The sequence below is a fragment of the Barbus barbus genome, assembly GCF_936440315.1.
Source record: "Barbus barbus genome assembly, chromosome: 23".
NCBI classification, from domain to species: domain Eukaryota; kingdom Metazoa; phylum Chordata; class Actinopteri; order Cypriniformes; family Cyprinidae; genus Barbus; species Barbus barbus.
Genome location: NC_136751.1, coordinates 10,779,089 through 10,923,267, shown reverse-complemented (window position 1 = coordinate 10,923,267; position 144,179 = coordinate 10,779,089). Strand labels below are relative to the sequence as shown.

At 39.1% G+C, this 144,179-nt stretch overlaps 2 protein-coding genes across 2 annotated transcripts; one reads left to right on the top strand and one right to left on the bottom strand.

Moving 5' to 3' along the window:
* Nucleotides 1-33,200: 33,200 nt before the first annotated feature.
* LOC306842679 (E3 SUMO-protein ligase ZBED1-like) lies at nucleotides 33,201-35,576 on the bottom strand. The gene is made up of 2 exons (XM_079373682.1): nucleotides 34,441-35,576; nucleotides 33,201-34,275 (listed from the first exon to the last, which is right to left on the bottom strand). The coding sequence occupies exons 1-2, from the start codon at nucleotides 35,529-35,531 to the stop codon at nucleotides 33,627-33,629; spliced, it is 1,740 nt and encodes a 579-aa protein (XP_079229808.1). The 5' UTR covers nucleotides 35,532-35,576; the 3' UTR covers nucleotides 33,201-33,626.
* A 10,936-nt stretch (nucleotides 35,577-46,512) lies between these two features.
* On the top strand, nucleotides 46,513-93,561 carry drc4 (dynein regulatory complex subunit 4). Its single transcript, XM_079373465.1, has 11 exons — nucleotides 46,513-46,655; nucleotides 72,240-72,332; nucleotides 72,463-72,660; nucleotides 74,277-74,483; nucleotides 76,293-76,347; nucleotides 87,142-87,347; nucleotides 89,450-89,617; nucleotides 89,738-89,824; nucleotides 90,097-90,306; nucleotides 90,451-90,516; nucleotides 91,872-93,561. The coding sequence occupies exons 1-11, from the start codon at nucleotides 46,653-46,655 to the stop codon at nucleotides 92,016-92,018; spliced, it is 1,440 nt and encodes a 479-aa protein (XP_079229591.1). The 5' UTR covers nucleotides 46,513-46,652; the 3' UTR covers nucleotides 92,019-93,561.
* Nucleotides 93,562-144,179: the final 50,618 nt, after the last annotated feature.

Genomic DNA, 144,179 nt, shown 5'->3' with positions numbered 1-144,179 from the left:
CGTTTGACTGGAAGAGGTGGAGGTACTGGTCTGCTCATCTCTAATAATTGGACATTTACTCCTTTACCATCTCTGAGTATCAACAACTCTTTTGAATCACATTCGGTTACTATTACCTACCCTCTAAAAATCCATTTTGTAGTTGTTTATCGTCCTCCAGGATCACTAGGTAATTTTGTGGAAGAATTAGATTTATTGCTCTCAACCTTTCCTCAGGATGGTACTCCCTTTGTCTTACTTGGAGACTTCAACATCCACCTAGATAAACCTCAGGCTGCAGACTTCCACACTCTGCTTGCGTCTTTTGATCTCAAGAGAGTGCTAACTACGGCTACTCACAAATCAGGGAACCAACTGGACCTTATTTACACACGGCACTGCTCCACTGATAATGTGCTGGTTACTCCACTGCACACCTCAGATCACTTCCTCCTTACTCTTAACCTCAACATGATTCCTGACACATCACATATCCCTCCACATGTCAATTTTCGACGTAACTTGCGTTCACTCTCACCCTCCCGGCTATCTGCTATGGTTTCATCTTCGCTTCCTCCCCATAAACAGTTATCCTCTCTTGATGCTAACAGTGCTACTGATACTTTCTGTTCCACTCTGACGTCTTGTTTAGATACTTTCTGCCCCTTTTCATCCAAGCCAGCCCGTAGTACCCCTTCTGCCCCTTGGCTATCTGATGTTCTCCAAAAACATCGTTCTAAACTCAGGGCTGCAGAAAGGGTATGGCGCAAATCACAAAATCCTACTGACCTTAATTTATATCGATCACTCCTCTCTGACTTCTCTGCTAATGTTTCCACTGCTAAAAGGACATACTATCATGACAAAATTAACAACTCACCTAACTCTCGCATGCTATTTAAAACATTTTCCTCCCTCCTTTGTCCTCCTCCTCCCCCTCCTTCATCATCTCTAACAGCTGATGACTTTGCCACATTCTTCATTAATAAAATTACAAACCTCACTGCACAATTTTCCACACCACAATCTATCAAACATATCTTACCAGCAAACATACACTCGTTCACATCCTTCTCTCCACTCTCTGAGGCAGAAGTCTCTAAACTCATCCTTTCCAGTCATCCTACTACCTGTCCGCTTGATCCTATTCCATCTCATCTCCTTCAAGCCATTTCACCTGCAGTCGTACCTGCACTCACTCACATCGTTAACACATCCCTTCACACTGGAATTTTTCCCTCTGCATTTAAACAGGCTCGTATAACTCCACTTCTTAAAAAACCTACTCTTAACCCAACTCTTTTTGGGAACTATAGACCGGTTTCCCTTCTTCCTTTCATTGCAAAAACACTTGAACGAGTTGTGTTCAACCAAGTCTCTGTCTTTCTCACACAGAACAACCTCCTGGACAGTAACCAATCTGGCTTCAGAAGTGGACATTCGACCGAAACTGCCTTGCTTTCTGTTGTTGAAGCCCTAAGACTTGCAAGAGCGGCTGACAAATCTTCATTACTCATCTTGCTAGATTTGTCTGCTGCTTTTGATACAGTCAACCATCAGATCCTCTTGTCAACCCTATTGAGAAAGGGCTTCTCAGGAACCGCACTCCAGTGGTTTGAGTCTTACCTCTCTGATAGGTCCTTCAAAGTATCTTGGAGAGGTGAGGTATCCAAGTTGCTACATCTAGCTACTGGGGTGCCTCAGGGCTCAGTTCTTGGACCACTTCTCTTTTCTGTCTACATGGCATCACTAGGTTCTGTCATTCAGAAACATGGCTTTTCATATCACTGCTATGCTGATGACACTCAACTCTACCTCTCATTCCATCCTGATGATCCGACGATAGCTGCTCGCATCTCAGCGTGTCTATCAGACATTTCTTGCTGGATGATGGACCATCACCTTCAACTCAACCTAGCTAAGACAGAACTGCTTGTAATTTCAGCTAACCCATCGCTTCATCACAATCTCAGCTTCCAGTTAGGCTCATCTACCATAACTCCTTCAAAAACAGCCAGAAACCTTGGAGTTGTGATTGATGATAAGCTGAATTTCTCAGACCACATTGTTAAAACTGCCCGGTCCTGCAGATTTGCATTATATAATATTAAGAAGATCAGGCCCTTTCTCTCGGAACATGCAACGCAACTCCTTGTTCAGGCTCTTGTTCTGTCCAGACTTGACTATTGCAATGCTCTCTTGGCAGGTCTTCCAGCCAATTCTATTAAACCTCTACAATTAATCCAAAATGCCGCTGCAAGATTAATCTTTAATGAGCCGAAAAGAACGCACGTCACGCCTCTGTTCATCAATTTGCACTGGCTACCAATAGCTGCTCGCATTAAATTCAAGGCATTAATGTTTGCCTACAGAACCACCACTGGCTCTGCACCCCTTTACCTAAATTCTTTACTTCAGACTTATGTGCCCTCTAGAAGCTTGCGTTCTTCAAGTGAACAACGAATTATTGTACCATCCCAAAAACACAGAAAAACACTTTCAAGGACTTTTTCATTAACTGTTCCCATCTGGTGGAATGACCTGCCCAACTCGATCCGAGCAGCCGAATCCTTACCCATCTTCAAGAAACGGCTAAAAACTCATCTGTTCCATCTTTACTTGACCCTCTAACTCTAGCACTATCTATTCTAATTGTATTTTATCTATGTCTTTTTATTAAAAAATAACAACAATAATAATAATTATCTGTACTGCGTTAGGCTAACCAAGACTTGTAATAGCACTTGCACGTTGTTGCTCTTTTGTTGGTTTTGATTGCTTCTTATGTCCTCATTTGTAAGTCGCTTTGGATAAAAGCGTCTGCTAAATGACTAAATAAATAAATAAATAAATAAATAAATAAATAAAACATGACTTGCTCTGCAAAAAAACTTTAACGCATGAAAATCTGTCTTCTGCATTGCAAATAACATTACATTTCATGAGAAAGACACAGCTTTCATGTACTTGAGCTTTACTCTTAAAATTGCATAAACCAAATTTCTCTCACTGAGAAAGAAGCTTTTCAGCAAATGTGGCCTTGCTTTCTCTTCATTTGCATAGTTGCCATAAACACAGCATTAGTGTTCTTAGAAGGTTTAAACTAGTGATAATGTGCATTGAAGCTCAAACATGACTTGCTCTGCAAAAAAACTTTAACGCATGAAAATCTGTCTTCTGCATTGCAAATAACATTACATTTCATGAGAAAGACACAGCTTTCATGTACTTGAGCTTTACTCTTAAAATTGCATAAACCAGCTTTCTCTCACTGCGAAAGAACCTTCGCAGCATCTGTGGCCTTGAATTCTCTTCATTTACTTACTTGCACTAAACACAGCATTAGTGTTCTTAGAAGGTTTAAACTAGTGATAATGTGCATTGAAGCTCAAACATGACTTGCTCTGCAAAAAAACTTTAACGCATGAAAATCTGTCTTCTGCATTGCAAATAACATTACATTTCATGAGAAAGAAACATCTTTATTGTACTTGAGCTTTACTCTTAAAATTGCATAAACCAGCTTTCTCTCACTGAGAAAGAAGCTTCGCAGCATCTGTGGCCTTGAATTCTCTTCATTTACTTACTTGCACTAAACACAGCATTAGTGTTCTTAGAAGGTTTAAACTAGTGATAATGTGCATTGAAGCTCAAACATGACTTGCTCTGCAAAACAACTTTAACACATGAAAATCTGTCTTCTGCATTGCAAATAACATTACATTTCATGAGAAAGAAACATCTTACATGTACTTGAGCTTTACTCTTAAAATTGCATAAACCAGCTTTCTCTCACTGAGAAAGAAGCTTCGCAGCATCTGTGGCCTTGAATTCTCTTCATTTACTTGCACTAAACACAGCATTAGTGTTCTTAGAAGGTTTAAACTAGTGATAATGTGCATTGAAGCTCAAACATGACTTGCTCTGCAAAAAAACTTTAACACATGAAAATCTGTCTTCTGCATTGCAAATAACATTACATTTCATGAGAAAGAAACATCTTTATTGTACTTGAGCTTTACTCTTAAAATTGCATAAACCAACTTTCTCTCACTGAGAAAGAAGCTTTTCAGCAAATGTGGCCTTGCTTTCTCTTCATTTGCATAGTTGCCATAAACACAGCATTAGTGTTCTTAGAAGGTTTAAACTAGTGATAATGTGCATTGAAGATCAAACATGACTTGCTCTGCAAAACAACTTTAACACATGAAAATCTGTCTTCTGCATTGCAAATAACATTACATTTCATGAGAAAGAAACATCTTTCATGTACTTGAGCTTTACTCTTAAAATTGCATAAACCAACTTTTTCTCACTGAGAAAGAAGCTTTTCAGCAAATGTGGCCTTGCTTTCTCTTCATTTGCATAGTTGCACTAAACACAGCATTAGTGTTCTTAGAAGGTTGAAACTAGTGATAATGTGCATTGAAGCTCAAACATGACTTGCTCTGCAAAACAACTTTAACACATGAAAATCTGTCTTCTGCATTGCAAATAACATTACATTTCATGAGAAAGAAACATCTTTCATGTACTTGAGCTTTACTCTTAAAATTGCATAAACCAACTTTCTCTCACTGCGACAGAAGCTTTTCAGCATCTGTGGCCTTGAATTCTCTTCATTTGCTTATTTACACTAAACAAAGCATTGGTGTTCTTAGAAGGTTTAAACTAGTGATAATGTGCATTGAAGCTTAAAGCTTTTTTGCAGAGCAAGTCATGTTTAACACATGAAAATCTGTCTTCTGCATTGCAAATAACATTACATTTCATGAGAAAGAAACATCTTTCATGTACTTGAGCTTTACTCTTACAATTGCATAAACCAACTTTCTCTCACTGCGACAGAAGCTTTTCAGCATCTGTGGCCTTGAATTCTCTTCATTTGCTTATTTACACTAAACAAAGCATTGGTGTTCTTAGAAGGTTTAAACTAGTGATAATGTGCATTGAAGCTTAAAGTTTTTTTGCAGAGCAAGTCATGTTTAACACATGAAAATCTGTCTTCTGCATTGCAAATAACATTACATTTCATGAGAAAGAAACATCTTTCATGTACTTGAGCTTTACTCTTAAAATTGCATAAACCAGCTTTCTCTCACTGAGAAAGAAGCTTCGCAGCATCTGTGGCCTTGAATTCTCTTCATTTACTTACTTGCACTAAACACAGCATTAGTGTTCTTAGAAGGTTTAAACTAGTGATAATGTGCATTGAAGCTCAAACATGACTTGCTCTGCAAAAAAACTTTAACGCATGAAAATCTGTCTTCTGCATTGCAAATAACATTACATTTCATGAGAAAGACACAGCTTTCATGTACTTGAGCTTTACTCTTAAAATTGCATAAACCAACTTTCTCTCACTGAGAAAGAAGCTTTTCAGCAAATGTGGCCTTGCTTTCTCTTCATTTGCATAGTTGCCATAAACACAGCATTAGTGTTCTTAGAAGGTTTAAACTAGTGATAATGTGCATAGAAGCTCAAACATGACTTGCTCTGCAAAACAACTTTAACACATGAAAATCTGTCTTCTGCATTGCAAATAACATTACATTTCATGAGAAAGAAACATCTTTCATGTACTTGAGCTTTACTCTTAAAATTGCATAAACCAACTTTCTCTCACTGCGACAGAAGCTTTACAGCATCTGTGGCCTTGAATTCTCTTCATTTGCTTAGTTGCACTAAACACAGCATTGGTGTTCTTAGAAGCTCTAAACTAGTGATTTGGTGCATTGAAGCTCTAAAATGACTTGATCTGAAAAAAAACTCTAAAACATGAAAATCTGTCTTCCGCATTGCAAATAACATTTAATTTCATGAGAAAGAAACATTTTTCACCTACTTCAGGTTTACTCTTAAAATTGCATAAAGAGGCAATTTCATGGAGGCAGCACTGTGTTCTCTGTAGGCCATATGGGCTGGGTTGCGCTGCGCGGATGTCAGGTGGTCACTGTGCAGGGGAAGGCCATGGCACTTGGGTGGTGACCCACAATGTGATGCAGATTTCGGGAGGAGGTAAGGTTCTGGAGTTGAAGTCTTCCGCCCCTTGTGGCCTGTTCTGTCGTCTGTTGTAGACTCAAAGCTGGCTGTAGCAGGCTTCTTGTAGTCTTTGTTATCCGCTTTGACAATTTCAGACTCTCTGAGAACCAAAATTAATAAAATGAATCAAAGTTCAAAGCTTGAAAGGGATAGTTGGAAATCAAGGGCTTTCTAGCACCTCTAAGGGCTGTGACAAGGATGGCAGAGCGTGGCTCTCTGGGGTTGTACTGCCTAGGGAGGTGATGAGAAAGATAGCTGGACAGACTGAGAACACTAAAGCAGAGAGGCTCTCTTGTCCTCTTCAATATTGAGTGAATGGCTATATCTTAGGTGTCGTTAGGCTTGGTGGTGAGCTGAGGTCACGCAACCGCTCCCAAGCACGCAACTGCAGGGGCTCCTGATCACTCGCACCCATGACACCTGGTAGCAACCACTCAAACAGCAAATGACTTGGCACAATGTTGCATCACTCAAGTGAGGGAGGGCCAACAACTAGCTGGCACGGCCAAAATTGGGTTTCGCCTGTGGGTCCCAAGTTACACGGAGCTCTGGATGAGTTCGCTCCTCTCAAAAGGGTGGACCACCGTGTAATTTCACAGGGTAATTAACCAAAATTGCCCCTGTCAGTCAGTATGGTCAATACAACACTTGAGGTACTCCATTGCTGATGTTGCACTCTGTGTGTTGCCTCCCAGAGTACAGGGTCAGAGGTATCCGAGGCGCCCTCCAGAGCATGTCGGGTAGGTCAGGCAGAGGAGTCCAGTCACTGAGAGCTCCCATGGATGATTCATCAGCTCACTGCCCAAGCCCCAGGGGGCATGCTACCTAACAGGGAACATTGAGAGGGGACACCAAAAAGATTAAGCGTCTAGGATACACGAAACAGCTTTATGCTGGTTTGCGGTGGGCCACTAATAGATTTGAGGGCTCATTGTGCACCGCTCGTTGCCTATGCTTATGCCTATGCCTATAGGGGAAGGAGAGGAAAAGGGTAACTAAGTAGAATTGAAAATTAGAAATGAAGTTAGAATGTCCTAATTGCTCAGGAAAGTAAATGAAAAATTGTTTTAAATAGATTTAAAATCTAAGTAAATTAAATTTTCCTCAATAGATGTAGCTAGACTTAACTACAGACTGGAGAAGTTTAAATAAAATAAGCCCAAATAAAATAAATAAATAATTACTGCAATTAACACAGTAAAAATAATCTACACAAATAAACAAAAGCATGTGGGGGAGACCAAAGACAGCCCAACAGAAGATGGAACAGAAAGAAAGTGCAGAGGGAGGAAGGGAACTGTTTACACACTTTACACACACTGTCTCTCTAAGTGTTAGTCAGATGCTAACAGCTAACAGCTGAGGTAAAGGCTTTAGCTTCTACCCATGTAGGGTCGTTAGCGCGGTAGCTTCGGCTGCCTTTAGTGGTCTGTTTACATTAGTCTGTGACGTGTGCGCCATCTTGAGTTTGAACCGGAAAGGCCTCGCTATCGCCTTCCGGGGTCAGATGTTGCTAAGAAACCAATGCATGCTTAACAGCCAGTGTGTGCGGAGCACGTGAGCTGGATGTAAACACGTATGGGAATCTCGCGCTCAGTCTGTCCTTCACACTTCATTCATAACTTACACAGCGCGTTCACTTCACAGACAATGGCAAAGCATTACACCATTAAATTGATCATCAATTGCATCACATCAAGGGATTAATATGAATGCAATTATACGCGACAATAAACAGACGACGTACCAAAACTTTAGTGAGACTTTTTTTCTCATCACACAGCTAAACTGAAGCCGCTATCCTGAAGAGATTTATCTGTTCAGGAGAGACTTACGCAGTTTAAAACAAAACCCCGAAAGTGGGGGTTTTCTTTGCCAAATATTAAATAAATTTAATCTAAAACTCTATGCGCTGCCGATCTGAGAGGTAGTCAGATATGGGGCTTATGCTGTTCAGAAATGAAAGTGGGGATTTCTTCGCCCGGGATCAGTTAAACTTAATATAAACCTATTTATATGCGCTGCCGATCTGGGGTTTCTTCGCCAGATATATGGGGCTTATGCGGTTGTTGCAACAATTACTTGATCAAGATTTTGACTCCCAGTTATCATTAAGCTGACACTGACCTGCAGTATTCTAAGATTAATTTTGTTCCGTGATCGGGGAGGGGGCATGCATTAGTTAGCTACGCTAATGATTAAACCCACGGCAGTAATAGTCTAGTTGTATGGCATTGGAACAATGGCATCCATCTAGCTTTTCATAATAAGGCCTCAATTATAGGATCGCAATAATAATGTAATTAATTACATCGCTCGCTATCTTCTTCGCACTAAAAGAGGTTTTCTTCGCTCACTTTAGGGTGGATAAAATAGCATTAAGACATGCTATAAAAGGTTTAGTCGTTTTATAGGGTCTAATTTATAAACAGCAGTTAACTTAAGTCATTAACAGTGGCTGGTTTTTCAGTGAGAAACTCGAGAACTGTTAAGGCATGGAGAGTGGGTGTGTATAACCTACACATTCATTCACAAAAAGACGCAGTTGGATAGTTTGAATAAACACACATAAGAAACACAATGTTACACAATGTCTGCTCACAGAACCAGGTTTAAAAGGTTGCCCGTGCGTCCTCCACCAAAACTGTAGCAAATTAGCTCAAAGTGAGAGGAACATAATTTATCATAACGGGTTGTGAGCCATTATATATTCATCTTCAGGAATTAACTGTAGCATTAATAGTACAATAAAATGATTTGTTTGTCCGCAGTACGGACAGTTTCAATCGTCTATTGACTCTAAGGAAAATTATTTCTCTGGTCACAAAAAATAATTCCCTTCTTAATACATCGCTCATTAGCATGTAACAACACCGGAACGTTAAAGTGACCTTGTTTCTGTGAGCTGCAGACACAGACAACCTGAATACATATGGATGTTTATTAAACTACACTACAGGGGAAGATGTAACATTGAACTAAACACAAACATTAAACATAAATGCCAACGGAAGGAAGGCATGGAGAGAGAGGGAGAGAGAGAGCGCTCGCGGGCGCAAGAGAGAGAGAACGCACGCTCGTGCGCAAGAGAGAGAGAGAGGATTTGCACATCAGCTAAACACAACCTGTTAGAACCATCAAAGAATTACATCACCTTAATCAAAAGGGGTCGAAGCCTAGAAGCGCGTCTAAACAGTTAACAAGCAGGGTTACTTGCACTGGTTTGTTGATGCTGAGTAAAGTGTCCTGCTGCATCTATTATGCGTTTCTTAATTCTTGATGAATTCCTTTGGGAGTGGAAGCTTCATTATTCCAGCCATGGGTTGATGGGTCCGAAGTTAAATTGCCAAAGTTACTGAACTCAAAACTGTCAGAAGCTCGGACTCCCCCCGAGTCGCGAGGTTTCCACGGTTATGTGCCTGTTCAGGGTGCCGAAGGTGAAGAGAAGAGAGCGTCCCTTTGGGTGTGGGAAAAGTTTTATCTGGATCCAGTAACCCCCACTTTTGGTCAGTTTGACCAATAGCAAGGCACATAGTTTCAGCGGGAAAGTGTTTCTTTGTCTCACTTACACCTCATTTGCATGTTTTATGACTGTTCTGCTCGATCGGTGTAATTCTTCCCACAGTACAGGAAAAATCTTATGATTTCACGATCACATAGTGTACATCATTGAGAAATAAAGAGCAGATAATTTTGATATCAAGAAAGAGACATCTAACATATATTAAACCAGAGATCCATTCATACACTTGGAAATTTGTGTTTACAGCTTACTAATACAAATAATGAGTGGTCACTAGGCTAATATAATAAGGAAACACACAAACAACCCATGCCTATACCAGATACCTTTGTAACTGAATAATTATGGTCTAAGTAAATGAAATATCTCTATGCGTGTGTGTTGTGTGTGTGTTGTACTTGTGGAGTTATTCCGCTGGTCAGCCAGGCCTGGTACCGAGGGTAATTTAGTTCTCTTGGAATGTGTTTGAAGTCCGATGGAGAGAACAGATAGTCAATTCTGCTTAGCTTCTGACAGTGGGGGGACAACCACTGGCAATTAAGCAATTATTTAGCCAATGTCCAAGGCTAAAAGGGGTCTCTTAAGACATAAAGTCACAATGACCATCAAGGATCATATGCTTACACCCGTGTTTGGTTTTCATAAAGGTACATGTAATTAAAACATTATGTAATTGAGTGCAGAAATCGATAAAGTCGATATCTTGAAGATGGGCCTGGATGGTGTGGCCCTCTGTGGAGTTCGGGTCGAACTTGCTGATGTTTTTAGACAGCTTGTCGAGGTCTTTGATGGTCATCCCATGTGCAGCTCCGAGGTCTGCTTGGATGGGAGGTTTTCTTTCGTTGACAGGAAAGAGTTCTGTGGCGAAGGCAGGTGAGGTTTTGGGTTGTGGCTCTTCGCTTCTTTCGCTGTATACCACTTCTTGGATGTGGGACTCTGCTCTGCTCAGCAGAGATGAGGCTGAGAGCTGTTTCTCTCGCCTTGGCTCTTGTTTCTGCTCATTAGCATGTTTAAGTTCTTTTCTGACCACGTAGAGCTGATCGTTGGTATCGTCTAGTTGTTGGGTCAGATTGTCTATTTCAGAACTGTACCTTTCAAGGTGGTCTTTCAAGGCACTGATTTCAGCATTCTTGTCGCTGATGTCGTGCTTGACTTTCTCTAGGAGCTGTTCAGCATACTGGAGTCTGTTTACCAGGTCTTTCTGGGCAGCCTTTGCATGTTGTTGGTCGAGCTGAGCTGCTGTCAGGGCTGCTTGGAGCTCCTTAACTTGTTCCGTTGTTTCCTGCTCCCTCTCGTTGGGTGCTTTGTGTTGATCTTGAACTTTCACTTCCAGCTTGTCTATGCGGCGTTGAACACATGTCAGCTCCTCTTGAAGGTGGGTGACGTGCTTGTCGCTCAGTTTCAGCTGGGTTGTGTAGGCACAACTTAGAGAGCTGGAGATTTTGACTAGCTCCTTATGGTTGTTGTTCTGGTTTAACCCTCTGAGCCCGACAAACGCGAATACGCGTTTTGGAGCAGATTTTCCTGATAAGGCAGAAAAGAGCTTGAATTACTCTGCCATGTTTGATCGTTCAGATAAGAGCAATACACCATTCGAATCTGTAAGGGGTCTTCTTTTATTTGTATTCACTCATAATAACAACTAAACTTTGTGCTTTTGAAGAATAAAGAAAACAAACAGCATGCGCTCTCGGTCTTCTCCGTCTCCGCGATCTGTTTTCAGAAATGCGTCACTAAAATGAAGTGTAATACTCAACACAGACACATGAGAGTTATCTCTATAGAAAGCTTGAAGTGTCTTCTTTGAAATGAAGTAAGTCATATCGAAAACAAATATTCTGTGATGAAGTAATCCATATGAAACCAACACGATGTCCAGTCTGTCCCGTCTAACTCATTATTTTTAATGAGATCCGCCCCCTCGCGTTCACATGCAAATAACCACGTGACCCGCGCGCGCGGAGCATAAACAAAGCATCAGTGTCAGTGAGGAGTTCATCGCTGCTATACTGTTACTTTCTGGAAGAAGACGCGCTGAGTAAAGGCTGGATTTCCCTCAAAATCGATCTGATGAGTAAGTAATGTTTATTTTATTTTCTGCATTAGTTAACGGGTTATTGTGACATAAACTTGAACACATTACTAGTTGGGTTCTTCCCAAACTACAACACGATGAATGCTACGCATCTAAGAATGTTTAGACCATGTTTATTATTAATAATCTGTTCACAAATATATTTTAATAACGTGCTAAACGATAACAATTAGTTCTCAGATATAAAATATATGTTTTATAGTACGAAGTATATCCTTTTATAGTACAGAGTCTATGACTGCAGAATCATATCTTTTATACTATAAAATCATACATGATGTTCAAGATGACTATAATTCCTGACTAAAATGTTTGAAATCCAGTAAAACATTGTGAATATGATGGGCAATTCATTGTATTTAAATTTCTTACTGCGCGAGTATAAAACAATAAAAGTAATATGAGAGTACATTGTAACATGATGAATGCTACGAGTCTAAGTATGTTTAGAACATGTTTATGATTAATAGCCTACTCTGTTCAAAAATAGATTTTAATAACGTGCTAAACAATAATAATTAGTTTCTCAGATATAAAATGTTTTTTTTTTACGATAATACAAAGCATGAATGAGTCTATGACTACAAAACCTATATATATATATATATATATATATATATATATAGATAGATAGATAGATAGATAGATAGATAAATGCTCCTGATATAAACATGCTCACAAATGTTTTTTCTCTTTTTTTGGTTGTTTGTATTTTATTGAATCAGACACCTGCACTACAGATGATGAATCCTGCTGACTTTCAGTCTCTTCCAACTGTTTTCCTCTGAGAGCGCTGCACTAACATCAGAAGAAATCCATTGAAAGTAGCAGAAACACTTAAATAACACGTGAATATCAGGTATGATTTATCTGTTCCACTTGTTGAACAGAATCTGTTGCAGGAACGAGTCAAAGTCTGTTCACATCTCTGTGGTTTGATCAGTGCACAATAATGTGTCTTTGACCTTCATTATGTATGTTTTGATTATACTGTGTTGTAAATAAAATACAAATCATTTAAAAACCCATTTTTTCAGTCTCCTCACACTCTCTGTCTCGCCTGCCTCAGTCACAGTCACACTGATGGGCCATTAGCAGCTTTAGGGGAGGGCCCTTTGTCTCTCAGGTGAGAATCACTTACTATTCAAGCCCATTACCACTCCCTCGCATATTGGATTTCGAACACAAAACATGTCTTTAAAAATTTAAATCAATGTATTGTTTTCTGTGAGCAAATAAACAAGATGATTTTCACATAATTGTGAAGTAAATATTCTAGCCTACAAGATCTGGTTCTCAAAAGTCTTGTAAACAATTGTTCTGTATGTGTTTTATGGTCTTATTTGAGTGACTTCAAAATGTTAGTTTTTCACTAACCACGCATAAACGTTTTCTCAAAAACATAATCATGTACATAAATGCTGCTAACATAACATTGTAGCCCAGTTTGTGCTGTTTACAGTGTTATTAGACTTTAGCCATTTATATTTTTATAAGCAACTGAAAAAAGCACAAATGTCAGGGCATGTCGAAAGTTCTCCAGGTCCCCAAAACACCCTCAGGGCCCAGAGGGTTAAATCTTGTGTCAGGAATCTTCTCAGGATTAGGATTATTATTAAAAATAATAACAGTTCAAGGGTCTTGGGGGTGAGGCTGTCTGTCGTGCCTCTCAGCCAAGTGTTCCCATCTTCCCCTTGTGCAAAGGGGTTTGCAGTCTGCGGCATGTTGGCACGCTAGGGAGAAGAGAGACTGACACAGATCTGTGTGGAGTAAAAGCCTATGTGTGGTGACAACTACGTGTTGTGTCAGTGATTTTGAACCACTAATGTAGTGTGGTGATGACTGTGTTGGTCGCAGGTGGTAGACTAAAGATGTGAAGACTTCATCACTCTAATGAGGAAGAGGGGAAAGAGAGAAACAGGTGAAAAACAAATTCAATTAAAATAATTCCTTTTTTTTTTTCAAATGAAGAAAATTATTTATAAAGTTTTTTTTTTTTCAATTAAATGTTATCAAGAAGGCAAACAATATTATTAAATCTCTGTTCTAGACAGATGAGTATAATAATAATTCTGATATCTCTTTTTTAGTCTGACAGGATTGAAAACGTACACCTTACAGTTGGACCGCTCACCAGGGAGGCTGCAAAGGCAACGGTTGCTCAAAACTTCTCTATTAAAATTGATCTCAGCGTTGCATGAGATGTTAAAATTTTGATTGCGTTTTAATGTAGGGAGGTTAGGAAGAACGATTACAATCAAATTCGTAAAGATGATTAGTCCCTTTTGACAAGATTGTGTATCTCATTCACTTAGAATTGATTGATGGTTCTTACAGGTCCCCACAAATGTGAAAAGTGAAGATGAAAGAAAGCAGGAGAGAACAGGAGAGAAGAGAAAGAGACAGTAAATTGAGTGGATCGGGTCCACTAGCAAGCAGTTATGCCGACTACGAGTTGTTGTCAGTTGCTCCACAACTAATCAACAAAAATAAAATTTTGGGTGCAAGAGATGTGTCTCTTTAATTTATTTGAACTCGTAGTGAGCGATAACAATGTCTCCTATTAAGGCTCAGGTGAGACAAAGTAAAATGAAAATTAATAAATGTCAAAAATAAACAAAAATTTAAATTAAATAAAAAGGAGGAAATCAGTAAATAAAAATAGTGGCTAAGTGTATAACCAAAACAGGAAGAATGAGGGAATAAAACGCAATAAAGTAATGAGTGAGTATAAGTCTGAATAGAATCTATGAATATGGGTAATAAATCAATTAGATAGAATAAGTTTGCTTAAACGTTCCAAGTTCAAGACTTATTTGTATCTAAAATGATTAGGCCCAGAAGAGAATACTAGAAGTATTGATCATATGAAATGATCTGAGGGAAATTTGAATGATTCCAAATAAATTTAATGTTTTAATAAAACTTTTGAATTTGGCACAATTAATAATTGTGAACTAGTATTTCCCTTTCTAGTAAAATGCAAATAAGTGGTAAGAAGTGAGAATTTAGAGAAATAAGAAAGAGAAAGACCAACAAGTCTATTAGTTGAGAGGTGTTTAAAGGGTTAAATCACTTTAGCTTTCCAAACACACACTGTATTAAACCACTGGATATTAATGCTAACTGCTAACCTTTGAGGCTAATGGTTTTAGCATAGACTTCAATGTAAACAACCGTTTCGTTAGCTTAGCAACAGCATGAGTTTGTTTACATCAGCATCGATGTGCTGCGCGTGCGCAGTACAAAGTTGCTCCGGAAGTAGGTTAAGCCTTCCATGTCACGATCGTAACTGTGGAAACCAAAACAAACGTTGCATTGCCAGTACAGTTAAGCATGTTACATGAAATGTCAGCGCATTTCAACACTGTACAAATAAACAACACCGCTTTTAGTTGTTCTGCGATGTGGCGCTTAAACTCTCAGTTCGTTCAGAGTTAAACTTTATTTAATATCAGCTTGGTGCTGCAGGGAAGCAGTGCTGTATCAGAAGCCGTGCCAGTTTCTCTGGACACATAAACACAACAGGTTTTCTTCGCTGTTGATTCAAAGTTAAACTTTACTTGATAAAGCTTTTAAAACTCCCATTAAAATCTCTCGGACACGCAGTGTTGAGCGAGATTAACTTCACTTAGTGAACAGTTACACAAACATACGAGCGTTATTCTCTAATGTTTAACTGAGGGAGTCATAGATGATTTAACAATGGAACACGCACTGCTAATCAAACTATGAATAATAATGACTCTGATAAATAGGATTGAGGAACACGCTCAAAACTATTCTTTATACACTGATTTATTTCCTGTTTAATCACTGCAGTTTAGCTTCGTTCTGCTAACAGTCTGAGATTCAGGAGAATAGCTACTGACTGACCTGGAACCCGCAGGACATCACTTCAACTATAAAACAAGGCATTACAGAAAGAGAGGAACACGCTCAATTTCGACCTTATTGTACGATCTCAGCTGTTAACTTTAAGTTCACTTACTGCAGTTTGAGAAGCTCTTTTGCTGTCTTCATTCATTCAAGCGGGGCGCGCGCAGCTGACGTCACTCACGCGCACGCGCACACACACACACAGTCTCGTCTCTCATCCGTGGCAATAGAAAAATATTAAATACTTGGTTTATGCTCACAATTTAGATTAATCTGCCCGCATTCTCCACCAATATTGTAAGGTTAATTACATATAATATTAATACGTAATTTAAAGAAATAGTTTAATTTAGCTCAAAGGGAATCATTTATGATTTTATAGGGATTTGAACAGAATCAGTGTTACGGCGATTCACTGAACGAGCCGTATGACAAACTCTGCACTGGATATTAAAATCCCAAATATAGTGAAAACACTATTAAATAGCACAGTAACGAAATCGACAGATTAAGGCATTAACTTGTGAGCAGAAAACACAAGATACTTCTCTTTTCAATTAAATTAGAATTTATTCATATAAACCTAAGACATAAACTAATCCAACACATGAACACAAGCATTCACACATTCACACGTTGCAGAAAGAGAGAAAGTGAGGAAAGGATGCGTTTAAGAGAATGGAAATGTGAAATCCCAAGTTCACAGCAATATGTTCAATTGCATAGACCTGAACAACCATCAATCACTTATTTAACCCTCGCTTTGAGTTTCTCAATGAGGCTAAAATTTATATTAACTGCACCTGATTCAGTTAGAATTTGGAGGTGTAGCTTGCGTGCTTTGCCTTGTAACGGGGTTGTGTCCTCGTTGCAGACAGGGGGTTCCCGAAGTGTCTGATTGGCTGGAAGTTCAGTAGTCTTTGAAGTGACGTCTTTGGGCGTTGGCTTGCTGGAAGTTGAAGCGAGTGCAGTCGAAGCTGGACTTTGTATCAAACTTACATTAACACACGAAACTCCACGGAAAGAAAATAAACTAAAGTAAAATAATAAAAATAAAATGATGTAACGAGACTAAGTTGTTTTCCTTCTCATTATGGCACATGAGGCCAGAGCATGCTCAAAGGGCAGCACGCGGTGAGAGGGACGAGAGATAGAGAGAACAAAAAAAGAAGAATACGAAGAGAAAGAAAGAAGGAGGGACAACAGTTTTAAACTCGCTTCTGGACACATCCCCTCTGGATGTCTTGACCAATTAGATGCTGTCCTTGCTTGGGGTGTTGGTCTGTTTCTCCACCAAATCATAAATCAACTTGTTATCCGTTCAGTCAGAGGTCCAAACTTTACAGGCTTTGGCAAAGTATACCTTTTTGAACATGATTTCATAATAAGACTATGATGCATTTGACAAAGAATTGATTGGAAGAAACATTCACAGCATGAATTTTCGAGCTCATACATACTAAATATGCAATATTTATCTTTAAGGCTCGAGCTATTCAATAATGATTAACCCTCTAAGCGCCAAAGTCGCAAAATTGCGACAAGACGTCATACTTCATGAAATGGGCTGTAGTTCCTAATCTGGTGTAATGGCTCATTTGTATTCCCTTCCACTAGATGGCAGACATGTAGTACTTCGATTCTAGACCAAAATTGTTCGAGGAAATAGCAGAGTAAGTGAGCTATCGTGTCATTGATGCGGAAGCAATTCAGTTCATAGCGTCTGAGTAAATTGTGAGATTTGTGAGAGAAAATCGCCAAACGGCTAATAAAAAGTTGTACTGTGAGGATGTGTTGCAAATGTCATTCGCCGATTCTGACTCTGAAGGGGAATATTTGCCTTTTGGAAATGACGATCGGCCGTCTAATGATCGCGCTTCTCCAATGGTGCCATGGTGCCGCGCGCAAGGCGCGATCGTTCACAAAGCACAAACAAGTGATCATTTCAACACTTTGCCCAACAGGGATGGGGGTGGCAGGGGTGGACATGGTCTTAGTGTCCGTAGGAGAGCTGTTGATCTCTGATGATCGGCCAGATTGCGCTGTTTGTTCTGATCGCGCGCGCTCTAAGGGCTGCCGGCAGACAGTACAGGTGCAGACAGTACAGGTGCAGTCAGTTTGGGGCAGGTCTGTGCGCTGTGCCATACAATGAGAGGTACCATACTCTCAAGAACTATAAACTGTCACATAGATACCTGATTGGACAGATAGCTGGTCAACTGATCAAAAAATAGGCACATGTATTTTACTATGGCACAGTAATATAGTAATAATTTACTACTTTCTCCTGTTTTACTGTTGATTTCCTCTTTTCCTGATCATTTGGAATGAGGATAAAAAAACAACAACAACATGCAAATAAGTTCAAACATCCATTCAATATCTATTATTTCCTGAATATTACTGATGAACTGATCAAAAAGTAGGCTACTGTTCACATGCGTTTTACTACTATATAGTATAGTAATATAGTAATAATTTAGTACTTTCTCCTGTTTTATTGTTGGTTTCCTCTTTTCTGATCATTTGGAATGAGGAGAAAAAGACAAAAAAACTAACAAAAAAAATCAAACATCAATTCAATATCTACTATTTCCTAAATATTATGAAATTCAAGAGGGCCGCCCCTGATGATGTCATAATATGCAAATTAGATGAGTATATTTACACCCCACATAAACTTACGGTCATGCCCAACATTTTTCTAATTTACAGTAGATCTCTATCTTTAAGCCATTTCAAGCCACAAGCTTTTGAAATCTTGATGTCAAAATCCAGCATTTTTTCCAAAAAACCCTGGCGCCTAAAGGGTTAAAAAGACATACATATTATTTGATTAAAACATGATATGTGGGTACAACATAAAAATGTCCTTTTAGGATGATTTTATGTGCATATGGAGAAGAAAGTCTTGTATAGTTCTAAGGAGAACGAAGGCATGTTCTTTAGACAAAGGAATGTTGGGTTGGACTGTCTTCTATGTGGGGGAGAAGTCAGTCTAAGGAAGCTTGTGAATTCAATCGTGGAACACGTGATGGCCATCTCTTTGACAATCAGTCTTGATTATTTGCAACAAATTTGACAGTCTCCTTCTTGAATTGGAATTATCAATAAGTGTTATTTGTCTCAGTGTTGCAAGCTGTTTGGTGAAAGAGGCTCGCTGGTTAGGAGGCAGGAATCCGATTTATGGCGTTGTCCTGTTACAGCTTTGAGGCCTCTCTGCATTCCAGCTCCTCAGGTTTCAGTGTTCTGATGCATCTTAAAATTGTCTGATTCAGTCTCTGATATCCTACACCCCTGTAAAACTAGTCCTGTCCGAATAGGGCTTTGGAGACAGGGTCTTCACTGGGGATCAGTCTCTGGGGCTCATCTAGGTGTCCTGGCTGTAGAGGTCATCTCTAAGTGCTGATCCACCATCTGATCTGGATACATTCTGGATCTGGGTGGCTACGGTGACCTCGGAATAAGAAAGAAACAGACTAATATTAGCATAGATGCCATTCTTCTAACGATGTAACAAGTTAGTAATCGGGTGTTTTGGGAAGTGTTCCTGGTTCCAGTTGACCTAATTAATGCAGCCTAACAATCCTTTAACATATTTGAATTATAGAAATGCGATAGTGTATTATGTGTATGCCAGGTTGAAGAGATGGATCTTTAATCTAGATTTAAACTGACAGAGTGTGTCTGCTTCCCGAACAGTGTTAGGTAGATTGTTCCAGAATTTAGGCGCTAAATAGGAAAATGATCTCCTGCCCGCAGTTGATTTTGATATTCTAGGTATTATCAAATGGCCAGAGTTTTGAGATCGCAGCAGACGTGAAGGACTATAATGCGATAAGGGCTCACTCAAATACTGAGGTGCCAAACCATTCAGGGCCTTATAGGTAATTAGCAAGATCTTAAAATGTATACAATGTTTAATAGGGAGCCAGTGCAGTGTTGACAGAACCGGGCTAATGTGGTCATACTTCCTGTTTCTATTAAGAACTCTAGCTGCTGCATTTTGAACCAGCTGGAGTTTGTTTATTAAACGTGCAGGGCAACCACCCAATAAAGCATTACAGTAATCTAGCCTCGAGCTCATGAATGCATGAATTAATGTTTCTGCATTTGACATTGAGAGCATAGGTCGTAATTTAGATATATTTTTAAGATGGAAAAATTATGATAAAAGCAGGTTGTTTTTAACTCTAATGAGAGCAGTCTCAGTACTATGATATGGTCTAATACCTGACTGGAAATCCTCCCATATATCATTTTTCCACTGAGAAGGAACATAGTTGTGATGATTCTACCTTTTCTAATATCTTTGACAGAAAAGGGAGAAAAGGGTCTGTAATGAATTCTTTGGGGTCAAGTTGTGATTTTTTAATGAAAGGCTTAATATCCTAATGGCAATGATGAGTTAATAAGTGTCAGCTGACACAAGAGAAGTAATTTGGACATCTAAAATCCCGTTTACATGACAAGAAACAGGAAAACGTACAGCCACTTTATATGACTGGCAGAACTCTGAGATGTTTACTGGTGACAATTGAGCAAAAGCGTTAGCCTCAGTGCACACAGCATGTGTGGGTGGAAATTCACAGGAAAGAGCAGAGTCATCGCAGTTTGAAATGTTAAGAACAATAGTCAATTAATTTAGAAAAAGATAAGAAAGAAATAGAATGACAGAGATAGAAGAAAAGAGGAAAAAAGAAGGGGAAAAGGGGTAGAAAACTTCTAATAATGTGGGAAAAAAGGTTATTGATTGATTATATGGAACCCATAAACCCAATGTGGTGTACAAGAGACGAATTGAACATTAGTATATTCAAGATAAGAGGGTTGTGCATAGAATTAATGCCATCTCTCACTTACATGTGAAGAGACTGTGGAGTTTTGAGGCTTTCAGCTTGGGAGAAAGCATCATTTGGACAAAAACAAAAACAAAAAAACAAAACAAAACAATCTTCAGATAAAAGAACCAAAAGGCCTTGGGTTACCCTTTTAAATTATTAACCAGAAAACACATTGTGATTATTTTAAAATATTTGAAACAAACCAACCAGATTCTATAAATAAGGTGATAAGTCCTCAGCCCAGTAAAAGTCCAGGTGTAATCAGGGGTCGGATACTTCTAGTGGTCCTCGTCTGATGAGCTTGGTGAAGATTAGATATTAAATTTAAATCACTGGGATTAGAGAGGCAGATCACCTGACAAAAAGAGAAATAAACAAATAAAAAACAATTTACCAAGCAAATAGATAATTGAAATTTCACAATGTCTACTCCAGTAGAAGCATTGGCCTCTGAGAATCCAGTATGTAAAGGAACAATAAGGGAACTCTCAAAGAGATGGGCAGAGAGAACAAAGAAATTGGCTACTAAGTGGCCGATGGAAGGAACATTTAATGTGGCTATGTGTAGAGAAATGGAGGTTTTGATAAAAAATCACAAGACCAATGATAAATCCAAAAAGCGAAATGACAAAAGGGAACGAGAATTAGGGGTGTTGACTTTATTTAAACAACATGGGATCAAATTAATCAAATTGGAGAGGGAAAGTAAAAAGAATGAATTAAAACAAGAAAGACCACCGCCGTATGCTCCTTGCTGTGACCAGGTTATTAACCAGATGCCTTTATTACAGGGAAAAATAGATATAAAGGGACCCATAGAATTTGAGGGGTATGTACATGACACGAATGCAGAAGAAGAAATAGATGAGCAGAGCTGCACAGAACCATTGCCATTAGACAATAGGGAGGAAAAACATGCTCACAGGGCCGTGGAGGAGGGGCTGAAGCCACAGGAGGAGGGGCGGTGGACATACACACCATTGCCACAATCCAGACGAGAGAAAGAGAAAACAACCTACAGAGAGGAGTCAAGGGTTGAAAGAAGGGGGACCAGGACAGGTGAGCCTCTCACACATCATTATCTTTCAGCTATGCTAGAAGAATTGGCAGAATGCCACAGGCAAGTGACATCAGCTGGTAGAGGCAGGGAGAGCTGTAAAGAAGAAGAGTCTGATGAATCATCTGAAGGAGGAGTGCCCTCTGCTGACTCAATCCAGGAAGAACTGGCACAGATGGAGGAAAGATGCAACAGGACAAGAGAAAAGATCAAGCAAGCTATCGAGCATGATCAAGTAGTGAGATCACTACGACAAGACCTGGATGAATTAATGCACCTTCAATCAATGCGACCTTACTCAAGTCTACATTACCCTGTCCAGCGGAAGCAGTACAAGCAAGTAGCTGGGACACTGATCATGCAAGATATAGAGCCTCCAGGTAACCAACTTCAAGAACAAAGACAGAGAGAAGAAGAATACAGATCAACAAGAACAGCAAGAGAAGCTGAGAATGCTGAAGCAAGGTATGAGTGTCCTATCCTCATCAAACAAGGGCATGCTCAATACATACCTTGGGCAGGACAAGACTTGGACTCTTTAGTCTCCCGCCTCCCCGATATCCATGAAGGAGCTGGAAAATGGATCAAAACAGTGGAAGAAGAAACAACAGGAAAGCTTTTGGCCCTAGGTGACATCAAAGCCTTTCTTGCAAAGTGCCTAGGAGCCTCCAAGATGAACGACATCCTCAAGCAGTCTGGCCTTCTTCATGCAGTGGACAGGCCTGGAGCAGATGGAATTTCTTTTGACAAACATCGACATGACATTTGGAAGGTACTGAGAGCTGAATACCCGATGCATACTGACCCAAGCTGCCTGAAGGGGGAGCCAATGGGGAAAGCTGAGAACCCTACCACTTACATCCAGAAACAACTGAGACGATGGAAAGAAGAATTGGAAAGAGATCCAGAGCAAGATAGAGTACTGACAGCACTCTTCAGAACTGCAATTGTGGAAGCCATGCCTGCATCAGTAAAGCTGAAACTGGAAGATGTGGTAGGTCTGAATTCAAAGTCACACAAAGAATTCAGAGACCATGTGGTTCATGCTGTGGAACAATACAGAAAGCAAGAACTAAAGATGAGAAACCAAGAAAAAGAGCTGCAAAGAAAATTGACTTGAAGAACTACTCAACAAGAAGAAAAAGATTCAAGCAGTACAAAAGGAAGACGCCTTAGCTGTTATGGAACCTGTCAATACTTCAGTGCCTGTCAATCCACCAACACCAATGAATGTGGCTGCACCAGCAAATCAGATTGTGACAGCACAGGCGCCGCCTGCTGGACCAAGCAATGTACCACAAGGACAACCACCATTGGTCATATATCTCAAGCCAGGGCAAGCAAACAACAGGAACTGGAGCAAACAACAACAAGGAGGACGTGGCAGAGGCAAGTTCAACAACAACCAACAGAAACCAGGAATATGTTGGGGGTGCAATCAGCCTGTGCACCTCAGAAGCGAGTGTCACATCAATCCTTGGCCACAGAACCTGCCAATGACACCAGGAGTCAATTATGGACAACCACCAGTGCAGACCCAAGCTCAGGAGGAGTTTGTGTAATGTTTGGTTTTGTCTGTTGTACCTATATCCCAAATAATACAGCACCGGATGGATCATTTACCCAAGCAATGGAGAAACTGAAAAATCTGAGAGAGGAAGTGACCAAGAATGCTGGAGCAGATTGGAGACTGGTTAAATTAAATTTTTGGGTCTTGGGGGGAGTGGTTGATTAGAGTGGGTATTATAATAGCCATTGCTATTGTTGTGTTTCTTGTACTGTTCTGTTGTGTTGTGCCTTTCATCAGATCCATGCTGGCCAGTGCTGCAGCCAAACAGATGCTTAACATATCGATAAAAACCAACTGGAATTGACATTGGGTATACCCACGAACACACTGTGGACCTGGACTGGACGAATTGGATGACTTTGAGTGGTAGGGAAGGGGTGCCTTTTAATTTTTTATAATTTTTTTTTATTTTAACCTTTCATAGAAATATTAGAGAATTTGGATAGTGTAGGTAGGAAGTTAGGGGTACTATGTATTTTCCTTTGGCATATGCCCCTTCCTGAAGTCATTCACTCCTTATATCATTTATTTTGAAATTATTAATTTACTAACTTTAAATGTATAATGTGATTAATGAAAGAAAAGGGGACGATAAGGGTCTTAAGCAGGTCATTGTCCATGTTATGAGACACTGCAACCAGAAAAAGGGCATGATAAAGAAAGAGTATGTATTTTTCTCTATTTAGTTTATTATATATGATTACGTTGATTAAAATTTATTTGATTACTATAACGATGATTGGTTTATACACTGGGAAATGTCATCAGAAAGAAAGAAGGAAAGAAAGGATCGACGAGCACCTCAGTGCTTAGCAGCATGAGTAGATTCAACTGGAGGTTTAAAAACCCATCATCTACTCCAACACCAGATAGGGCTGGAGAAAGCTCCTCTGGCAATGAGGGATAACATCACCAGATAGCGCTCTAGGCTACCGGATATGCCTAGAGTTCCTCTGGCTACGTGGGACAGACCAGTGTTTTATTTTTAATTAGATGTGTTAATTAATCATTCATATATTCTACATAACCATGATACCCATGGGCAAGGCTAGAACATTTTGTGCACACGCTTTCATACACAATGATGATTGAATTATTGACCCCCAAAGAGTGAATATACAGGGAGACAGATTCTTTTACTCTTCTCTAGTCAAGGGTGAGGAGAGATGTTTAGGTCTGGCTTCCTCGGGAGTGCAGTAACATGAAGAAACCAATTGTTAAGAGGTGATGAGCGACCATTATTGGTTCATAGAAAGAATAGAAGGATGGGTGGACTTATGTAATTGCACTCTGGGTGAAGGATTTGATGGTGAGACTTAGTAAAGTCTCAAAGAGGGGAATATATTGTGTAATTTAGTAATAAAATATATAAATTTTATTTTACTTAGTTTACTAGCATTACTAAGAGAATGTAAATCATGGAAGCAATCAATATATTGGATAATGTGTTAAATTAGTTTAAAACTGAATATCTGCATATAGACTGTGAGTTTACATGAGCAGAGGTTGAAAGTTCCAGAACAAAATGCCAGTTGGGGACATCAAGGACATTGAGAAGAATGAAATCATCGAGAAGAATGAAATCACCTCCAACCAATGGGAGGCCAGATATTTTAAAAAGGGCAGATTCAGCAATATTCCACCATTAGATAACAGACTGGGAGGGCTGAAAAATAATGGTGGCAGGCCAAAAAAGATATGGCCAATAAAAAAATAGAAAGCGCCAACCTTGAAACATTGTTGATAGTTAGAGGGTATAAAATGTGGCATCTGAACAAACAAAGACCAGTGAGACGGTGAATGTGGCGGCTGTCTTACTCGGCTTTGTTACTCTGTGTAATAAAGTCTTCCTTTGGCACCTGAAACTCTGCTGTTTTGAGCCTCTCTGACTGCACTGACTGCGACCCAGACGAACAACAACCTCTGCTGGGCCACCACATACGCAGCACCATAACTTCAAACGAGTTATACCTAAAGCCTGCCCTCCGAGAAATACTGAGAATATTGCTATAAATTGTAGCTACACCTCCCCCTTTACCTTTCGGACGTGGCTCATTTTTATAGCAGTAATCTTGGGGGGTGGACTCATTTAAAGTAATGTATTCATCTGGTTTTAGCCATGTTTCTGTCAAACAGAGCAAATCTAGATTATTATCATTGATCAAATCATTTACAAAAAGTGCTTTTGTAGAAAGGGACCAGATATTCAGTAAGCTTTGTTACTCTTAATTTGGTTTGGACGTTTTCTGTATTTTCTAGTTCGGGGAACAGACACAGTCTCTATAGTGTGATCTCTGGGTGAAGGATTCTCTATGTGCTGAGAATTAACTGACTTCTGTGACGTAAAGGGGCTAGCAGACGGTCGGTTTAGCCAGTCTGTCTGCTTCCTGACCTGGGCCCCAGTTAGTCAAGTACGAACTCTAAGACTATATGCCATTTTTCTAGAGAGAAGAGCGGCACCACCCAAGGAGGGACGAACACCATCTCTTTTCAACAGGTCAGGTCTGCCCCAAAAGCTCGTCCAATTGTCTATAAAGTCTATGCTATTCTACGGGCACCACTTAGACATCCAGCCATTGAGTGACGACAGTCTGCTATGAATCTCATCGCCACGCTAAGCAGGGAGGGGGCCAGAGCATATTACAGTGTCTGACATCGTACTTGCAAGTTCACACACCTCTTTAACATTATTTTTAGTGATCTCCGACTGGCGAAGTTGAACATCATTAGCGCCGATGTGGATAACAATCTTACTGAATTTATGTTTAGCATTAGCCAGCACTTTTAAATGTGCCAAGATGTCAGGCACTCTGGCTCCCGGTAAACAATGGACTATGGTGGCTGGTGTCTCTATCTTCACGTTCCGTACAATAGAATCGCCAATAACCAGAGCACTTTCATCAGGTTTCTCAGTGGGTGCGTCACTGAGTGGGGAGAATCTGTTTGATGTTCTGATCAGAATGGAAGAGCGGTGTTTTGACCCACGAACAGTCACCCAGCTGCCCTGCTGCACGGGTTCTACCAGAACCGAACAATGCATAGGACTCCCTGAGCTAGTCGCATCCAAAGCAGTATCTACAGCCCTCACATTCTTACTATCCTCAACAAAAATTTGGATGCGTGTCTCTAATTCTGAAACCTTCTCTGTCAGTCTAACTATTTCCCTGCATTTACCACATGTGAATCCCTCATCGCCGACAGAGAGAGATAAACTATACATGTGACATGAAGTGCAAATTGCAATAGCAGGAGAAGAAGCCATTACTCACCGTGACTGATGAATGATACCAACTTAACTTACCACTTACCACTGTTGTTTGATGAGCTTGTGAAAAACGGAGCGAGAGAGAATTGAAAATGGAGCGAGAAAAAAGAAAACAATAATAGGCGCGAATAGAAACGCAAATGGAACCGCAAGTAACAAGTTAACCAGCTGATGCTTTTAAACCAGCTGATGGTTTTAAAAAGCGAACGATCAAATTAGTTAGATTAGTTTGATAGATAATACCAGAAATATGGTGGGAATTAAGTTATATATTATCACTTTAAACAACAGAGAGTGACAGTAAGGTAAAGATTCAATAAAAAAGCGGATCTACAAACGCAGACCTCTCCACCCAGTTTACTACAAATAAATAACTAAAGTAAAATTAAAGTAACCACACATTAACATGGTTTTGCTATACTAGCTTCACCATGGTATTTGTGTGATAATGGTAATCAATCCGAATGACTATACGCAATACTCTGAAACGCCCAGATGTCCAAAACAGCCCCTCCCACCGCTGTAATAAACACGGAGATGTTATTCCCGTCCGAATTGGTACATGAAAATCGCAGACATCAGGTGATAAGAATCGAAACTCAAACGTAGTTTAGAAAACTAGTCCCGTCCGAATAGGGCTCAAGACCAGTGGCGGCTGCTGGTCTTTCAAAGAGGGAAAGCTCATTGTCGGCCTACATCATAAAAATTGTCCATTTATTTATGCGTAAATTATTTTCAAGAAAATGCTCTGTGACCCTGTCGTACCAACTAGGCGTCTTTTCCAGTGACTTGACCAGTGTCCTCTCAATGGCCAGCAGAGCTAGGCTGCTTAAACGACCTTGGCTTTAAACAGGAGAAGCTCCTTTCTACACCTGCAGATGTAGCTCCAATTGTTGCCACTAATGAGAACAGTTTGTAAAGCTGAGGCATTGCACTGTCCAACTCCATGTCTTTAACCCTCTGGGGTCTGAGGGTGTTTTGGGGGCCTGCAGAAGTTTTGACGCCCTGATATTTGTGCTTTTTTCAGTTGCTTATAAATATATAAATGGCTAAAGTCTAATAACACTGTAATCAGCACAAACTGGGCTACAATAATATGTTAGCAGCACTTATGTACTTGATTTTGTTTTTGAGAAAACAACGTTTATGCGTGGTTAGTGAAAAACTAACATTTTGAAGTCACTGAAATAAGGCCATAAAAAAACATACAGAACATTTGTTCACAAGACTTCTGAGAACTGGATCTTGTAGCCTAGAATTTTTGCTTCAAAATAATGTGAAAATCATCTTGTTTATTTGCTCACAAAAAAAAATATATTGATTTTTTGAGTAAAAAGGGTCTATGCGAGAAGGCGTCAACCTTCACATTCACACCTGAGAAGACAGGCCTGCATAATGAGCTTCATAATGAGCCATTTAGTCAAGTATGTGACTGAGAGGAAGAGTTACAAGAAAGAATATGAGGACAAAATAAATTTAAATATTGTTTTTGTTTGTAGTTTATTACATATATATTTAGCTATCACACAAAATAACTTGAGATTCACTTGTGAGTGCAGTTAAACATTTTATTAGGAACAATCAAAGCTGTATTTTTAGCATCATTACTCCAGTCACATGATCCTTCAGAAATCATTCTAATATTGTGATTTGCTGCTAAAAAAACATTTATTATTATGTTGAAAAGAGCTAAGAATTTTTTTTATTTTTTTGATGAATAGAAAGTTCAGAAGAACAGTATCGTTTGTAACATGATACATGTCTTTATCATCACTTGTGAGCTAAATAAAAGTTTTAATTTCTATATATGCTGTCTCCAAGCTTTTGCACCTGGCATTTTCATAGTGTATATTGTTTATGTGCAGTTTCAAATGATACCTTGCTCTTATCTATACGATCAAAACTCGTTTCATAGTGTATATTGTTTATGTGCAGTTTCAAATGATACCTTGCTCTTATCTATACGATCAAAACTCGTGGAGTATTTTTAGTTTGTTTCCCTTCATAAAGAAAAACGAGACAGCCCGCACCGGTGGGTTAAGGAACAACAAGTAATCACACAGCTTTCTCCTGTTATGATGAAAATTGGCCAGCAATTTCGCCAAGCAAATACCAAGAAATAGGTTGCAGCAGTTTGTCAACACGCTATGGGACTGAGCTCGAATAGCTTCAGCATCAGCGACTTCTTATAGTACACAATCGCTGTCAATCAAAAGGAGATGCAGTCTTTCGACAGACCCTCCAATCATCACGCAGAAGCCCGGAGTCCAGCCCCGCCCACTCCTCCATTCACCCCCAGAGACGCTGAGCGTCCGTGAGCGGGACATAATCGCAGCATTTATCCAATGACCGTCTAGTTTCGAAGCACTGAAAAAAACTGTTCAAAGCAGCCCCATAGAAGTCAATGGACGCTGGGCTTCAACAGGGAAATACACTGAGACGCTACGGGAATATATGAGAAGGAAATCGAGTCATCTGCTATATGTAGCTGATTCTGAACGAACTCGTCTTCGAGATGAACGTGTTCTAACGCATTTTTAATCAATAAAATGTTAACACAATAGTACATATTTGATCATTATTTTTTTGACATTATAGGGGAAGCCAAGTTTCCCTTGCAGTCTTAAAGAAATCCCCACTGCTCAAGACGGCCATCGGGACAAGACCACAGGAACCAGATGAGTCCTTTGGACAATCTGATTCTGCTTTAGCCTAGATATAGTGTACCTATTTTTAATTATAATCGCATGGAATTGATCTTACCGATATAGATACCTATATATATATATATATATATATATATATATATATATATATATATATATATATATATATAGTATATACACACATACACACACACACACACTCACTGGCCACTTTATTAGGTACACTTTGCTAGTACCGGGTTTGCTAGTACCCTTAATTCCAGAACAGCCTTAATTCTTCGTGGCATAGATTCAACAAGGTGTTGGAAACATTCCTTAATGTTTCATGTCCATAATGACATGATAGCATCACGCAGTTGCTGCAGATTTGTCGGCTGCACATCCGTGATGCGAATCTCCCATTCCACCACATCCCAAAGGTGCTCTATTGGAGATTCAAGATTCAAGATTCAAGAGTTTTATTTGTCACATACACAATTATACAGAGTATAACCAGCAGTGAAATGTAGGTCAGGTCCGCTCCAAGGACAATGCAATTATAAAGTATACAAATATTAAGAGAAGAAAAGTAGAAAAAAATAAAAAAAATAAAATAAAAGAATAAAATAAAAAGATAGATAAAAAATATAAATATAAATGTGCAGGTCAGTATGTTGTTGACTTAAATAGTACTAAGAGGAATGTGCAAAACAATGTGCAAAAAAGTTGTACAGGGTATATAATAGCAGCAATATGAGGTAGAGAAAAATTATGAATAGCTTATTGATATGGTGATATTTACATGGAGTCAAGTGATGTTATGACACAGAGTTAGAGTTTAGGAGCCTGATGGCCTGGAGGAAGAAGCTCCTCCTAAGTCTCTCAGTGTTTGCCATCAGGCTACGGAAGCGCTTACCAGATGGAAGCAAAGTGAATAGCTGGTTACCAGGGTGATTTGAGTCCTTGATTTTGACAGCTCTATTTTTGCAGCGTTTGAGGTAGATGTCCTGCAGAGAGGGGAGAGCAGACCCTGAGATGCGCTCAGCTAAGCGCACAACTCTCTGTAGTGCTTTGCAGTCCTGATTGGAGCTGTTTCCATACCACACTGAGATGCACTGAGTCAATACACTTTCTATGGTCCCTGAATAGAAAGTTTTCAGGATTGCTGGTGAGACCCTGAATTTCCTCAGCTGTCGCAGATGGTACAGTCTTTGCCTGGCTTTCTTTACCTGTGTTTGGATGTGTGTAGTCCAAGTCAGGTTCTCGGAGATGTTTACACCGAGGTACTTGAAGCTGCTCACCCTCTCCACAGGGGTCCCACTGATCATAAGAGGAGTGTAGGGCTGCTGCTGTCTCTTCCTGAAGTCCATGATCAGCTCTTTAGTTTTGCTCACATTCAGAGAGAGACAGTTGTCCTGGCACCATGATGTGAGTCTCTCTACCTCGTCCAAGTATGCGGTCTCATCGTTGTTGGAGATGAGGCCCAGAACCACAGTATCATCAGCGAATTTGACAATAGATGTGGAGCTGTGAGAGGACACGCAGTCATGCGTGTAGAGAGAGTAGAGCAGGGGACTCAGGACACAGCCCTGTGGGGCTCCTATGTTCAGAGTGATGGAGTTTGAGGTGAACTGGCCAACTTTCACCACTTGAGGTCTGCCGGTGAGGAAGTCTTGAATCCAGTCACAGAGTGAGGAGTTTAGGCCGAGGTCTGTGAGTTTAGATGCCAGCTTGATGGGGACTATAGTGTTGAAAGCTGAGCTATAGTCAATGAATAGCAGCCTTACATAATTTCCATTGTTGCTATCCAAGTGTGTGAGGGAAGAGTGGAGAACGTGAGAAATGGCATCGTCCGTGGATCTGTTTGGGCGATAGGCAAACTGAAGAGGGTCCAGAGTATCAGGGATGGAGGAGCAAATGTGGCTCTTTACAAGTCTCTCAAAAATCTTCATGACTATAGATGTGAGGGCAACTGGGCGATAGTCATTCAGGCAAGAGGGTTTATTGTTCTTTGGCACAGGGATAATGATGGATTTTTTGAATGAGGTGGGAACCACGGCGGTAGCAAGGGACTCATTAAAGATAGAAGTGAGCAAACCAGCGAGCTGATCGGCGCAGGACCTCAGAACACGGCCGGTTATCCCATCAGGTCCGGCTGCTTTCCTGACGCTCACTTTCTTTAGCGCCCTCCGAACCTCATCCTCCGACACGGTGATTACAGGATCATCGCTGCTCTGCCTGTTGCTTCCAGACGCGCTGGTCGGCAGAAACGCGCCGCCGCCGTTGCCATCGAAGCGGCCGTAGAAGATGTTTAACTCGTCGGCCAGCAACGGATCTGCTCTCACCTCCGCGGAGGATTTGTTTCCGAAGTCACAGATGGTCCTCAGTCCCTGCCACATCCGTCGAGAGTCGTTGAGCTGGAAATGAGACTCAATTCTCTCTCTGTATCTGTGTTTGGCGGCTCTTACTGCGCGTCGGAGAGCATAGCACGATGCTTTGTACTCGCTCGTATTCCCAGACAGAAGAGCCTCATTGTAAGCGGCGGTGCGTGTGTTAACCGCGGCACGGATTGTTCTGTCCACCCACGGTTTCTGATTGGAGAATGTCCTTATCGTTATTGTTTCTGTAGCTTGCTCGGTTAGCGTGTTTACGAAGCTTAATGCTACATCCGTGAACTCGCTGACGTCAGAAGAACTCGCCCGGAACATGTCCCAGTCGACGTCATCAAGCGCCGCCTGCAGCATAGTCTCTGAGTGGGAGACTATGCAGATTGAGATCTGGTGACTGTGGAGGCCATTTGAGTAAAGTGAACTCATTGTCATGATCAAGAAACCAGTCTGAGATGATTTGAGCTTTGTGACATGGTGCATTATCCTGCTGGAAGAAGCCATCAGAAGATGGGTACACTGTTGTCATAAAGGGATGGACATGGTCAGCAACAATACTCAGGTAGGCTGTGGTGTTTAAATGATCATCTCAATTATCACCAGTAAACCCAGCCTCCGTCAGAGAGCCAAGTCAAGCTCCAGCCAATGTTAAAGAGTCTGCTCACGTCATCGCTGTCAAGCCAGAGTCTGCTCACGTCATCGCTGTCAAGCCAGAGTCTGCTCACGTCTCAGTGCTCCAGCCAGAGTCACACCACGTCTCAGTGCTCCAGCCAGAGTCACACCACGTCTCAGTGCTCCAGCCAGAGTCACACCACGTCTCAGTGCTCCAGCCAGAGTCTCTTCACGCCTCCGCCGAACTGCCAGAGGCTGTTACCGAGACTGTTCCCCTGACCTCAGTGCTTCCTGTTATGGCGGTCGCCATTTTGAGTGTGTGGGCTGCACACTGTGTTCCTGAGGCCTCTCCCGTCCACAAATCTGTACCAATGCCACCAGAGTTGGCGGCTTCGGCTGCAGAACCTCTCGAAGTGGTGGCACCTACACCCGCATCCCGAGAATCCAGTCCTCAAGTCACGGCCAGGAGTGCCGATCCCGTATCCCGAGAATCCAGTTCTCATGTCACGGCCAGGAGTGGCGATCCCGAATCCCGAGAATCCAGTACTCATGTCACGGCCAGGAGTGCCGATCCCGAATCCCGAGAATCCAGTTCTCATACTACGGCCAGGAGTGCCGATCCCGAATCCCGAGAATCCAGTTCTCCAGTCACGGCCAGAAGTGCCGATCCAGATCCCCGAGAATCCTGTTCTCCAGTCACGGCCAGGAGTGCCGTTCCCGATCCCCAAGTGCCCACTCCTCCAGAGCGCCCTCAAGTGCCCGCTCCTCCAGAGCGCCCTCACTATATATATATACACACACTCACTGGCCACTTTACAACTTGTATAACTTATACTCCATTTTCTAATGTCACTGGCAAGAGCCAAATAACAGTTTTATGTAGCATTTTTCTCATATTTAAAGTTTTTCTTTAACGTGAATCACTATATTTTATCGACATGTTAGGCAAATAAGAAATACCCCACCCTCTCCCAAAAAAAAAGAAAACTAAGAATACATACATGATACAAATACATAACATGGCACCGTAAAAGATAAAACTAAAAAACTACATTTATAAAGGTAAATTTAGCAAGGCTGTTTAATTTTAGGCTATTATTAGAGCAGTTATGAAAAGGATACTTACAGGAAAGCTGGTCCATTACTACAATGGCGTTTTAGTTCCACGTAAAATATATATATATATATATATATATATATATATATATATATATATATATATATTAGTGCTGGGCAACGATTAAATATTTTAATCACGATTAATCGCAGCATGCGCCAAATTCAATAATGAAATCAAAAGTAGAGTATTGTGTAACTTTATTCTTTCAAAGTTCTGCTGTATGAACAAAAGTGCAATAACATTTGGTTTGTCAAAACTTTAAACAGATAAAGGGCTTTTTTACAGCAGTTAAAAGTTAACAGTTAACATTTCTTGTAAATCTTAACTTTAACATTAATGTAATCAAATTAAATATAACATTAACGTATAAATAAAACATTAAAACAAAGTTTTTAGTTTGTAAAAAAATAAAATAATAATTGTCCAGAACCTTGATCATAACATTATAACTGGCCCCTTCCGAGCAACAACATCAATCTCCTTTAAGAGACTGAGAATCTCAGTCCAAAAAAAAATAAAAATCTTTCAGTGCTGCAGGTTGAGTGGACAAAATTAACTGCATTTATCCATTCTTCCAACTTTACATTTACTTACTCATCTGCACCAAGTCAGTTGCTGAGACACACAAGGTCATTCACATTTTCAGATGATAAAGAAACTCTCTTCTTCTGTACAATATGACCAGCAAGAGAAAACAACCTTTCACAGGGTACAGATGTTGCAGGTGTGGCCAAGTACTTCTGTGCAATTGAGGCCAGCCTGCTGTGTGAGCCTGCATGTTTGGACCACCACTGTAATGGACAGGCCTCTGTACTGATGGTGGGCTCTGCTCTGTATCGACGCACACCGTTCTCAATTGAGTCTTCCTCGTGTTCAGAATCAGACTCTGATGAAGCAGCCAACAGGGCAAACTTTCTCTTTGATGGCTTTGATGTTGTTGCTTCCACAGGTTCCTCTGCAACAACCCTCTGTTCCTTGAGTAAGTTGGTGACTGAGGCCCACACCTCACCTCTCTCAGCTCTGGGTATACACTTGAGGTCCTTGAATCTCGGGTCCAATGCGGTTGCAATCTTCAGATATGCAATGTTGGCATTTTCCTTGCGTGTCTCCAGGTCTGCTCTGAATGTAGACTTGAATTTGACCACATAAGCAGGGTCATCATCTGAGCTCTCCATCACCCGAGAGAGATGGCAAAAAGCAGGCAGAACCACAGAGCATGAAACATATTTTTCTCCACCCAGAAGTTCAGTCACATACCTGCAAAAAAAAAAATCAAACCCATTTCACTGAAATGTTTTGCATTCACTTATACACACTAAAAATGTCCTCATATTCATGCTTACACACATATAGACACATTAATTCTCTCTCACATGCACTCACTCAGACAAGACAGTGAGAAATATATGACGTAAAATATACCTGCAGGGCTCCAGTAGCATTTCCAACCTCTGCAGTTTGTCCATTTCAGCTGTTGTTGGCATGGCAATCTTCGTATTGTGTGTGGTGAGGACATCCCTCAGTGGCTGTTCGTTTCTGCGGACACTTTTTATCATGTCCAGAGTCGAATTCCATCTGGTTGTAATGTCTTGTATAAGCGACTCCTTCTTTTGTCCAAGTTCAATTTGTTTTTGTTCTAATTCTGCAGCACTCGCTGGACTGTGCTTAAAATGGCCCACCACCTTTCTGCATTTGGCCAGGACGTTGTCAAACGCGCTGTTGTGCAGAGATACTGTGACAGAACGCTGGAGACTGTGTGCGACGCAGGGGACGTGTTCAAAAGGCAGATGTCTCGCAGCAGCGATCATATTTCTTGCACTATCTGTGCTAAGTGTGCTGACTTTATTTGAAATGTCCCACTGCTGTGCAACATGAATAAAATGTTCAGCGCACGTTTCAGCAAAATGTCTCTCTTGTGTCTTCATTACAGTCAGAGCATGTGAATGCAGTTCCCATTGTTCATCGATGTAATGCACTGTAACTCCGAGGTAATTATGGTTACCCAGCGATGTCCAGTAGTCTCCGGTGAGTGCAACAGTTGGTGCACGTTGTAACGCCGTCGCCTTTATAGTCCTCTCATTTTCATACAATTCATGTATTTTTCTTGCGATGGTGCGTCTTGGCGGAGGCTCATACGTGCAGTCATTCGTTGCGATCCTAATAACATTCTTCAGACCGACATCTTCCACAATACTAATCGGCCTGCAGTTTGTAGCTACCCACTTCGCAATGGCATTTGTTAGCTTGTCTTTCTTTTGTTTATCTATAGTTCTCCCACATGCTGCATCCAATGTAGTCTGCCGAAGCCTTCCTTCAGTGTTTGTTTGGGTGGGTGATTTGCTGGCATCAACGGTGTGCATTGCATTTAAGTGATACTTCAGACTCGAAGTACTCCGATGATAAGAAAATTCAGCTTTGCAGTGGTTACAAATAGCTTTAGTTCTATCAACTCCACCGTGTGTTAGAGGTTTAAAATAAAAATGTCCATTTAAGATTTCGGTACCTTTTTCCATTTTTCTGTCCGCACCTGATATTTTCTGTTTCGCGCTGTAGCTCTCTTAGGCACACAACAAATGATTTCATTGGTTGAGACGCGTGATGACGCTCATCCCAAGCAGCCAGTAGCATACTGATAAACATCCCACCCCAGCTGTGACCCAGTAAGTTAACGCGCGATAAACTAATTGTCGGCGTTAATTAATTAATGCGTTAACGCAATAAAAACGCGTTAACTTGCCCAGCACTAATATATATATATATATATAAGATTACGAAAGTAAAGTCGTAATATTTCGAGAATAAAATCGAAATTACGAGAATAAAGTCGAAATACTGTGAGAATAAAGTCGAAATACTACGAGAATAAAGTCGAAATGTTTCGAGAATTTAAATCATAGAAATTAAAGTTATAATATATTTTGAGAGTATAGCCTATATTGCGCATGCAAATAGCCTGGATTGAAAGCACAGTGAGAAGTTGCCAAGCCACCGGAATTTAGGCTTATTTAAATATTGTTGCGTCCGAGCGGCTGCATCATCTTACTGAGATGAGGAGTCAATTTTAAGGACTCGCGGAAACAGCTTAATATCAAGAATATGACATTTATTAACAGACTGAACGGGAACAACTGTTTATCTTAATATCAGCTCACACACTCAGTCGACATGCCTTTGGGGGGGGCGCTGTAGCGCGCGTATTTAAACTTTTTTTTAATACACTACAAATATATGTGGGATTATTAGCAGAAATCATGCCATGTGTCATACTCGCAGGGACAGTATGCTTGGAAATACTATTTCATGTCTTCCATTGCATTTGTTATTTGTAGCACGCCAGCCACCCAATAGCAATAGCTTATAAGCTTTGTGCTTTTAGTGCTTTTAATATAAAACAAAGTCTCAGTATTCAAAATCAGTTTTATAGCGAAACAAATTATGTGTCTTACAATAATGTGATTTTCAAGCTCTTTAATGTGGCGTGACAGATCGCTGTATAAATTCGACCACCTACTCCGCAAAAACGTCTGTGGGGTCCAAACTTACATTCCTCACATGTAGCCTGTTTAATTAAACAGCAATAAAATGTTCTAAAGGTTGAAGGGGACTCAAATTTGTTAACATAAGTTATATTGTTGTCTTTTCTGCTGTAAATGTTAAGTCAAGTCAAGTCACCTTTATTTATATAGTGCTTTTAACAATATAAATTGTGTCAAAGCAACTGCACAATATCAAAAAAGGAAAATAGTGTCAATAATGTAAAATTAAAAGATTTAAAAAAAGATTTTCAGTTAAAGGCATTTCATTATTGAATTCAGTGATGTCATCATCCAGCTCAGTTCAGTTTAAATAGTGTCTTTGCAATCAAGTCGACGATATCGCTGGAAATGAAGTGTCTAACTAAGCAAGCCAGAGGCGACAGCGGCAAGGAACCAAAACTCCATCGGTGACAGAATGGAGAAAATAACCTTGGGAGAAACCAGGCTCAGTCGGGGGGCCAGTCTGCCTCCCGAACAGTATTAGGTAGATTGTTCCAGAGTTTGGGTGCTAAATAGGAAAAGGATCTGCCGCCTGCAGTCGATTTTGATATTCTAGGTATTATCAAATGGCCAGAGTTTTGAGAACGCAGCAGACGTGGAGGACTATAATGTGATAAGAGCTCGCTCAAGTACTGAGGAGCTAAGCCATTCAGGGCTTTATAAATAATTAACAAGATTTTAAAATCTATACGATGTTTGATAGGGAGCCAATGCAGTGTTGACAGAACCGGGCTAATATGATCATGCTTCCTGGTTCAAGTAAGGACTCTAGCTGCTACATTTTGGACCAACTGTAATTTGTTGATCAAGCATGCAGAACAACCACCCAATAAAGCATTACAATAGTCTAACCTTCAGGTCATAAACGCATGAATTAATATTTCTACATTTGACGTTGAGAGCATAGGTCACAATTTAGATATGTTTTTGAGATGGAAAAACGCAGTTTTACAGATGCTAGAAACATGGCTTTCAAATGAAAGATTGCTATCAAACAGCACACCTAGGTTCCTAACTGATGAAGAAGAATTGACAGAGCAGCCGTCAAGTGTTAGATAGTTTTCTAGGTTATTACATGTGGGGTTTTTAGGTCTGATAATTAGGGCTGTAGTACTGTAGTACTGGTCTCGGACTCGAGTCTGGACTCGAGACGTTTTTCTGTCGTCTCGGACTTGTCTTGGACTCATTGGTATTTGGACTCGGACTTGGTCATTGGACTCGCCAAATGTTCAAGTTGGTCTCGACCGAGTCCAGCTATATATGCTCTTTTTTCTCTTTCAAAACAAAACCATTAATCTGGCTCGCTTGTTCGGAAAATGGGTAATGTAATGGTTTAATTTACAATCCATCCAGAATGGCCATTGCCATTGGTGGCCTGGTAAATGCACGGCTGCGTCATATGCCTGGCTCCAAGTGTGCGCGCTGCGCGGAGGCATAATTCATTTTTATTTTGGCCATTGTATTATTGTATTGTATTATAATATTGTGTCAATGTAGGCGAGTTGCATAATACAGTTTGGTTTTACAAAGTTCGTTGGAGTTTTCCCTCTCTTCCACCTCACTTTCCTTCGCTTTTAAATAGCTAATAAATACCCGTGCGCATTTTACTTTTACTTTCAATAGCGCAATTCCGGTCAATTACTTATCTATAACTTATAACAACAAATTTTCTGCAATAAACATGGGACTTTTATTAACAAGACGAATACACCATATGCTATAAGCCTAATATAAAATAACAAACTTACAAATGTTTAAAAGTAAAAAAAAAAAAAAAACGCTGTGGAACCAAATGAATAAGAAACAGAACGAATAAGAGCAAAATGAATAAAGCCTGGAGGATCAAACACCTTGATGTAAAATAAAATAAATAAATTACACAAAATTTAAATAAAGTAAAAATAAGCAAACACTGAGGTTATGGCTGATTTTATGGATTAATTTGATCGAATTTAATGTTTTGCCACATTTTTTTTCTTTTATAAATCAAGGAATCGCGATTTTGAATAGAAATATTACCAAACGCTAGAATTAGACACTTTGACAATAACAGTAAAGAGAGAAGAACGATCTAACCGCATGTCAGCGCACATGATTAACTCTTGTGATGCTCTCTATGCCATTCACACAGAATGTGCTTGTTTGTTGACAAAGATGCGACGCGGGCAGTGGAATAGGAAAAAATGCAAGAAGATTGGAGCTAAACATCTTTTAATAACTAGAGCGCCGCGTTTTTAGAAAGCCGTTTCATGCACGAGACACTGCAAGATACGCGAGCGCAACAGTCAAACACAGAAAAAACAACAGTCCATGTTTACACAGAAAAAAACAATGGAAAAGCAGCGTAATCAAATAAAAAACCTGTGAAGAACTACTACTGTATGGCTGATATTTCATGTTTGCATCAGGGTGACAGGCTGAAAACTATATTGTTTCTACAGAGCATTTATCATTAATAATAGCACTCTAGCTGTTATACCTTCAGTAATTTTGAATTTGAATTACTTGAGAATTTTTAAAGCATTTTTCTTGTATTATTTCTGAACATATAATATGCATAAGAAAAGTTTGTACAAGATGTAGTTGTAGTTCATTGCATCTTTTCTGCAAAGATATTTAGTGATTTGTTTAACATTTACATCATGATGACAACTTCATGTGTGTGGTGCACTTAGAATAGAATTTTCTTTAGCTAGAGTTTTAATAAAAAAAGTTACTTGAATCATGTAGTAGTTATATTTTCAATTATGATGAAAGCATGTTGTAGTTATATTGACTAGTTAAAATTGTACAAAATCGAGAATTGGTCAAATATTCTATGAAAATCAATATAATTCTATATTTTTTTTTGCCATATCGTCCAGCCTAGAAACAATTAAAAAAAACCTTTCAATTTTTAATTTCTTAATTTTTTCAATCTTTAATTGTCTGTTCTCTAACTGAACTAAATTATTTTTATTTCTACTATTAAAAATGGCCTCAGCTTAACACCTGTAATACTGTCTATATCCCCCTATCCCCGGGGGATATATATTGCACCTATATTATATGACCTAAGGTAAACAGCAAACAAATGCATATGCGGCCACACAAAGACACACAGAGCTGAAGGTGTTTATATGCTACACAGCCTTGCTTGGGAGGGTTACATTGTACTGTGGTTTCTTTAGGACAGGGGTCTCAAAACTTGTGAGCTGGTGTCCTGCAGAATTCAGCTCCAACCCTAATCTAACACACTTTAAACAGCTAATCTAAGCGTACTAGAAACTTTCAGGCAGGTGTGTTGAGGCAAGTTGGAGCTAAACTCTGCAGGACACCGGCCCTCCAGGACTGAGTTTGGACACCCTGCTTTAGAACAAGTAACAAGTTCAAGAATGGGAACATGTTGATTTATTTTTTAGACTTACGTATGTTGCTTGTTCTTTGTAATATTTTCCATTGGCAGCCCAGAATGTGATTGTTACACTATAATAAAAATGCTGAAAATGTGAAGTTGCACTTCAGCTTATGTGACTTTAGTGAAATTGCTAAACCTAAAGTAAATAAAATAGCCTAATTTGATCCTACAGTGTTGCTGCACATGCTTTTAGATCATTACAAATAATAATGCAAAATTATTATCTTAGAATAGAAGATATGCTGTCTCTCGTGTCACATAAATGATCAATAGTTAAGTATGTGGCTTTGAAGAAGATACTTTTATTTTCTTTCTCTGTTTTGACTGTCTCGTTTGGACTTGAACCTCTTGGACTTGGACTTGGACTTGACTTGGACTCGAACCTCTTTGGACTCGGCCTTGACTCAGACTCGATAGTCTTGGTCTTGGACTTGTCTTGGACTCGACAAAGGTGGACTTGACTACAGCCCTACTGATAATTAACACCTCTGTTTTTTCAGAATTTAGCAGTAAGAAGTTACTCGTCATCCAGTTTTTTTATATCGACTATGCATTCCGTTAGTTTCTCAATTTGGTGTGTTTCACTGGGCCGCGAAGAAATATAGAGCTGAGTATCATCAGCATAACAGTGAAAACTTACACCATGTCTCCTGATAATATCTCCCAAGGGTAACATGTAAAGCGTGAAAAGTAACGGCCCTAGTACTGAGCCTTGAGGTACTCCGTACTGCACTTGTGATCGATATGATACCGCTTCATTCACTGCTACGAACTGATGGCGTTCAGATAAGTACGATTTGAACCATGCTAATGCACTTCCACTAATGCCAACAAAGTGTTCTAGTCTATTTAAAAGAATGTTGTGGTCAATAGCGTCGAACGCATCGTAAAGATCCAGTAGAACTAATAAAGAGATACAACCACGATCAGATGATAGAAGCAGGTCATTTGTAACTCTAATGAGAGTAGTCTCAGTACTATGATACGGTCTAAATCCTGACTGGAATTCCTCACAAATACTATTTTTCTCTAAGAAGGAATATAATTGCGAGGATACTACCTTTTCTAGTATCTTTGACAAAAAAGCGAGATTTGAGATCGGTCTATAATTAACTAAATCTTTGGGTCAAGTTGTGGTTTTTTAATGATAGGCTTAATAACAGCCAATCTGAAGGTTTTGGGGACATATCCTAATGACAGTGATGAATTAATAATAGTCAAAAGAGGATCTATGACTTCTGGAAGCAGCTCTTTTAGTAGTTTAGATGGAATAGGGTCTAACATACATATTGTTGGTTTAGATGATTTAACAAATTTATACAATTCTTCCTCTCCTATAGTAGAGAATGAGTGAAATTGTTCCTCGGGGGATCTATAGTGCACTATCTGATGCGATATTGTAGCTGACGGCTGCATGGTTACAATTTTATCTCTGATAGAATCGATCTTGGAAGTAAAGTAGTTCATAAAGTCATTACTGCTGTGCTTTTGGGAAATGCCAACACTTGTTGATGCTTTATTTTTCGTTAATTTAGTGACTGTGTTGAATAAATACCGGGGGTTATGTTTGTTTTTTTCTACAAAAAGTAATCAGATCTAGCAGTTTTTAATGCTTTTCTGTAGGATAGGGTATTTTCCCGCCAGGCTATATGAAATAGCTCTAGTTTTGTTTTCCACCAGCTGCGCTCCATTTTCCGGGCTGCTCTCTTTAAGGTGCAAGTGTGCTCATTATACCACGGAGTCGGACTGTTTTCTTTGATCTTCCTTAAGCGTAAAGGAGCACCTGTATCTAAAGTGCTAGAAAAGAGAGAGTCCATAGTTTCTTTTACATCATCAAGTTTTTCTGCACTGTTGGATATGCTGAGGAATTGAGATAGATCAGGCAAGTTTACTTACAAAGCAGTCTTTTGTGATAGAGGTGATGGTTCTACCATACTTGTAACAAGGTGTAGAATTTACAGTTTTAGCTATGTGGAGTTTACACAAGACTAGATAATGATCTCAGATATCATCACTTTGCTGCAGAATTTCAACACCACTAACATCAATTCCATGTGACAGTATTAAATCTAGAGTATGATTTCGACAATGAGTAGGTCCGGAAACGTGTTGTCTAACCCCAATAGAGTTCAGAATGTCTATGAATGCTGATCCTAATGCATCTTTTTCATTATCGACATGGATATTAAAATTAAGCCAACGATTAAGACTTTATCTGCAGCCAGTACTAACTCAGATAGAAAATCAGCAAATTCTTTAATAAAGTCTGTGTGGTGCCCTGGTGGCCTGTATACAGTAGCCAGTACAAACATCACAGGGGATTTATCACTATCGGCTAGCAGACGGTCGGTTTAGCCAGTCTGTCTGCTTCCTGACCTGGGCACCAGTTAGTCAAGTACGAACTCCTGGTGCTCCCAATCTAGGCCATTTGCATGCGCAAAAGGCTAGTATATCCTATCTCAAAATATTATAACTATAATCTTTATTCTCTAAACATGTAGACTTTATTCTCGTAATATTTCGACTTTATTCTTGAAATCCTTCGACTTAATTCCTGTAATATTTCGACATTATTCTCGTAATTTCAACTTTAATCTCGTAATTTGAGATTGTTTTATTTTTTAATGAGGCACTAAAACGGTGTCGTACGTTACATTGTAGCAAGCACTGCATGTAAAGTAACCGTTATTTTGTGCACGGGCAGTAGAGTCACGCGAATGACGCAATTAAAAGACCGTTGACCGTGGACAGTCTCAATCATAGATATACTAGATGCCTCATTAGCGACTGATTCTATGGGCCGCTATACGTAAGCCGTCCGCCATATTGCAGCTTTGAACTTGGCATCATTCACCACAGTAATCACTGAATATTTGAAAGATGCCACAATCCTGCACAGAACAGCTCAATGGCTCTCTGCGAACCTACAGTATGGTGAATGACGTCAAAAATATCGTTCCAAGATGGCGGCCGCATCTACGTTCCTGGAGAGGTCGAATAGGGCGTCTATATATGTCTATGGTCTCAATTGCCGCTGAAGCAGGTGAGTGAATGTAATTTTTTTCCACATTTAAAATGGCTAAAAGTGTTAAAAATCAGTTGTATAATATTGTACTAGTGACACATACTAATGAAACGCTTAAGTAAATGACATGGCAGCACGCCGGAGGCGATCTCCGTTTATCTGTCTGTTTATCTATTTAGCATTGTCCAATCATAATTTGATGTTAGTCTGTTTGTTTCACTGATCTCTCTCTCTCTAGAAATGTCCTATCATAATGAGATGCTAATCTGTTTGTTTTCTTCGATCTATCTCTCTAACGTTGTCTAGAAATGTCCTATCATAATATGTGATTATCATAATATGAGACTAACGTCTGTTTGTCTCATCGATATCTATCTCTCTATCTATCTATCTATCTGTGAAGTTAGTCTGTCTCATCGATATCTATCTATCTATCTATCTATCTATCTATCTATCTATCTATCTATCTATCTATCTATCTATCTGATGTTAGTCTGTTTCTCTCATCGATATCTATCTATCTGTGATGTTAGTCTGTTTCTCTCATCGATATCTATCTATCTATCTATCTATCTATCTATCTATCTATCTATCTATCTATCTATCTATCTATCTATCTATCTATCTATCTATCTATCTATCTATCTATCTATCTATCTATCTATCTATCTATACTGCCTGTTTATCTGTCTAACAATTCTCTGTCCAGTTGTCCATCTTTAATATCTATCAAAACATTGCTTCTTTTCAGTTATACAAGATATGGGCTTTAATTTAATGGACTGAGAATGACGCTTTGCTAGACACTGTAAAGAAAAAGGACATACTTCAAAAAGTAATTAATGAGGGAGATGTCATTGATGTAAAATACGAAGCTGAGTGGTAAACAGATAATATTTCAGAACGTAATTACATTATATATCAATGAGTTCATTATGTTATTGTGGCAAAGGAAATTCTCTTTTTTGTTGTTTAGAAAATAAAGACAGGCTGCTGAAACGACTTCATCAGGTAGAGTCAGAGAGAAAGAAAAAAGATGAGGGCAAACTTCCTGACAAAAGACCAATAAAAAGGAAGGAAATATTTAGTCCAGAAAACAGTCCATCGAAAACAAGTCCAGAGAAGAGATGCAAAAGAATAAAATCTTTCTTCCTGGTAAATTATATATATAAAAAATATATATTTTGTTGCAGAAAATGTTATTTATTTATTTACTTTTTTAGGTTGATGAACCACAGAAGGACAAACTGTTGTTCAAAAAAATACAAGAGAAAACCAAAGAAAACAACAAATTGAATGAACTTAGAAGAGAAATCAAAGCCTTGAAAGCTGAAAATCAGGAACTAAAGACACTAAACTTTAAACTACAGAAAGGTAGTTGCATAAGTTTCCCTCATAAAAAATAAAAACTTTCTTTTTATGTTTTTACTGATGTGAACTTTTGTGCTGTTTTTTTTTTCCTATTTAGACATTATTAACAGATTTGAGGAGTTGTTGCATAGAAGCAGATCTGTTGCACAAACCTGTCCACCAACTGCATTTCCTAAAGCTGCACCTCATTCAGCTAATCAGTCACATCCTCATGTAATAACTCACTAACTTATTGTTATTGTTATTATTATTATTCTTAGATATCACAGGGACAGTTCACCCAACTAAAAGAGAGAGAAAAACTGATTGTCATTATTTACTCACTGTTTTCCAAAAATTTTAAGTTTGTTGCATGCTTTTTGGTAATTCTTGGCATTTATTTGATATATTGCACAGGTTGAAATCCACAGAAAACTAAACATCACCAAAGAGACATTCCAGGCATGTGGAAGAGGAGGTAGTTTGTGGTCAGCTATGATCAAAGATTTGGCAGTGGCTGTTTTCAGGAGGAATATGCTGGCTACACATGGCTTATCAGGAAAACCTGGTAATGCCAACAAAGGATCACAGCCCAAGCCACTCTTGAATCCAGTTAAAGTAGAAATTATTTTAGGTAGCCTAAATGGCTAACAAAGGATATATCTAAAAACTAATTTAGTAGTCCTGATTTCTTAGTACCTCTTAAATTCTCTCTCTCTCTGTTTATTTTTTATTTATTTATTTTTTAATTCAGTTATTCATCTCATTCATTCAATTTGTTGATAAATATTTGTAACAACTTAAATGATGTATATGTATGAATGCAGATTTTTTTCAGTGCAAAGATAAGCTTCTGATTTGACCCTTCTGATTTGAACAAAAAAAAAAATAATTATCAAGTGGTTACATTTTTTTCAGAAGCACACGTTTCATGTGTGTTTCACATGTGATTTTAACATGTTAAGCTTGTGTGATGCACATTTAACCTCATTCTGTAAGGGGATGATTATATTAAGTATGTTACATATTGTCATTTCCCATAACAGGCAACAGAAGAGGCACTCAACAGAAGGTACACACACTGCAACATGTGAATGAAAGTAAGTGCAGTCAAATTCACCAACACTCAAAAATCTATACAGTATAAGCTTTGTTAGTTCAGCTAGTTGGCTTATACATTTTTGTTACATTTTGTCTCTTTCTACAGAATACAAAGTGTGTGCAGTGTTCATGGACTACCATCATCTGTTTTTCTTGGTCCTTTGTCTCAGTTTCTCACAAAAAAAACCCTGCAGAAGTATTTGTGAAAATACCAAATGTCCAGAGTCTTTTCTTTATTGTGTATTCTTTATTATTTACACTTTTCTTTTTTTCTTTCTTATCTTACTCTTGCTGAGCCCTTTTGTGAAAATATCAAATAATTAAATATATAAACATTTTCAGATGTGGTTCTTTCTTATATTTCCTGTAGAAGCCCCTTGTGATTCCTGTAGGATTTTAGTAGGATTTCTGTGGGATTCCTGTAGAATTTCTGTAACTTATGTAGGATTCTTGCAGGATTTCAGTAATTTCCTGTGTGATTCCTGTAGGAGTCCCACACGAAAATGATCACGGAAATCTTGTGGGATCGGGCAGGAACTTGCCGCAATGCAGGTGTGCTGGTCCTGCAGGATTTTCACCTTCAGGAATTTCTGCAGGATTTTTTTTTGTAAGGGCATGACTAAACAACACTGTGTCTCCCCACTCCATCTTCCAAAAAGCTACATCTTCTTCAGTAGAGTGAGTCTCTTGTAGAAAAACGAAATGTGATTTCTGGCCTTTACAAAACAAAAATATGCCTGTGCATTTACTTTGTTTTTAGTCCCCTTGCATGTAATGAACAAAAAGATAAACAGGATTTTTGTGAAAACACTCAACTGGAACAGTGAGCAAACAGATAATGTCACTGAACAGTCAGTGATCTGAAGAATAAATGTATCACAAAAAGAGTTTCTCATAAATCAACATTTCCCTATTTCCGAATATTCATCATTCTGGAAAAAAATAGTTTTCCCTCAATGAAAGCAAAAGGACCCCGAAAGTATGCTACCTTCCCTTCTGCTCGAGCTTGTTTAATGCGTGGCCAAAGCACTTGCCTCGCCTCTCTGTCCTCGGTGATAGGTGGCGATGATGCGCTTTTTGTTTCTGAACCACCATAAAAGAAGAAGAAGCGGCAGCAGCGGAAGAAGAGATCTCATGTTGCTAGGAAACCGTTGTTTAGTGGTATCGGCGTGGGACGCGAGAAGCCACTTTATTTTCATTTGAGGTGACAACGCACTCACAAATAATGGTAAGTAAATACTTATAAAATCATTTATAATATTTATAAAATCATGTCGTCTGTGCAATATCAATATTGTCAAATGAACTATCAGCGGGGATAAATAAATGTGGCTCAGTATTGCTGATGTTGTTGGTCCAAGGGTGATACGCAAGCGTATCGATTAATAATATAGCCTACTAGAAGCTAAAGTCTGATGTTTAGTACAAACTGTATTTCCGCAAAACAGCGAATGCATCACCTACAGTATATTAATTTTGTTGTCTCCATCCATAATAGTATATAGTAATTTATATGAATATCTATTTCCCTTACGAAATTTAACCATGTCTTTATTACAAATAAGTAAATACAAACAAACCATGGTTATTGTAGTTAAACCACGGTAACCATAAATTATCCATGGTTTTGCTAAGGGACAAACATGTTGTAACCAGGGCTGGACTGGGGTTAAAATTCGGCCTTGGACAAATCCAGCCCACGAATTCCCCTGTAAAAGTTTTGCTGGGTTATAGGGCCTTCAGTTGGAGTGAATAAATAAAATAGGCCAATGATAGATATTACTGAATTGATGGCAAATGTAACAAACTTAATAATGCATTTTTGTCACATAGAAATGCACTTGACAGTAAAGCAATTTCCTAGAGACATCAGCAGCATTGATCAGTGATACTGGCCTTCAGTCATAAAAAAGATACCATTATACAAATATTAAAAATATACTGTATTTATGTTGTTTGTACATTAATTTAAGGATTGAATGTGAAATTATTGCAATGAAAAAAATATTTTACAATTTTTAATGTTAGGTGGAATTAAACTTTAAGAACTTTAATATTTGTAAATAGTAAACACCTAATTTATATAAGACTGATATTTATCTTTAATAAGGCTCTTACTGAATCAATTAAAATTGAACTAAACATCTAAAGAGAAAAAGGTTATTGCTTAGAATTAGTATTAGTAAGATGGTGGTCTCGAGAGAGAGAGGGTTTTTAAAATATGCAAAAAAGCAATAATAAACTATGACATTTGTAAAAATAAATAATAATAAAAAATAAATAAACGTAAAAACTACAAAAACATCTTACATAAAAGTAAAGTATTCCCCAATATTTCATATACACAATAGCAGTAAAATTGATAATAAATACATTTCTGCCAAAAAAAAAAAAAAAAAACCATAGGCTTTTTGTACAGTGTTAATAACTGCAAGTTAAAGTACTATGGTGCTGAATTGACCGTTCGCAAAGACCCACCCTCCTTACTTACTGTTGCTATCTCCCCGACAAACAATGCCACTCTTACACTACAAATCATGTTCTCATGCAGTGAAAAATACATTTCAGAGCAAAGAGGAAACTGACAACATGCAGACAAACAAAACAGAGCAGGTTACTTCTGATATGAAACAAGGTCTCAGGACGCTCAGCTTTCAAATTTGGTCATTTTTAAAGAAATTCAAACAATAAATACAATTTTGTGGCTCTTCAATTTGTCGTGACAGATCACTGTATTTCCTCAGTTCAAACACGTGAACCGATTGTCTTTAGGGATGCAACGATTATAGATTTTGCTGGTACGATTATTGTCTGATGAATAATCACGGTTTTTCGATTATGACGATTATTATGCATTTATTCATTTCCTAACATTTAATAATGTATAAAATCACATGAACACTCTTTAGATGTTAAAGTGTTATTTATTACTGGCTTTTGAAACAGAAATAACACAGTAACCAACAATACAGCACAAAATAATAATAATAAACAAACAACAAACAAAAGTCCTTCTCTCTCCTTCTCTCTCGAATAATTAATTTAAGTAGCTAAATATAATTAATTAATTCAAATAAATGTGATCTTACCGCACTATTTAATCTCTTTCTGATCTGAAGTGGGCAGAATGCTGAGCTAACGAGCCGTATCTTTGCGTCAGGTGGTTCTTGCCTTCATGTCGTGCATTAAAATCATTCAATGTACAGCTAGCCGTGCATTATCCCATATGTATTCGCTCTTTAGCATTAGTTTTTTTACAGCAATATTTAAATGACTTCTTGGTGTACCCAAAATGGTCCCACACTTTCGACAGGCATTTCTCTGGTGGAAATAAAGCTTCGCTGTTTAGTCCCTCTGTCACTAATCTAATGCGTGTAGTAGCCTTCGTGTCTCTGATAAGCACGTAATTTTAAGATGGTGCACCACTAGTGTGACTTTGTTTTCATTTTGCACAAGCTGCAACAGTTCAGCTCCGTGCAACAGAAACACTCGGTTTTGTGGAACCTTTACGATTAATTAACCGTGACGTTTTAAAGTGCGGTTAATCGCGGAACCGGTTAATCGCTGCATCCCTAATTGTCTTTTCATATTTACATAAGCACGAAATGAACATAAATAAACATCAGAAAGAATTTTATTTCAACCCCGGAACACCATTTTACAAGTTTAAAGGCCCGTTCACACCAAGCACGATAACGATAAAGATAACTATAAAGATAACGATATTAGCGTCCACACCAGCGAACGATATCGCCTGTTTATTCTAAGTGCACGTGCGTCGGCTGCTTTAAATTCTCGAACTCGTTATAGCAGGATGGATTCTGATTGGCTGTCAGTGTTTTTATCGTTCATCAGCTGGAAAAAATCGTTCTGGAAGTGATTCCAACAATATCGTTTGTCTGTGCCTTTATCGTTATAGTTGTGGTGTGGACGCTGCTATTCTTTAATACTGAGAACGATTTTTAGAACTATATCTTTATCGTTATTGTGCTTGGTGTGAACGGGGCTTAAGTCCACCAAAGTTAATCTACTCTCCTGTCTGATTTGTGGTTAAAGCCCAAAACACACTGAAGGATTTTAGCAATCCTATAAGATCACTGCATGTCACACTGTGCGACATGGATCTAATAAACTTGGCTACAACGTGTGTAGACTGTACGATGATGACACCTATTAACTTGTACGATACAACGCACTTTAATAAACGTCATCAGCATGTGCTAGTGGTAAACAAAAGAGCACGATAAATCACACTTTAGCAGTTGTATATTTTATGTGCGCTGAAAAAAAAGTGGAAGCAGCGGAAGAGGAAGGGATAAGATAAGGCAAGCAGTTTAATGTTTTAGTGCCATGACCCGTTGATTTCATGTCGCATTTTTATTGGCTGGTCAGTAAACGTGAATCGTACCAGCAAACACATTGTGCGATGGTCGAGCTGTATCATAGGCTATCTTTGGTTGCAAGACCGTGACAATGGCTGTCTTGGAACCTCTCTCACTGTACAACACAAGACCACCAATTAGGAGCCACGATCACAGAAATCACCATGATTGTTTCACAATGCCAATCTTTCGTCTGGGACAGCCGAAAATCGTGCAGTGTGTTTAGGACTTTAGACTGGAAGGGATACTGCTGTGGCTACTGGGCATGTGCATTTACATATTTTCCGAGCCAACAATATAACGTGGAAAAGGGTTTTAAAAAGCACGTGGCGCCATAGTTTCATGACTTTAGAGTGTCTTTTTGCAGTAAAGGACCTGTCATAGTTTGATGAGTGGAAAGATGACATGACGCGATGCGAGGTTAGCTGCATTGAAAACAGATTAACGCACGTGCATATACAGCTCCCATTCGGTGCGAATTTCACAGGATTTTGTCCACAGCATGATAATAGCACACGTTTTAACATATATTATTATTTCACACTCGGTATTTTAACTTGAGCACTGCAAGCCATGCATACAGCGCCGGACATGACAGGCTTTCTGGTATGCAAATAAGTACTTTAAAGTAGGGATGCACCGAAATGAATATTCTTGGCCATAGGGCTGGTCCGAATACCATTTTTTGAGCTTCGAGTATTCGGTAGTGATCAACATCGAATATTCGAAGCTTCGGTGGGAGGGGGCTGAATATATTCTTATCTCTAATAAAGGCAGGAATCTCTCTGTGTGTGTCTGTCTGTTGCATTTTTATGTCGAGAACCGTTCATCCAACTGCTGGGGACGCAAGGGAGTGCAAAGTCGCATTTTTGTGTAATATGGATACAGGCAAGTCGCTACACTTTCAGAATGAATAAAACTTTAATAAATGACAGAACAGCACAAGCCGAAAGCCGGGCGCTACATGCGGCCCGGGCAGGGTTTATATTATTTAAGAACGAACACTGCACTATAATACAAAACAATAACAGGTCTGTTAGAGCAATACTTTAAATAAGGTATAGCCCAACATTTATCAAACAAACAAATAACTCCCAAATTAGCAGCACAGTAAGGCGCCGTAAAGGGTAGGCTATTTAAATAAAAGAACGAAAAATTAATTAACGAAGTTCAACGAATTGTAATAAATAAAGAACACGGAAGCAGCATACTTTCAATAAAATCACACATTTTAATTAACGAACAGTTTAAATAAAATTAAATGAATTCCCTTCTAGAATAAAAACATTTTAATAGTCTAAATAAAATAAACAAAATATTCTTTACAAAGTAAAACTTTGAAATAAATCACTCCCAAATCGGATATTAGCAGCACATTTTTGAAAATAAGGTAGCCTAACATTTTTCCAACAAAATCACTCTTAAATCAGAAATTAGCAGCAGAGTAACACCGACACCATAAAAGGTATGCTAGTTAAATAAAAGAACAACAAATAAATTAACAAAGTTCAACAAACTGTAATAAATAAATGACAAGGTAGCATTATTTAGTGTTTAAATAAAAGAAAAAAAATCCCTTATACAATAAAACAAAATGTAATGGGCTAAATAAAATAAGCTAACGGTAGTTCACATTTCAATAAACGAACAATTTTACAAATCAAACTTTCAAATAAATAAAATCAGGTTGCAAGCTGAAGCTAGAAAAGCTACCTATTTAGCTACACTCTTTTCAAGTTGTGTGCAAGAAAGATGAGCTTGTCTACATTTTCGGGCAAAAGCGAACTTCGGGTCTTATTAACGATGTAGCCAGCTTTTGAAAAAATGCGCTCTGACGGAGTTGAAGTGGCCGGAACGCAAAGGAGGTGTTTGGCTGCAAATGCCAGTTTAGGGTAGCGGTCACTATTTTGCTTCCACCATGCAAGCGGGCCCGACTGTACTTTTGTAGCGTCTTTTAAATATTGCTCCATCTCTTTTTTTGCGCCGTCTCCATGTTCTTCTTCCTCTTCGTCATCGGACTCCATCAGCATTAAAATCTCCTGATGTTTTTTTGTTTTTTTTTGGTGGTGGCGCCGCAGTCTCCTCTTCTCTATGGCTTGCAGACAGCTCTTCCACATTCCGATCCGTCTGTTGCTGGTGCAGATGTTCAGCCAGGCGGACAACCTATTAATTAGCATTTTCTTAGTCAAATTATGCATTGTGCACGAGATGAAGTAGTGTAACAAAATCATCATATTAAATTACATTTAAATTATTTATATTCGAATATACTCCAAACGAATATTCGAATATTCTGGTCCAGCCCTACTTGGCCAAAAGCCGAACAAAATGAAACACTGGGCCTAAGGCTGAATACCGAACACGATTTTTCAAATTTTTTCCTCCATGTAGGCCTGATTTGCTATTTTGTTCACCATTGCATAAATTAAATAGCCAAAATATGCTTTTTTACTGTTTTGTCCTGCTTTTCAAATAAAAAAATAAATTACAAAACAACAATTTAAAAACATTTACTTAACACTGAACATTATACCAACAATCACAATTTAACTTAAAATTAATCCGTTCAGTTTTTTTCTGGCATAAAAATATTCTTTTAATTTCTTTGAATTAATGAAAATTAAACAAATCTTATTTTATTTTGGAAAATAATATATAAATGTATATTATATAATATATATAATATATAAATATTTAATAATATGACATATTTCTGCCGCAATGTCTACAATTGAAACCCGAACTTTTATTTTGACGGGTTGCCGTGAATATCTTTACATTTATGTGTGTATATTAGGGATGGGAAGATTAACCGATATGTATCGATACGCGGTCATGCGCGTGCACGATGCGAGTGCATCGGTAGAGCAGCAGAGGATGAATTAAATTTTGGAAACAAATCGAGATGCATCGGTTTTTCCAAGATACAGCTTATCTTTTTAATATAGAATGTATTTCTTTGTTTATTAACAAGTGTTGTCAACCTGTTTTTGGAGTATAATTTAATCGACCTACATAAAGTAGGCCTTAGCAACGGACTTGCGGATGTGTACACTACAATTCAATGTATCAGGTGCGCGGATGAAGCTAGTGGTGCGCCCTAATTGTCAGGTAGCGCGAGGAGCAAAGCAAACATGTCGGACGCCGAGACAATTTATTCCCCACCGAGTTTTAAATCTAAAGTGTGGCAACACTATGGATTTTACAAGAAAGATGGACGACTTGACAAGACAGATGCAATTTGTAAAATGTGCCGCGCATCTGTAAAATACACGGGCAGTACGACTAATCTGATATCTCACTTGAAGCGGCGCCACGGTGTTGTTGTGGAACCATCTTCCAGTGTCCCTGCATCCCCTGCCTCCTGCTCTGATTCACCTGTAGCTACCAGCTCCAAAAGTGGTGAGAAAAGCATTGAAAGTTTTTTCCACGCCCCGCTTGCTAACAGTTCTGCGCGCTCTACGGCAATAACGGATGCTATTGCATTGTTCATCTGCAAAGATATTCAGCCTTATAGTGTCACGGAGAACGAAGGTTTTAAACACCTCCTCCATGTCTTGGAGCCTCATTATAAGATACCAAACCGAAAGCTATTCTCCGATAAACAGATTCCTGCTCTGTACGACAAATGCAGAAGAGAGATAGAGGAGTCTCTGCACAAAGCCCAAAGAGTTGCTGTAACAGTGGACGGCTGGACATCGTGCGCTACAGCATCATATGTAACGGTCACAGCACACTACATAGATGACGGGTGGGTTCTCAAAAACCACGTTCTGCAGACCAGAGTGTTCAACGAGGCTCACACAGGGAATAATCTAGCCGTTTTACTTCAGGATGTGTGCCGCGAGTGGAAGATTGAAGAGAAGAGCCCCGCGTTAGTCACAGATAACGCCAGAAACATGATCCTGGATAAATAATCAAATAAATAATCAAACTCATTCAATGGCACCGCATCTTCTTTCACATCATCACATAAACTTGATCTAATTAGTTAGTGCTGAATTATCGCATCTATCGTGATATGGGTGTGAATCGTATCGTATTGCATCGCAATATGTCACAAATGTATCGTTAATATATCGGATCGGATATCGAGATGCGTATCGGATCGGCATTATACCTTAGATGCCCAACCCTAGTGTATATGGTATGAGGATAGTTTTACTCAAATGAAACGGTCAAACGTTCATGAAGTGACTCTCAGAGCAGTTCTGGAGATGTTGTTCATGTATTTATGTCCTGGTTTAGTGAGGCGGCAGACGTTAATATCACCGCAATCCTCGCGCGCTTCAGTATAAGTAACGTTAGTAAACATAACCGCGCGTCTGCGCCACTCATTAACACAGAGACACGCAGAATTCATATTTAAATAGTCTTTTTGCGGCTTAATATTTACAAATACTAGTGGGATTGGGCTCACTGTGTGTGTGTGTGATACAGAGAGCGCGAATTGTGTAGAGACAGAAATAACATGCCGTCGTGTAAATAAGACAAATAACGTAAGGCTATTTAGTTTAAAGAACAAGGTATTGACCTGTTTTTTCTTCATGTAGCGTATGTATCTCGTGTGGTTTACATCGTCAGCTGCTCTGCATTAAATTAAGATAAATAACTTGTTTCTTCATCAGAAACACAAAATATCCAGAATGCTTACAAGGATACATCTGAAATAATTAGAGGTACAATTAGCATCAAGCTACATTGAAAATGTAATTATTAACGTTTTTGCTCAAAATCTACTTTAAATCATCATCGAGTGCTTGTAATAACTTCCGATTGTGATCTAAAATGGATTTTGATTCTATAATAGGCAGACATGCACTCTTTGCATGTTTTATAATGGACTGATCGCTTGTCATGTCATAAACATCCTTTTTTGTTAAAATAAATACCACGAGCTGCATAAAAACATCTATAAAGAAAACCTTCATAATTATAGGTCTATTTGCTTTCATATTTCATGTGTAGAAAAATATTTCTCTGCTATGAAATATGTAATCATATCTCTTGCCCTTCTGTATGTTTATATATATATATATATATATATATATATATATATATATATATATATATATATATATATATATATTATATACAGAAGGGCAAGAGATATGATTACATAATTGACAGGTCTAGCTGAATGAGCTTTGACTCATAAACACTCGTGCTCGTGGAAGAAAATGGATGATGTTCTTCAGATCACATAATTCAGTGGAGAATTAATATGTTATTCTGTATAAAGAACATTTGAGAATAGTCTGTTCTTGAATACCTACGATAACAAGAACTCCTTAAGTCTGCAATACACTGTTCTCTACAGCCTTGTAATTCATTGTATTTTTCTAGAGCTTTTGTTTTGATGTAAAAATCTTAACTTCAGAAATGGAAAATAAGGGACAATTGTAATTTTGTTTAAATTAAAAATGTATAAGGGACACTCAAAATATTTGTACTGTACCATAATGTATGTCTACCTGCAGTTAAAAAGTTCCCAGAAAAAAAAAAAATCACATTTGTTTTGCTTAACCTATGTGTACAATTATTCTAAAAAGAATTTTAATGTCATATAAAAAATGTGCTGAAGAAGGATGGATACATGGAAGTACACATCTTTCAGATCTATCGTGATAAACCAGTGCTTGGACCTGATTTGAGGCATGACTTTTCTGAGCGTGGGCATCCTGAACTCGCATGACTGAGCGGTTCAGCTGATGCAGATCTAGAATAGGACGCAACCCCCCATCCTTTTTCAGAACGATGAAGTATCTGCTGTAGAACCCAGACTCTCTGTCAAGAGAAGGGACCACCGCAATGGCCTCCTTCCTCAAGAGAGTGTCTACTTCTTATTCCATGACCAGAGACTGCTAAGCTGCTCTGGAGACCTCCTTGGAAGTTGCGAGCCTTCCACAAGCGCTATGCTTCCGGGAGATGCGCTTGCTGCAGACCACTGTGCTCTTAAGCACCGGGGGTGGCTGGGTTGACAGACTGATCTCCTGAGGGCACTGAGGAGAGATGGGCACCATATAATGAGGTGTACACATTGCTCTTCCCCAGAGGGGCCTGCTCTCAGAAGTCCTGGGCCATAGGCATCAGGACCTTTTTGGCCAAAGACTTTCTATTGTGATGGTCCACAAATCCGCCTTCCGCTTAGAAGCCTTCGACCGGGTCCCCACTGCTCTGTTTTTCCCATATGAGCAGCTGGAAAACGGCTGGGGCTGCTCCCGCCCATTAGCCCCTGAGACCTGGCTTCCATTAAAAATTTTGGGGCCTTAAGGACAATGCTGCAGTGGGGACAGAAAGCTCGCAAGCGTCTGTGCCGCCTTAGGCATCGCCCTAAAGCCCTACTCATTCAGCCCCCCTTTTCTTTCTAAAGCCCGGCTCACACTGTGCGATTTTGGTCATGATTTGGTCGTCTGAGACAAATTTTGAAAATCCTAAAAGATTCCTATAATCCTAGGCTAAAATCGGTTGTCTAGATCGCTGGTTTGACATGTTAACCGACAGCCGATTAATGGCCGTTGCGATCAATTTTTTCCTCCCATTAAATTCTGGCAGTGTCAGAAGATTTCAGACACTTTTTTTTTTTTTTTTTTTTTTTTTCTTTATTGAGTACAAAATCGAAGTACAACAAAATGGCCTTAATAAGTATACAAAAAAGAATCTGGTATGGAAGGCTTAACACAATAATACCATATTAATTCCAGACAAAACATATTACAAAATATTCCAAAAAACATAAGATAAAAAGAAAAGAAACAGGAACCATAATAACAACAACAAAAATTCTAATAATAAAAAGAAAATATAATTACAACAAATTATATAATACAAACAAATTAAACAGTTTTACTGCCTTTGGATTTTTTATTTTACTAAGGGCATCTAAAAAGCATTTTAAATCATTTTTAAACACAATAAACAAGGGAGGAGATTTAAAATATCGACATTTATGTATAAAGAATTTTGCTAATAATATAATATTATTAATCAAGTCATGCAAAACAGAGCACTCTTTAGTTATTCCGTACATTACATCTTGTAAGGTTAGAGTGAAACTATCAGCAACCACACGCCTCTCTACCATCCAGTCCTGCAATGCTTTCCAAAAAGACTGAGACAAACTACATGTAAAAAATATATGTTCTGTATCTTCAAATACATTTTTGCATAGATAACAGGGCTCATTTTCAAAATTAAATTTTGAGTGCAGAAATTTATTGGAAGGATATATATCATTTAATATTTTAAACTGTATTTCTTTTACCTTGGGAAGAATAGGATATTTTAGATAGGATGTTCTGATATATTTAACAATGTTTTTGTCAAATGTGTGATCTAACTTATTTCTTAATATTTGATAAGGGTAGTGTGACTGGATGATACATTGTCTTATATATTTGTTAGTACAGAGTTTATTCTCTATTTCAATATCACCAATATATAATAAAGGAAGGACAGCAGTAATTTTGGAGTAGGAAAGGGAACATCTCATTAACATTTTTATACCCGAAGGTATTGCATTAATAACAGTGAAGAATTGCTTTGGATGACAGGCAAATCCGTGTTTTAAAGTGAATGAATTGTAGTCTAACATATTACCACTCTCATCCATTAGATCCAAAACTGACCAAATATTTTTATTTACCCAGTCCTCATAAAATAAAGATTTGTTTCTATGTAGAATATATTTGTTATTCCATATAGGAGTATTATGAGGTGTAAAATTGTGTGTATGCGCCAATTTCCAACATAGTAAGACTTGTTGGTGGAATGCTGATAGTTTCACTGGAAGTTTGGGTAAATCAAAGTCACATTTGAGAAGAAAGCGGATACCACCCAATTTACGAAACATAGCTGAAGGTACAGCATACCAGAAGCTCTCAGTATTACTTAAAAACATTTGAAGCCACTTAAGTTTTAACAAAATATTCATACTCTCAAATTCAATTACATTCAGACCACCTTCTTCATACATTTTAATAATATCAGATTTTCTAATATAATGAGTTTTGTGCCTCCAAATAAAGTCATACATTTTTTGATTGCTTCTTTTAATAATAACTGAAGAGGGAGCTAAAGCAAAAGCTGGATAAATCAGTCTGGATAAGTATTCAACTTTAGTTAGAAGAATCCTCCCAAAAATTGACACGTCTCTTTGCAACCAGCAATTCAAGATACCACCGGCTTTATGTATTTTATTCTCAAAATTCTCTTTCATACTAATCTTAAAATCTCTGGAAATAGAAATGCCTAGATATTTTACTGTCTCTTTAACTGGAATATTATATAAGGATAACTCTTGAATGGGGTGTAGGGCCAAAAGTTCACATTTGTTTACATTTAGTTGAAGGCCTGAAGCTTTGCAGAAGGACTGACTGATTGCTAAAGTTTTCCCAAATACATTTAATTTATTTACAGATAAGTCTTGACTAACCAGAGTGGACAACATATCTACAGCTAAAATAAATAAAAGAGGGGACAGCGGGCATCCTTGCCTTATTCCACGGCCAATCTTAAATCTATGTGTGGTACCAAAAGGGAGAGAAACTGAACTGTTCATGTCTCTGTAAATCATTTTTATAACACTGATAAATTGTTCACCAAAACCGAAAAGTTCTAAGGATTTAAGAAGAAAAGAATGCTCTATCATATCAAAGGCCTTTTTGAAATCCAAAAATAAAATGAATCCATCATCCTCTATCAAGTGACTGTACTCCACCAAATCCATCACCAACCTTATATTATTATGGATAGATCTTCCTTTAAGAAAGCCTGATTGTGATTCGTTAATTAAATTATTAATGCCCACTTTTAATCTATTAACATATATATGTGTGAAAATTTTATAATCATTATTGAGCAATGTGATCGGACGAAGATTATCCATATATCTCATATCTTTATCTGGTTTAGGGATTAATGTAATCAGACCCTGATTCATAGTGGGGCCTAAAGATCCATCTTCAATGGATTCAACAAAAGCATTAAATAATAATAATCTAATATCATTCCAAAATAATTTGTAAAAATTAGCTGTGAGGCCATCAGGGCCCGGAGATTTGTTTAACTTAAGGTTTTGAATCACTGAATCAAGTTCTTCAATATGCAAATCAGAATCACAGCAATCTCTCCAATCATTGTCAATGTGGGGAATAAAATCTATTATATTATCAAAGAAATTATTACACTCCAATGGGGAGAAGTTGGAAGAATACAGGTCACTGTAAAATTGATAGATATTCTTACTTATTAGAGTAGGATCTGTACATTCAGCATCATTTATCATTAGTGAAAGCACTGAGTTACTTAATTGTCGTCTTTTTTCTAATCTACAAAAGTAAGAAGTACTTTTTTCACCCTCTTCTATCCACTTAGCCCTAGAACGAATATATGCACCTTTGGCTTTCTTAATATAAAGATTGTCCAGTTCTAATTGCAGAGAGACAATTTTGTTTTTTTCAGTATCATTCAATTCATTTTCACTACAACATTTGTTAATTTCATAAATAATATTATGTTCCTGTTGTCTCCTTACTTTGGCAAGTATTTTACTGTAATTAATTGAAAATTGACGAATTTTAAATTTGAGGAACTCCCATCTGGCTTTGTTAGAATTAAAGTTTCTACTGTTCTTAATTTCCTGAATTAACTCTTTAACTTTATTACAGAATCTCTTATTATTAAGTAGATCAGAATTAAATTTCCAATAACCCTTAATCCTTGAAGTGTTTTGATTTGGTTTGAGAAATAATGAAATAGCACAGTGGTCTGTCAAGGGTGCTGCTGAAATAGCACAGTCCTTAACAAATAATATTAAGTTATCTGAAATAAGCCAGTAATCGATTCTTGATTTGCTGGTGGCATTAGGTCTTAACCAAGAGAACTGCCTGAGATTAGGATTGAGATATCTCCAGACATCTATCAATTTAAGACTAGTGCAAAAATGGGAGACCAAAGGATTCGGTTGAGAAGTAGTGCTTTTGGGAGGATATCTATCATATGTTTCATCCGGTGCAATATTAAAATCTCCACCTACAACAATATTATCTGTAGGGTATATCCTCTTTAAATCAGAGATTAGAGAAGAGACCTCTTTAAGTAAATTTTGATTCAGTTTAGAATTATTGTGGCCATATACATTAACCAAAATGAAAAAAATATGTTCAATATCTAAAACAACCGCTAACCAGTGTCCACTTAGATCAGATCTAGAAGTGATTACTTTCCCTGGACAGTTGTTAAATAAAATTGCAGTACCTGCTGAGTGAGAAGAACCATGGCTAAGTAACATCTTATCTCCCCATTGACTAGACCAAAAAGCAGTATCCGTTAAAACAGAGTGCGTTTCTTGTAGAAAAATGCAGCGAGAACCATTACTTTTGCAGAATAAGAACATTGCTTTTCTTTTAACCTTGTTTTGAATGCCCCTTACATTCAATGACATTAAAGAAAATGGCAATTTAACTGGGAACATAAAAAAAGAAAAGTGCAAAATGTAAGGAAAGATGCAAACACTTGTATGAGAAAAAAAAAAAAAAAAAAGAATTCACCAGGTTGTCTAACCACGAACCTAGAACATACCTTACAACCTAGTGCGTCTCCCAAACAGTCATTTCTCATACCATTCTACCCGTAATCAGTTCAAGTGAATAATCATGTTGAGTCAATGCGTTTCCCTTCAATGTAACCAAACGGTCCACGGTAGTACGCTTTCTTTCCTGCCTTGCGCGCTTGATCAATCAAAGGCCAGAGCTCAGCGCGGGCCAGCCGGTCCTCTCTCGTCAGATCCTCCGTGAATCGAACTCCTCGTTCCCGGCAGACTGATGAATTCTTTGTTGATTTCCAAAATTCATCCCTGTATTTCCGCATTGTAAACTGCACAATCATCTGCCTTGGTTTCCCTGGCTCCTTCTTGCCGATTCGGTGTACTGTGTCAACAATGTCATCTAATTTCTGAAACAGGTGCGGTGCGATTTCAGCAAATAGACCGATCACTTCACTGCGGGGATCCTCTTCAGGCTTCTCTTTCATACCATTGATCCGGAGATTCCATCTTCGTTTATACCGCTCGAGTTCAGATGTTCTACTCGCCAGCTCTTTGTGCGATGTAGTTAATCCCAAGAGCGATTTGCTCGTCTCTAGGCACTTTTCTTTGCATTCTTTAATTTCAGCGGCGTTGAACTCGACAGCCTTGGAAATCTCTGCGACCATGATACTGTTCCTTCTCATCTGATTAGCCATTTCTTCTAGTTTTTCATCTTGCGAGTCAAAACGAGCTGTAAGTGAAGTTATAGCTTGCAGAAGAGTTGCATTAGTAATCTCTTCGTCGTGAGGCCTTAATTTTTTCAAGGCGTTAGTTTTAGTAGGGGTGAAATGAGACGAATCACGGCGTTTATCTGTTTGAGCGGACTGTGCCTCCATTTCTGAATCATCTGAGACCCAAGCTGGAGTCGAGCCACGGGCCGGAGGAATGACAATCTTCGGAAAGCTAGTTTGCTGTGAAGATTTTCGCATTTTGAAGACATAAAAAACACCTACAGTGTTTAAAGGTTATTTTAGGTAGATGTAACTGAGACTTGTGTATGTTTCAAAACTAAATTGGGAGACTAGCTAGGCAGCTCGGTAAAGACACGTGTGTTCAGCCCGCCATCTTTTTTCCGTCCACAGATTTCAGACACTTTCCTGCAGTGTGACATCTCCTATGACGACCGTCAAACCAAGAACCAATAGGAGCACTGAACTTGATGACGCAATTAGCGCGACAACTTCAAACTTCAACTTCGTTATTTGTAAAAACAATATATGTACAAAGTAAAGTTTACTTAAAGTTTATTTATTAAGGGGCAGGATGTTTAAACTCGAATAACAAAATTACCTCAAGTTCGCTCTGTAGAACTGGAAGTCCATAAAGTCCTCTTTTGCCCAGCCATGACTTGGTCCACACACGTCGTCTTTTTATTATTTTTTTTTTTTTACATCAAGGCATGTAATTAATAAAACTAACACTACACGTTGCTGTTGTTTACTAGCTACCATTATAGCGAGAGAACGCGGGTCACGTATTGATGACGTAAAACTCCAGACAGGTCTTCTTGAGTACATCCGTTTTTGTCGCGTCTTAACTGTCGTACAGTCTGACATTAAGACAACTGAGATCCACAGTCTGACATGGGTAGGGCAGGGTATCGAGTTCGATACTTTTTAGGCACCGACCGAATTGCCTCGATACCACCGAGTATCGAAAAACGTCTTGTCGTTCGGTACCAAATTTCGATAAGGGGTTAATCTCATCACCGTCAGTGAGCCAATAATCCTGCAGCACCAGGTGTGTTTGACTAGAAGCGGCGCGGGGCTGATTGATCAGTGTTTGACAGACATACTATGGGATTAATATCCTGCCATGATTCAAAACTGAAAATAAAGTTCTGAAAGGTTGAAACTAAGTGTTCGAACACTCAAAATCTTACAAAAAAAAGTTTTGCAAGATCGAAAAATAAGTTTTGCAAGCTTGCAAAATGTAAAAAAAAAATAAAATATCTCTGCAAACATTATGTTGTTTTTGAGATTTCCTTCTTCAGAACTGCAAAAAAAATTTACGATGTTGCGCAAACAATTTTTCAGAGTTTCAAATTTGTCAGTGTTCTCCCACTGTATTAGTTTGTTTTCCAGGTTTGAAACCTTGTAAATGGTGATCTGAAAACTGGTGTGCGAATGTGTGAAAAAAAGTTGTGAAACTCTGAAAACAGAGGTTTGCAGGGTTGCAAAGAGATAAATAAAATAAAATCTCTGCAAACATAATTTTGTTTTTGAGTTTTCCTTCTTCAGAAGTACAACACTCTTTTTTACGGTGTTGTGCAATATTTTTTTCAGAGTTTCGAATTTGTCACTGTTCTCCCAGTGAATAGTTTGTTTTCCAGATTTGAAACCTTGTAAATGGTGAGCTGAAAACTGGTGTGTGAATAGGTGAAAAAAAGTTTTGAAACTCTGAAAACTGAGGTTCGAAAGGGCGAAACTTATTACATTACATTACATTTGCACTCCTATTGCAGACTATTTTTTCAGAGCGGAGTTTACAACACCCACTTTGCGGAGATACGCCCACACAGTTGCGAGCTTGCGACTCACGTGATTTGTGGCAGCGTTGTCACGCAGCTCTGCTCTGAAACTCTGAAACACAGACTGAGCGAAAATGAAGCTTCGCAACCTTGCAACTTAAACAAAAAAAGCCTGGAGGGAGGGCCTTCTGCTCTTGGCCAATGCTTTGCTGTCTGCTGACGTACAGTCCAATCACAAGTCATATTTACTGGAAAGGTGGGATTGACCGACTGCTCCGCCAATGACGAAAGCGCAGAGGATACGCAAACAGGATGCACGGCTGTCTGGCCACATGGCGGTCCCGTCTAGAGCTGCAAGAACCGCGTCCATGGCTGGGAGTGGGACTGGGAGAGAGGTGAAAAACTTTGTTAACGGTCCGTGTACGTTTTGATAGTTTGTTTTCCAATTTGAAACGAAATAAGCAGAAACGAGAAAACGGCACCTTTATTCGTTTTTTCGTTTTTTTTAAAAAAACGAAAAAAACGAGATTTCGGCTTGATTTTTCGTTTTTTAGTTCAGAGGCATAAAACGAATAAATGACTTCCAAATTCGTTTCCACATGTGGGCGGTCCTTAGACGCCCCCTTCCGCCGATTGGTCAAGCAAATCTAAGCATGTGACGTCATCAGTAGTCGCTCAGGTCTGTTCAACAAAATAATAGTCCTCTAACGTTACTATGGCTACCGATTCTTAAACTGTACAGGGCAGGTCCTGTTGGGCTTTCCTCTGTGCAACTTTACGCGTTTCACAGAAATCTTTACATCAGAAATATTAAATATTAGTCTGCCACCAGCCCGTTTTATTTAGCTGTGCAGAGTTAAATCTGTGTGGTGAAGCTGCGCTAGACAGCGCCGAGCGAGAGAGGATCACTGACCAGTGTTCAGTCAGCAGTCAGAACTTGGGTACCTATGATGGTGAAATACATTTTTACTGAAAATGACCCGCGAGTATGATTGACAGGACGATAGCGGAGGCAATTAAAAGCACAATATAACTTCTGTTAACAAAAACATAATTTTTTTTTTTAATATAAGTGGCTTTGTCTTTGTTTTAATCAAATAATTGTGAACCACAAACCGAGCCTTCGTTTTAAAGGGCGATTTCCAAATATATTTTATTTATTTGTTATAATATGGGTATTTTATGTCACCCGTCTTATTAGTTTGATTATAGTAGGCTATACGGGAGTTTTTTATTGTACTATTTTACTGTTGTTTTTTAATTAACAATATATCATAACAACTTATAAAGATCAAAATCTACAGAAGAGATTAACAAATAACATTGGTGTTGTCATAAGTTAACTAATCAATGGGAAAATTTCCTCACCGGCACAACCCTATTCTTAATGTTGGCTACATGTTACAGATTTAATGTTGAGCACATAATGTTAAAGGCTTCTTAAATACCATTACACTCGGTTGAAGAGTCAAGAAGGATGTGTTAATTTACTGTAGATTTCAATCTGTCATTAGTTGGTGACCCGGTGTAATTGTAATAGCATAAATAAAAACAAATACACGTAATAGGCTTTGTATGCCAATAGGCAAAACACATCTGCTTTTCCTCTAGATCACTTTACTATGGAAGCCCGTTTCCGCCAATGAATAAAAAATAAAACAAGGTAATTGCGACTTTTTATCTCACAATTCGGACTTTTTTTCTCGCAATTCTGACTTTATAACTCGCAATTCTGAGATATAAACTCGCAATTCTGACTTTATAACTCGCAATTCTGAGATATAAACTCGCAATTCTGACTTTATAACTCGCAATTCTGAGATATAAACTCGCAATTCTGACTTTATAACTCGCAATTCTGAGATATAAACTCGCAATTCTGACTTTATAACTCGCAATTCTGACTTTATAACTCGCAATTCTGAGATATAAACTCGCAATTCTGACTTTATAACTCGCAATTCTGACTTTATAACTCGCAATTCTGAGATATAAACTCGCAATTCTGACTTTATAACTCGCAATTCTGAGATATAAACTCGCAATTCTGAGATATAAACTCGCAATTCTGACTTTATAACTCGCAATTCTGACTTTATAACTCGCAATTCTGACTTTATAACTCGCAATTCTGAGATATAAACTCGCAATTCTGAGATATAAACTCGCAATTCTGACTTTATAACTCGCAATTCTGACTTTATAACTCGCAATTCTGAGATATAAACTCGCAATTCTGACTTTTTTTCTCAGAATTCTGACTTTTTTTCTCACAATTGCGAGTTTATATCTCACAACTCTGACTTTCTCGCACCATAGCAAACCACTCTCCGTGTAAGGCTTTGCAGTACTTTGTTCAATTTGCTATATTTGAACTATATATTGAACTAGATGAATGTTGCGTCCGAATATGATTTTTGAACAAACATAAAAATGACTCATTATTCTTTATTTCTGTGTTTTGCGCTCGCGGTTGGACACTACCGCCGGGCTTTCAGACACAACATTCTTCATTTATTTATAGTTCTGAGTTTGAGGCAGCTTCTATCACGTTATTTTAATAACAGCTGTCAAGTAAAGCGCGTATTATTGTAACACGAGAGTGGATATTATATGAATGCACGCAGGTGGATTTCCTTCACTCTCGCATAAAGCGCGCTTTCATCTCTATGTTCTTGCTATAGAATTATCTTATCTCCTGTATTTAATGTTGTAAGATATCGACCAAGCAAGACATCCCCAATGAAAATTATAAATAAATGATAAATAAATGAAAATTATTTAGTCAATTATATATGAAGAATTCAGATGCAAAAGCGTAAATGCCATCTGCAATTTTCTTCTAAAATTAGTATTTTTCGTTTATATTCAGTTATTTTACTTTAATGACAATGAAAAGAACCTGTACCTGAGAAAAATGCTCATTTTAGAAGAACATTTCAGATGGCACTTAGAGGCTTTTGCATCTGAACTCTTCAGACTACAGGCCTATAATATTATCGTTGCTATAGACAATAATAATATAAGTTGGTCTCGTTCTGGTTGCAGTTCTGGCTGTAAACTAGTGTAAAATCTTAGAAGCATATTCAGGAAAATGTCCAAACACAGGAAGCCTATATTCCAGATAAATGCAATCTAATTCAGGGGTGCAAAATTCAGTTGCTTGAGGACCACAGCCCTGCAGAATTTAGTTCCAACCCTGCTCAAAAACACTGTTTTTTATTTTTTTATTTTTTTTATTCAGATTTATAGCTGAACCGTGTGTATTTGGGTTGATGCTAAACTTTGCAGTAGCTATAAATGAAGTATGAATGAAGTATTATGCTCTCGAAGGACAGTCGGATTCTGCTGTACCAGCACATAAAGGGATTTCTGGAAATAAAGCTGCCGATGAGCTATGAATAATAGTGTTACAATAATACGTTTTTGACTTGACAGCTGTTATTAAAATAACGCGATAGAAGCTGCCTCAAACTCAGAACTATAAAGAAATGAAGAATGTTTTGTCTGAAAGCCCGGCGGTAATAGGCTACTGTCCAACCGCGTCCAAAAGCCTTACACGGAGAGTGGTTTGCTATGGTGCGAGAAAGTCAGAGTTGTGAGATATAAACTCGCAATTGTGAGAAAAAAAGTCAGAATTGCGAGTTTATATCTCAGAATTGCGAGTTATAAAGTCAGAATTGCGAGTTATAAAGTCAGAATTGCGAGTTTATATCTCAGAATTGCGAGTTATAAAGTCAGAATTGCGAGTTTATATCTCAGAATTGCGAGTTATAAAGTCAGAATTGCGAGAAAAAAAGTCCGAATTGTGAGATAAAAAGTCGCAATTACCTTGTTTTATTTTTTATTCATTGGCGGAAACGGGCTTCCATAGTAAAGTGATCTAGAGGAAAAGCAGATGTGTTTTGCCTATTGGCATACAAAGCCTATTACGTGTATTTGTTTTTATTTATGCTATTACAATTACACCGGGTCACCAACTAATGACAGATTGAAATCTACAGTAAATTAACACATCCTTCTTGACTCTTCAACCGAGTGTAATGGTATTTAAGAAGCCTTTAACATTATGTGCTCAACATTAAATCTGTAACATGTAGCCAACATTAAGAATAGGGTTGTGCCGGTGAGGAAATTTTCCCATTGATTAGTTAACTTATGACAACACCAATGTTATTTGTTAATCTCTTCTGTAGATTTTGATCTTTATAAGTTGTTATGATATATTGTTAATTAAAAAACAACAGTAAAATAGTACAATAAAAAACTCCCGTATAGCCTACTATAATCAAACTAATAAGACGGGTGACATAAAATACCCATATTATAACAAATAAATAAAATATATTTGGAAATCGCCCTTTAAAACGAAGGCTCGGTTTGTGGTTCACAATTATTTGATTAAAACAAAGACAAAGCCACTTATATTAAAAAAAAAAATTATGTTTTTGTTAACAGAAGTTATATTGTGCTTTTAATTGCCTCCGCTATCGTCCTGTCAATCATACTCGCGGGTCATTTTCAGTAAAAATGTATTTCACCATCATAGGTACCCAAGTTCTGACTGCTGACTGAACACTGGTCAGTGATCCTCTCTCGCTCGGCGCTGTCTAGCGCAGCTTCACCACACAGATTTAACTCTGCACAGCTAAATAAAACGGGCTGGTGGCAGACTAATATTTAATATTTCTGATGTAAAGATTTCTGTGAAACGCGTAAAGTTGCACAGAGGAAAGCCCAACAGGACCTGCCCTGTACAGTTTAAGAATCGGTAGCCATAGTAACGTTAGAGGACTATTATTTTGTTGAACAGACCTGAGCGACTACTGATGACGTCACATGCTTAGATTTGCTTGACCAATCGGCGGAAGGGGGCGTCTAAGGACCGCCCACATGTGGAAACGAATTTGGAAGTCATTTATTCGTTTTATGCCTCTGAACTAAAAAACGAAAAATCAAGCCGAAATCTCGTTTTTTCGTTTTTTTTAAAAAAACGAAAAAACGAATAAAGGTGCCGTTTTCTCGTTTCTGCTTATTTCGTTTCAAATTGGAAAACAAACTATCAAAACGTACACGGACCGTTAACAAAGTTTTTCACCTCTCTCCCAGTCCCACTCCCAGCCATGGACGCGGTTCTTGCAGCTCTAGACGGGACCGCCATGTGGCCAGACAGCCGTGCATCCTGTTTGCGTATCCTCTGCGCTTTCGTCATTGGCGGAGCAGTCGGTCAATCCCACCTTTCCAGTAAATATGACTTGTGATTGGACTGTACGTCAGCAGACAGCAAAGCATTGGCCAAGAGCAGAAGGCCCTCCCTCCAGGCTTTTTTTGTTTAAGTTGCAAGGTTGCGAAGCTTCATTTTCGCTCAGTCTGTGTTTCAGAGTTTCAGAGCAGAGCTGCGTGACAACGCTGCCACAAATCACGTGAGTCGCAAGCTCGCAACTGTGTGGGCGTATCTCCGCAAAGTGGGTGTTGTAAACTCAGCTCTGAAAAAATAGTCTGCAATAGGAGTGCAAATGTAATGTAATGTAATAAGTTTCGCCCTTTCGAACCTCAGTTTTCAGAGTTTCAAAACTTTTTTTCACCTATTCACACACCAGTTTTCAGCTCACCATTTACAAGGTTTCAAATCTGGAAAACAAACTATTCACTGGGAGAACAGTGACAAATTCGAAACTCTGAAAAAAATATTGCACAACACCGTAAAAAAGAGTGTTGTACTTCTGAAGAAGGAAAACTCAAAAACAAAATTATGTTTGCAGAGATTTTATTTTATTTATCTCTTTGCAACCCTGCAAACCTCTGTTTTCAGAGTTTCACAACTTTTTTTCACACATTCGCACACCAGTTTTCAGATCACCATTTACAAGGTTTCAAACCTGGAAAACAAACTAATACAGTGGGAGAACACTGACAAATTTGAAACTCTGAAAAATTGTTTGCGCAACATCGTAATTTTTTTTTGCAGTTCTGAAGAAGGAAATCTCAAAAACAACATAATGTTTGCAGAGATATTTTTTTTTTTTTTTACATTTTGCAAGCTTGCAAAACTTTTTTCGATCTTGCAAAACTTTTTTTTGTAAGATTTTGAGTGTTCGAACACTTAGTTTCAACCTTTCAGAACTTTATTTTCAGTTTTGAATCATGGCAGGATATTAATCCCATAACATACGGGAGAGCGTTTCGAAAGCGCACGGAGCAGTCCGTTCTCTATATAGCGCGGTGTGTTTATACACAGACTGAAGCGCGCGTGACGCTCGCGGTCATTTCAGCGTCTGCCGCCTCTCTAAATGAGGACATAAACACATGAACAATATCTCCAGACCTGCTCTGAGAGTCACTTCATGAGCATTTTACCGTTTGATTCGAGTAAAACTAACGTCATATCATATACACACAGAACTGTAAAGGTATTACAGACAACCCGTCAAAATAAAAGTTCGGTTTAACTTGGAAGACACTGCGGCAGAAATAAATTAATATTGTTCAGCAGACAGCACTACTATACTATTAAAATTATTAAAACTTTTTTTTTTTTTTTTAGTAATGATCACACAACAGTTATTCCATGTTTTAATTTTAATAGTAACCCCCCCCCTTTGTTTGCCAAAATAAATAAACTTTGATTTTCAATAATTTAAAGAGAAATTAAATTAATGTTTTATGTCTTCATTTGAAAACCAGATACAGAACACAGAATTTCTGAGGAAAAATAAAACATTTCATAAGGCTATTTTAAGAATAAATTTAAATAAACTAAGTTGTTTTTATGCATTCAAATAATTAGACATACTACACCAGAATTTAATAACAATAAAACATATGGTGAAAGAAAATAAAACACCCACTTATGAAAGTGGATGAAGATTTAAAATTTCTTGAAGTCTTTAACAACCTAGAAATGATGATTCTGTCTGAGCTTTGTGTTTTAAAATGAACACACACTAATGTAAACGTAGCCTAACAGATGTGTAAACTGAAAACTATTTGAACTTTATTAAAATTATTTATTTATTTATTGTGTTGGATATATTTTGTTCCTTTGTGCAGTGGCTCAGGAGATGAGGCTTTGAGTCTGTATAAATATCAACAAGCTAAATAAAATAGTTTTTTGAGATAATGTAATCTTATTAAAACTGATTTCATAAAACTGGTATCGAAAAAAGTATCGATCAGGAACCGGTATCGAACTCAAGGTATCGGTATCGATATCGAAAATTTTTGAACGATACCCAGCCCTAGACATGGGGATCATGTTCGTACAGTGTGACAAGCAACAATCGCAAAAGACTATTAAAAATCGCACAGTGTGAGCCCGGCTTAACATAAGGGCTGAAGAGCTGGACTTAAAATGGTTTAACCCATGATCTCAACACCTCAGTGTGGAGACCAGGGAAAACCAGTAGCTCCCAACATGGGTGCCGATCTCCGATTCCTTCTGCTAAACAATATAGATATCTAATTTCTCAAAGCCAGAAGATTATTCTTAATTTAATTCCTCAGAATTAAATGCAGCCCAACAGCCAGACAAGTGACACGGTCTGATTATAATATAAGATGCAATATAAAAGAATCAAGAATAACATTTATACGTTTGCACGCGTATGGGGGAAAGAGAAAAAAGGAACCTCCTGTCTGCTCACAGTTCCCCCTGGCATTATTTTGCTGCAGACCCGAGCCACTCGATTCTACATTGCATAAGACTTTCTTCCCTCGAGAAAAAAATGCCAGCAGGAGCAGAGTTAAACGTCCAAGGGACATTTGTGAATGAACACAACCAGCCCCATTCAAGAGCTGACTGTGCGTACTTCGCTCCCAAACAGACCACACATAAATTGCGTGCATCCCCACCCCTTATTTTAGCGAGGGTAGGCAGAAATGGGCGAGCTAAAATGCAGTATACTCTTATGCAAAAGATTGAGATAGTGAGTCCTCAATCTCATCTGCATCATTGCTAACAACATCAGCCTTCTCAGAGGAAGATGGCTACAGCATAGAGAGCGCTAGATTCATATGTGATCCCCGCGATCCCAATTGCCTCCATGTCTCAGCAACAGCGGGACCGAAACCGCAAAGGCCGCGAACATGGACACACTTCTTGAAGTGTGCCCGGCAGGAGCAAAGCATTCATGGTGGGAGCACGATGCACAATCAGCCCCCTTGAAAGCTGACTGTACGTACTCCGCTCCCAAACAAACAACACAACAATCGTGTGTATTCTCACCCATAAAGTTAAACGTGGGCAGAGAAGAACACACAGGATCTAAAGTTCTGTCTGTTTAGCATGCCATATAGAAGTGATTGTGCACTGTTTTTGCAAACAACAGTAATTAAGACTGACACACACAGAGCGCTTGCTGAAAACACAGAAGCTAACGCTGCTTGTTTCGGATGCGCTTTTAAGCTTCCTGGTCTCTATGTCATCCCACCTTTGACTTCTCGCCATTCCATTGGACCGATTTCACATGTGATTCAGAGTGTGGTCACGCAGATGCGTTCCCAAACGTTTCGATGCAGTGTGAGTTCCTGAAGGGGAATTGCCATTAGTGAGAGTCTCGCTGTGAAGCAGGAGCAGCCGGTAGAGGATTTCGCTTGGTCTTAAAGCCTTCCTCAAATGGCTGTTCACAAATAAAACAATGATTTATGCAAAAAGAATGATTAGTTATCAATTGAGAATTTGTTATTTATATGATTTGGTGGTCATACGCCGTATGCCTGCGAATACGGGACCAACTGCATTCCGTAGGCTATAGCTTTCATACGGGACGCTTTGATGCCTTAAATATGGGAAGATTCCATATTATATAGAAAGGTTAGCAACCCTAGCATCATTAACCTGCAGGCTGCACTCTGCAAGTGGAGCTGCAAGAAAATTATAAATAAAAAAGAGTGGTGCTGCTGTGAGTGCAGGCAGCCTATAGGGACATCATATTTCAACCTGCGTGGCATGACAAAACCGCGGCCTAAAAAACAGACTGGCCCACTGGGGAATCCTGGGGACTGGGGAATCCTCTCGGTGCTCCCGATTAGCCAATCGGGGCCTGATAGAGGAGGTCTCCCTCGCTTCAGGCGATTGGCCCACTACTTGACCGGCCCACAGGGAATGTACTGGTGCACCTGATGGCCAGTCCATCCCTGGTTGTAACCATGGTATTTGTAGTAAAACTGTGGTTATACAAATGGTAATAAAAAAAAAAAATCATGGTTACTACACTTTTACTTTAATAAAACCATCCATGGTTAATTTTCATAAGGGAAAGGGAAAATATAAATATACCGTATAATGCACAATATATAAATATAATATAATACAATATCCAGCACAATAGACCTCACCTTTGTTAAACTTTACCTGTTAATCTATCCATTTTCCAGCCGCCAAAAAGAAAATCTTCCAACAAGTCGCCAAAGGGTAAAACTCCAACTGTAGTGGATGGTTTGCCCACAGATGAGATGTCTAAAGAGCAGGTGTGATTTTTCTCATGTGTAGTTTTCTACCACTAATAATAATGAAACCAAGAACACCTTGTTAAGCCATTCATTTTTTTTTTTTTTTTACACTTTAACAATCTGCCATCAACTCATGAATGTTTTGTAGTTGGAGGAGCACATTGTGCGTCTGCGGGAGGAGCTGGACAGAGAACGGGAGGAACGCAACTATTTCCAATTAGAGAGGGACAAAATCCACACGTTTTGGGAAATCACCAAAAGACAACTGGAAGAGAAAAAGTGTGAACTGAGAAACAGAGAGTGTGAACTGGAAGAGGGCGAGGAGCGCCACCAAGTGGAAATAAAGGTGTTTAAATTTATTTTCATATATATAAATGGGTGGGTTCAAACAAAAGGTGATATCTTCTAAGTTGTGTGTCAGATCCAGATGTAAATACCGGGAAATAAAAGCCGGCATGTAAATCTCTTGTCTGATATTCATCCTTTGATGTCAAACCCAAATGTTTTCAGTCTACAGCAAAAATAAAGGAATTGGCCCCACTGTCCCAATAGTTTTTGAGGGCAGTGTGTGTGTGTATATATATATATATATATATATATATATATATATATATATATATATATATATATATATATATATATATATATATATATATATATACACTGCCCTCAAAAAGTTTGGAAACGCCCTAGAAAAGTGGGGTTTTGGACAATATTGGCATGAATCCTTTTTAATTTGTGATTAATTTTGCACTGATAAACATATTTTATTACATAAACAGTTTATACTAGGGGTGGGACAATAAATCGATATGGCGATATATCGCAATTCTTCTCCGTGCGATACGATAATCGATATATGGCGCCAAATATCGATATTTTAATTAATATAATAAGGTGCTCTAAATAGATTTCCCTGTTCACAGCGTCTAAAAATGCGTGGAAATCGCGGCTGCGCCATTTCTATTTTCTATCCACGCTCTGAGCAACCATTATCCGCATTCTCTATTAAGATGGGGAAGTATGAGGAACCAAAGAATAAACAGATTTCCAGCCACTGTATTAGCTTTACTGCTATAAATATGTTTATGGACATGAAAACTAGCTGCCCCAGAACAGCTATCAGCGTGGACCATAGGCACCAATCACGTCATTGCAGAGCGCATATTCAGTCCGTGAGTAGCCTCTCCGCTCGGATCGCAGGTGTAAGAGAGCGTGCCACCAGTGCGTCCAGTTTTATGTGAACAACACTGCTCTCCCTCTCTCTCAGATATTAAAAGTGCACATTATGCAGTGAGAACAGTGGGCACCGACCGGCAGAAACATAAATCTGCACCTATGGCATATGTAATGCGGCGCAGAAGTGTGCAGTGTGAATGCTTGCCGCGCGTCTAGATTTGAAATAACAAACGTGAGCGCCCAAAAGATGCGATGCGGCCATTTCTTTGTGTGGGATGCCGTTTTAAGTCCAAGAATAAAATGATTAATTTAGTCTACTCAACATGTTAAAATTGATTTACAGAACTTTTTTTTGCTGTTTTTATAACAGTTTGGACTTGAATAAAGAAAGAAAACTTGCATTTAACCTTTTCACAGGCATTTTGATTAGAGATATCGTGATGTATCATTATAGGATTTTCTAGAAATATATTGATTATCGCAGTATCGTGATATTATCTTTATCGTGATTATATCGTATCGTGAGCTACCCTGCTATTTATTTATATATATATACACACACACACACACACACATGCATACACAGTGGCACATAATTTCACATAATTTCATAATTAATTAGGTATTTCATAATTTATTAATTATATTAATTACGGTAATTAATTCTAATATACAGTGTGTGTGTATCTATCTCTCTCTCTCTATATATATATTCGGAATTAATTATGTTTTGGTACATAATGAACATAACACTTTGTGTGATATGAATCTGTTTTTGTTCAGGTTTATAAGCAGAAGGTGAAGCACTTATTGTATGAACAGCAGAACATGCTCTCTGAGCTAAAGGCTGAAAGCGTTGTCAGCACTAAACTGCTGCAGAAGGAGCATGCTGACCTTGAGGATCAGCTGCGGAAGGACATGTGCTGCTTGAAAGTAGATGTGAAAGAGCAGGAGCTGTCCAGTGAGAATGTGATCAAGAACCTTCATCTGGTACGAGTATGATTATAATACGATGTAATCAGGATGCAAGTTACACAGTATGGGAGGAAGGGAAAAACATTAACAGATTTTTGATCATGTTGTAAATATTGCCTGATAAACTTAGATTGTTAATACAGGTGCATCTCAATAAATTAGAATGTCATGGAAAAGTTCATTTATTTCAGTAATTCAACTCATATTGTGAAACTCCTGTATTAAATAAATTCAGTGCACACAGACTGAGGTAGTTTAAGTCTTTGGTTCTTTTAATTGTGATGATTTAGGCTCACATTTAACAAAAACCCACCAATTCACTATCTCAACAAATTAGAATACTTTATAAGACCAATAAAAAAAACATTTTTAGTGAATTGTTGGCCTTGTGGAAAGTATGTTCAGTGTTTCCTCTAGGATTTTTTCCAGCTGTGGCGGCAGGCTGTATTTCCACCGGGGGTGGGGGGTTGTCACAATGACACAATGATTTTCCCGTGGACCATGCCCCTTTTCTTCTGTCATATATAACAGCATGTGTTTATAGGCAGCTGTGCCTTTAAGACCGAATGCACGGATCCAATATAATGATACACATGCTATTTCTTTCTAACTTGTTTTCGTTCACTGAAGATGAGTGACTGCGTTATCGAGAATGATTGTTGAGACGTCCATTTTCACATAATTCTGTATGTATGCCTCTGTTCAAACACAAGGAAATGCGAATGAAGAATGAACTCGGTGTTCGCGCGCGCTTAAAAATCTGTGCGCGGGCGCCGTGTCCGGCAGCTGTGGCCACAGAAATCAGCGCACGGACAGTGAAATAAGTTCTATTCGCCTCGTCTTGCGCTGGAATGGCTTAAAATCACTCAAATGTGTAAATTGGCAAGATAAAACACATACAAATGATAAACGTTCACTCTATGATGGTTAATTTTTGCAATTAGTCTGTTAATCACATGCGAACCGAACCTTGAGGTCTGGTCCGTACGGACCACGGATCAACTGCGATCAGTTTCACAACTACTGTGTAATGTTGGAGGTTGAATCGAATCGTTACACATAACGTACACCACTACTATGATTACACTTAAGTTTGCGCTATATTATACTCACCTTTTAATAATTAGTGTGTGACTAACGTCTCCTCCACTATAAATTACCAGACTGTAAATGAATCGAGTGACGTCACTGCAAAGCTGCAGCCGTGGCGGGGATGATTTTTGGTGTGGCGGGCCGCCACGGCAGAATGAATGTAGCGGAAACACTGTATGTTCATTTATTGTATATGTACTCAATACTTGGTAGGGGCTCCTTTTGCTTTAATTACTGCCTTAATTCGGCGTGGCATGGAGGTTATCAGTTTGTGGCACTGCTGAGGTGGTATGGAAGCCCAGATTGCTTTGATAGCGGCCTTTAGGAAGAAATGAATATTTTCACGACATTCTAATTTATTGAGATGCACCTGTATAATATAGGGCAGTTTGGGAACAGAGGCTTGTATTGTAATATTTATTGTATACCTGAATCTCAGATATGTCCGCTTTCTTCCCTGCATATTTATGGACATAAAGAAAAAATATTGTGTGTTCGGTCAATAACCTGTGCTGTCAGTGTGCAGTAGACACACCCATCTTAACGTTTTCTATATTTAGGCTTATGGTGCCCGAAAAGATCATTATGTTGTACAAGTAAACTTTATATTACAAGTACACTGCCCCCCCCCCCCCCATAATTTACATCCTGGCTATAATGAGTACAATTACAATGACAGTTGCACTTTGCTTTAGATCTCAGATGAAAATAAACAAAATTGTCTTTCAACAGAAACATGATGAGGAAATGACTGTTCTGAGAAATGATTTTGCCAGACAAGTACGAGGTAAAGTCTTTGTCTTTATAGATTTGAATCGGCTAGAATTTTACAACAACTTTAGAACTAATTTTGAACACTATATCAATCCACTACAATATAAGTAAATCACTTACATACCTAACTTTCCACGCTAAATGACCAAATAATGTCTATCGTTAGCCATTGGCTAATAAATTGTTAGATCTCACTCACAAGTGTTTGAGTTGGAAGCTAACTATAAGTTTAGCACAGATATTTAACTTGCCTTAACTAATTTTTAACACTGCATGCTTGACTATTTTACTCTCTTTGTTTAAAGCACACTATTTTAGTTAATTTTAATGGATGTGCAGCGTATATGACGCAGTGCATTTGATTTTAAATCAAATCAAATGTTTTTCACAAGATATTAAGTCTCTACTAATGAGTTGAGTTCAATCAGGTGTTTTGTTAGGGAAGCATGTGCTATGTCCAAAATCACATAGTGTCAGAGTAGGTAATACATTTGAAGAAGAAATAATTTTGTGACCATTACAAAATGTGTTCAATAACGTATACCTGTGTGTAACATGAATACAACCAGAGGCCCATTTCTGAATGGAGGTTAAGTGAAAACTCACTATGTTAACCCTGAAATGAGGGAAGCTCTGGGTTTTCCATTTCAGAATGGGAGGTATGTTAAACCCGAGAAAGTAGGCAAGTCAAGCCCGTTTCTGAAAGAGAGGTAACTTTTATATACTCGGAGTCAGTAACCATAGTAACTTACACTGTGAACCGAACCTGGTCGGGAGCAGGTTTTCTTTGGAAACCCAGAGTTTCTTTCAGTCTTCTCCCCCTTTTTAAAGCGTAAGCAATGTTTAAATACCTCATTCATTTATTCACAATGCAAAAATGCTTTTCGTACTGAGTATTTTTGTCTTATTTCAAGTTCAAATATCTAAAAATCAATATCTTTAAATCAAGATTAATGTATAAGAAAAATGACATAAGATATGTAAGGGTAATTAAACCCTTATAGGTTTATCAATATTAGTCAGTCGTATCTGCCATAAAGGATCCGCGAATGAAACTGTGATCACAAACATTATTAACTTAAGTGAATGAAAGGCAAATGAGCAATATGCGTTCACAAATATAACTTTTTATTTGAATGTTTAAATATGTTGACACAAATTACTTTATTTGAATGTTTCATTGATGCAATATGGCACAGAGTTGTTAAAAAATAAATGTGTTGTGACATCATTGCTTGATAATGTCAGGAGCTGATGAAACGGCTTTTTGAACCAGTTCAATGAGCTGAACTGTCCGAAAAGAACCGGTTCGCGGACATGAATCGGACTTTGCTAGGGTCACCCTTCACTAATGTAGGATGAGTTGTACCAACAAGGATTAAATTAAGCAAAGTTTAGAGCTAACAACTTTTGGCTCACACAGATGTGTTGTTTACGTCATGTACGCAGTTTGCGTTCAGTAGATACTCTCCAAAATGGCGCTAGGCTGACGCAGAGGAGACATTGAATAAAGTCGTTATTTTAGTTTTCTTTGCATACAAAAAGTATTCTCATAGCTTTGTAAAGTTACGGTTGAACCCCTGATATCACATGGATTATTTTACCGATCTCCTTGCTACGTTTCTGGATGTTGATCATGTTAATTACATTGCTGTCTATGGGAGGTTCAGAGAGCTCTTAGAAAGCATCAAAAATATCTTAATTTGTGTTCTGAAGACGAACAAAGTTTTTACGGGTTTGGAACCACATGGGAGTAAGTGATTAATGCTAAAATTTTCATTTTGGGGTGGAGTAACTCTTTAAGTTATACTGAAACCATATAAACAAACATTCAGCAGTCTGTGACAACTGAATAGGTTACAAAAACACGTCATTCAGTGAAATGCCAAAAAAACACTTTTATTGATTTAAAAAAAAATTTTTTTTAAAGTAAGATGATGCTGTGAATAATTGTGATTAACTTTACTGGTCAAGTTCACTGTTGTGAACCAATAGGTGGCCATTTGGTTATTGATACAGATAAATGAGGAATTAACATTGACAAATATGTGTTAATCTTAATAAATATTAATCTGAATGCATTTTGGTACTGTTTAATTTGTGATATTGATTAATTATAGATGCCCACGAACAGAGCGAGTTGCTAGGCACTGTTAAAAATCAAAAAGTAGTAGCTTTTAGTAGTAGCTTTTAGAAGTAGTAGTTTTTCCTCAGCGCCGAGAGTTGAAGAATGTTCAATTTCGGGCAAAATGCTGCGCTCATCACGGTCACGTTCTAGTGAGCTAACCAATCACAGTGGAGGAGGGGCGGGACTAATACAGAGCAACTGTCACATCCTGCTTGTACTACGACTAAACAACAATGAGCTAGTTGCATATCGCCGCCATCTTGCATTTCCGGTCTAGCAAGTGTGTGCATAGATACTTCCGGTTGTGCTAGACGCCAGTGCAGAGAACCGAAGAAATTCAAATATTACCTTCTATATTATGTTTACAGGCTTTATAATATCACGTCACATGCAAATAAGATCTACACTGCTGTTGTTACTATACTATAAATGTTAACTGAGCCAATGCATTTGAAACATACATATGTTTGTGTCCGGTGAATGAATGAAATACACTAATCCCTACTGTTCACGAAACGAAAGTTGAACTCATAGTGTGTACACACAGCTACACAATGCATTTTTCCCTTATCAATTATGTAAATGTACAAATTACTTATTTTTAGAAAATGTTTGTATTACATATTCTTTTAAATGAAATATTAACCTTGTGAGGCTACGATTGGTCTTCATAAATATCCATTTCTCAGTTGTGCGCATACATCAGTTTGTTCCATCATCATTTTTCACAACATATTTTAATATTTTACACACAGTTAACTTTGCTTCAAACATATTTTTTAAATGAAAAAAATAATAATAAAAGGGGCTGTAAAAGGATACAGCTAATACATGACTAATTTTGTTTTATCTTATAATTAATGCAAAAGAAATCGTAAAAATATACATGTGCTGCTTATAGGCAGATAATGATTTATGATATATGATTTATAACAGATCTTAAAAAAAAAGATAAATATTAATAAAAACACACAGGGAAATGCAACACCGATCTTTTAATTAATGCAAACCTGCCATAGTTGTGTATAGGTTTAATTAATGCAAACCTACCTTAGTTGTGTATAGGTTTATAGTGTTTTTTTTTTTTACTTCATTGTTGTATGCCTGTATTTATGTAGCACCGTGGTCCTGCGAGGTACGACATTTCCACTGTATGTCCCCACATGTAGCGGAATGACAAAGCTCAACTTGACTTGACCATAATTACATTTTGTTAAATTTTACAGTTACAGTTGCAGCAATGATGGGGCCAAGCAAAAACAATAGGTGCCATAGCACCTTTGGTGCTTGGCCCCTAATAACGCCAACAAAAACAATAGGTGCTTGACCTCTAATAAGAACGCTAACAGATACAATAGGTGCCTCCGCACCTTCGGTGCTTGGCCCCTAATTACTTTGTCAAATAAAGTTAATAAAACATACATGCAGAAATCTCTGAGTGTCGTTTGACACTTGCAAAACTTATGATCTTATAAATGGCATTCAGAACAAAATAAACTCGAAAATAAAGTATTGCATATTTGAGTGGTTTGTGTTTGAATGAAGAGATCCCCGTAGACTGACTAACCATTGACGCTGAACCGCATAATCAAGAAGAATGAAGCAATCTCTGCGTTTTATCTTGATGAATTTCAACACGGAGGTACGCAATAATGTAGGGAGGATGTTTTCTCTTGTCTTTGATATACCACTATCCGCTATTTAATTTGAAAAACTTTAATTATATCTATCTAGCCAAGTTTTGCATGTAAGTTTCCTTTACAGTAAATGCGAACGTTGCAAGACCGGAAGTAAGTATGCACACGCCGAAGCTCACGGGCGCCATCTTGTGCACCGAGCCCATAGAGAAATTAATATTGCTGGGGCCGGATTCACGAAAATCTTCTTAAGAAATAAGTTAAGAAATTTCTTAAGATAAATTATACGAAGTTCGTAAGAATGTTCTTAAGTGCAATTCTTGAAAAATTCTTAATGTTCTCAAATATATTCTTAAGAACATCTTAATTTTTTTCTTAAGAAGAAAATGACAGTCTAAACTCTTTATTGTCTTTTTGCACTTCCTGCAGATTACCCTAATAATCATAGTAAGCACGCGCACTTTTTTTGTCGCGATTTTGACTGGCGCTCAGCTTTACATTTTTTAATACGGCATGTTTTTGAACAGCCTGTCTCAAGCCGCAGCGATCTGTTTCATTCAGTTTTGTAGTGCTGTGCTGTGTTTTTGCTCTCATCCGAGTGAACGCTTCCGGTATGTGTATCCGCGTTACACAGTCATATGCGCTGCATACTGCCAAAGATTATGTCGTATTTATAAGCTAAAATAATAGCGTCCAGTTAAAGGTACCTATCTTACTCGTTTTTGTAGAGTTGCTACTGAGTTTTGAAGTTAGCAAAAAGTAGTGTCACACACAGGCTAATCATGACCGATCATTGTTTACATTATCAGTCATCGCTGTCGCTTCAGAAAACTCGCGCATCGCTATTAATAGTCATACTATGTATTAGGCTATATGTAGCTAACGTTGTTGTAATGCTTAAATATAACAATTATTTTGAAATAACCCAATAAATTCATTAAATAATTCTTACTGTTTTGGATTTAAGACAAGTTAGGCTGTCCTAAATTTAAGAAGTTATTTACGATGATTTTTAAGAAGATTCTTTTCAAGAATTTGAATTCTTCTTCATTTTTGTCTTAAGAACAATCTTAAGAAAAAAGATAAGAATATTCTTAAGAAGAATGTTTGGGAATACAAAATATTCTTAACTTTTTTCTTAAGTTAAAAAATAAGAAGAAAATGGCAGTTAAGAAGAAATTTCTTCTTAAGAATGTTTCGTGAATCCGGCCCCTGGTCTCCGGGTATTTATGTTTTTACGAGATAAAATTGCCGGACTACCATATTATTGTAATGAATTCCATATATTGTAATTCCGTATCATAGCAACCACAGCATCAACGGAAAAAAACGCTGCGCTTGCTCACAGCTGGCTAGAAACGGTTTGGTGCACGCGGCCTTAAAGCCTGTTCACACCAAGAACAAATATAACAATGATTGGGCCAAGCACATCAGTGGCAAAATGAGGAGCTAAGCATAGCGTGGATCATCAGACCAACTTCAGCAATGAGTAATTGAAGCCGTTTTAAGATTATTGTAGTCCAAATGGCTGAAAAAATCATTTAAAACTACTAGTGATATGATTGAATGACTTTTAACTTTTGACCAACAGGTTCCACCGTTATCAAATCAATGTGGTGTGTTTTGTGTGAGGTGACAATGGCACACACAAAGTTTGATGTCAATGTGCCAAAGCATTGCAGAGATACGGCCTCAGGTGTCAATTTGGTATCATGTCTCAAATTCGTTGTTGTGGTATGTGAAAACTGTTTTGTCTATAAACACAAAATCCATAACTTTTTGTCAGCATGGTCTGAAGATGATATGATTCGATTTTTGTGAAAATCGGACCAACGGTTTAGGAGGAGTTAGAAAAAGTAGGTTTCTAAAGAAAATCAAAATGGCGGACGGAAAGTTTGGCTGACTATGGCAACATTGGTATCACTGTTCTCCGCATGACCCAAGGAATCTATTAATTAATCTATTAACTCATTACAATAGGCAAAATCCACAGAAATTTATTAGCATGTATTTGACATCTCATTGTAACTTTTGACCACAAGGTGGCACTGTCTCAAAACTTTGAGTACTTTCAGTTCATGGTTTCCATGGTACATATAAAGTTTCGTGATAGTACACCAATGCATTCGTAAAATATAGAATTTTTTTATCATAATACCCTATATATATCAATGGAAATTTCATGTTTTGTTCAATTATAGCGCCACCAAGAGGCACAATCACACAAAAAAATTTACGTGTCCTTAGAGTGTGCCCATACATATGTGTGTCAAATTTGGTGAAAATATCTCATTTTGTTTTGGAGTTATAGACACATTTGTGTGCAAGTAGATGAAAAATGACTGACTGTTGAATTTGTTTGCATTTTTGTGCCACTTACTATCAAATTTTGGCAATTTGGCAGTTACGTGTAGCCGGGACGCTATGTTTCTGAATTTCCTACAGTGGTTTTGTGTCGATCGGAGTAACTGTTTCTATGATATTGGCAAATGCTTTTAAAGCGCTAAAATGCAACACTGCACAAACCATAAGCCAAAATCTGGCAAGTTTGGTATCGCTGGACTCGGCAAGGATTCAGGAGTCAAGTCAAGTCAAGTCACCTTTATTTATATAGCGCTTTTAACAATACAGATTGTGTCAAAGCACTTAACAGTGTCAAATTGGAGGATAGAGTGTCATTAATGTATAATAATAAGATTAAACACTCAATTTTCAGTTAAAGGCATTGCATATTGAATTCAGTGATGTCATTGTCTAGCTCAGTTTAGTTTAAATAGTATCTGTGAAATCAAACTGATGATAATGCTAGAAATCAAGTGTCCCCAACTGAGCAAGCCAGAGGCGACAGTGGCAAGGAACCAAAACTCCCTCTGTGACAGAATTGAGAAAAAAACCTTGGGAGAAACCAGGCCCAGTCAGGGCCCAGTTCTGGCCAGGATAGGAGTCTAAAAAGGTGACTCCCGTGAAAATAAGTCAACCCAGAATGACGCAGACTAATACAAAAACATTTCAGTTATGGGAACAATGGCAATATTATCTCTCTCTCTGGCAAATTGTCATTCAGAGTAACAAACCATGGTCATTTAGTGTAACAGATATATTTGTGTAAAAATTAAACGATGTGCTTATTCTGACCTGTACTTATTAAAATACAAAAAAAGAATAGCCTATGTGATCATACTTTTTTTTTTCATGACTTTCACTTCCTTACAAAATCTTTGTAAAAAGCCTAGTGGTTTGAAGGACATTAGCAAAGTATAAAGATTTAAAAATGAAAGATAATTTAAATTTGAGGGCTGCACTGTGATGCTTAAATAGTCTATAATATGTCATCAAATGATTCATGTTTTAAATATGCCTAACAAGATTTTTTTGTATATAAATATTGTTACACTGAATTACATTATAGTGTGCGTCTTCTGTCAAACATGGAAAAATATAAAGTTAAACAGGATACATTCTAATGTATGGGGGAAAAAAAACTCAATTTAAAGCTGCATTACACTTTTATTAATTTATTTATTTGATGCTTGAAACACTCTTTTCGTCTTTGACCCATATACTTACCTCTGTCCCATGACAGTTTTCAGGCATCTCTCCTCCACCCTACAACTAGGAGGTTCTATATTAATCTCTATATCTCTATATTTGTCTGTGGCTGTCTCCTCTTCATCTGTCAGTGGTTCTGGTGCTGGTCCTCCTCCCATTTTGTGAGCCTCTGTCTTATTACTGTTGGCCATGGGCGTAAATCCCGGGGGGGACGGAGGGGACATGCCCCCCCCCCCCAATCCGAGGGTTGTCCCCCCCAAACAAATTATTTTAAAAAATCGCACTCTCTATTGTGAAAAAAATATATATGTATGTATACCTAAAATAATTGTGTAAGTAGAACCCCCCCCCCCCCCCCCCCCGCAAAAAATGCATTTAGAAACAGTTGAGTCCCCCCTCCCCTTCCTCACAGTGGTTTGGCCCACTGCCTGCTTTCCAAGTTCATCTCACCTACTCCACACACGAGTCAGGTGTGTGGCTGCCGCTCAGTTAAACAGTTGAGTCCCCCCTCCCCTTCCTCACAGTGGTTTGGCCCACTGCCTGCTTTCCAAGTTCATCTCACCTACTCCACACACGAGTCAGGTGTGTGGCTGCCGCTCAGTTAATGTTGAACTCCAGTAAGTAGGGTACTTTATTCACTTTAAATAAAGCGATTCTCTTTAATGTAGTTGATGCAGACTCATTCATAAATTAGTTGCGGCAAAAATGCTGATTACCGATGTAATTTTCCATGAATCTGCTATATTACCGATTAAAATATTACTTATCTAGTTAACGTTAGCTTGTTTACAATAGCTGTTGCATAGTGCACTGCAACTTATGCGGGTTTTCCACTGACTGGTACCAGCTCGGTTCGGTTCAGTTCGGTTCTGCTCTGTTTCGGACCTACAGTTTTCCACTACAACTGGCTACAGTCGTGTTTAAATTTTATTGTATGTTGATGGCTTGACTGTAAACAACATAAACAATGCAATAAATAGTTTTGAAGAAAAATCTTCTTTGTCATTGAAGCTGAGAAAAACGTTGAAAATAACCATAATGACGCAGCCTCATGCTACAATAATAATGATAGAAGCAAAGTTTTTCACTGTGGGGACATATCTTTATAAGTACAATTTGACTGTATTATTTGTGTCCCCTTCAAACATTGCTCACGAGAAATTTTATATTTATTGTCCCCCCCTACTGTTAAATGAAATTTACGCCCATGCTGTTGGCTGAGTAGAAGCCAAGTGTTAATTTAATTTCCCTAATTAAGAAATGTAACACCATGGATTAGAGAATGTTTAGAGAACATTAGACAATGAGGAAAAAGCTGCTTCACATTGAAATCACTGAATGATATTTAATGTCAAATATTTGTAAAGTCATGTAGGCTACACGCATGAACCTTTTATACTTAAAGCTTTACATGATTGAATTATGTTTTCAAACTTTTAGCTGCTGCTATGATCTTTTTTTTTTTTTTTTTTTTTTTTGCCTGTGGGAGACCATGAAAATAAATTAATATTAGTTCAGTAACTTGCCGTTCTGCCAGTTTTCACCTCTGATATTATAACAGGGATTAAGAATTAAATTTACATGTTGACCGCAAAGAGGAATGCAGATGTAGCAATTTATAAGCTCAAAAGGGAATTGTATATAAGTAATTACATTTAATTATGATTAATTACAATTATTTATATCGGCTGACAGTAATAACTGTAGCAGAATTAAATTGCCATCAACTGATCTGTCCATCCAGCGAACATTCAGTGCAAGTTCGTATCAACTCTAAGAAAGGATATTTCCTTGGCCACAGGAAATACTTTCCTATTAATGCATTAGAGCATGTAGCGAGGGTCAAAATCGTAAAGAGACATTTAATTTGCAAGGCAGAACCAGAAACTCATGTAATTTGTGCACACAACTTTTATTAACTAAACACTAACGCAAACTAGTCTAACAAACAAACAAACATACATACAATCACTCATACATGGGAAAGGGCTAATGAGAGTTGATGGATGAAACCCTCAGGAAAACCAGAGAATGCAGTTATGGAAAAAGTAATTTAACCACCTGAGTAAAACCATCAGTGCTGTTTATAACGGGGTCTATAACTTGTACTAATAACCTCTGTTTTGTTTAGTTAAATGTACAATACTTGCAATGCATTTGGTCGTGACGAGTGTCCGGAATGCAGTCTCAGATGAAAGTCTTAAGGGTTTCAAAGTTTTGGATTCCCGATCACGTTCTTCCGGGTTGAAGAGTGATGAATTCCAAAGATGTCACTTACATGAGCATCACTTACGTGAGAGCTTTATCTGCTATAGAGGTCACACCTCTGGGAGTCAAAGGGCCTATGGTGAACTTTTGGAGGGACAGTTTACAACTCTTTGTCTCCATGCATGGTAATTTGCATATGAACAGGATTGGACGTTGATATACAAACTATTAAAGATTCTTAGAACGCTTATATGTTGCATAGGTATCGACATATAATATACACTCTCAATTAGATCATCCGAAGACGAATTGATAGAGACCAAACATGATATACATGAGGTAATATTAACTAGTGTTCTATCATAATCATGCATAAAACAGGATACAATACGCAAAAACATATACAAGAACAGTAATAATATACACAATGACCTGAAGATATGTGTTCATTCAAAGAAAGGTTTTTCTATTAATTAATTAGAGAAGAGTCCATGTCTCTTTCCTAAGGGGAAAATAAGTGAGTTCCCGCATTCCTTTTGAGCAATAAAACAAGTGTTATCGGATGGGTTGCCATGGAACCAGAGGCCTGTTCTGCCTTATTAGGGGTTAGATGCATTTCGGGGGGTAGACCCTCATAGTTGGCCTTTTGGTTAGGTGAGGGGGCATAAGAGATTATTTGTTAAATATAACAAATAGTTGTGTCTGATTGGTCCAAATGTTACACAGACCTCTCTTTGTTCGGTGCTGTTGCCATGGTGAATCGTAATTTTGAAGCTCCTTTGATCATGGCTTTTTATATTCGCGGTGCACACGCTTAACAGCATACTCAGAGTTGAATGACCTAACTCAGCTGTTTTTAAACCGAAAACAAAGAGTTTCCCATCTCAGGGTAAGTCAACTTAGAGTTCAAGTTATAACTCAGAGTTGGTTGAACCTCCTTATTGAAACGGGTCCCAGGATATTGGTATTCATGGCTGTAGCAGTTCCCAATTAAGCATTAAATGGGATAATGAAAATAATCATCTCAAGTGCACACAGGTCAACTAATGATGTGTTCTTTAGGTTATTCAAAGTAGAAATTACTTAACATTTTTCTTTTTTTGTTATTAATTTAATGGAATGCCTGGATTGTTTTTCACTTTCACATTTTGAAATAAATAATCTTAGTTAAATACTGTAACACAGGATAATGTGGCATAAAATAAAATGGGAAGGGAAGTAAAGAGTTTTAGGCAGTAACAATTTGCTTTAATGATTTAACATGGAAGTGAAAATATTGTTGCAGAAATTGAGTCCAAATATAAGAAAAGGATGCAGAAACTACGGCAGGAGGAACAACTAAGACGCAAAACCGAGATTCATGAGATCGAGGAACGAAAGAACAGTCACATCAACATGCTGATGATGAATCATGAGAAAGCTTTCAGAGACATCAGGAACTACTTCAGTGACATTGTCTACAAGAATCTGGACATTATCACTTTACTCAAGGTGAAAACAAAATCCTGCTGGATGTTAACGTGAGCGCATGCATGCATGTTTTGTCTGTAATGATTATAAATAGGGCTGTCAGTTTAACGCGTTAACTTAATTAGTTAAGAAAAAATAACTTGATTAAAATATTTTAATGCAGTTAACGCACTTGCCCCGCCCCCAGACCTATACATAATTTTATTGGTGTTTCATCACCTAGGGGCACTTTTAGCCTTGTGAAGTTGTGAAACTTGTTCAAAAGTCACATAACAGTCTCATAAGTTTAAATAATTTGTCTAGTTTTAAGGTCTGTAAGAGGACAAACTTAAATTACAAGATAAATTGTTAATATTTTAAATTTTTCCGACCTGGAGTGAACAAATGTCATTTCCACCACATCTCAATATTCAGCTGTTGTGTGTCTCCGAGCAACAGAAGGGATACGTGTGGCACTACTGGGCATGCGCACATCAACACAGTGTAATTTTTTTCAAACTACAACAATAATTACAATTTTTTTCATTATTGTAAGGGGTAAGTTTAGGGTTGTGGCTAGAAGGGATCTGAACAATGAAATTAATTTTCTACCTATTAGATTGTGTTTTATTAACGTCTACACCTACCCCAACCCTAAACCTACCCCAGTGTGACACAAATTACGCTGTGTTGATGTGCACATGCCCAGTAGTGCCACATGTATCCCTTCTAGCCTTAACCCCAACACAGTGGTGTTCAGTTTCTGAATGAATCCGCATTTTGAACGAATCAGATGAACCAATGATTCAAAGGCCAGTTCATAAAGTTAGCCGTTTACTGAATTCCTGAATGAATCAGCCGTTTGAACAAATCAAATGCATGAAAGACTCAAATTCAAATTCAAATTTTATTTGTCACATACATATACATACGTAGTACGACATGTAGTGAAATGTATTGTACGACTGTCCAACAAATTGTCCAACAAAATTAAGAAAAACCTCAAGTTTACAAAAATACAAATAGAAAAAGTACAGTAAACATATATACAGAATAAACTAGCAATAAAATAAAATAACAAATAGATATGAGAATAAAAATAGATATGAGGAATAAAAAATAGAATATGATTCTATATAGATTCTATAAAAAGTAAAGTGTATGTCAGTGATAAAGTGTCCGTGTGCTGTGCAGTAAAGTGTATAAGTGAGTAAAAGGATACTAAAGACAAAGACAAATGGTATGTAAGTCCCACTCATTTATCCTTACGTAACCTTCTACAAATTAGTGCAGATTGTACTTGAAAAATGTGCAAAGTGGAAGTGTGGGGTGATGTGCTTAGAGTGGAGAGTGGTTTAGACTCCGAATGGCCTGCGGGAAGAAGCTCCTCCTCATTCTCTGAGGAGGAGGCCACTCATAAGGACATTTACCGCCACCTGCTGGCAGTTTTAGTTTCTTATTTAGAGTATTCATAAAAAAAAAGGGGGGGGGGGGGGGCTTTAAAGAAAAAACGGGATAGTTCATCCCAAAAAAATCAAGTATGTCATCATTTACTCAAACCTGAATGACTTAGGCCACTTTCTTTTGTGGAACATTAATGAAGGTATTTTGAAGACTGTTGGCAACAAAGCTGTTTTGGTTATCAACGACATCCATTGCATGAATAATAAAAAAAAATGTTTCTCAAATTATCTTCTTGTATATCCCATAGTTTATGTTAGGCCATTGTAGGCTAAACGTTTATGTGTAATAAATTGTATGTTGAATCAAATAAAATATTTTTTTCAAATTTTTTTTTTTAGCTACTATTTGTAATGTCTAGCCTACTTAATACTTTCTCATTTAACGCAAAAATTGCTTTAAATAATCTTTTGGGGGTATTTTTTACAGCCAAATTGTAATTAATCGACACATCGTGTTATTTATTAGATTAAAAAAATTTATCGACTGACAGCCCTAATTATAAATAAAATTACAGAGTTTCTCTCATTAGGCTGTTTTTAGGAACTTTGTTCATAGTCATCATTGCATCTTCACAGTCATTATATCTATGTTTATGTATCTGGCAATCAAGCTATATTTAAGTATATGTGTGATTATTTGTCGGTTCTTACTCATTTTCTTCTCTGGTGAAATGTATACAGGAAGAATTAAAGGAGATGAAAAGGAAGGAGGAGAAGAGAAATAAAGAGATGGCTGAAGTGCTTGAGGAGAATAAGGACCTTAGAGAGTCTCCACAAAAGGCCAAAGAGGAAGTTGCAGAACTCCAGAAACGGCTCGCCAACTATGAGAAGGACAGGAGTGCTCTAGCTGTATGTTCAAGGTCTACCGTAGCAGACACTAAACTATGATAATGTTAAATGTTAACTATAACAATAGTTTTAATAAATCTTAGTAATGTATGGAATTTTTGTTCTTTGTTTTGCTGTCAGAGAACAAGAGCTCGTCTCAAAATATCTGAAAGTGAAATGAAGGAGCTTAAGTGGGTGCATGAAGTGTTGGAACAGAGATTTACTAAGGTGATGGGAGGAACAGCATCAGACCTTTATAACAAACTGAACTATTAGCCTTAATGGACTAATGACAGCTTAGTAGAATTTTTTTTTCACATTATAGTAGATAATTTTAAAAAATTTTCACACCAGCCAGATAATTTTTTATTTGTTTTATTGTATTTTTCTACAAGATTATTATATTGCTTAACAGTTATCTTTCAGATTTTTTTTATGTGTTCATATTGATCCATTAGGACTGCTGCATGTGTAAGAAATGAAGTCACTTTGTTGTGTAGGTTCAGTTGGAGCGAGACGAGCTGTACATGAAGTTCACTAAAGTCATACAGGAGGTTCAGCAGAAAAGTGGCTTTAAAAACCTGCTACTGGAGTGCAAACTGAGTGCACTCAATGACACACTGAAGAAGAAGGAAGCGCAGCTCAGTGAGGTGCTGTCTGCTTCCAACCTGGACCCCAGCACCCTAAACATGGTCACCCATAAACTAGAGGTACATTTCTGTGCGTACATAGTTACATACAAACATTTGCAGAGGACATACATAACATATGACAGAATTAGAAATATAAAAGTAAATTTTAATAAAGAAGTGTTTGTTAATGTGTCTCTACGATTGTGTTTTATTTTTGTCTAGGAAGTTTTGGAGTCCAAAAACCATACTATCAGAGACCTACAGTATGAAGTGGCACGAGTTTGCAAGGTAAGAAACGGTTCCTGTATAAGTCTCCATAAAGGGTTTAAATCAGGGGTCAGCAACCTATGACACAACATTGGCACACAGAGGGATAATCATTGGCACGCGACCAAAAGGGAAAACTGCATACCGACGTACATTTCGAGGTAATCATTCCTCATAGTCACACAGCCAGTTAGGAGCTATAAGTGTGAGAATTAACCTGCGCTAGTCTACAGATGCACGTGGCTAACCGCGCTCATCAATGTCAAAATAATTGAGATGGCCAATCAAATCAAAGTAGGTGGGGTTTACTGTTCACAGAAGCAGAGTATGAATGCCAGCGCGAAGCGTCAGTTTAACATTGAAAGAGAGCGAGGTAAGATGTAGGCTAAATGCAAAGAATTTACTATTAGTCAACTGTTTTACGATAGAAATGTTAAATGTCTGACAGCTACAGTATATCCAGTGATGTGCTCTTGAATGTTTCCATGTGTGCGCTGTTATCTGTGTGAGTGTGCGCATCAATTAAAGCAGCGAATTAATATAGAATGTGATTAAACTAAATGGTTACGTTTTAATGCACAATTTGCCTTGTCACACACATTACAGTATTCTGTAGGGTCACACTGTAAATCTGTTATTCAAATTCTCATTTAAATATTAAAATAAAGAAACCTTTAGGATTTTGAAAAGTTTAAAAAACTCAGAAAATTGCTTCAGAAATATTTAAGATTCTGCACTGTTTGCATGAAAAAAAAATCTGAACAATTTAAATATGATTATGTGATTATGTCCTGTGCGCATTTAAAGTGCTTATTGGCACAGTGGTTAACAAGAAAAATTAAAAATGGCACTTAATTTAAATCCCCTGATTTAAATCTATATTTGCACATAAATACATGAAGCACTGGTATACACAAATGTGAAGTAATCACACATACCTGTATAGTATGGAATTCTCAAACAATACATATTATACAAACCAATGTAAAAAGCAGACCACTTAGACAATGCCTTACTCATGCACACTTATAATACATTGACACATACAAAAACTAGGCACACACATATACACATAAAACATTATACACACATTCACAGTCTTAAAATCAATGTTAATGTGTAAATTGGGCTAAAACTAGAATAAATATGTTAGAATAGCATGACAGAATGCTTATGTGTCACTGTGAATGGATGTTGAAATGGAAACTTAAATCAATTTTAAAATTTTACTAAATGTTGATCATATGACACAGGCACACTACCAAATAAAATATTTATTGTTATTTGTTTAAAAATAGCATGTCAGTTTAAAAATATCATACAATATATATGGACGACACTCGTGATTAAGTGTAGCTGTCTATTTCCATCCACAGGCCCATAATGACCTCCTGAAGACTTCTGTAGCAAAGCTGCAGGCATTTGGGATCCCTGTGGAAGAACTCGGCTTTAAGCCACTCAAAAGCAGTTCTGGACCGAGTCTTGGCCAGAGCCCACCTGCCCTTGTTTATGCTTCAAATTAGCAAGAAAGGGAAAATATACTCCCTTAAAACTTGTGATACATATAACATCCACATGTACAGACACTTTATGAAATTCTAATACACTAAAGACATATTCTTTAAGGTTTGTATGTTTGTGCAATTCATTATAAGTTATGGATATGCATGAGATTCTCTGTATAAATCATTTTCAGTGTAAATGGAAGTCACTTTGTCCACTATGTCAGTTTGCGAGGGTAAAAAAAACCCTGAAAAAAAGTCGTGAAAAGGTAATAATAAAGTTTTTTTTCCAAAATACCTAATAATACCTGAGAAACCAACCACTCTTAATGACTTAAGTTAACTGCAGTTTATAAATTTGACCCTATAAAACGACTAAACCTTTTATAGTGTGTCTTAATGCTATTTTAACCACCTTAAATTGAGCAAAGAAACCCTCTTTTAGCACGAAGATAGCGAGTGATGATTCCTTATCTTAAAATTAAGGCCTTATGTATAGCTAGATTGATGCCATTGCGTGTTCCAATGCCATACAACTAGACTATTACTCCCGTGGGTTTAACCATTAGCGTAGCTGACTAATGCGTGCCCCTCGCCCGATCACGGAGCAAAATTAATCTTAGAATACTGCAGGTCAGTGTCAGATTAATGATAACTGGGAGTCTTAATATCTCGATCAAGTAATTGTTGCAACAGCTGCATAAATCCCATATGTCTGGCGAATAAATCCCAGATTGGCAGCGCGTATAAATAGTTTTATACTAAAGTTATCTGATCTTGGGCGAAGAAGCCCCACTTTCAGTTTTGAACATCATAAGCCCCATATCTGACTAGTAAATCTCAGATCGGCAGCACATATAGAGTTTTAGATTAAATCTATTTGATATTGGGTGAAGAAAATCCCCACTTTCAGGTTTTTGTTTTAAACTGCGTAAGTTTCTCCTGAACAGATAAAATCTCTTCAGGACAGCGGCTTAAGTTTTAGGTGTGTGATAAGAAGAAAAAATCTCACTACAGTATTTGGTACGTCTGTTTATTGTCGCGTATCATTGCATTCATATTAATCCATTGATGTGATGCAATTGATGGTCGATGTAATGATGTAATGCTTTGCCATTGTCTGTGAAGTGAATGTGCTGTGTAAGTTATGAATGAAGTGTGAACGACAGGTCATGACTGGCTGAGCGTGAGATTCCCATGCATGTTTACATCCGACTCACGTGCTTTGCACACACCGGCTTTTAAGCGTGTATCGGTTTTTTACTCAGACAGCAAGCAGTGTCGGCCCAGATCCGGCCCACTTCTGGCCCGCATGGATTTCACACGGGCCAGATCTGGGCTAAAACTATGTTGCTGTCTGGGTAGCAACGTCTGACCCCGAAAGGCGATAGCGAGCCCTTCCGGTTCAAACTCAAGACAGCGTACACGTCACAGACTAATGTAAACAGACCACTGCATGTAGCCTAAGCTACCGCACTAATGGCCCTACATGGATAGAAGCTGAAGCCCCTTACATCAGCTGTTAGCTTGGAGACAGTGTGAATAAAGTGTAACAGTTACCTTCCTCCCTCCACAGTTTCTTTCTGTTCCACCTTCTGTTGGGCTGTCAATTACTTTGGTCTCCCCCACATGCTTTGGTTTATTTGTGTATTTTATTTTACTGTGTTATTTTCAGCAATTATTTATTTATTTAATTTGGGCTTAATTTATTTAATTTACTCCAGTCGGTCGGAGTTTGGGCGGGAGTTTGCGCGGCTCCACCTCACGACTCTACTGCGCAGACTCTGCTCCAAATGACGTCATTTACTCACCATGGCAGCGGCCATACTGAGATGTGTTGGCTTCACTTTTCTATAGTGGAAGGAAGCGGAGACGCGTCGTCCTTTTTTTACAGTCGATGGTCTGAACCATCAGAAAATACTTGGTAAAAACGTTGATAAACCGAATAGCCTAAGTCATTAAATTACCCCCTAGGTTATCACCCATCAACAGCTTTACTCTAGTTTTTTGGGTACTCACACCAATTATCCACTCCTGCCTTATCAGCCACAATATTTAAGCCTTTAGTTTGCGTCACTAACTGATCACATCAGTTAACCACGCAACACATAGCCCAAATATTTTAGCTCACTAAATCTGTACGGAGTTGCATTGGCTTTTTGTGCTTTTCCCTCTCCACCTGTGTTCCACTTGTGTCCAGATCATCCAGCCCTGCCACCCACCTGATCAGCCAAAGGCTTGGCTAAGCGCTGCAACAGACCTCTCCTGATCTACAGCACCTGAGCGAAGCAGCTGGATGACAACCTGAACTGGCAGACAGACCATGATCAAACCAAGGCTACACCCAAGGAGAGCCAGCTAGGATCATCGGTGCTCTTGCCCACAACCACATCATCCAGTTAAAGCCGAGTTCAACCACAAGGAGGCCCGGAGGACCGGGAGCATGTACAGAACCGCCAGACCAGCTGGACCAGCAAGGAGCTACAGGAGGAATTAGAAAGTTTCAGGATGCCTCTACAAAACCCGCACAGATACTGAGCACAGAGAGCAGCTGGAACAGAAGCCAGAGAGGCTCCAACAGGCTGAAGCTCTCTTAAGTAATGGCCCAGGTGAACCGAAACAACGCCAGTGAATGTCACCTGCAAGCAGCCCGAGCTGAAATCCAAGTCCCTGCTCAGCAATGAGGCACCTTCAAACTAGGGCTATAGTACTCGAGTCCGGTCTCGGACTCGAGACGTTTTTCTGTCGTCTCGAACTTGTCTTGGACTCGTTGGTATTTTGACTCGGACTTGGTCATTGGACTCGCCAAATGTTCTAGTTGGTCTCGACCGAGTCCAGCTATATATATTTTTTTTTCTCTTTCAAAACAAAACCATTAACCTGTTAACGTTTACCAGAGCGACAGCGCACTGAAGCGTTTTTTTCCCCACTAGTTTAATGTTTATGAATGAATTTAACGTGAAAGAATATCATTAATCTTGACAAACTATATATCATTCTGAAGGTCTAAGCCTCAAGCATCGACGATAGATCGCTGTTTTCCGATGGAAAGCTTATAAGGAATGTATTTGCTACATTTGTGTAAGCAGTACACATCAAAACAGGCAGAATAAAAAAAGCAGTACGTACCATCATCATTGTAATAACGAGTCACAAACGCGTCCACTGCTAAAATCCCAATTTAGTTAGAGAGTTAAGGGTCCACAGAACAACATCCCAGCGAGCACTTTTAGTCCAACGAAACAATAACGTTGTAATAAGGATGAATATTCCTTTGTTTACGTTTCATTTCTTCGGGAGAGTTATTGTTCGCGTCCGTTATGGAATAAATTACGCTCAAAAACAACATGTAAAAAAACAACACGGTGCTGTAGTATACAGTTTTACAAACAGAATGAGACCGTCCACGGAAAAAAAAGTCTCAGAAAAGCGGAATATAGATTATTTGAATTTGGCGCTCCCTCCTGCCAGCCGTGACGCACGCTGTGACGCAGCTGTCATCTGAGCGGGGTGTAGCTTAGCGATCTGCTTTATCCATAAAAAACTGTTGTTTTTTTCTTCTACATTTTTTGTATGTGTGTGTGTGTATTGTGTGGGGAATGTGGCCGTATCTGCATGATTATAATCTGTATGGACGCACATCAGGGTGTTTATTACCGACTCTATGATGGCTATCATTGTGATTCATTGATCAGCTATTATTGATTATATGGCCCATCTGTATGATTATCATCTGAATGGAAGCACATCAGCGTGTGATTACTGACTGTATGACCATGTCTGCCAATATCACTTCATGTCTGGCAATCAGAATACTTCAGTATACATACTATATACAAAGCATTTTTTTCTATATTTTTCCTTTTTTATTACTCAAATAATTATTTTTGTATTTTTTAGTGCTCAAATAAATCTGTCTATTATTTTATAATTGAAAAACTATGCAGGAATATGTATAATGACTAAAATAGTTTGTATAATTCTTTAATCCATTTGGTGGTTATTTTTCCTCAAACGGGGGTGGGAGGACTATAAATAGTTTCAGAAAAAATATTGCAGGAATCAAATTTTTCATGGTATCTTCTTCAAATTTGAAATATGAACTCATGAGACGTGGCTTTCAATCCATTACTTTTCTGGATTGCTCCAGGACTTATTTCATGTATTTGTATATGAAATAAAAAAACATTCAGTGTGGAAAAATATTTTTCAAGGCACGTCAGTGTCTATAACTTTTTATCTTTTTGAACATTATCAACTCTGGATGATATAGTAAAGCCTAGAGTGTCTTCTTTCCAAAGATACCTAATTTGTTTGTGTAGCACACTTTGTCAGGAACTGATACCATTTTAATTTAGGTAGGTTATTTTCACCTGTGAGACCCACAATGGGGGGCGAAGGTTAACAGGTTAATCTGGCTCGCTTGTTCGGAAAATGGGTAATGTAATTGGTTTAATTTACAATCCATCTAGAACGGGCATTGCCATTGGTCGCCTGGTAAATGCACGGCTGCGTCATATGCCTGGCTCTGAGTGTGCGCGCTGCACAGAGGCATAATTAATTTTTATTTTGGCCACAGACACAATGTCGGCGAGTTGCATAATACAGTTTGGTTTTACAAAGTTTGTTGGAGTTTTCCCTCTCTTCCACCTGACTTTCCTTCGCTTTTATATAGCTTATAAATGCCCGTGCGCATTTTACTTTTACTTTCAATAACGCAAATCAGCATCAATTGCTTATCTATAACTTACAACGACAAATTTTATGCAATAAACATGGGACTTTTATTATCAAAACGAATACACCATATGCTATAAGCCTAATATAAAATAACAAACTTACAAATGTTTAAAGGTAAAAAAAAAACATTCATTTCAGTCACACTGATGGGCCATTAGAGCCGGGCCCTTTGTCTCTCTGGTGAAAATCACTTAATATTCAAGGCCATTGCCACTCCCTCGTATATAGGCTTTCGATCACAAAACATGTCTTTAAAAATTTAAATCAATATATTGTTTTCTGTAAATGAGTAAGCAGAATGATTTTCTGATAATTTTGTAAAATTAAAGTAAATATTCTAGCCTACGAGACTGATTACTCAAAAGTCTTTTTCAGAACTATTTAGTGTGGGTTTTATGGCCTTATTTCAGCTACATTATTTTCCCAAAACTTACTAACCACGCAGAATATTTTTTTTCTACAAAATGCAAACATGTACATCCATCTTGGTCACATATTATTGTAGCACAGTTTGTGCTGAATACAAAAAAAAATACATGTTGGTCAATAGTATGTTATAAGTAGCTGAAATAAGCACAAATATCAGGGCATGTCAAAACATCTCAATGGCCCAATGACCTCCGACCCCAGTGGGTTACAGTCCATTGGGCTCAAAACCATACGGCAGGTCCATGTTGGTGAAAAGAGGGCCTGTGTTCAATTGTGTTATGTACACGGGGTGTACGGTCTCATGAAGCTGATGGTCAGGTGCAGGGGAGTTGGCCGTGGGCTTTCTGGCAGGTTGTTGGTTTCTCATGCCACTCGTAGTTAAAAGGGGTCTGATATATCCTGTTTGCCCTGCTAGATCTCAGGATCCTCTCAGGTTCAATTCCTTTTATGTCCTCAGGATCTCTGTTGCTGGTCCGTGTGCTCTCCAGAGTCAGTTCTGGGTACTGTGCAGAGATAGGCAGCATTTTAACAGTCTCTATGGAGGCAGCGCTGTGTTCTCTGTAGGCCATATAGGCTGAGTTCCGCAGATGTCAGGTGGTCATTGTGCGAGGGAAGGCCATGGCACTTGGGTGGTGACTCACAATGTGATGCGGATTTCGGGAGGAGGGAAGGTTCTGGAGTTGAAGCCATCCTCCCTCGTCTGCCGTAGTCTCAGAGCTGGCTGTAGCAGGCTTCTTGTAGTTTGTCGAGTCCAAGACAAGTCCAAGACCAGGACTATCGAGTCCGAGTCAAGACCGAGTCCAAAGAGGTTCGAGTCCAAGTCAAGTCCAAGTCCAAATGAGACAGTCAAAACAGAGAAAGAAAATAAAAGCATCTTCTTCAAAACCACATACTTAACTATTGATAATTTATGTGACACGAGAGACAGCATATCTTCTATTCTAAGATAATCATTTTGCATTATTATTTGTAATGATCGAAAAGCATGTGCAGCAACACTGTAGGATCAAATTAGGCTATTTTATTTACTTTAGGTTTAGCAGTTTCACTAAAGTCACATAAGCTGAAGTGCAACTTCACATTTTCAGCATTTTTATTATAGTGTAACAATCACATTTTGGGCTACCAATGGAAAATATTACAAAGAACAAGCAGCCGGTGTCCTGTAGAGTTTAGCTCCAACTTGCCTCAAAACACCTGCCTGAAAGTTTCTAGTATGCTTAGATTAGCTGTTTCAGGTGTGTTTGATAAGGGTTGGAGCTGAATTCTGCAGGACACCAGCCCTCCAGGACCAAGTTGAGACCCCTGTCTTAAAGAAACCATAGTAAAATGCAACCCTCCTAAGCAAGGCTGTGTAGCATATAAACACCTTCAGCTCTGTGTGTCTGTGTGTGGCCGCACAGGCATTTGTTTGCGGTTTACCTTAGGCCATATAATATAGGTGCAATATATATCCCCCGGGGATAGGGGGGATATAGACAGAATTGCAGGTGTTAAGCTGAGGCCATTTTTAATAGTAGAAATAAAAATAATTTAGTTCAGTTAGAGAACAGACAATTAAAGATTGAAAAATTAAAGAAATTAAAAATTGGAAGTTTTTTTTTAATTTGTTTCTAGGCTGGACGATATGGCGAAAAAAAAAAAAAAATGATTTTCATAGAATATTTGACCAATTCTCGATTTTGTAAAATTTTAACTAGTCAACTTGAAAATATAACTACAACATGAATCAAGCAACTTTTTTTTTATTAAACCTCTAGTTAAAGAAAATTCTATTCTAATGCACCACACACATGAAGTTGTCATCATGATATAAATGTTAAACAAATCACTAAATATCTTGAACTAAATATCTTGAACTACAACTACATCTTGTACAAACTTTTCTTATGCACATTATATGCTCAGAAATAATACAAGAAAAATGCTTAAAAAATTCTCAAGTAATTCAAATTCAAAATGACTGAAGGTATAACACCTAGAGTGCTATTATTAACTATAAATGCTCTGTAAAAACAATGAACAGTTGTTTTCAGCCTGTCACCCTGATGCAAACATGAAATATCAGACATACAGTAGTAGTTCTTCACGGGTTTTGTATTTCATTACGCTGCTTTTCCATTGTTTTTTCTATGTAAACATGAACACGTTTGACTGTTGCGCTCGCGTCTCTTGCAGTGTCTCATGCATGAAACTGCTTTCTAAAAACGCGGTGCTCTAGTTATTAAAAGATGTTTAACTCCAATCTTCTTGCATTTTTTCCTATTCCACTGCCCGCGTCGCATCTTTGCCAACACAAAAGCACATTCTGTGTGAATGGCATAATTCTAGCGTTTGGTAATATTTCTATTCAAAATCGCGATTCCTCGATTTATAAAAAATTAATTTGTGGCAAAACATTCAATTCGATCAAATTAATCCATAAAATCTGAAAAATCGCCCAGCCATAGCCCCACTGTTTGCTTATTTTTACTTTATTTAAATTTTGTGTAATTTATTTATTTTATTTTACATCAAGGTGTTTGATCCTCCAGGCTTTATTCATTTTGCTCTTATTCGTTCTGTTTCTTATTCATTTGGTATAGACAGAGCAATGAGCAACAAACCTGAAATCTCAGACACACTGTCAAAATGGACAGTACAGACTCCTTATAAGTGTGAGAACTGGAATGGATGACTGCCCAAAACGCCCGCCAGCTGAACACTCACCCAGATCTCTGCTAATCAGCCACTGACCACAGAGCCAAGTAATGGCATCACCCAGCCTCTTCAGCTGATGGCTGCACATCCAGGATGATCCAACATCTTTCAGCATACCGGTCACCACACAAACCTGGTACCAGGACTCCGGAGGAACCCAATTGAAAAGGGGGGCAACCAGGAAACAGCATGTTGGAAAACAAGGTGAGACTTGGAGCTCTGATGACACTGGAGTAAACGCAACTTTTATGTCACTTTCAACTCTTTGGCAGACCCCAAGCTGAAGCTCAGAAACAGAACTGAACTCTTAAGGCACAAAGGTGTGCACTGAACATACAGTCATACATGCATACCACCTTCTCAGGGATAAAGAGCTGCCATTGACCCTTTGCTGAAATTGAGACAGCCGAAACTCTTCAACTCTTCGAACGCTTCAAAGCACTCACCGAGCACACACCAGACCTGCCTTCACCAGAAAGTGCATAAGTTTCCCTATGAGGTCCTGTTGTCAACCATTGTGACTGCCAAGGACACCTGCATTTTAACTTGAAGTAAAATAACCAATGCTCAACCTGCTACTTCCTGGCTCTTGCAGACCTTGCAACCCCCCGGGGAAGCTCTGTCAAGTGCAAGGACTTCCGGCCAGACCATACCAGACGTTTACTCTGGTGAAAATATGAGACTGCAGTACCAGCATACACAAAAGGGGAGCAGACAGCGACAGTGTGACACACAAACAGCGTGGCCAAACCCTCAACCACACACCTTGAATGGAGGAAACCTGGCCCCACTCTGAGCCACACCCCCTTTTATAAGAGACATCCTGCACCTGCCGACAACTGCCAGTGCCAAAGCAGCTTTTCACAAAAGGCAATGATGCAGAGCTAATGTCAACTACGTGGACTCACTCAAGACCACATTACATCAAACTCAAATGGCATCTGCACTCTACACCATGCCTGATTTACCCTCATCCCAAGTAGTTTCATCTGACAGCTGGATTCACCAACTACTGCCTTAGTCCTGGTCTACACCAACAACATGGCCAGAACTAAAGGGGGGTTGCCCAGTTCAGCAGAACACTGCTCCCACCGGAGCACAAACTACTCAGATGACAAAAGAGCCCTGCTCTGCACTTCATGAACCATCCAGCGATTCTCCAGTTACAATGGAACACGGAAAGTGATCACAGAGACGTGCCACCAACCTGTAATGGCCCTCAACAGCCAAAGCATCTGTACAGAGGACCAACACACCCAAAGCCACATGGTCAATGGCCTTTTAAGGATGCAATGTTGAGGCACGGCATGCCCAGGGCAGGTGTTTTGTGGGTTAACAGCAAACCTCTCCCACAGAAACACTTCAAGCTGGACTCCCAGTCATCACAGTACAAGTGACATAAAGGCCATCCTGATCACCCTTTAAATCGCATCGGCTCACAAGAGCTGCATCAGAGAATTCCTAATTTACACAGACTCAAATTATGCCAAGCTCAGCTTCACCTGCCACCTCCTTGGCTAGGAAAAAGATAAATCTGCTACAATGAACAAGAAGCCAGTCAAGCACCAACACCTGTCCCAGGCGTTCAACAACATCACAAGTAAGCATGATCTGATCATCTACTTGAAGAAGGTGTAAGGACAAACCGACCGAGTACTGACAGGGACCTCAATGATCAAAGGGATGCCTTTGCCAAAACAGGTGCATTGCCTGGTGAGCTATGGTCTTGGTCTCAACAAGACATTGGCATGGCACAGACATGACAGCCGTACCCCGCAGGAGACCAACCTTCACCTCCATGGTACCCACCTCGCAGCCCCGGCACTTACCTAATGACTATCCATGGATGGCATTGCTTAAATGCAAACCTCTGACTCCTCCATAAAGCCTATTCTTCGCCACCAGTTACAATGGAACACGGAAAGTGATCACAGAGACGTGCCACCAACCTGTAATGGCCCTCAACAGCCAAAGCATCTGTACAGAGGACCAACACACCCAAAGCCACATGGTCAATGGCCTTTTAAGGATGCAATGTTGAGGCACGGCATGCCCAGGGCAGGTGTTTTGTGGGTTAACAGCAAACCTCTCCCACAGAAACACTTCAAGCTGGACTCCCAGTCATCACAGTACAAGTGACATAAAGGCCATCCTGATCACCCTTTAAATCGCATCGGCTCACAAGAGCTGCATCAGAGAATTCCTAATTTACACAGACTCAAATTATGCCAAGCTCAGCTTCACCTGCCACCTCCTTGGCTAGGAAAAAGATAAATCTGCTACAATGAACAAGAAGCCAGTCAAGCACCAACACCTGTCCCAGGCGTTCAACAACATCACAAGTAAGCATGATCTGATCATCTACTTGAAGAAGGTGTAAGGACAAACCGACCGAGTACTGACAGGGACCTCAATGATCAAAGGGATGCCTTTGCCAAAACAGGTGCATTGCCTGGTGAGCTATGGTCTTGGTCTCAACAAGACATTGGCATGGCACAGACATGACAGCCGTACCCCGCAGGAGACCAACCTTCACCTTCATGGTACCCACCTCGCAGCCCCGGCACTTACCTAATGACTATCCATGGATGGCATTGCTTAAATGCAAACCTCTGACTCCTCCATAAAGCCTATTCTTCGCCACCTCCCTGACCCCTCCAACCACCCTATCACATCTGCTCAACTTGCTGCTGCTTCAACCCCAACCCTCAAACTACTGCATGACGTCAAACACATGCTGCGTGTGATGAACAACATTCTATAATATGTCCCTGATGACCACACTGTGCCAAAGCTTGTAATGCCTCAGTGACAGAGGGGGGTCATGTTAATGTATGCCCACAGCGCCCCATGTGCTGGACACTACAGTACCAGAGACACTTCTGAGACACTTCAGACACTACAACACACTCCACTTTGGGTTTGCAATCACTGAAATGACACTTAGCTGTTTCACCACATATGGGTTTATAACACCATACAGATCTGTGTCAATCCTCACTTTCCAGTCTGCCAGCATGTCACAGACTGCAAACCCCACTGCCCAAGGAGGAAATGTGAACACCTGGCTAAGAGGCATTATGGATCGCCTCACCCACAAGACCATTGAACTTTTAATATTCTGAGTAATAGTCACGATTCGGAAGAACTCCTGACACATTGTGACTCCTGATACACGACTCGAGTCAGAATCACCACCACAGGGAGCTAAACAAGGTCATCAGTTCCCTAAGCTACGCCTTCACAGCCCAACTGACACTAAGCGACAAGCACATCACCCATCTTCAGAAGGAGCTGACACATGCCCAAAGCTGCATAGACAAGCTGGCAGTGAAAGTCCAGGATGATTTCAGGTATCAGAGCACTGAGTTCCTGAGAGAGCTATTGCACATCTCACGCTGCTGTAGAACCTCACTGAACAAGACCCAAACAATTATAGAATCTCACATACCGAAGGCAAAACTGAGAATTTTCCCTTCTTGAACATGTGCGAGTCAGAAATTGACCAAGCCTACTGACGCCTCCCTGTCTAGAGGACAATCGTCTTATCTCATGAGACCCATAAAACAATGATAGATTTGAGGAGAACATCTGGCCGCCTTTAAAGAACAGAACCTTCAATGTTGTTCCTGACCGGTTTACCATAAATAAAGTAGAATAAACAACAGTACAAAGAACGTTGTATCTGGAAATGTTCCAGCGACAGACTCTCTCTCAGAATCTCCTGACCGTTAATGCATAATTCAATGATTCTATCAACAAGGAAGACCGTTTTACGGTGAGATTCTGAGCTTGAAGTTTTACAGGCACACATCCAAAGTGACATTCTCATGACCTCCCATTTCGACTCGCATTCCAAAAGGAAACGCTTTTCTTTTCCCCTTTTTGGACAGAACAAAGACCCAAACTTTTATAAAGTATTTCAAAAGGACAATTAATAATCGCTGCTGCTATTAAAGCAATATACTCGAGAGACAATATATAATCAGGTTGTATTTTATGTCATTTATAAGCTTGCTGTGTTATTAGAACTGATGGTATTTTTGTAATCGTTTGAACGTATAATTGTTCCCTGCAAACAGATCATAGTGTTTAGTTTCATATGCTTGGTGTGATTATTCAGAATTTAGGATAGTTTAATCTATGCCTTAGCCATGTAGTATATTCAAGATCAAGATTCAAGATTTTTATTCGTCACATACACAATTATACAGAGTATAACCAGCATTGAAATGTAAGTCAGGTCCGCTCCAAGGACAGTGCAATTGTATAGACAAATATTAAGAAAAAGAAAAGTAGAAAAAATAAAAATAAAAAGAATAAAATAAAAGATAAAAAAATATAAATATAAATGTGCAGGTCAGTATGTTGTTGACATAAATAGTACTATAACAGGAATGTGCAAAAAAGTTGTACAGGGTATTTAAATAGCAGCATATGAGGTAGAAAAAATTATGAATAGCTTATTGATATAGTGATGTTAACATGGAATCAAGTGATGTTATGACACAGAGTTAGAGTTTAGGAGCCTGATGGCCTGGGGGAAGAAGCTCCTCCTAAGTCTCTCAGTTTTTGCCATCAGGCTACGGAAGCGCTTACCAGATGGAAGCAAAGTGAATAGACGGTTACCAGGGTGATTTGAGTCCTTAATGATTTTGACAGCTCTACTTTTGCAGCGTTTGAGGTAGATGTCCTGTATAGAGGGGAGAGCAGACCCTGAGATGGGCTCAGCTAAGCGCACAACTCTCTGTAGTGCTTTGCAGTCCTGATTTGAGCTGTTTCCATACCACACTGAGATGCACTGAGTCAATACACTTTCTATGGTCCCTGAATAGAAAGTTTTCAGGATTGCTGGTGAGACCCTGAATTTCCTCAGCTGTCGCAGATGGTCCAGTCTTTGCCTGGCTTTCTTAACCTGTGTTTGGATGTGTGTAGTCCAAGTCAGGTTCTCGGAAATGTTTACACCGAGGTACTTGAAGCTACTCACCCTCTCCACAGGGGTCCTACTGATCATAAGAGGAGTGTAGGGCTGCTGCTGTCTCTTCCTAAAGTCCATGATCAGCTCTTTAGTTTTGCTCACATTCAGAGAGAGACAGTTGTCCTGGCACCATGATGTGAGTCTCTCTACCTCATCCAAGTATGCGGTCTCATCGTTGTTTGAGATGAGGCCCAGAACCACAGTATCATCAGCGAATTTGATAATAGATGTGGAGCTGTGAGAGGACACGCAGTCATGCGTGTAGTGAGAGTAGAGCAGGGTACTCAGGACACAGCCCTGTGCGTTACGTTACTTTTGCGTTACTTTTTAAATGAGCAGGGCTTGATTGTTTTTAATACAAGAAATTACATTAATACAAATGTAAAAGCCCTGTATCTTGTGAAGGAAGAGTAAGTTCACGTCTGTAAAGTAAAACTCAGGATAAGAAGGTTTAACACTCTTCGGCAATAAAAAAAACAATGAAGCACAATTGTTAGTTTATCTAAAGTCATTTTTGCTTATTAGTATGGTTGAACTGGATCATCAAAGGTCAGCAGCAAAGACATTGTTAATAAAATGGAATTAGATACATTTGTGTTGTTTAACATATTTAATTATTGCAGGTTTGCGTCATATTCTGAGTTTGCATTTCACTGTTTTAATTCATTTTGATGAATACTAAATCTGTTTTTTGCGAGTGGGATGAATTCATGCACATTCACATTTAGATCTATAGTAACAGCATGCTCACACAGCGCACTAGCTGTCAGTCAATAAATGGGGAAAAAGTAACTGGCGTTACTTTTTTGAAAAAGTAACTCAGATATTTTCTTGTAAATTAAAAAGTAATGCGTTACTTTACTAGTTACTTGAAAAAAGTAATATTATTACGTAACTCGCGTTACTTGTAATGCGTTACCCCCAACACTGATCAGGGATGGAGGAGCAGATGTGGCTCTTAACAAGTCTCTCAAAAACCTTCATGACTACAGATGTGAGGGCAACTGGGCGATAGTCATTCAGGCAAGAGGGTTTATTGTTCTTAGGCACAGGGATAATGACAGATTTTTAAAATGAGGTGGGAACCACGGAGGTAGCAAGGGACTCATTAAAGATAGACGTGAACAAACCTCAGAACACGGCCAGTTATCCCATCAGGTCCGGCTGCTTTCCTGACATTCACTTTCTTTAGTGCCCTCCGAACCTCATCCTCTGACACGGTGATTACAGGATCATCGCTGCTCTGCCTGCTGCTTCCTGACGCGCAGGTCGGCAGAGACGCGCTGCCGCCGTTGCAATCGGAGTGGCCGAAGAAGGTGTTTAACTCGTCGGCCAGCAACGGATCTGCTCTCACCTCCGCGGAGGATTCGTTTCCGAAGGCACAGATGGTCCTCAGTCCCTGCCACATCCGTCAATATATATTATATATATAATAAAAATAATATAATAATTTGTCTGGAAATGACCATTATATTTTCATTATGTTGTCAAAACGCACATGCAATAGCGAGGGGGCGTTGATACGGTTTATGTTAGCCAATCATAACAGTGGACGATTACTGAGAAGCCTTAAAAACAGATCGTTTCTGAGAGAGGTTCAGAATGAGGGTTGAAAATAATAATTTTTCTCTTTCTTTTTTTGGCCTTTATTCATTTGTTATTAACTGACATCATTTATGTAGAATCTAATGCAAATTATAAAATCATAAACTGACAATACACTAATACCAATGGTCTCTCAAAAGAGGTTTGGAAAGAGTGAGATATTGCAGCCCAGAGTTCTGTGTCTGGGTTGCAATATCTTTCACTTGTTGACATGGGACATGCTGCAGTGGAAAGAAAGGAGTTGGATCCTTTTCACAGTCTTTATCACAAAGCACTGATGAACTAATGAAGCTTTTAATATTTCCTGAGAAGGAGGGGTTTGCGAGTTGGCGCCTTTCAGATCCAGTATTCGGATTGGTCGATGCTATCGGAGGTGGCCATGGTGGCCCATCTCTATTTGCATAACTTAGTCCACATTTAGAACAATGTCTTTAATGTTTTTCCTATGTATTATTCACTTTCCAAACACATTCCAGATTAAGCAACACATTGTGCTGAAAATATGAAGACCAAACATCAATGGGTAATGCTGAGCATTGACAAAGGGGGACAGGAGAACAAAGCAGTTCCTGCATGGGGGTTACTGTATGTTCATGTACCTCTTCTCCACAAGAGGTAGTGTTGTTACCACAAGAGTCATTTCATTGTTGTCCACAAAGCCTGATTTCATCAGAATATAACTTTCTACATATTGTGCCATCTTGACTGTGCACTACATATACCCCATATATCCTTGTAAGGTTAGAGAACCTTGAAGTCGTTGACCTGGACAATGAAGTAAAAGGAATAGCAGGAACAAAATCACACACACCTCACCTCCTTTTGACCATTGGCATACAATAAAATATGGCTGAACATATTTTATGTAGGTCTATGTATAATGGCTATTAGAATCATTTCTAAGCAGGTTAGAAACTATTTGGAGAAGGAACCTATGTGGGGAAGGAAAATCAAATTGTCCTAAAGATAGCTTAACACTAAAATTGAAAAGTGGATCCTGTTACAAAATACAAAAATCCTCATCAAGGCATTCACATAATAATCATAATAATTTGTTAAATTTATATAGCGCTTTTCTGGGTACTCAAAGCGCTTTACATAGAAGGGGGGAATCTCCTCAACCAGCACCAATGTGCAGCATCCACCTGGATGATGCGACGGCAGCCATATTGTGCCAGAACGCCCACCACACACCAGCTTATTGGTGGAGAGGAGACAGAGTGATGAAGCCAATCAGTGTATGGGGATGATTATGAGGCCATGATGGTCAGAGGCCAATGGAGAAATAGTAGGTAAGCAAAGGATAAGAAGACCTGTTTGGGCTGATACGTATTGGTGTCTTTTTAATATGTAGCCCTGTCTTAGAATAAAGGCTTTTTACTTTGCTTACCATGTGAGTTCCTGGATGTGGATTTTTGTATTTTGTAACAGGATCCACTTTTCTCTATTGATATTTTGTTCCCTCTCTGGAGCACTCATAGTTTTGCCTGAGATTACCTGTGCCCCTGGTCAAGATTTTTTCTTTGATTATAACTTAACACTAGTTTAGATTCTGCAAGAGTAAACTGTCAAGGATGTCGATTGGTTAAGGATGTTGAATGTGCAGTACGTAAGTGTAGTAATTTTAGAACTATTATTTTAATTTTAGCTCTTGGAAGTCGGGTCGTATTGATTAGATATTTATGATTAATTGATATTAATCAAACCTCCAACTTATACCTTATTAACGATACCTCATTAACGACTTGTCCAGCAAGCACTAAAACCAGTATGTCTTAACAATTCAGATTATTCCCGTGGCCACAATAATACCGAATTGATTAGGTACATTTTGAGCATAGGTAACTTTAGCATAGGTAACGCAATCTTTGGCAAATAGTTTCAGACTTGAAAATCACATAGCACCAGACAAAAGATTTCTTTATAAATCAAAGTTTATTTGCTACTCTACGATACTACTAAGCTAAAATAACACAAAACAGAATACGTACACACACTCAAACACTGCAGGCAATGAACTTGAAGAAAGCTTAAACTAGCACTCTTTTTGCCAGTTACTGAAACTTGACCTGAGGAAGTTTCAAGCAGAGAACTTGTCTATCTTTGATCTTAAATTACTTCAACCAGTTTCCAGCAGAATTATGGACAATTGTTTGATTACTTGCTTTAAGTTGAGTCTGACAGCTGATCGGGTGTTTCCACGCGGTCTCCGAGGGAACCTCCGACTGATTGGCTGCTGATGTGTCGTCGTCTCGTCATGTCACTGGGGATGCCCTCTTGCAATTGGTTGGTTTCTCTGTGACATGAAGACGCTCGAAGTTCTTCCTTGAGTTCCTTTCGGGTAGCTACAGACTTTCAAGGGTTTCTTCAGAAGTTTGACTATGTATTGATAATTGTTCAACGCTCGGCCAGATGTTAATGGCTGGGAGCGCTTTGGCGTGACTCAATGATACGCAGCCAAGCAGCGCGCGAGCAAGCAGCAAGCAACAGCACACCAAAGTTGGGTTTCTGTCTTTATTGGGCTGATTTCAGTCTGCCCCTTTTACTGTTTGATTCAATCACAAGTGTTTCTGTAGGGTGGAGCCCCGCCCCGCACGGCTCAGTTTTCTGTGCGTAAATCCTTTGCTGAATTATTTCATAAAATGAAGAACATATCCTAGCAGATTCCTATAAGTGTTTTAATCATACATTATTTCATCCACACTAAATTATTGCTGACGCAACTAGCTTTCATTCAAAATCAAACAACAGGTAATTGGGCATACACAAAGTACACACATTAATTTTATATACTACATGGGTTAATGCATCGATTAACATGCTACCTTCTAAATAATCACACCAAGCATATGAAAGACAGGAGATGCAACGTTAGTATGTATTGTCTATTGAGTATATTGTTTTAAAAGAAATAGGAATAAAGGAATATCTTTTGGCAGAGAGTCAGTAAAAGTTCGGGTGTTCTTTGCACAAGAAAAGAAAAACCACATTCCTTTGGAATGCAGGGAGGACGAAAGGGGGAGCTGTCCAGGGATCATGAGAGTGTCCCATTGGGCATGTATCTGTGAGACTTCAACGCCCAGTCTCATCATAAAAAACGTCTCTCCTGGTTGATACAATCATTGAATTACTGCGTTAAACGATCAGGAGATATCAGTGGGGGTCTGTGCTGGAGCCTTTCCAGATGCCACATGCTTTGTACTGTTGATTATGCAACTTGTATTTATGGTAAACCGGTCAGGAACAACATTGAAGGTTCTATTCTAAATCCATTTCAGATATTCCCTCAAATTTATCCTGGGGTTTAGAGGTCTCCTGCGATAAGGAGATTTAGGGCAGGAAATCGGCCAGCCAGTCAAATGCAGATGCTGGGAGTGGAAGTCTTAACTCCTGCTAAGGAATGTGCTGTCTTGAAATTATTTTGTGTGTGTGTCCTGCTATACTAGGCATTACATAAGAGAGAGAGTCATTAAAGTGAAGTGCAAAAAAAGAACACACGTGTGGACCTCTTTATTTTTTTCATGACATCGTGTTGCTGTTGTTTTGAGTTCAGCGTGAACCCTGCCTGCAGAATGGCAAAGTTTAATCCCCCGTAGCGATTTCTTATGAAAATCCCTTGGAATGGCCTGAATGAAAACAACAAATCTAAACTAAACCAAGATGACGGCCCTGTACAGGTCAGTTCTCTAGACTACGCAATGGGAAGTGAGGAAGATAAAATTTTAAAATTTTGATTAAGAGGAGGATAAAGATAAATTTGATGTTGTACTGGTGAAATTTGAGGAGTACTTATCCCAAAAAGAAATCTAATACATGAGCGTGCTTCTAGCATAGAAACCAGCTACCCGGGACGTAAAGCGGAGACGTATATTCGCTCGCTGTATGAACTTACTGCAAATTGTGAGCTTGGTGACATAAGAGATGAGCACATTCGTGACCGGCTAGTGGTCGGAATGAGGGACAAAATCTTTCCCAGAAGTTACAACTGATGCCTACATTTTATCAAGACATTACAGAGGCTTGATGGAGTGACAATTTATATTGACAATGTTCTTGTTTTCAGGGAAACAGAAAAGGAACATGATGAACGACTGGAAAAAGTACTCAAAGTCATGGAGACAGCTGGACTAAAATTGAACAAACAAAAATGCAGGTTCAGACAAAATCAAATTTGCTGCTTGGGCCACATAATCGATGGACAGGGGGGGTGAGGCCTGACCCAGCTAAAGTCGATGGCATTGCAAACTTTCTTGCACCCCAAAACGTACACAACTTAAAGGGGTCCTATTATGCTTTTACAAAGTCTTGATTTTGTTTTGGGGGTGTACAAACCCAATTCCAAAAAATTTGGGACACTGTACAAATTGTGAATAAAAACAGAATGCAATGATGTGGAAGTTTCAAATTTCAATATTTTATTCAGAATACAACATAGATGACATATCAAATGTTTAAACTGAGAAAATGTATAATTTTAAGGGAAAAATAAGTTTATTTTAAATTTCATGGCATCAACACATCTCAAAAAAGTTGGGACAAGGCCATGTTTACCACTGTGTGGCATCCCCTCTTCTTTTTATAAAAGTCTGCAAACGTCTGGGGACTGAGGAGACAAGTTGCTCAAGTTTAGGAATAGGAATGTTGTCCCATTCTTGTCTAATACAGGCTTCTAGTTGCTCAACTGTCTTAGGTCTTCTTTGTCGCATCTTCCTCTTTATGATGCGCCAAATGTTTTCTATGGGTGAAAGATCTGGACTGCAGGCTGGCCATTTCAGTACCCGGATCCTCCTTCTACGCAGCCATGATGTTGTAATTGATGCAGTATGTGGTCTGGCATTGTCATGTTGGAAAATGCAAGATCTTCCCTGAAAGAGACAACGTCTGGATGGGAGCATATGTTGTTCTAGAACTTGGATATACCTTTCAGTATTGATGGTGCCTTTCCAGATGTGTAAGCTGCCCATACCACACGCACTCATGCAACCCCATACCATCAGAGATGCAGGCTTCTGAACTGAGCGCTGATAACAACTTGGGTTGTCCTTGTCCTCTTTAGTCCGGATGACATGACGTCCCAATTTTCCAAAAAGAACTTTTTGGAAAATTGGGAAATTTTGATTCATCTGACCACAGAACAGTTTTCCACTTTGCCACAGTCCATTTTAAATAAGCCTTGGCCCAGAGAAAAGCCTGCGCTTCTGGATCATGTTTAGATATGGCTTCTTTTTTGACCTATAGAGTTTTAGCCGGCAATGGCGAATGGCACGGTGGATTGTGTTCACTGACAATGTTTTCTGGAAGTATTCCCATGTTGTGATTTCCATTACAGTATGTATTCCTGTATGTGATGCAGTGCCGTCTAAGGGCCCGAAGATCACGAGCATCCAGTATGGTTTTCCGGCCTTGACCCTTACGCACAGAGATTGTTCCAGATTCTCTGAATCTTTGGATGATATTATGCACTGTAGATGATGATAACTTTAAACTCTTTGCAATTTTTCTCTGAGAAACTCCTTTCTGATATTGCTCCACTATTTTGCGCCGCAGCATTGGGGGAATTGGTGATCCTCTTGCCATCTTGACTTCTGAGAGACACTGCCACTCTGAGAGGCTCTTTTTATACCCAATCATGTTGCCAATTGACCTAATAAGTTGCAAATTGGTCCTCCAGCTGTTCCTTATATGTACATTTAACTTTTACGGCCTCTTATTGCTACCTGTCCCAACTTTTTTGGAATGTGTAGCTCTCATGAAATCCAAAATGAGCCAATATTTGGCATGACATTTCAAATGTCTCACTTTCAACATTTGATATGTTATCTATATTCTATTGTGAATACAATATAAGTTTATGAGATTTGTAAATTATTGCATTCCTTTTTTATTCGTAATTTGTACAGTGTCCCAACTTTTTTGGAATCGGGTTTGTACTAGAACATGCTCTCATGTTCGGTGGTTCAAAAATCACATTATTTTTCACATAATTTTGATGAGGACCGGCCTTCCGAAAAACAAAATGTGTTGTGATTGGTTAGCTGTCCCAGTGCGTTGTGATTGCCGAATACTTAGACAGTGTTTCAGTACTGCCCTCGCCCCTTGCTAAAGCAACAAGTTCGTCAATATTGCCATATCAATTCAGACTCCGAGAATATTGAACAAAGAGGATCACGCAGAACCTTTGCACGCATGGATATTGCAAGACATATTAAAGTGCTAACGATATTGTTTTTTTGTTGTTATTTTTTGTACACAAAGCCGCTGCTCCTCTCACAAACGCTGCTTTATCAGACATTTCATGCCAGATGAAATGAAAATGACATCCAAAATTTTCTGAAGACAGTCGGTTTCCTTCAGAAATACAGTGATATAAAAACACCCGCACTAGGTTTATATGTCTATGGTTCTAACCACAACTATCTCCCTTTGGAGTCGACTTTGAGATTTGTAACGTTTTATGTCCAAACATGCACACTACACACTGACTAAAATTCAAAAAGTGAAAAAGCATAATAGGACCCCTTTAAACGATTCCTAGGGAAGTAGTTCACCATTCACCGTTCACCTAATCTCGCCACGGTTGGACAACCTCTGTATGACCTCTTGAAAACCAAAGTTATGTGGAACTGGGGTCCAAGTCAAGAGGCCGCTTTTCAGAGGGTTAAAAATTCCTTGATGTGCGCACCTGTCCTCACTGTCTTTGATGCTGGCAAACCCACAACAGTTTCTGCAGATGCAAGCATCTACAGGGTGGGAGGCATCCTGCTTCAAAAAGATAACGCCGAGTGGAGACCAGTTGCATGCTACTCAAGGCGCCTAAGTGATGCTGAATTGAGGTATGCACAAATAAAGGAGGAGTGTTTAGCAGGGGTCTGGGCCTGCGAATGATTTGATAAATATCTCTACGGGTTAGACAGCTTCAGATTAATCACAGATCACAAACCCCTCGTCCCACTCATCAACATTAAAGACCTTGATAATGTTCCACTCAGGTGCCAGAGACTCTTAATGAGATTAATGAGGTACAGTTGCATTGCAGAATATGCTCCTGGAAAGACACTGCCCATAACTGATGCACTTTCAAAGGGCCAAGACCACATCACGGACAGCCATAATGAGGTAACTGCATACATTGCTTCTATCGTAAATAAGCTTCCCGCAACACCACCGAAAATTTACCTCATCAGGATGAACACCGAATCAGACAGTCAGCTGTAGTCAGTCCTTTGGTTCATTAGGAATGGTTGGCCAGAGTCTACAGCAGACACACCTGAGGCCATCAAAGAGTACTTTCAGGTGAGAGGAGAGCTGTCTGATTTCCAAGGTTTAGTCGTGAGAGGCACACATAGTTATCCCTACCTGTATGAGGAAGGAAATCCTCAGTGATGGACGAAGTACACAGACCATGTACTTGAGTAAAAGTTGAGATACCTAGTATAAAATATTACTCCAGTAAAAGTGGAAGTGCTCCCCTTAAACGTCGACTTGAGTAAAAGTATAGAAGTACTTGACTTCAAATGTACTTAAGTATCAAAAGTAAAAGTAATTTGGTGTAATGTAGTTCCAATGTCTTGTCATGTCCTTTATACACTCAATCAAGTCATACAAGGTAAAAAAAGAAAAAGAAAAAAAAAGCCCACTAACACCACTCTGAAAATACAATGTTTTCTATTTGTGATATCTGGTACTGATATCTTTTGAAATTATCATAAGCACATCCTACTAAATGGAAACCACATGATTAGGAATAAATAGGGTGGGGGGAAACCACATTAGACACGTATTTCTTTAACAATTTATTGTTTAAAGTAATGTAGAAATCTTATTCCTTTATCACATGGCACCTTGCTCCTTTACTACATCACAGCTGAGCTGTGCAATAACTTGCAAAAACGGATTTACTCAAGTTTACAAAGGATGTCTTTTTCCAATTTACTAAACATGACTCCTTACAACACAGCTGTATGTTCACTCTATAAACAAATGTTAGTGTTTGCATAAATCACACAAAAACAGAAACTAACACACCACCAGATTTCCCTGAAGACTTACGTAGTATGTAGAACTACTAACTAGTAGTGATGTGCTATAACAGAAGAATAACAGAAATAACACTGTTAACTGTATGACCTTTATTATTAACACAACGTATGAGCGTATTATATCCAGTTTGGGTAAAACGACAGGTATATTAGCCTTTAATTAATTTCACAGTCAAACTGAAAATTACCTCTATGTATTTCTTTAGATTGGACGGCGAATTCTTGAAAGAAGAAATCGTATGCTTCTGAGGCAGACAGAGAAGGCACTTAAAAATGAATGACTCGTTCTTCCTTACCACTACTTCAAAAAATTTGCTTAAATATGGCCATGGGTGCTCAATTTCAATGTCTGGCGCTTCTTCCATTATTAGGGGCGTAGCCATCATTTCAAAAGTGGGGGGGACAGAATGTCTAGGGTTATACCTGTTTTTTTTTTTTTTCAGTTAACCCTTGTCTAATTGACAGGTTTTATTTTTAATCATACCTGTTTGCTTAATATGCTTTATGATTATATTATTATATATGATTATAAAATAGAAGGAAAGAAAGATAGAAAAAAGAAAAAGAAAGAAAGAAATACAACAGTTTGTCACTGGGACAGTACCCTTAAAAGGACATCTTTGTACCTTATTTACCCCAAAAAGTTTCATAGTTGTACATTACGGTACATATTGGTACTCTAAGGTACTAATGTGCACCTTTTTGAGTATAAGTTACAAAGATGTCCTTATAAGGGTACTATTGTTTACATATTTCTAATTGTATTTTGTGAGTGTTGTATGTACAGTACATGGCACACAGTAATGGATACTTGCACATTCACATACTCCTTTATTCTGTTCTGTTCTATTATACATTAGTCTGATTAGTCTATGTTAAAAGAAATATCTTATCATAGACAATGCTGTAAATAATCTTTACCTCTGAAGCCTCACTGAAACTGTCTGCCTCATTCACTCTCAACTCTGAATTCACTTCTGTGTCTGTCTATAGCAAATAAAGTAGTGTTTGAAACATGTACATACAGGGAATAGTGATATACAGAAGAAAATAACACATTAAGTATACTGCTGGACAATAACCAATCATTTGTATCCTAAATTATTTTTTAAGACTTTAGAATGGGGAACACATATTCACTATTAACTATAACTTTTGCCTCAAACTCTTCATTTACTGCTTATTAATAGCTTGTAAGGTAGTCGTTGTAGTTGTTAAGTTTAGGATTATGGGATGCAGAATATGATCATGAAAAATACAGAATTAATATGTGCTTAAGTACTAATAAACAACCAATATGCAAGCTAATAATTGCCTACTGTAGTTAAAAATGATAGCTGAGAAGTTGTTCATCATACTAATGTAAATTTTAATTTTTCTATATTTGACTAATTATGTGTTTTCTATGATTGGTCCATATATAATCCTACAAACGCTTGTGTATTAATAGATTTTATACAATGTAAAAACAGCCAGCTGTTAAAAGCCACTCTATCAGTTCTTCTCAGCTGTGAAGTTTGTTTTTCTTGCGTGTCGTCCTAACAAACCTAGGCTGACTGTTTCTTGTTCATTCTTGACAACACATAAAAACGTAAAATTAGTGCAATAATGACAGAGCACCCCTAAATGAAGATCGGTCCTGTATCAGATCAGTGCTTGCATACTTGATTGAAATACATCATGTATAGTATTGGCTGAGTTAAACATGTCACAATGCTGCAAACGCTGTAAAATCTCAGTTCAACATTATCTTTATTACTATTTGAAGGGTTCTGATGACATACATACGTGTTAAAATAAAAGACGTTACAAAAGAGTTACGGAAAAATGCACTGAAAATAAATAAGTGCATGTTTGTCCAGGCAGGTTTTTTTTTTTCTCCATATAATGAACATCAAAACTTGCTAATTATTCAACGAGAGCAATAGGCAGAGTCACTCAACATTGTGCAACACTATTCGGATCCCACATGCCAACTTACGCTTCTTGACTTTTTCGTAAAAGAGGAGTGAAGAGTTTCTTGCCGCTTTGAACTCATCTCGACCTCTAATAATGAATGATGGATACAGCGCGGAACCGCATTCGCGTGCATGGACATGTCGTGACGTCACAAACTGAGTGACTGATTGCCATGGAAACGTAAACGTCATGTATAAATTATCTTGTCTCTTTGAATTTTAAATCATTCTGCATTTATATACAATGCGCCATTAAAACCACAACATGTCGAGAACACAACTGTCCAATGAAAAAGGAAGGCAGCAGCCATAGACAGTAAAGCGCGTAGGCGCAGCCAGCAGCAGCGCCCAAACTGCACGAAACACGACGTGTTCTGATTGGTACACTTGCGGAGCACGTGTACTTATTTTGACCTGTCACTGGTTACGCATGTATGTTGTGGAAAGGAACGTAAAAAGAAACGACAGGTTTTAGGAAAGTAGTGGAGTAAAAAGTAAGGTTTTCCACTTCGAAATGTAGTTGAGTCGAAGTATAAAGTCTCACAAAACAATGATACTCAAGTAAAGTACAGATACGCTAAAAAGTTACTTAAGTACGGTAACGAATTACTTGTACTTCGTTACTGTCTACCACTGGAAATCCTTAATAGAATCCATGAGGGTCATCAAGACCTGCACATATGTCGTGAATTGTTTGGTGACCTAACATCTCACGGGACACTAAGCAGCAAGTGCAGGAATGCCTATACTGCAATGAAACAAGGGCAACACAGCAAAAGGAACCATTGATTTCAAGCGAATTACCCTGTAGGCCCTGGGAGAAAATAGCCATAGACCTGTGCAAACACAATAAATACCACTTCAGCCTGATTTTTGTTTAAATTCTGCATAATGACTTTATGTAACTTCAGTACTTATTTCTTATTATAAGTATAGTACTTAGTGTAAATGTGTATATCGACATGAAAACAGTTTAAAATAGTTGTTTACTTCATTCATTTTCTCAGTCCTGGAAAATTAGTTTGTATGCATGGGTCAGAGTTGGCGTGCAGGTGCGCAAATTTTCCTGTCAAGTTTGTTTTTGTGTTTTGTGTAGGAAGTGGCATACGCCTCTTTCAGGGCAGGTTTAGTGCGTACGCAACGGTTATAAATGAGGCCCCAGGGCATGTGCTGCAGACACAGTCAACCACAGTGACCTGCTCAGGGAGAGTGTGTAAGCCTGTGCAGAGATTGAATTTATAATCTGGTTGGTGCACTTGATACGATAAATTGAACTGTCAAAACTTGAAAAAAAAATGAATGGAGGTTTAAAGTAAAAGTTCATGGGCCTCATTTATAAAGCATGCGTATGCTCAGATTTGATTTTAGAGTGTGCGTACACTTAAATCCATGCCGATGCTCATATTTGTAAAATTTGGACGGGACTAGTTTTCTAAACTATGTTTGAGTTTCGATTCTTATCACCTGACGTCTGCAATTTTCATGTACCAATTCGGATGGGACTAACATCTCCGTGTTTATTACAGAGGTGGGAGGGTTTGTTTTGGACATCTGGGCATTTCAAAGATTACATGCTCTGTATGCGTGCATTGCGTATCATTCGGATTGAATACCATAACCACACAAACACTATGGTGAAGCTAAATGGCTAGTATAGCAAAACCATGTTAATGTGTGGTTACTTTACTTTTACTTTAGTTATTTATTTGTAGTAAAACCGTGTTTAATTTTCATAATTAAAATTAATTATCCGTCCTCTTTCATGGAGGATGGCACTCCACTCTTAGTCTTCTGCGATTTCAACATTCGTCTAGACAGGCCTTATGCTACAGACTTCCAGTCACTCCTAGCTTCATTTGATCTCATACGCCTCACCACTACTAGCACGCACAAATCAGGTAACCAACTGGACTTAATTTACACACGCAATTGTTCTACAGATAACATTCTGGTACAACCACTACATATCTCTGACCATTTCTTCATTACATTTACTTTACATTTTGCTACCCAGGTGCCACCATCTCCCTTACTGGTTACTTTCAGACTCAACCTACGCTCCCTTTCCCCCTCCCTTCTTTCCTCTGTAGTATCCTCCTCTCTTCCCTCGCCTGCCCATTTCTCTTCTCTGGATGTAAATGCAGCCACTGACAATTTATGCTCTACCTTAACCTCTTGTCTAGACGACATCTGTCCTCTCTCCTCCAGGCCAGCACGGGCTGCTCCTTCTACCCCTGGTTATCCGATCTTCTTCGTGAGAATCGGACTAAACTCAGAGCGGCAGAGAGAAAATGGCGCAAATCAAACGATCCGTCGGACCTGAGTAGGTATCAGTCTTTGCTTTCATCTTTCTCTACTGAAGTCCACACTGCCAAATCCTCACATTTCCACAACAAGATCACCAGCACTCCAGACATGCGTAATCTCTTCAGAACATTTAATTCTCTCCTCTGTCCCCCTCCTCCACCTCCCACCACTTTGATAACCGCTGATGATTTTGCCTCTTTTTTCACAGACAAAACTAGAACAATCAGTAGCCAGTTCTCAACTCCACAGGACCTCCAATCACCACATCCACTGCTCTAACTCCCATCTTCTCCTTCTGTCCCCTCACCGAGGCAGAAGTATCCAAACTTCTCCTCTCCAGCCATCCTACAACATGTCCTCTCGACCCGATCCCCTCACACCTTCTCCAAACAATTTCTCCCACACTCTTACTGGCACTCACACACATTATCAACACATCTCTCCTCACAGGCATCTTCCCCACAGCATTCAAGCAGGCTCAGGTAACCCCACTGATCAAAAAACCTACATTAAACGTTTCTCTTTTAGTTAACTACAGACCTGTCTCTCTCCTTCCATTCATAGGGAAAACACTCGAACGAGTTGTCTTCAACCAGCTCTCACGGTTTCTTTCACAGTACAACAAACTGGATGCTAAACAGTCAGGTTTCAGGAGTGGCCATTCAACAGAGACTGCGCTACTCTCAGTCAATGAAGCCCTGCGAACTGCAAAGGCTGATTCCTGCTGGATCTTTCTGCTGCTTTTGACACTGTCAATCATCAGATTCTCCTGTCTACCCTCTCATCACTGGGCATCACTGGGATTCCACTTCGCTGGTTTGAATCCTATCTCACCGGTAGATCCTTCAGGGTGGCCTGGGGTATCCAAACCACATCAACTGGTCACTGGAGTTCCTCAGGGATCGGTTCTTGGACCCCTCCTCTTCTCTACATACACTACATCGCTGGGTCCCATCATACATGCACATAGCTTCTCCTATCACTGCTATGCCGATGACACGCAGCTCTATCTCTCTTTTCAACCAGATGACCCAACGGTAGCTGCACGGATCTCAGGCTGCCTGGCGGACATCTCGGCATGGATGAAAGAACATCACCTACAGCTCAACCTGGCAAAGACGGAACTTCTGGTCTTCCCTGCCACTCCGACTGCATGACTTCACGATTCAGTTAGGCTCATCAATGATTATCCCATCAACTTCGGTCAGAAATCTTGGTGTAATCTTTGATGACCAGCTGACCTTCAAAGAGCACATTGCAAAGACTGCTCGATCCTGCAGGTTTGTACTACACAACATCAGAAAGGTCAGGCCCTTTCTGACAGAGCATGCTGCGCAACTACTTGTCCAGGCCCTTGTTGTTTCTAGACTGGACTACTGCAATGCTCTTCTGGCTGATCTGCCATCAAACACAATCAAACCTCTACAAATGATTCAGAATGCAGCGGCACGACTGATCTTCAACGAACCCAAAAGAGCGCATGTTACACCTCTCTTCATCTCCTTGACACTGATGCTTGCGTACAGAACTACCACAGGCTCAGCACCCTCCTACTTCCACTCACTACTACGAACCTACATCCCCTCCAGAAGTTTGAGATCTGCTAGTGAGTGAGCCTTGTGGTACCATCACAGAGAGGCTCAAAATGACTCTCCAGAACATTCTCGTTCACCATTCCTGGCTGGTGGAATAATCTTCCCACCCCTATCTGGAACGCCGGATCCCTGGCAATCTTCAAGCAACAACTGAAAACTCATATCTTTCGGCAGTACTTGACTTCATCCTAAAAAAAAAAAAAAAAAAAAAAAAAAAAAAAAAAAAACCTTTCCCTCTATCTTTCTCTCCACTTACTAGCTTGTACTTATTTGAACAATGACTGAGACTTCAGACCTCTGTCTGATTGCCTCTTCAAGATTAATCGCTTTTTGCATTCCCCAATTGTAAGTCGCTTTGGATAAAAGCGTCTGCCAAATGACTAAATGTAAATGTATAAAGGTACTTATGTAATTAAAACATTATGTAATTGAGTGCAGAAATAAACGTGAATAATTTTACCTGACGCTGATATTACAATAGCCAGTCTTAACAGTTTACGTGCTCTGGCTCTTGATTTTATTATTATTTAAATTTTTATTTTATTTTTCCTTTGCTGGGAGGCAAATATATCAAATGTGCACACGGTCTACGGTAATTCATGTTGGCCAAAACCCACAAGGAAACGCCTTGTGAAAAAAAAATTTCACCGGCAATCACAGACATCGCATTCGGACAGGATTAGTTTTCTCAGAGGATTACTGAGTTTGCTGAAAAACAGTAGGTAATTTGCTCTGGAATTATTACAGAGGTTGTCTGAGAAAAACACAGACATGGCAGATTCGGATGGGATTAATATCACCAAGTACGTCTGTGAAACACAAATTTCTCTAACGATCCCCTGTAAAACTAGTCCCGTCCGAATAGGGCTTTTGACGTGGAAAAGTGCTTAGTCAGGGTCTAAGCAGACATATGCACTTTTTCTTGTTCGAGTACTGCAGGTTTTTGAAAATGTAAGATGTTCTTGCAGCTCGCTGTTTTAAATGAAAGAATTTGGATGATGACTGGTGATCTTTTACATGTTAATGACATTAATTAGGAGTCGTTTACAAGGCAGAGAGGTGAAACCATTCATTTACACGCAAGTTCAAGATCATTTTGCGATTCATAGATTTCACATCTGAAAAAGATGCGTACGTGTGTTTTCTGTATTCATATTTGAGAGACGATCGTAAGATCCGTTTTAGAATGATGACCAGTGGACTGCCCCCCGCGATTGTAAAATACATAACACACACAGACGTAGAGACATTTTCTTTATTTAGACCATAATTAATCAGTTACAAAGGTATCTGGTATATGCATGTGTTGTTTGTATGTTTCCTTATTATATTAGCCTAGTGACCGCTCGTTATTTGTATTACACTCTAAACACTCATATTCAGGTGTATGAATGTATCTCTGGTTTAATATCTTTTAGATGTCTCTTTCTTTATATCAAAATTATCTGCTCTTTATTTCTCAAACATTGATGTACACTATGTGATCGTGAAATGGATCATACGATTTTTACTGTACTGTAGGAAGAATTATACCGATTGAGCACAACAGTCATAAAACATGCAAATGAGGTGTCAAGTGGGACAAAGAAACACTTTCCCGCTGAAAATTTGTGCCTTGTTATTGGTCAAACTAACCAAAATGGGTGTTACAGGGAAACCAGATAAAACTTCTTCCACACCCAAAAGGCGTGCTTCTTCTCTTTACTTTCGGTGCCCTGGAGACACACATACCACCTTGGAAATCCCGCGGCTCCCCTTTCAGGGGGGAATCAGAGCTTCTGCCAATTTTAAATTCAGTAACTTTGGCAATTCACTTCGGACCAATCAACCCATGGCTGGAATGACGAAGCTTTCACTCCTAAAGGAATTCATCAAGAATCTACGCATTATACATGCACCAGGACACTTTACTCAGCACCAACAAAACCAATATGCAAGTAACCGCTTGTTAACTATTAGGTGCGCTTCTAGGCTTCGACCCCTTTTAATTAAGGTGATGTGATTATCTGATGGTTCTAACAGGTTGTGTTTACCTGATGTGTTTACCTGCCATTACACTCTACTCTCCTGCGCGCGCTCTCTCTCTCTCTCTCTCTCGTGGTGCATGTCGGGAGGTTGTGGGTGAGAGTAGTGCTGGGCGGGAGTGAAGCTGTGAAAGTTTCACTTTTTTTTTGTTTTGTTTTCTTCAATTTCTCTTTTCCTTTTTTTTGTACTTTTGTATGGTTTGGTATTAGTTAGTTATTTTTGTGGAAAAGTGGGAGTCGTGTTAGAGGAGGATGGCGTTCCATGTGGAGACGCCATCCCTCTCTCTGCGTAATGGTTTCAGGTGTATGCCGGAGGACGGAGTGACGGTGGAGGATGTTTTAGTTGCAGCAGGAGAGAAGGTAGGACATGATAATATTTCCTCTGCTTCTAGAATGAACAGAGCTGTAGTCGTTTTTTTGAAACAACAACAACTTGTGAATCAGGTGATCGAAAGTGGGCTTATCATTAAAGATGAATTAGTGCAAGTTACACCGCTGCATAATGCATCGAGTAGAGTAGTGATTTCGAACGTCCCGCCGTTCATCTCTGATGACGTATTAGAGCGTGAATTAGTGCGGTTTGGCAAGATTGCGAGTCCTTTCAGAGCGATCTCTCTGGGGTGTAAGAACCCGTCATTGAAGCATGTCATGTCTTTTAGGAGACAGGTTTACATGTTTTTAGAATCACCAGATCGCACACTTAACGTTTCTTTTCGTATAAAACATGAAGAGGGAGCATATATGATTTATGCAACTACCGGAAGTTTGCGCTGTTTTGAATGCGGCGATATCGGACATAAATGGCAGATGTGTCCGCATAAAGATCGTGGACAGGAAAACATCGTCCCAGTGATAGAGACTGATGCTCAGGCTTCATCCGTACAAACAGGTCAGGAGGAGACTTCAGGCCTCACGGAGGTAAGGCAGTCAGAGGTGAACATGGCTTTAAATGTAGCGGCGAATACCTCAGAGATACCAGTGGTAGTGACAACAAGTTCATATACTGATGAAGATGTGGCTAAGAGTAAAGAACACTTAGTTGTTGAACAGGACAATAAATGTGACGAGAATGTGTTGCCAAGTACTAGTTTTGTTCAGCATGTGTGTGATGCAGTGAAGAGTAGAACAGATTCAATGACAGCAGCAGAGGATGATTTGTCAGATGAGTCTTCTGTGTTGGATATGGACTCCTGCTCACAGTATGGGTTTGAAGAGAGCTCTCAAGATACTCAGAAGGAGCTCTCTTTATATACTTTAGAGGAAATCGATCAGTTTCTAGATAATACTTTTGGAAAGCAGGTTAATGTTAAAGAATTCTTTCCTGATGTAGAGAAATTTGTAAAGTCAGTTACTTTTCTTCAGAAGACTGTGGGGGTTGATCTCCTGAGCGAAAAGAAGAGGTTTCGTTTAAAAAAGCACTTAACTACTGTTAGAAAGGCTAGAAAAACAGAGAAAAAGAGAACGTCAAGAGTACTGTTGTAATTGTTTTTTTAAAGCTTCACATGGTGTCTTTTTCTATATTTCTGCTTTTTTCTGCCTGTCTGCTCTTTCTTCCAGCATTTTTAATGGAATTATTGAGGGTTGGCTCACTTAATATTAATGGTGGAAGGGATGAATGTAAGCGTGCGCTTGTTTCTGAAACAATAGAGGGAAAAAAATTAAATGTTACTTTCCTTCAAGAAACGCATAGCGATATTGCTAATGAATTTGAGTGGGGATTATGGTGGAAAGGGCAATATATACTTAGCCACAAAACAAATGTGAGTGCTGGGTTGGCAATCTTATTCTCTCCAGATCTAAGAGTTAATGTTTTAAAAAAAGAGGAACCTGTAAATGGAAGATTAGTAATAGTAAAGGCTGATATTGATGGAGCTCTTTTTTACTTTGTAAATGCATATGCACCCAATGTGGGACATGAACGACACAATTTTTTCAGGATGTTAAGAAATGCTTTAATGTTATGTGCTGATGGAAATATAATCATGGGAGGTGATTGGAATTGTACTGAAAATTTTACTATTGATCGCACAAGTGAAGAACCTCATCTTCAGTCTGCATCTCAATTATCAAAAATAATTAGAGAAATAGATCTCTTAGATATGTGGCGGATTAAACATCCACAAGTGAGACAATATACTTGGATTAAAATGACAGATAACAGAGTCAGTGCTGCTCGATTGGATAGGATCTATATGTCCAATCATCTTAGTAGTCGGAGTATTGATTGTTGTATCATTCCAGTAGGGTATACAGATCATCATTTAGTTTCTCTTACTATAAATATGTCCAAGTGTACAAAGAAGTCTTCTTATTGGCATTTTAACACTAAATTGCTTCAGGATCTTAATTTTTGTAAACATTTTGAGACTTTTTGGCAACAGTGGAGATTGTGTAAAGACACTTTTGAAAATTTAAAACAGTGGTGGGACATAGGGAAAACAAACATTACATTGTTTTGTTTGCAACATACTGCTAATTCCACTATTAAATTAAGAGAAATTATTCAGTCAATTGAAAAGGACATATCAAATATGGAGGTGGATTTAATTAATAGATATGATCCTAATCTGTTTAATAACCTGCAAGAAAAAAAAAGAGAACTGGGGTTGTATTTGAATGAAAGGGTGAAGGGAGCTCTTGTAAGGGCTCGTTTTGTCTCTGTAAATGACATGGATGCTCCTAGTGCTTATTTTTTTAATTTGGAGCACAAAGTGGCACAACAGAAACAGATGTCATGTCTTCGCCTTCCTGATGGGAGGGTAACCAGTAACATCACGGAGATGAGGCATCATGCAGTGACTTTTTATTCCAGTCGTTATGCTGCTGAAAAATGTGATACTGACTGTGCCGAGCAGCTAATTCAAGATTTGCCTCAAATAGACTCAGACTCTAATATTGCCTTGGACACTGAATTATCTCTTCAAGAACTCACTACTGCAGTTGGTCAGCTTGGCATTGGACGATCTCCTGGTATAGATGGGTTGCCGTCTGAATTTTACAAGCGTTTCTGGAACTGTATTGGAGAGGACTTATATGAGGTTTTCTGTGAATGTAGCAAAGATGGTTGTTTGCCTATATCTTGTCAACGTGCTGTGCTATCTTTATTACCAAAAAAGGGAGATTTATCTCTTTTAAAAAATTGGAGACCTGTTGCATTACTGACTACTGATTACAAAATTATGTCTAAGTGTCTTGCTAACAGACTTAAAAAATATCTCAATTTGATTGTACAAAAAGATCAAACTTATTGTATCCCAGAAAGAACAATAATGGATAATTTGTTTCTAATTCGGGATATTTTAGATATTTGTAAAAGTTTTGAAATGAAAGTTGGTTTAATTTCTTTAGATCAAGAGAAAGCCTTTGATCGGGTTGATCATGGTTATCTTTTTGATGTTTTAAAAGCTTTTGGTATTGGTGATTCTTTCTTAAACATGGTCAAATTGTTGTATTTTGGTGCGGCTTGCATTGTTAAAGTGGGAGGTGGGTTAAGCCGGCCAATCCCAGTTTCAAGGGGTATCAGACAAGGTTGTCCTTTATCAGGGCAACTGTATAGCATTGCTATTGAGCCTCTTCTTTTTAATTTACGTAAAACTTTGTCTGGTTTTATTGTTCCTGGTCTATCTCAGAGTTCAAGTATTACTTTAAGTGCTTATGCCGATGACGTGACTGTGTTTGTTAATCATGAAAAAGACATTAAGGCTCTGGTTAATGCACTCAGTGTGTATGAAAAGGCTTCATCGGCGAAAGTGAACTGGGACAAAAGTGAGGCTTTTTGGTCAGGGCAGTTTTCTGTTGAAAATCTTCCACAGTTGCCAGGAGATCTTACATGGAAAAGAGAGGGGTTAAAGATTTTAGGTGTTTATTTTGGGAAAAGTGAGTCTCAAAAGTTAAATTGGGAGGGTTTAGAGGAAAGAGTGTGTACCCGATTGTCTCGCTGGAAATGGTTGCTACCCCAGTTGTCCTACAGGGGAAGAGTTTTGGTTGCTAATAATTTAGTGGCTTCTACTCTTTGGCATAAACTGTGCGTACTGCAGCCACCTACAGGATTAATTCAGAGCATTCAAAGGAGTTTGGTGACTTTTTTCTGGTCAGGACAACACTGGATTCGAGCAGCGGCTTTGTATCTCCCAGTACAAGAAGGCGGACAGGGCTTGGTGGATATTAAGTCCAGGATAATGACTTTTCGGCTGCAGACAGCCCAAAGACTCTTGTTTAATAAAAACTCTGCCTGGATGGACACTGCAACAGCTCTTTTGAGGAGGGCAGGTGGAATGGGCTTTGACAAACATTTGTTTTTAATGCAATTGCAAGAGAAAGAAATGGTGGATCTCACCCCCTTTTATAGATCTGTGCTGGAGGCTGGAAGGTTTTTATCGTATTAAGACCACCTAATATACCTGTTGGTCATTGGTTGTTTGAGGAACCATTGTTTTTTAACTCCTTATCTTCAAGACTGTTGTCATCGGAAAATGTGCGAGCACGACTGTTAGCGGCTGGGTGCAACAAGCTGGGACATATCCTGAGAAGTGAGTTGCAAGACTTGAGCCAAAGAAGTGGTGTGAAATCAATCCGGTTTTTACAACAGTGCATTGCAGAGATTTTTAAGGACTTGAGCACAGATTATCAAGTTTTTTTGAAAGACCCAGACGCCCTAAATGAGTGGGTTGAGGGGTATGGTCATCTTTTTCCATTAATCAATGTAAGCCCGGTTGTGGAAGACTGGGTAGAAGATGAAAGCCGTTTACTGACTCTGAAAACACCAGTTCTGGGAAGTTTTGATTCTGCTGGAAAGAAATCTCTTTATTTGATATGTGTTAAATTTTCCAACATGCAATTTTTGAATGGAGTTTCTTCATCAAGATGGACACAGTTCTTTGGATCTGACTCTTCCCCTAAAGGCTGCTGGCGTACCCTGTACAAATGTCCGATTGACAAGCGGACAGGTGACCTCCAGTGGAGGATTGTACATGGGGCAATAGCCACAAACAGACATGTGGTACACCTCAATCCTAGTGTTGGGGTGGGTTGCCCGTTTTGTTCTGAGACGGAGTCAATTTTTCATCTCTTTGTGCAGTGTTCACGATTGGTTAATCTTTTTGATTTTTTAAGTAATTGTTTTTTGTCCTTGGGTGAAGTTTTTTCTTTTCAATGTTTCATTTTTGGGCCAAAGTATTCATTTCAAAAGAAAAATGTGATGGTTTTAATGAATTTTTTATCTGGCACTGCAAAATTGGCTATTTGGAAGACAAGGAAAAACAGACTGTTGGAGCAAAGGTCAATAAGCGTTGTGCCTATGTTTTTAGGTTTGGTAGCTTCTCGAATTAGGGTAGAGTATGCATACTACAAGTTGGTGGAATCTCTACCAAAGTTTAGAGAATTATGGGGAATAAATGAAGTATTATGTACACTGTATGATAATGAATTGGTTTTGAGGTTTTAAAAAAAAAAAAAAAAAAAAAGGGGGGGGGGAAGAAATTATTCATTTAATTAAAAAATGTGTGTGGTGTTGTAAATCTTTTGTAATAATAGTTTGTCAATTGTAATAATAAAGGTGACTTAATCCTCCTCCTCCTCCTCTCTCTCTCTCTCTCTCTCTCTCTCTCTCCATGCCTTCCTTGCGTTGGCATCTATGTTTAATGTGTGTATGTTTGTGTCTAGTTCGATGTTGCATGTTCCCCTGTAGTGTAGTTTAATAAACATCCATATGTATTCACGCTTGGTTGTCTGTGTCTGCTGCTCACAGGCACTTTAACGTTCCGGTTTTGTTGCATGCTCTATGAGCGATGTACTAGTGAGGAAATAATTTTTCGTGGCCAGAGAAATAATTTTCCTTATAGTCAATAGACGATTAAAACGGTCCGTACTGCGGACGAACAAATTATTTCATTGTACTATTAATGCTACAGTTAATTCCTGAAGATGAATATATGATTGATAACAATCCGTTATGATTAATTATGTTCATCTCACTTTGAGCTAATTTGCTACAGTTTGGTGGAGAATGCTAGGGCAACATTTTAAACATGGTTCTGTGAGCAGACTCAGTAACAATGATGTGTTTCTTATGTGTGTTTATTCAAACTATCCAACTGCGTCTTTTTGTGAATGAATGTGTAGGCTACACGCCCACTTTCCGTGCCTTAACAGTTCTCGAGTTTCTCACGGAGAAACCAACCACTGTTAATGGCTTAAGTTAACTGCAGTTTTTTTTTATTTGACCCTATAAAACAACCAAACCTTTTATAGCGTGTATTAATGCTATTTTATCCGCCCTAAATTGAGCGAAGAAAACCTCTTTTAGTGCGAAGAAGATAGTGAGCGATGTTCCTCGCTTATCTTAAAATGAAGGCCTTATTATGTATAGCTAGATTAATGCCATTGGTGTTCCAATGCCATACAACTAGACTATTACTCCCGTGGGTTTAATCATTAGTGTAGCTAACTAATGCATGCCCCCTCGCCCGATCACGGAGCAAAATTAATCTTAGAATACTGCAGGTCAGTATTGGATTAATGATAACTGGTAGTCTTAATCTTGATCAAGTAATTGTTGCAGCAACCGCATAAGTTCCATATATCTGGTGAAGAAACCCCAGATCGGCAGCGCGTATTTAAATCTATTTAAATTTATCTGATTTTGGGCGAAGAATCCCCACTTTCAGTTTTGAACAGCATAAGCCCCATATCTGACTAGTACATCTCAGATCGGCAGCGCACAGAGTTTTAGATTAAAATATTTAATATTGGGCGAAGAAAATCCCCACTTTCGGGTTTTTGTTTTAAACAGTGTAAGTCTCTCCTGAACAGATAAAATCTCTTCAGGACAGCGGCTTCAGTTTTAGCTGTGTGATGAAAAAAATAAATAAAATCTCACTACAGTTTTTGGTACGTCGTCTGTTTATTGTCGCGTATGATTGCATTCATATTAATCCATTGATGTGATGCAATTGATGGTGGATTTAATGGTGTAATTCTTTGCCATTGTCTGTGAAGTGAACGCGCTGTGTAAGTTATGAATGAAGTGTGAACGACAGGTCATGACTGGCTGAGCGCTAGATTCCCATGCATGTTTACATCCAGCTCACGTGCTTTGCGCATACCAGCTGTTAAGCGTGCACTGGTTTCTTAGCAACGTCAGACCCCAGAAGGCGATAGCGAGCCCTTTCCGGTTCAAACTCAAGACGGCACACACATCACAGACTAATGTAAATAGACCACTGCATGTAGCCGAAGCTACAGCGCTATCGGCCCTACATGGATAGAAGCTAAAGCCCCTTACCTCAGCTGTTAGCTATTAGTATACGACTAACACTTAGAGACAGTGTATGTAAAGTGTAACAGTTCCCTTCTTCCCTCTACAGTTACTTTCTGTTCCACCTTCTGTTGGGCTATCAATTATACTTTGGTCTCCCCCACATTCTTTGGTTTATTTGTGTATTTTATTTTACTGTTATTTGCAGCAATTATTTATTAATTTTATTTGGGCTTATTTTATTTAATCTACTCCAGTCTGTAGTTAAGTCTAGCTACACCTATTGAGCAAAATTGAATTTACTTAGATTTTAAATCTATTTAAAACTATTTTCCATTTACTTTCCTAAGCAATTAGGACATTTTAACTTTGTTTCCAATTTAAAATTTTATTTTGTTACCCTTTTCCTCCTTCCCCTATAGGCATAGGTAATCTAGCCACTGCGGTGTACAATGAGCCCTCAAATCTATTAGTGGCCCACCGTCACACGTCTGATTCCCTTGCTCATTGGCATCAAGCTGCTTCATGTATACTAGACTCTAGACTAGTCTTTCTGTTGTCCCCTCTCAATGTTCCCTGTTAGGTAGCATGCCCCCTAGTGCTTGGGCAGTGAGTTGATGAGTCGTCCATGGGGAATTCTCGGTGACTGGACTCATCTGCCTGACCTATCCGACATGCTCTGGAGGGCGCCTCGGATACCTCTGACCCTGTACTCTGGGAGGCAACACACAGAGTGCAACATCAGCAATGGGGTACCTCAAGTGTTGTATTGACCATACTGACTGACAAGGGCAATTTTGGTTAATTACCCTGTGAAGTTACACGGTGGTCCACCCTTTTGAGAGGAGCGAACTCATCCAGAGCTCCGTGTAACTTGGGACCCACAGGCGAAACCCAATTTTGGATGTGCCAGCTAGTCGTTGACCCTTACTCACTTGAGTTACCCAACATTGTGCCAAAAGTCATAGCTGTTTGAGTGGTTGCCACCGGGTGCCATGGGTGCGAGTAATCAGGAGCCCCTGCAGTTGCGTGCTCGGGAGGTGGGAGATGGCCCAACCATTGGAGTTCACCTGGGCGACTTCAGCTCACCACCAAGCCTAACAACATCTAAGATATATATGATCAATATGAACCTTGAAGAGGACTAGAGAGCCTCTCTGCTTTAACGTGCTTGGTCTGTCCAGCTATCTCTCTCATCACCTCCCTAGGCAGTACAATCCCTGAGACCCCCCCGCTCTGCAGTCCTTGTCACAGCCCTAGAGGTGGTAGTAAGCCCTTGATTTCCCTTTCTTGGTTTGAACTTTGATTTGTTTGATTAATTTTGTTTCTGTTTGTTTTAGTTGTTTTTGTGTGCCTGGAGACCGAACCTGTCCGAATCATCAGAAAATACTTGGTAATAACATTGATAAACCGAATAGCCTAAGTCATTAAACGACCCCCTAGGTTAACACCCATCAACAGTGTTACTCATAGTTTTCGGGTGCTCACTCACACCAATTATCCTCTCCTACCTTATCAGCCACGATATTTAAGCGTTTAGTTTGCGTCAGTAACTGATCACACCAGTTAACAATGTAACACATAGCCCCAAATATTTTAGCTCACTAAATCTGTACGGACTTGCATTGGTTTTTGTGCTTTTCCCTCTCCACCTGTGTTCCACCTATGTCCAGATCCTCCAGCCCTGCCACCCACCTGATCAGCAAAAGGCTTGGCTAAGCGCTGCTACAGACGCCCTCCGGTTCGGGACCACTCCTGATCTACAGCACCTGAGCGAAACAACTGAATGACAACCATAAGGGGGCCCGGAGGACCGGTAGCGTGTGCAGAACTGCCAGACCAGCAAGTGACAGCGGATGAAGAGGACAAGGAGCTACAGGAGGAAGTAGAACATTTCAGGATGCCTCTACAAAATCCACACAGACACTGAGCACAGATAGCAGCTGGAATAGAAGCCAGAGAGGCTCCAACAGCCTGAAGCTCTCTTAAGTAATGGCACAGGCGAACCGAAACAGCACCTGTGAATTCCACCTGCAAGCAGCCCGAGTTGAAATCCAAGTCCCTGCTCAGCAACGAGGCAACTTCAAACACCATCCGGGTAAAGTCAAACAAGCCAAGGTGAAAATGTCACAAATTAACTGAAATATGCTTGCAGACCGCAAGGTGAATAGAAAGATAAAACACAACACAGAATTTCCCCTGACAAGCAGGCCCAGGCTCCCCCAGCCAAGAGTCCAAACCTGCAAAGGGGGGGCGAGAGCCCACTGTTCACACTTCACCAGCCAGCAATCACAGGGGGTGGGGTGGGTGGTTTTGGGCAGGGACCCTTCCAGAGGATCACTGCAGACGCACACACCGTTTGGCCCCACAGACCCCAACAAGCTGGCCAGAGACACTACGACTGTCAACCTAAATACTGCAGAAGGCCACTGTAGGATATCAGAGACTGAATCAGACAATTTTAAGATGCATCAGAACATTGAAACCTGAGGAGCTGGAATGCAGAGAGGCCTTAAGGAACAGGACGTCATAAATCTAGTTGGAAGCAAGCAATCCCAACTAGCAAGCTCTCTTTCACCAAACAACTTGCAACACTGAGAAAAAAGAAACACTTATTGATAATTCCAATTCAAGAAGGAGACTGTCAAATTTGTTGCAAGTAATCAAGACTGATGTTCACACGTAAACCTGTGATAGAAAATCATTAGCTACAGACTCTTTCGGGCGTGTCTCCACACATAAAAGACCGTCCAAACCAACATTCCTTCGTCTAAAGAACATGCATTCGTTCTCCTTAGAACTATACAAAAACTTTCTTCTCCATATGCACATAAAATCATCCTAAAAGGACATTTTTACGTTGTACCCACATATCATGTTTTAATCAAATAATATGTATGTCTTTTTAATAAGTATTGAATGGCTCGAGCCTTAAAGAGACCTATTGCATGTTTAGTATCTATGAGTTTGAGAATTAATGCTTGAAATGTTTCTTCCGGTCAATTCTTTGTCAAATGCATCATACTCTTGTTATGAAATCATGTTCAAAAGGTATACTTTGCCAAAGCCTGTAACGTTCAGACCTCTGACTGAACAGATTTATTAGAGGGGTGGAGAAACAAAGCAATACCCCAAGCAAGGACAGTATCTAATTGGTCAAGACGTCCAAATGGGACGGTCCAGAAGCTGAGTTTAAGCAAGGTTTTGTTGGAATAATTTGAACATGACCATTAAAACTTGTATATTTACAACTTTACAAAACATAAGTATCTTAAAGTTAAAGTGAAGCTCCTGACAAACATTATTTGGCATAACTTGTATCATTTGTATATTCATCTGTACATTCATGGGGAAGTCGTGGCCTAATGGTTAGAGAGTCGGACTCGTAATCCAAAGGTTGCGGGTTCGAGTCTCGGGTCGGCAGGGATTGTAGGTGGGGGGAGTGAATGTCCAGCGCTCTCTCCATCCTCAATACCACGACTGAGGTGCCCTTGAGCAAGGCACCGAACCCCCAACTGCTCCCCGGGCGCCGCAGCATAAATGGCTGCCCACTGGTCCGGGTGTGTGTTCACGGTGTGTGTGTGTTCACTGCTGTGTGTGTGTGCACGTTGGATGGGTTAAATGCAGAGCACAAATTCCGAGTATGGGTCACCATACTTGGCAGTATGTATGTCACTAATTATTATGTCACTAATCTGAAAACTCTAAAATGCATTTCACAAACAAACAAACCAACAGTGCAGCTCCTCACTCTGTCCTCGCTCTCACAACGGCCCTTTGAAAAGACAACAAATAATCAACCACTGTGCCACTTTTTCAGTTAATACAGATGTTTCTTGTCTTTTTAAAGACTGTATTTCCATTTAAAAATCAAGAATATCGACTTCTGGCGGTGCGTTGAGATGGAGTAGACGCGTTGATCCACGCTCCCGAACATTGAAGCCTTTTTTTTTTGGTCATTAAACAACTTCAAACTCATCTTTGTGCATAGTCAGTTTACCAAACGGTGTCTAAGCGCATCTCGTCTCTGAATAATGTCGAAAAAAAAAAAAAAAGAGGATCAAGAGCGAGAGGTGGTCTCCACTAGCGCGATTTCATCCCTGCTATCAACAATGCTGGCGGAGCATACAACGGCCCTGCTAACAGAGATTGGAACGTCATATTCCAAACTCGAGAGCAAGCTGGACTGTTTCCAAAGTGTGATAACGGATCATCAACAACGTCTCTCGAAGTTGGAACAGTTTGCAGTTTTTGCCCTCTGTGAAGGAGGCTAAGGACTTCGTTACCTCTTACCGTCGCCCAGGCCACGAATCAGAGGGAAATTGACAACATGAGGCAGCCTTTGTTTACGAGGAGTACTTCTTGTCAGTTTGTGAATAATACATGAAAATGTTGGAAGACGGTCCAAGAAAACGTTTGCCTTCAGTGGAGGAGGCTAAAGACCTTATTGTATTATTTGCCGTCGCTCAGATCATGAGCCAAAGGGAAACTGACATTTACCGGCCAACTCTCTTATCTACGAGTGTTTTCTGACAATCTATATGATACGATTGATGCGTAACGTTGGCTGTTATGTTAGGTGAGCCTCAGTTGCGATCTAAATGTTTCTTTTATGACACCGCATGACAGAATTATTGTTTGGTGTTTTTATTTTTTATTTATATTTTTCTTTCCTCTCTTTTTTTTCTATTTGTATGTATTTAGCTTCTTATCCAGGCATAATTTAGACGCCTTCTTCTAACATGTTAACAGTTCAAAATAATACTTGTTATAAGAAGCATTATTGACTACCTGAGCCATTTTATTTACCTGCCATGACAGACATATACATACATACATACATACATGTACTGTATATATATACATATATGTATTGTGACGAGTCGGCTGCCTCCCCCCTGTCCATCATCACCACCCCGTCCCGTATTCGCCGCCCTTCACCAGGCTCCCGACGGGAGTGGGTGTGTGAGAGAGGAGGGGCGCTGAACACGCAGGGCTGGCGGCGTGTGATGAGGCGCACATGACGTGAATAGAGCCTCATCACCGCCGCTGTTTAAACGCCGAGCGCGCCTCTCCTCGGGAGACCGGTCTCTTCCCCCGTGCATGCACGCTGGTGTCCTCGTGGGTCCAGGAAGGGTGCGTCGATGAGGACTGCCGCACCCGTTAGGCGGCTGACGGGCCAGGATGAACGTCGAGTCCCCCAGAAGCGTCGGGACCATAGGAGATGGAAGGAGACGCCGCCGCCACTCGCTCCCGGCCCCGAGAGGGGAGCGCGTGCGGCCACCGGACTCCGCCCCTTCCCTGGACCCTTCCCTGACGAACACTACCCTCCTTCACTAGCCCCGCGGCACAACGAGGACACCAGATTCCCCGTTTATTTGGACACTTGTCCTCCTTTGGACACTTTTGTACATTTTATTGTTTAATAAAAACCTCTCCGAGGCTTGACGCCACACCCACTGTGTCTGTCGTTGGCTCCTCCCGCCACAGTATATATATATATGTATATATACACATATGTATATCGGGATGTTGATCTCCTGAATGCGACAAGGAAGTTCAATTGGTATTTGACTGAATACCACAGTGCAGAGGACACTTGAAAATTTAGAATGATTGTAGGGATTCAGGCCAGTGGTTCAGTGTGTGTGTGTGTGTGTGTGTATGTATGTATGTATATGGGTTTATTTATTTATTTTTTTTGTTTGTTTTATCCCTCTCTTCTCCCTTTGTTCTCCTCACAGCAAAACTGCAGTTACCATATCAGCACGTCTCCCTTCCTAAAGATCCCAACAGTTATCTTTACCGTTCACAACTTCCCAGTACTTTGAGACATGGCTACTACATGCGGTGCTCTTAGGATCACATCTTGGAATGTGAGGGGGGTGGGCAACTCATTGAAACTGGGCAAGATTATGGCACACTTACAGCGGCTTAAAGGTGATATATTTTTTATTCAAGAGACACACCTGCGTAACCGTGAGATAATGCGGCCTAAGAGAAACTGGATTGGGCAGGTATTCCACTCTAAATTCAATAGCAAAGCAAGAGGTACTGCCATATTGATACGTAAAAATGTCCCTTTCACTTCCGACAAGTCTGTCTCTGATCCTAATGGCAGATATGTAATGGTTTCAGGATTGCTTCAAGGCACTCCAGTTTTGTTGGTTTGTGTTTATGGCTCAAACTGGGATGATAACCATTTTATAACCACCCTATTCTCCTGAATAACCATTATATAATCATGGGAGGTGACTTTAATTTAGTCCAGGACCCACTGCTGGATAGGTCATCAGCTAGGACTGTCTCCCAAACTAAATCAGCAAAGACCTTACATTAGCTCACCAGTTTGGTATCACCGACCCATGGAGACATAAGTTTCCTAAAGCCAAAATGTTTTCCTTTTTCTCGCAGGTTCATCATACTTATAGCCGTATTGACTTTTTCCTCTTGGATGCGAGACTGCTCTCAAAGACTACTGCAGTAGATTATCATAGCATCGCTATATCAGACCACGCTCCGACGTCACTTGCCCTGAACCTACTTGGACAAACCAGCCCTTTTAAAACATGGAGATTTAATTCAGTTCTCTTAGCAGAAGACTCCTATAAACAATTTTTGCAGTCTCAGCTTATAATGTTTTTTTGAGCTAAATGATCTACCTGACACAAGTAGAGGTACTCTTTGGGAGGCATCAAAAGCGTTTATTAGAGGACAACTTATATCCTTTATTTCAAATATGAAAAAAGTAGAAACTTCCCACACAACAAAGCTTCTCAAAGATCTAAAAGAGATTGACGAACAATATTCAAATAATCCTGACTCTGGTCTCTATAAAGAACGAGTCAGATTACAGACCGAGTTTGACCTAATTTCCACTACTAAAGTTAAATCACTCCTGCTAAAATCTAGACAGCGTTTTTATGAATCCGGTGATAAAGCAGGGAAACTTCTTCAAGGCTGATTTCAGCTGTTAAATCTACCTCAGGTGAGGTTCTTACTGGACCGAAAGAGATCAACAATGCGTTCGCAGAGTATTATGCCAATTTATATGCCACTGCCCTCCGTCCCCTGCTGACATACTCAAAGGTATTATTTTCCCACAAATAAGTAATGATATATCTGAGAACCTGGGTAGCTTAATTACCACGGCTGAAGTTCAGGAAGCTATCTGCTCGCTTCAAAGCAGTAAATCACCTGGCCCTGATGGCTTCACTGTTGAATATAACAAGACCTTTGTAGGCCTGCTTGCCCCTGTCTTAAGAGACATGTATAACGAAGCATATGCCCTTGACCACCTTCCAGGCACCTTGTCAGGGGCTACGATCTCTCTTCTCCTCAAAGTAAACAAAGACCTTCTCCTTTGTAGCAGCTACAGGCCAATATCACTTTTAAACGTAGACTATAAAATTCTCTCTAAGATCCTTACCCTGCGGCTGCAACGTATTCTGCCATCTATTATAGTGTAGCAGTTCCAGATCTGCACATAAGAAACTTCACACCAGAGATGGCAGGGACGGTTTCACATCACTTCCATTTATTAATCCTGGAACACATGGGACACTTAATCAGAAAAACCATTCTCCACGCTAACCTCTTTCAGCGTCACACACAAGAACAACCGGGAGATAAGGAGAAACTTTTTGCGTCTTGCCTCGCCAGCATCCAATTGCGGTCTGAGGCTGACAATTACAACAATTTTATGTTAACATCGTGCAATACATTAAAACATAAGAAATAAAGAAATTGAAATAAAGTTACTGGTTGTATGTTGTTCTTTTCACATGCATTATCAACAATTAATGATGTATAAGATTAATGGTCGCATGAACCAGCAAACAAACATTCCCCAAAATATCATGCACATTCACAACGACACTATAGAGATATGAATTAGGTGCACAATCCAAATGTGAAGCAATAGAATGTTTTTCAGAATAAGGGGAAAGAGAAAAATAATAAAACATTCAAAACCAGTTCACATACATTATCATTCAAATCACTTTTCACTGTTTGAATTAAAGAACTGAACATACCTGGAACACATGGGACACTTAATCAGAAAAACCATTCTCCACGCTATGCTCTTTCAGCGTCACACACTGCACAAACCACCGATTGATTATCTCCACGTGCGTCAGATAAAATTCACGTAAAACTCACATAAATCTCATAATATACAAATATACATACTCAAAATCGATTCAGAACACATTCAGTTTAGAATTAGATTAACTTTAGTCAAATGAACACTGTTAAACGTACCAAGAACAACCGGGAGATAAGGAGCAACTTTTTGCGTCTTGCCTCGCCAGCATCCAATTGCGGTCTGAGGCTGACGTAACTCCCACACTCCCCAGAGGCATAGCGCGTAACACAGATAAGAGTCCCATTTGCACAAAACACCATAATTAAAGTTCCTACACGCAAAAACACAGAATGACCCTTATAGGCGTTTAATACATAATTGTCTTTTGGCTCCACAGAAAATAAGTTTTGGGAAGTTCATCACAAAGAATACAATAAAATTATTATTTCTCTTCCCAACTGGTTACAATAGCACTTGATCAAACTGGCTTTATGCCAGGCAGGCAGTCCTCTCACAACACGAGACGTCTCCTTAATATTATTTACTCTCCTAGCTGTGAAACACCTGAAGTAGTAGTTGATGCTGAGAAGGCCTTTGACAGGGTCGAATGGTCTTTTTTATACGAAAAAAGTATAAAGAAAAAGGTCACATCTTTACTTGACCCTCTAACTCTAGCACTATCTATTCTAATTGTATTTTATCTATGTCTTTTTATTAAAAAATAACAATAATAATAATAATTATCTGTACTGCGTTAGGCTAACCAAGACTTGTAATAGCACTTGCACGTTGTTGCTCTTTTGTTGGTTTTGATTGCTTCTTATGTCCTCATTTGTAAGTCGCTTTGGATAAAAGCGTCTGCTAAATGACTAAATAAATAAATAAATACGAAGTAATGAGTAGGTTTGGGTTGAGCGAGACCTTCATTCACTGGGTGAAACTTCTATACTCATCTCCTAAAGCCTCGGTGCGAACAAATGATACCATTTCTTCTCCTTTTTTTCTTCACCGCGGTACCAGACAAGGTTGTCCATTGTCCCCATTGTTATTCACTTTGGCAATAGAGCCACTAGCTCTTTGCTTCGTTCTGAAATTGGCTTTAAAGGCATTGTGCGTCAAGGTATCACTTCCAAGTTGTCACTATATGCGGATGATCTTCTCTTGTACGTATCAGATCCAGTAAATTTTTTCCCCACGATATTTGATATTCTTAATAAATACGGTACTGTATCAGGCTACAAATTTCATTATCAAAAGAGTGAACTTTTACCTATTAATACATTGGCTAAAGAACTCCCACAAAACATAGTTCCATTTAAATGGTCAGATAGTGGCTTTCGATATTTAGGCATCCAGGTCGCCGCATCGCTGTCAGAGTTATATCGTGATCATTTTTTGCCCCTGTTCGATAAGATTGACAAAGATTTTGCACGCTTGGTCCGTTCTGCCCTTATCACTTGTAGGTCGTATAAATTTGGTTAAGATGACAGTCCTCCCTAGGTTCCTTTATTTGTTCCAACATTTACCGATTTTACTTGCTAAATCCTTTTTTGATAAATTAGATAAGTTGGTTGTGGCATTTTTATGGAACAGTAAACCAGCTAGAATACGCAAACTGATTTTGCAATCCCCTAAGGACTATCTGTAATATCTATAGTAATATCTGTTTTTAGATATTACTATTGGGCAGCCAATGTACAAAAACTTTCTTTTTGGATGTGTGAAGACCAAGAATCTATGCCTGTTTGGGCACAGTTGGAGAGGGACTCATCTCCATTTTCTTTACAGTCATTAATTTGTTCTCAGCTTCCATTCTCGCCTTCATACTCAACTTTTTGTCTAATTGTATCCTTGTCACTTAAAATCTGGAATCAGATTAGGAAACATTTTGGCCTAACAGGTCCCTCTGTTTTGGCCCCAATTTATACGAACTACTTTTTTGAGCCTTCCAAAACAGGCCCAGTTTTTCGGACATGGCACTCCATGGGCATCAAATCAATAAAAGACCTATATACTGCTAACGTTTTTTCTTCTTTTGCTCAGCTTTCCACTCAATATGACCTCCCGACCCAGCCATCTTTTCCGCTTTTTTCAGATCAGGGACTATGTGAAAAAATGATTCCCTCACTTCCCAAATCGTCCCCCTGAAACTTTAGTTGATACTCTTTTATCTGTAGAGCCTACCACTAAGGGATGCATTTCAATACTACATGGGTTCCTGTGGTCAATATCTTCCCACTCCCTTACATTGACCAAAACCTTATGGGAGGACGGCCTTGGTATTGGGATATCTGAACAGCAGTGGGACTTGGCACTATCTTTGGTTCATTCATCATCCATTTGCGCCCGGCATAGCCTGATTCAATGTAAGGTACTTCATAGTCAAGTCAAGTCAAGTCAAGTCTGCTTTATTGTCAATTCTTCCACATGTACGGCGCATACATACAGAGAATTGAAATTGCGTTACTCTCAGACCCTTGGTGCATACAGTTAACATTAAACACGTTCAAATACAGATAATACAGTTTAAACATATGTACATACAACTATACAGCTATACAAATGAGGACATTGTAGTAAAATAAAGAAATAGATAAAGTGGCATAAGGCGCATGGCAGAATAGATAGAATGCAAACCAGTTAAATAAAAACAAAACTGTGCAGATATATGTGTAGTGCAAGAAGAGCTTGTCAGTAGGGAGAACAGTCCTTATATCAGACTATCCGAAGAGGTAGTTTGCAGTCAATGCTGGATGAGGTAGTGATCAGTCCAATGTTGCACAAGTGACAGGTGCTGGTCACAGTTTTTAATTTGGTGAGGGGGGGGGGGGGGGGGGGCTCATAGTGTCAGAGTTCAGTGTTGCATGGGGTAAAAGAGGGGAGGGGGGGCTAGGACGGGAGGGAGTTCAGCTTCCTGACAGCCTGATGTATGAAGCTGTCCTTCAGTCTGCTGGTCCTCGCCTGGAGACTCCGCAGTCTCCTCCCTGATGGCAGCAGACTGAAGAAGCTGTGTGTCGGGTGGGTGGGATCACCTGCAATGCGGAGGGCTTTGCGGGTGAGACGGGTGCTGTAAATGTCCTGGAGGGAGGGGAGAGAGACACCAACGATCTTCTCAGCTGCTCTCACTATGCGCTGAAGTGACTTGCGGCAGGATGCGTTGCAAGCGCCATACCACACAGTGATGCAGCTGGTTAGGATGCTCTCGATGGTGCCTCTGTAGTAGGTGCACATGATGGGGGCAGGGGCTCTGGCTCTTCTCAGTTTGCGGAGGAAGTAGAGACGCTGCTGTGCTTTCTTGGCCAGTGCTACAGTGTTTTTAGTGCAGGAGAGGTCCTCTGTGATGTGCACACCCAGGAACTTGGTGCTGCTCACCCTCTCCACAGTCGCACCGTTGATGGTCAGAGGGGCATGCTGAGTGTGTACTCTCCTGAAGTCAACAACAATCTCCTTCGTCTTCTCCACATTCAGAGAGAGATTGTTGTCACTGCACCACCCGGCCAGGCGGCTCACCTCGCTCCTGTAGTTTGTCTCATCTCTGTTGCTAATGAGACCCACCACAGTTGTGTCATCCGCAAACTTAATGAACAGGTTGGAGTTGTGTGACGGTGTGCAGTCGTGGGTCAGCAGAGTGAAGAGGAGGGGGCTCAGCACACATCCTTGGGGGGCCCCAGTGTTCAGTGTGATGGTGCTGGATGTGTTGCTGCCAAACCGTACTGCTTGAGGTCTCCCGGTCAGGAAGTCCAACAGCCAGTTGCACAGAGAGGTGTTGAGCCCCAGCTGGACCAGTTTGTGAGTGAGCTGTTGAGGGATGATTGTGTTGAATGCTGAACTGAAGTCTATGAACAGCATCCTGACATATGAGTCTTTTTTGTCCAGATGTGTGAGGGCTGGGTGGAGGGCAGTGGCGATGGCATCATCGGTCGAGCGGTTGGACCTATATGCAAACTAGAAGGGGTCCAGGGAGGGGGGGAGGACAGACTTGATGTGGTGCATGACTAGCCGCTCGAAGTACTTCATGAGAATAGGAGTGAGTGCTATTGGACAGTAGTCATTGAAACAGGATGGAGATGACTTCTTCGGGACTGGAATGATGGTGGTAGCTTTGAAGCATGTGGGGACAACGGCCTGATTTAGCGAGATGTTGAAGATGTCTGTGAAGACATCAGTGAGTTCCACTGCACAGTCTCTCAGTACATGCCCAGGAATGTTGTCAGGACCCGGAGCTTTGCGTGCGTTGATCCTGCTGAGGGATCTCCTCACACTGTCCGGGGACAGCGTCATCACCTGGTCGCCGGAAGGAGGTGGAGTCTTCTGTGCAGTGGTGCTGTTTTGTGCCTCAAAGCGAGCAAAGAAGGTATTCAGCTCGTTCAGCAGGTGGATGGTGCTGTCACAGGTCTGTGGTGGGGGCTTGTAGTCCGTGATGGTCTGTATCCCCTGCCACAGGCTCCGAGTGTCTCTGCTGTCGCTGAAACGATGGGCTATCCTCCTGGAGTACTCACTCAAAAAAAATAAATCGTTGGTGTAACTTAATATAATTATGACACACATTTCCACGCATTTGAATTATGTTATCTCTGCTTAATCTAGGCAAATAGAACCCATAAGCAAAAATAATCTTCAGCCAATGAGGTCAAATTATTTTTGTTTTAATTGTCTTGTGAATTTAACTTTACACAATTTTGTCTTGTTGAGCCAATTAATTGAAACCACTTAAATTTAAACAACCAGAAATATGTTAACTGAACGACGTAATTGTCTTTTAAACCAGCTTTTAATTACTGATATTTCTGCCAAAATTTACTTACAGCAACTACAGCAGTAGTTTCAGCCAAGTCAAGAAATAAAACTTAGAAACCAACCACCGTCCGAAAAAATAAAAAGAGGATTAACAATACTGATATATTGCATGTAACCAAATAAAATGACTATACAATAATAATAAAAAAAAAAAATTAAGACAATTTCTGCTCAGTGTTGAGCTACAACAAAATAGAACAACATCTTGTTCTTCACGGTTTGCACTTTTGGTGAAAGTCTGTGTCCATCCAGGTTGAAGAACACTTTCTGGATTACCTCAAATGTAGATTTGAGTTCTTGTGGGTAGCTAAGGTTCAAGGCGTAAATGAGTCCGAATAACATGGCCACTGCTACAGCTGCATTCCTCAAGGAGCTGAGAACCTCAGTCCCTTCAATCACGACACCAACATCTACAGGCTGATCCACTGGGTCATGTCCTTCATGTCGAACAATGTAGATCCCCATTACTGTCTGCTTCATCGCTTCTTTGGCACTCAACCAATCGCAATCCTGTGCAAAATAAACAAAATATGCAGCATTTGTATGACAACTAATCTTTAAGAACACAGTACAGGTAATATATGAAAGTGAAATAGACGGAAGAGAAGCATTTGCTTACAGCATACTCCTTGAACAGCTGTACATGGTCTTCATTCAAGTATGCACACAATGCTTTGAGGATGCATTCTCTTCGCACATCTATGCTGTTATTCTTAAAAAAACAAAAAAAACAAATACAAAACACTGATTAAAAAAACTAAATTTAATATTGATAACCAAGAGGTGTGTATAACTTTGTGTACCAACCTGTGAAATGGGTTGCATGATGTTTTTTATTGTTCGGCCATTGACTCCACCTTTAGTGTGAAAAATCTTCATCAAGCTGTCTGAATATTGGTCAAGCACAGCAATCAATTAGGAAATTGTAAAATCACAGGTATCAAAATGTATCAGTATGTAAAATCTGATTTAGATTTTACTATTATACATTTACATACTGGATTCCAAAACATGTATGTCCAAGCACCGATTAATAAAACACGTTCCTCTATTCCATGACAGTAATAAAAGGTGCTTTAAAAATATCCATGAATGAATTAAAATTAAATAACATTAATTAGCCTAATACTACTTACCCAATGGGGAAAAAACAAAGCCAAGCAAAAATGAATTAGCATGATATTTACTTAACTTGATAGTTATTTAATTTTTTTAATGTATCAGAATGAAATGCATTTTTAAATAGATTCGGATGGTTTAGTTCTGCTACTGAAACCACTTTTCATGCCACTGTAAATTATAAATGAAACTTTCACTTTAAACATTTGTGATGATACGTTCTATCACTCTTCTCTCCATACACTGATTGTAAAGTGAAATGTTATGTACTGTAAATTAGGGCTGCAGGATAATCATCGTGCATATGTCACACTGAGCCGCATTTACAACGCAGAGCCGTTGTTCACTGACGAGCTGCGCACCTGATGGAATTTACCGCTGATTACAGAACCGGCTTTACTGAGGAGATGCGCATTATACATCGTACAATGATGCAACCCTAACTATAATGTACTATAACAGAATACCGCTAGCAAACATGTCCCTTTAGTGACTCCATAGAACGCGTTTTTCGTTTTCCATGCATTTCCGAATACAAAAATCACGC

What these genes read in the sequence shown, in the direction of transcription:
- LOC306842679 (XM_079373682.1), bottom strand. Translation starts at nt 35,531, where the DNA reads ATGGAAAAAGGTACCGAAATCTTAAATGGACATTTTTATTTTAAACCT. An exon ending in ATGCTACTGGAGCCCTGCAG is followed by an intron (nt 34,276 to 34,440) that starts GTATATTTTACG and finishes TTTTTTTTGCAG; the next exon opens with GTATGTGACTGAACTTCTGG.
- drc4 (XM_079373465.1), top strand. An exon ending in TTTTGCCAGACAAGTACGAG is followed by an intron (nt 76,348 to 87,141) that starts GTAAAGTCTTTG and finishes ATATTGTTGCAG; the next exon opens with AAATTGAGTCCAAATATAAG. An exon ending in ACATTATCACTTTACTCAAG is followed by an intron (nt 87,348 to 89,449) that starts GTGAAAACAAAA and finishes AAATGTATACAG; the next exon opens with GAAGAATTAAAGGAGATGAA.